The sequence below is a fragment of the Pantherophis guttatus genome, chromosome 13, assembly GCF_059756535.1.
Source record: "Pantherophis guttatus breed Tessera chromosome 13, ASM5975653v1, whole genome shotgun sequence".
Taxonomy (NCBI): domain Eukaryota; kingdom Metazoa; phylum Chordata; class Lepidosauria; order Squamata; family Colubridae; genus Pantherophis; species Pantherophis guttatus.
In genome coordinates, this window is record NC_142075.1 from 22002501 (window position 1) to 22115510 (window position 113010).

The window sequence follows — 113010 nt, forward strand, 5'->3', positions numbered from 1 at the left end:
CTTCCTTCCTTCCTTCCTTCCTTCCTTCCTTCCTTCCCATTCTTATCACCTTCCTTCCTTCCTTCCTTCCTTCCTTCCTTCCTTCCTTCCTGCCTGTCTGCCTTCCTTCCTTTCCCATTCTTATCACTTTCCTTCCTTCCTTCCTTCCTTCCTTCCTTCCTTCATTCCTTCCTTCCCATTCTTATCACTTTCCTTCCTTCCTTCCTTCCTTCCTTCATTCCTTCCTTCCCATTCTTATCACTTTCCTTCCTTCCTTCCTTCCTGCCTGACTGCCTTCCTTCCTTCCCATTCTTATCACTTTCCTTCCTTCCTTCCTTCCTTCCTTCCTTCCTTCATTCATTCATTCATTCCTTCCTTCCCATTCTTATCACTTTCCTTCCTTCCTTCCTTCCTTCCTTCCTTCCTTCCTTCCTTCCTTTCTTCCTTCCCATTCTTATCACTTTCCTTCCCCCTCCCTCCCTTCTCATCATCTTCCTTCCTCCCCATTCTTATCACTTTTCTTTCCCCCTCCCTCCCTTCTCCCCTTCCTTCCTTCATTCCTTCCTTCCTTCTCCCTCCATCCCCTTCCTTCCACCTTGCCCTCCCCTCCCCTGCTCTGTCAGCGCTAGCAAACTAGTTAACGCAGAGAACCAGGTCGGCGTATTAGTGAAGGCACCTCCTGGCTAGAAACTGGGAGACCGTGAGTTCTAGTCCTGGGTTAATCACATAGCCCACCCCCACCCCCCACCCCCGGGCGACTCTGGGCAGGTCCCTCTCTCGCTGCCTTAGAGCGAAGAAGGCATGAAACCACTTCCAAATAACCTCACCAAGAAAAACTTAGCCACTGATTCAGGCTGTTGCCAGGAGAAGAAAAAAAAATCACTCAATTTGAGATCAATTCGGAGCCAGCCAGGCTTTAAAATTTGCTAAAACTAATCTGAAATTCTCATTGTTGGGGTGAGTGTGTGTGTGTGTGTTTTTTTTTTAATGATTTCATTTCAGGCTTCATCCAAATTCCTTTTTTTTTTCCCCTGGCCCACTTCTACCTTTTTTTAATGGATTCATTTCAAGACTTCATCTAAATTGCTTCCTTTCTTTTCTCTTCCCTTTTTTTCAGCATGTACTTTACAGTGACCCATTGCCAGGAGGGGGCCTGGGAGCTTCCGTACCTCAACCAGCAAGCCGTGGACAATCCGAATTTACACCCCATTTTGGGGGGACTAAGAGTCGCTGGCCTAGAGCCGTGTCCCTCTGCAGATTCAGACGGATGGAGCAAACTCTGGGGAATCTGAAGTTTTGTAGACAGCCAAGTCTTGGTATGGCGTGGTTTATTTTTCCAGTTGGCAGAACCGAATTGAAGTGAGTAACTTTAGATCAGGGGTCCCCAAACTTGGCAGCTTTAAGACTTGTGGACTTCAACTCCCAGAATTCTCCAGCCAGCATAGCTGGAGTTGAAATAGTTGAAATCCATAAGTCTTTTTTTTTTAAATTTAATTTAATTAATTTTATTAAATATACAATTTAAAAACATTAGACTTGGTGCGACTTGTCTGGTACATACTTTTCTAACACTTTTTCTTTCGTGTGTATTACAATATAATATCATGCATATTCCATATATACTTTTTGTACATTCAATCACACTTCAGTTACATGCATATTCCCTTCGTCTCTATTCAAATCCAATTTATTCCTATCTAATATTTCTTAATTTAATTTTATTTATTTTTCTCCCCTTTTCTTCACTCGGTTTCTAATTCTGTATCCCTACATTCCTCCTTTTCTCTAGCCATTTATAAAATGTATTCCAGGTTACAAATTTCCGATTCATCTTTATCTTTGAGCTCCATTGTTAACCTGTCCATTTCTGCACAGGTCAATATTTTGTTAGTTATTTCTACCTCCTGTGGGTTCTCTCTGCATTTCCAATTTTGTGCGAATATCAACCTCGCTGCTGTTAGTATGTGTACCATATGATATATTTCTTCTTTTTTGTAATTATCCCTTACTATACCCAGAAGGAAGAGTTCTGGTGTCATATCTATCGGCTTGTTTAAATCCACAAGTCTTAAAGCTGCCAAGTTTGAAGACCTCTGCCTTAGAGCCTAGCTATATCAAATATTTAAAGAGCAGAGAATAAGCTCAGGGTACTTTCGTTGAAGTTGCGTAGCATATACGGTATTTACACAATGTTTACAATTGGGTGGTGCCAGGAATGTTCTTCCTGTGCATTATCCTGACTGAGGGAAGATGGAGAATCTTATAGAGAAATGTCTTCATAAACTATTTTTGAACGCCTGCAAGTGTGTTTCTTCTTTTATTTACCATTGGGGAGGTGGGGGGTGGGGGGGGAAACAGTGGTGGGACTTGAATAACTTAACAACCGGTTCTCTGGTTGAGTAGGGGTGGCCGGTGGGTCATGTGACTAGGTGGGTGAGGTCACTCATCGCACCCAGCCCCGTTTCCCGGCCAGCACTCGAGTCGGACAATGAGGAGGCTGGAGAAGATGTGGTGCCAGAGGCAGGGATTCAGCCAGGGCCTTCAGAACCTCCAGAAGCTCCCATAAGTGAAGAGGAAGAAGAGGAGGAGCCTCTTCTCGATGCACGGGCGTGCAGAGCTGCCAAAAGGCAAGAGTGGCTCCTCAGGAGGAGGTCTTCTCGAGAATAAGGCTTGGGGCTAATTGGCCACTCCCCTAGCCTATTTAAGGAGGAACGCCGACTGAAGCAATTTGCAGGGAACAACTTCGTTCCCTCTCCTTTTCGTCTGGATCTTAGTTCTCTTATCAGCTTCCTGCAAATTGCTTCTGGGCTTTCTGCCAACCATAGTAAGATTACGATTATTTATTCTTTGGATTCTTGCAGGCTGTTAAGAAAGTTAATTAACAGCCTTTGTTTGAAAAAGGCTGATTTAATTTAGTAAACTAAGGTTTGTACAGACTTTGTGTGTGCTGCGTTTTTTGGGGTCCGTAGCTGGGGCAGAACACTTTCAAGCAGCAAGCTAAGGACATGAAATCATTTTTTTTTCCAATGCGAAGAACCTGTAAATTCGGAAACGTAAATTTGACAAGCTTATATTTGGGTCAGGAAAGTGCGATTTGGCCAGTTATTTTTATTTTAATGTAAAATAATATATGTATCTTACGGGCACATACTGAGCCTTTAAAAGCTTCTTTCTCTTAAAAAAACTTCCAAGAGAACTACGCCTTTGGTTTCTTCCGGTTCCTTCCGTGATCCAGCGGCCCCTTTCAGGGATGAGGGCAGAGAGGTCAAAAAAGGCAATATGGCGACTCTGGCCTGCCTTCCAACTTGCCAATCGGTGGGAGGAAAAAACGAAGAGAATAGGATTATACCATCCCTAAATCGTACAAAATGATGCATCTCTCTCTCCCTCTCTCCCCCCCCCTCTCTCCCCATATATATATATATTCTTTTCTTTTCATAGGCCTTTATGTGTATTTCTCTTTAGCCAGGTTCTTCCTACGTAAACCAAGATTTTTATGCAGCCCTAGTTCAGTGAAATCACAATCCACTAGTTTCTAGGCTTTTTTCAGGCAGCCAGCAAGCACCCTGCTGCCCATTGGGAGATTTGCTGGCTGCCTGAAAAAAGCCTAGAAACTAGTGGATTCTGATTTCACTGAACTAGGGCTGCATAAAAATCTTGGTTTACGTAGGAAGAACCTGGCTAAAGAGAGAGACAGACAGACAGACAGACAGACACATATACATATACATATACACATATATATACATATACATATACATATGTGTTTTTCTTCTAGCCAGGTTTCTTCTACAGGTCCCTGTAAGGAGGATACATAAGATATGGGTGTGGCCTACTGATGAAAGCAAACGAGCTAGAAATAGATCTATATAGGTCTCCCACCTAGCAGGAAGAGCTTGCTAGCTGTTAGAAAAGAAAAAAGCCCAGAATCGAGTGGATGTGATTCTACTGAGCTAGTGCTGCAGAAAAACCTTGGTTACGTAGGGAAAACCTGGCTAGAAGAAAAACACACATAAACCCTATGAAGAAGTAAGAAAACATATACATATACGTATACGTATACATATACATATACATATACATATACATATACATATCATACGTAATCACTTGGAATTTATTATAATGTGTGTTTGTTCCGGTTACGTAACTGCGCGAAGGATAATAAAAACAGACAAGGTGAAATTAAGTCTTTCTGGTTTGGGACAAGGGGCGGAAACGGTGTCTTTTCTCGCTACGTTCCTTCTCCGGTTACAATCGGAGCTGAACTTTTCTGACTGTCACCTTCCTTGATTATCTGAATGTTAGGGAAAAGAATAGCTCGCCTGCGTCGGAACGGACAGCTGGGTCTCTTAATGTTTGCAGTTCCACTTCCTTGCAATCAGGACTTTGAAAAACGCACGAAGCAGCGGAGGAAGGAGGAGAAAAAAAACGGATGAAATTTCTCAGATTCCTGACCTGAGAAATTGTTAAGGGTATTGGGGAGGGGGGTTTCCCCCCCCGCCTCTATCCACCGGGGGGGGGGGGGGAATTGCCAGGTTGCAGAATTGTCTTCCACCCTTTGTGTCTGTGTGTGAAACCACAGCATTGTGATTCCCAGGGGGTCAGTCAGGTTAGTTTCTTCCTGCGTCCCAAAATCTACTTTTGAAGGGTGTTTGATGCTCCCTGAGCTTGGCTGTTTTTTCTTGCAGACATCTCATTACCCAACTAGTTAACAGCATCAGTGCTAGAAAGGATTGGAATTTGTGAAGGAGAAGTGGGGAGGAGGAGGAGGAGGAGGGAGGAGGCATTACATTACCCAACTAGGTAATATCAACAGCGCTAGAAAGGGCTGGGATTTACGAAGGAGAAGGAAGGAAGAAGAGGTAGGATTGTAGGATAGGATAGGATAGGACAGGACAGGAGAGAGGAGAGGAGAGGAGGGGAGAGGGGAGAGGGGAGAGGAGAGGAGAGGAGAGGAGAGGAGAGGAGAGGGGAGGAGAGGAGAAGAGAAGAGAAGAGAAGAGGAGAAAGAAGAGAAGAGAAGAGAAGAGAAGAGAAGAGAAGAGAAGAGAAGAGAAGAGAGAATTTTATTGGCCAGGTGTGATTAGACACACAAGGAATTTCTCTTGGTGCATACACTCTCAGTGTACATAAAAGAAAAGATACGTTCATCAAGAATCATAAGGTACAACACTTAATGATAGTCATAGGGTACAAATAATCAATTTTCTTGCAGGCATTTCATTACCCAACTAGGTAACAGCATCAGTGCTAGAAAGGAGTGGAATTTGCAAAGGAGAAGGGAGGAAGGAGGAGGAGGAGGAGGCATTTCATTACCCAAAGTAGGTAACATCATGCTAGTCTACCTTTTTTCTCCATTTCTGTTCTTTATCCCGGGATTCACAATGAGGGTCTCCGAACAAGGTATTGTGTGACACGATGCTAGACAGTGTGCAAAGAGGCTGTGCTCACCACTACTTAAGGTCATCCCTGCACGTGGTCAGCAAGTCACTTTCCGTGTCATCAGCTGGGCTGAAAGTCCGGCTCATTTCCGTGCGGCCGAAAATCATTTTCTGAAGATCCGCCAACATTGTGATTAATCCCAAATAATCCTAACGATGAATGGAGCAGCTGGAAAAGCAAAATTACTGTGGACGGCATCCAGAGATGTTAATATTTATCTCCTGGTTCTAAAATGGGAAAGGAGAGCAAATAAGGAGAGGGGGCGGGGGCGGGAAAGCAGTTAAAAGCCCAGATGGAAAATGCACAAAAAGTGGGGGAAATTGGTATTCCCCACCACGGAGGAACTGGTATGTATGAGACTGACAGAATTTACTGAGCTGGACAAACGGACCTCTCGGATTAGAGAAAGGTCATTATTGAGTTTTTATCAATGACTGGAAATCCCTGATCGACATTTTGTGTAAAAAAAGATGATGATTTTTTGACTTATAGAAGAGGATTTTATGATGTAATCTTAGAGAGAGACGCTTGTTTTGATTTGCATGTATAATTACCAAAAGGAAGATTGGAAGCATTTTCCTCTCTCTCTCTCTTCTCTCTCTCTCTCTCTGCCCCTTTCTCTCTCTCTCTCCCTCCCTCCCTCTCTCTCTCTATATATATATCATCTCTCTATCATTTATCATCTAACTAGGGACTAGAACTCACCATCTCCTCCTGATTGGCCCAAAGTCACTCAAGTGCTTTTGTGTCTAAGGCAAGAGAACTAGAATTCACAATCTGGTAATTGGCCTAAAATCACCCAGCCAACTTTCATGCTTAAGGCAGGACTAGAACTCACTGTCTCCTAGTAATTGGCCCAAAGTCATCCAGCTGGCTTTCATGCCTAAAGTGGGACTAGAACTCACAATCTAGTAATTGGCCTAAAATCACCCAGCCAGCTTTCATGCTTAAGGCAGGACTAGAACTCATTGTCTCCTAGTAATTGGCCCAAAGTCAGCCAGCAGACTTTCATGCTTAAGGCGGGACTAGAACTCACTGTCTCCTAGTAATTGGCCCAAAGTCATTCAGCAGGCTTTCACACCTAAGGTGGGACTAGAACTCACTGTCCCTAGTAATTGGCCCAAAGTCATTCAGCAGGCTTTCACACCTAAGGTGGGACTAGAACTCACAGTCTCCTAGTGATTGGCCCAAAATCACTTGATTGGCTTTAATGTCTAAGATGGGACTAGAACTCACAGTCTCCTAGTGATCGGTCCAAAGTCACCCAGCTGGCTTTAAAGTCTAAGGTGGAACTAGAACTCACAGTCTCCTAGTGATCGGCCCAAAATCACTTAATTGGCTTTAATGTCTAAGGTGGGACTAGAACTCACAGTCTCCTAGTGATCGGTCCAAAGTCACCCAGCTGGCTTTAAAGTCTAAGGTGGAACTAGAACTCACAGTCTCCTAGTAATCGGCCCAAAATCACTTAATTGGCTTTAATGTCTAAGGTGGGACTAGAACTCACAGTCTCCTAGTGATCGGTCCAAAGTCACCCAGCTGGCTTTCATGTCTTAAGACAGGACTAGAACTCACCACCTGTTCATTTCCAAACCAGTATCTTAACCTCTTACACCAAGCCTAGCAAATCAAGTTCTTAAGATGCCTTAGCTCAGTCTGTGTGGCGTACCTTCCATCCGAGATACCCAACCTCAGATTTAAGAGTCCACGTCGCAAAGATCGAGCTGTTGACTCCCATAAACCATCCTCAAACAACCATCGTTGTTAAAAAGGCAGACCGAGAGAGATCCCGAAATTCCATTATTCTTTTCGTTGCGGTTAACCTTGATCGGAGTGAGGGTTACCCTGCTGTCTTCAAGTCATGGTCCTCGCAGCAGCCAGGTTAGACTCTGCTCTGCCAGAACCGGCACGATCCTGGCTTATTTGGGGGCCTGTCTTCTCTGCTTTTCCTCTGCTAGCTCTTGCATGAAAACTCAGGGATGTGACAGGGAGGCGCTTACTTCCCTTGCAAACTGGCCTCATTGTGGTGGCGGGGGGAGTGAACAGAAACGGGGAAAAAAAGATGTTTGGGAAAAGAAGAGCCTCAATAATTTTTTTTTTTAAAGGACCCCACGGAAGTCAGAAACAAGGGGTGGGGGAAAAGCAGGAGAGAGAATTAGAAACCCATCAAATTAGGACTCTCGCCCAACCAGGGAGGCTAAACTCTCCAATGTGTCGAAAGTGAGGATTTGAGTTCTTTCTTCTCCTCCTCCTCCTCCTCCTCCTCCTCCTCCTCCTCCTCCTCCTCCTCCTTCTTCTTCTTCTTCTTCTTCTTCCTTCTTTTCCTCCTCCTCCTCCTCCTTCTTCTTCTCCTTCTTCTTCTCCTTTTCCTTCTTCTTCTCCTTTTCCTCCTTCTCCTTCTCCTTCTCCTTCTTCTTCTCCTTTTGTAATTTTTTAAATTTTATTTTAATGCAAACAATCCATCTTCCATTAAAGAGTGTGTCATCTGGGTACAAATATTTTGTGCAATCACAGTTAAAATTTACAGCCATGTTCATTATTTAATCTATTCTTAGCTTAATACCAATACGTTAAATATCTAATACTATGACAATCCTCTTCTTAATTTATTTGACTCTATCAACTCTATTAATGCATTTTCTATATTTCACTCATCTATTTTTATTTCTAATTTTTATATTTATTCTCTATAACCATCGGTAAAATAACTCCCTCATGGTATAATATTCGGTTTGTTCTTTCTCTTTAATTGCCAGTGTTGACCTATCCATTTCTGCACATAACTAGTATTTCCCTAATCACATTCTCCTCTGTAGGGATCTCTTTTCATTCTTCCAACTTTGTGCAAATACCATTCTAGCTGCAGTTTGAGTCCTTTCATAATTCGATTTCCAAGTCCATTTTTGGCACCTGCTGTATTCGGCCACCCTCCTCGTCTCCCGTGCCAAACAGCTGGTTCAACCCACTTTTTTTTCCCCAAGAATGGCCACTAATGAACTGCACCGGTTTTGTCCAAGCTATTAGGAGTACTGTTTTGTGAATAAAAGGCATCTGGTCTTTAAAGGAGCTCTTGGACGCCAAATACAGGAAATGAAGAAGTGGGGGAAAGAGTGACAGTTTAAAAAAAAAAAAAAAGTCAAAACTTTATTAGAGCTCATTAAAATGCTTTCCTGTCCTTCCAGTCTTTGTGTAGATTTTGCTATTAAAGGGTTTGTGTTTGGGGATCTTTCGTACAATCGGGACTTTGGGAGGGACTGTTTTAGAAGTTTACAATTCGTTGATTGCCCAATTAAAATATCCCCCATCGTTTTAGAGGGAGAAGTTGGCCATCCTCAGACGGCGCTGAAAACATTTTAATTATTTCTTTGGTTGAAATTTATATGGCCACCCCATGCCCAATCAGCCGTGATTCTGGCTGGCTAATCGGTTTAAAAACGCTATAAATCCTATGGCACTAAAACCAACATGATTGTTTAATGACGTCATACAAAGTCTGGGCAAATTCTGGCTGATGTAGGAAAAATATAATGTATATCATTTATATTACAACATATATCTAATCTTGTAATGCTTACAACATATAATACTTACAACAGTTTGTTTAGTGACCATTCAAACTTACTACGTCAGAAGAGTAGAGTAGAGTAGAGTAGAGTAGAGTAGAGTAGAGTAGAGTAGAATAGAATAGAATAGAATAGAATAGAATAGAATAGAATAGAATAGAATAGAATAGAATAGAATAGAATAGAATAATAGAATAGAATAGAATTTTTTATTGGCCAAGTGTGATTGGACACACAAGGAATTTGTCTTGGTGCATATGCTCTCAGTGTAAATAAAAGAAAAGATACGTTCGTCAAGAATCATAAGGTACAGCACTTAATGATAGCCATAGGGTACAAATAAGCAATCGAATCATAGAGTAGAGTAGAGTAGAGTACAGTAGAGTAGAGTAGAGTAGAATAGAATAGAATAGAATAGAATAGAATAGAATAGAATAGAATAGAATAGAATAGAATAGAATAGAATAGAATAGAATAGAATTTTTTATTGGCCAAGTGTGATTGGACACAAAAGGAATTTGTCTTGGTGCATACGCTCTCAGTGTAAATAAAAGAAAAGATACGTTCGTCAAGAATCATAAGGTACAGCACTTAATGATAGCCATAGGGTACAAATAAGCAATCGAATCATAGAATAGAGTAGAGTAGAGTAGAGTAGAGTAGAGTAGAGTAGAGTAGAGTAGAGTAGAGTAGAGTAGAATAGAATAGAATAGAATAGAATAGAATAGAATAGAATAGAATAGAATAGAATAGAATAGAAAATAGAATGGTCTTTAGAGGTCTTCTAGTCCAACCCCCTGCTTAGTCAGGAAACCCTACACCACTTCAGACAAATGGTTGTCCAACATCTTCTTAAAAACTTCCAGTGTTGGAGCATTCACAACTTCTGGAGGCAAGTTGTTCCACTGATGAATTCTTCTCACTGTCAGGAAATTCCTCCTTAGTTCTAGGTTGTTTCTCTCCTTGATGAGTTTCCACCCGTTGCTTCTTCTCCTGCCTTCTGGTGCTTTGGAGAATAGTTTGACTCCCTCTTCTTTGGGGCAGCCCCTCAGCGCTCCCCTGCTGTTTCCGTGGCCTGGTTGCAAACCCCCTATGGCCCACTAGTGGGCTGCAGCCTACAGGTTGGGGACACCTGGTATAAACCCCAGCAAAAGATTTGTAAAGGATACCTTTCGCTTAACCTTGGTGCAACTCGTAGGAAAAAACACTGAAATGGGCCAATGGTAGGATGAGTATATCACACAACCTTCCTAACACTGTTCATTTAACGGCAACCACTAACTCAGGGCAAGTTGACTCGAGCCTTTTCCTGTTAACCAAGTTGTGTGAACTGCTTACACAATTGTTTCCCCGAAAATAAAACCTCCCCTGATAATAAGCCCAATCAGGTTTTTGTGCCCATGCGCTTATTTCCCCCCCGAAAATAAGGCCTCCCTGAAGAGCCTTGGTAGTATAGTGGTCTAAAGCACCCTGTTATTAAGACCAGCTGCCTGCAATTACTGCAGGTTCGAATCTCGCCAGGCTCAAGGTTGACTCAGCCTTCCATCCTTTCTAAGGTAGGTAAATTGAGGACTCAGTTTGTGGGGGCAATGAGCTGACTTTGTATAAATATACAAAAGGATGAAGGCTATTGCTTAACGCATTGTAAACCACCCTGAGTCTCCAGAGAAGGGTGGCATATAAATCAAATTTTTTTTTTAAAAAAATTTAAACGCAGAGCTGGAAATCAGGTAAGACGACAAGAGGAGCCCCATCTTCCTCCACGCGCCCCAAAATAACTCCCCGAAAATAAGGCCAAGCACTTATTTTGGGGTTCAAAAAAAATATAAGAAAGGGTCTTATTTTCTGGGAAACATGGTAGAAGTTAATAATCTCTTTGTGTTTCTGAGATAGAGATGAACGGGTAGATGGTATGATTAAGCAACATACGATTTTTTTAAAAAATAAAATAAACGGGGCCAAAGATGATTGGGTTATATTTGTGTCACCCAAACTTAGCCACCAGGTATCATCAAATCAGGTCACTTTTTCCTGGGCCTGATCTGGCTTTGGGAACTGTCTGTTGCTTCTTTGAATTCCTTCCGATTCGCCATTCGAAGCTTTTCCCTTGGAACAGCCCTCTTACCACCCATCAAACCTTCTCACGATGAAATGCTCTTTCACTCTGCTTGAGAATGATCTTTTTTTAAAAAACAAAAACAAAAAACAGACCGATAGAAAATGTATGTCAGAAGAAGCTGCCTGGAGTATTTTTAGCTGCCTTTTTTTTTTTTCCCTAATTCTCCCTCGGCTGGGGGGAAAAAAAACAACAACCCAAAACAATTCATTTAAAAACTCTTGCCAGCTTGTTTTTGCCAGCACTGACAAAGCAGAGTTATTGGACAGAATACTTCTGCAAAAGGAAGAAGCCCAGTTAAGAGTTGAAAAGGAGACTAATATCCATGTCTTCCAAAATATAAAATAAAATAAAATAATGAATTGTCCCTTTCATATATCGTAGCCAGTTGCCCATCCTGGATCGTTTGCTGTAAGATTTGCATTTGAGCTGCAATTGTTTTCATGAGGCTGAGGATGAGGTAGAAAAGCAATTTCGTGGGAGGAAGCAATGATGTTTTAAAAAGAGGCTCAGAGTTCGTTATCTGGGCCCGGTGCGGGGAGAAGGAAGAAAAAAAAGAAAGAAAGAAAGATCAAGTTTGTTCCGTCGCTCGCTCTGGGAGTGATTCATATCAGGAAGTGGTATCGCCTTTATTTTTAGAGCAGACAATTCGCAAGATTCCCTCAGGTCCTTTGCATGGCTTGTACGAAAAGCAGCTGCGCTGATCATGACAAAGGCATACAAAAAAATAAAAATGCATTCCCCCCCCCCCAAAAAAATAAATAAATCCCCCAGATCTGTCTTAAGGTACTACTTTTATTAGGTCAAATCTAGGCTTAACATCTCTGCAATCTTGGCGTTTCCAAAAATATTCCGTGGAGCAAGATGATGGTAAATCCAGGAAAAAAAGGTTTGTAGTGGGATAAAAATAGACATAAGGTTGCTTTTAAAAAAAAAAAACCCAAAAAACCGATCGGGCCCAGATTAATCTTAAATAACATATTGCAAGATTTATCTCCTTGCAAATGGAGTCTGCTGTGGGTTAGGTCAAGGATTTTTCCAGTCCTTGCTAGGAAAAGCAGTGGAAACAAAACAGATTCCCCCCCCCCATCGTTGGAAATATCAAAGCCAGCTGCTAATGTTTAGACTATTTTCATCCTTTTCAAAACACGGATGTCCCTGGATAGATGGGGAATCTGACACAGATACGGTAACAGAGTTGGAAGGGACCTTGGAGGTCATTTAGTCCAACCCCCTGCTCACGCAGGAGACCTAGAATAGGGATTCGAACCGCCAAACTGCCGACCCCTTTCTGATCGACAAGTTCAGCGTCTTAGCCACTGGGCCAACTCTAATGTGCATCTAAGACTGTAAGCTGATTTTTTTTTTCTCCTGCTGTTCCATTGTGTTTGATTCTGTAGGTTTTTTTTTTTTTAGGTTTGCCCTTGCCTCCTTCCTAGGGCTGAGAGAGAGTGACTGGCTCAAGGTCATCCAGCTGGCTCAGTGCCTTAAAGCCGGACTAGAACTCACACTCCTGGCGTCTATCTTGGTGCCTTAAACACTCCAAACAAGCTGTCTCTCTATAATAAGCTGATATATAGGCCTGATTTCACATCCCCTCGTTTGTTTGTTTTTTTCCCCCCACTCTGCTTTCATCTTTTCCCCTCTGGATTGTTAATCATCTCTTGCTTGGGAAGGCTTGCAGCTGTTTTAGAAACCTTCCGTTGACTTAATCGTCACTTTCAGGACATCATCTGGATTTTTCTTTCTATGTTTAGTGCACTAAGCCAGGAAGGCATTCTCAGAGGACTGTGAAATGAGCGTCTGTTGGCAACCAGCTCATTGGCACCGAGGAAGAGCGAGAAGCCAAGTTTTTGGACCCTGCGTAGCTTGAGAAAGTTCGTGAAGCTCACAATGTAGAGTCGAAGTCAACATAGAATAGAAGGGAATGGAATGGAATGGAATAGAATAGAATAGAATAGAATAGAATAGAATAGAATAGAATAGAATAGAATAGAATAGAATAGAATAGAATATGGAGTAGAGTAGAGCAGAGCAGAGCAGAGCAGAACAGAACAGAACAGAACAGAACAGAACAGAACAGAATATGGAATAGAGTAGAGTAGAGTAGAATAATAGATTAGAATATAGAATAGAATAGAATAGAATAGAATAGAATAGAATAGAATAGAATAGAGTCGAGTAGAAAATAGAATAGAATATAGAGTAGAGTAGAGTAGAGTAGAGTAGAACAGAACAGAATATGGAATAGAGTAGAGTAGAGTAGAGAAGAAAATAATAGAATAGAATAGAATAGAATAGAATAGAATAGAATAGAATAGAATAGAATAGAATAGAATATGGAGTAGAGTAGAGTAGAGTAGAACAGAACAGAACAGAACAGAACAGAACAGAACAGAATAGAATATGGAATAGAGTAGAGTAGAGTAGAATAATAGAATAGAATATAGAATAGAATAGAATAGAATAGAATAGAATAGAATAGAATCGAGTCGAGTAGAAAATAGAATAGAATATAGAGTAGAGTAGAGTAGAGTAGAGTAGAACAGAACAGAACAGAACAGAACAGAACAGAATAGAATATGGAATAGAGTAGAGTAGAATAGAATATAGAATAGAATAGAATAGAATAGAATAGAATAGAATAGAATAGAATAGAATAGAATAGAATAGAGTCGAGTAGAAAATAGAATAGAATATAGAGTAGAGTAGAGTAGAGTAGAGTAGAGTAGAACAGAACAGAACATGGAATAGAGTAGAGTAGAGTAGAGTAGAGAAGAAAATAGAATAGAATAGAATAGAATAGAATAGAATAGAATAGAATAGAATAGAATAGAATAGAATAGAATAGAATAGAATAGAATAGAATAGAATATGGAGTAGAAATTAGAAATTGCACACTTGTGATGTAGGGTCTGTGCTCGATTTTGCGATCTCCAAGATCGCTCAGCCGCTCGGGGTGTGTCTTTGTGTGTGTAACTCTTCGTTAGTCTTGCGCTGATGGTGGCATTTGTCTTAAGAGGAGAGACAGCCTGTGTTTAGACTCCAGATCTACAACAATCTTTGCTGCAAGGGAACGACAGGACAAGGGAATGCATAGAAGCTTGGTCTTTATTCCACCAAATCAAACAGTACCATGGGAAAAAAAAAAAAGAAGGGAAGCATCGAAGGTCGAGGGTCAAAGAATACTGCATAGTCACGTTACAACATAAAGATTGCCACGTTTGTTACACAGGTAATTATACCCTTCCCGCTAGTTGTTGAAAACATGACAGTGAGAAGGTCTCAGGAGGATGTATTGTTAGACATTGAAACGGAGCACAAAAACGCCTACGGGATTATGGTTGATTAAGCACCAACCAAACAGACCTTCATCCTTGTATGGCTTCAGGGGTAGAATGAGAGGCCCAAGCTGTGTTTTCTCCACCTGGAAAATAGGGGGGACGATAGAATTGGGCTTTCTGAAATTCTGGAAGTTCTGATTCATAGTAGGGAGCTACGGCAGAGGAAGGGGGTGGGATTTTCTCTTGCCCCCAAGCCTTGAACTGGAAGACGTACAAGTGGCCAAGCCACCTAATTTACAAGACTTGGAACTTCTCTTGGCAAGGGTTCCTTTGCTGCTTCAGCCTCTTCCTACAAGAAGTTCCCCTCTTCAAATTGGGTTTCTGTATAGAAGGGATGTGTGTCAGTGGTGGGTTGCTCCCGGTTCTGTCTGGTTCTTACGAACCGGTAGTAAAAGCGGTAGGAGGCTCCGTCCACCCGCTAGGAGGTCATAATTGACAATCTGCACTCCCATTGTGAACCGGTAGTAGAGGTAAGTAGAACTCACCCCTGGTGTGTGTGTAAGAGTGTATGGTGTATGGTGCATATTCATTTCAGTACACAGCCAGGACGACTCCCGGGATAGTAAATGGCTCTTATCCTTCTCCATCAAAAGGTTGATGGAAGATAGACTGTCTAAGATGTATGAGGAAAGGGAGAAGGTCGGAGAGAGGTAGCACTTCAAGGTGGACCGTGGTAAGGGAAGGGGTGGGGGGGTCAAACAACGGATGGTTCTAACCTGAGACAGGTACGCACACCTCATGTCCACTGAAGAGGGATGGAAGGAGGAAGGATATACGTTACAAGGGAGGGGATTTGGGCTGCAAAGAAAATACTCAGCTCACGCACACGCGCACACAAGGAAGACAAACTCGTTGGGCATCTGTTGGGTCTTTCTCATCGACTAGGGTCAGCCTTGCCCCCTCACAGACCACCCCACCCCACTCACACGGGTCCCAAGTTGACCATCTGGGATCAAGAGGCAGCATGGAGTCACATGACAGCGCATTTCTCAGCGGACTGCTTCAGGTCATCTATGGTGGCTTGGGCTTTGTCCTTCAAGGAATCTAGGTCTAGGTTCTGGATGTTGGTCAGCTGTCCGATAACAGAGTCCTTTTCCTCTTCTTCCTCATTGTCTTGCTCTATCATCTTGGCCAGCTCCTTAGGCAGCTCCACATCACCCCCAGCTAGTTGGATCTGGTTGTCATCAGTTTCGTTCTAGAGAAAAGAGGGTTAATTGTTTCCTTCTAACTCAGGTGAAACAAATTGTTCTGACCCAGCTCCCCAAACACCTCTGACGTAAACACAAAAGATTCCTTTATTAGGTATGCCGGCAGCCCCAGCAAAAAGTTTATCTCGCAGGCTAACAATGTCAGCACTCCAAACTACATTCGTTCCAGTGCTGACATAAGGAGGAGAAGAGGGGGCAGCTGGCAAGAGGACGCTTGACTTTTCACCTACTTATTTTCCCTGAAGATAATATCCCCTAGGAGATGGGGTGGGAGGGGGGACATTCCTGGGAGCTGAAGTAGTAGATATGGGGAGAGTGATTTGGAAGAGGGCCAATGAGACGCAGAGAATTGGGGAACGAAAAGGGAGGGTTTGGGGTCAGAAGGTCAGTGCTGACTATGATGGACTTGGGGACAGATTGTTGTGCTCAATAAATGAAAGATTTCATCAAAGACTATTTGCTTGGAAATGCAATTTATTTGAGACAACATCGTAACCTGACAAACAAGTCTGTCCGGCAGGGAGATGAATAGTTGTCTGTTACATCTATTCATCTCCGCTCCCTGCCTTTTATCCACATAAGTGGGCCTTCACTAGCAGCGGTGACTCTTCTGTCTCAAGGACCAGCCCATAGATTTCCACTGCTCTCCTCTCCTCTGCCTTCTGCACATCTGCACCTCAGGCACTGGACCCAGCTGCTCCTCCTCTTCCTCATCCGCCACCTCCAGACCTGGGGGCTGTTGACTCTCCATCTGAGGGTTGACGGATGGCCCAGACTCCACCTCTGTCTCTCTCTCTCTCTCTCTCTCTCTGACAGCTCCATTCCCTCTTCCCCCTCAGAGCTCTCAGGTTGCCCTGATGCTGATCCTGATTCCCACACCTCCTCCTCCTCCTCCTCTGATTCAGCTGCTGGAGGGGCCACAACACAAATCCCATCGATGGCGGTAAGTCTCAGCAAGAGGCAGGTCTCGACTTATGACAGTAATTGAGACCAAAACGTCTCCCATTAAAGCAACACAGTCATTCCATGAGTCATGCATTGTAAGCCGCCCTGAGTCTCTGGAGAAGGGCGGCATATAAATTAAAGCAAAAAAAAAAAACCCAAGTCAGCTAAAGTTTTAATGGCAGCATTCATACAACCAGTCAACTTGGTTAAGGTTAATCATCTCTCTGGCTTGGTGCCCTGTGCGAATTCGGATGTGGGTCAGTTCCGTGCTCCGATTGGGCCTGCTGCCACCTTAGAAAAAGGACCCCATTGACATATCGGGGTATTTGCGAGACCGCCTTCTGCTGCCGATAGCCTCCCACCGACCGGTTCGCTCACACAGAGAGGGCCTCCTCAGGGTGCCGTCGGCCAGGCAGTGCCGGCTGGCGACCCCCAGGGGGAGAGCCTTCTCTGTGGCAGCATCTGCCCTCTGGAATGACCTGCCCCCTGAGATACGCACGATATCAGACCTCCGGACTTTTCGTCGGGCCCTGAAGACACACTTGTTCCATCTAGCTGGGCTGGCTTGATCCCATCCTCTCAGTTTTAATTGAATTTGGTTTTAATTGGGTTATTTTAATTACTGGGCCAAAATTATTTAATTGTTTTTAAACTGTTTTTTTAAATTTTATATGTTATGTTTTACCTCGGCTGTGCACCGCCCTGAGTCCCGCAGGAGAAGGGCGGTATAGAAATATAATAAAATAAATAAATAAATAAATATAAAAACACACACACAAAATCTTCTCCCTGATGTAAGAGACACTCGTAAATGTCAGATGTAGGGTTGGCAGACGGATGACTAAATGCCAGGTATAAAAATAGGCCATTTTGTCAGATTTCAGCCTGAGGGCAAACCCCAATAAACACAGTTAGTGAAACAAATAGAGTGGAAACAAACCGCATTCATCATAAGCTCCATTGATTCGAATAGGGCCAAGTTAGGAACGCAATTATAAACATAATTGGATTGTCCTAATTATGTCTGTTTTTAAAAATAAAAATCAGTCAGTAGGTAGAATATTGGATTTCAGATTCAAATGGAAAGGATTCCAGTGGAGGCAATTGAATATGTGGCAGTTCATGACTAATCTTTGGATGGCCCAACTATGCTCAACTTCATCTTCTAACCCATTGGGTAGCCCCAAAAATGCAAACTGGAATAAATCACCAGTTCAGTTCAGCCAGAAGGATTCCCTAGGATGCATTTTGCTCCTTAGCTAAGAAGCTTCGTTTGTGACTGGATGGTCAGCCAATCTCAACTGATGAAGCTTCTTGGATAAGAAGCAAAGCATCTTCTCCAAAGCACCTGAAGGCCAGTCAAGGAATAATGTATGGAAACTGAACAAGGAGAGATTCAACCTAGGAAATAAAGAATTTATTGAATTCTTTGACAGTGAGAATTTTCTAAGAATTTTGAAAGAATTTTCTAAGAATTTTCTGACAGTGAGAACGATCAACCGATGGAACAGAAGTTGCCTTCGGAAGTTGTGGGAGCTTCATCACTGGAGGTTTTCAAGAAGAGACTGGACTGCCATCTGCCAGAAATGGTGTAGGGTCTCCTGCTTGGGTGGGGGGTTGGACTATGTCTACTTCTTCCTCCTCAAAAAACAGTCCAGTTGCCTTTTATTTTAAATTTTTAAAAAAGCAATTTTGAGTCAGCTATGACCTGGATGACTGAGAATCTCCATTGACATTCCCAAGACAATGTTTCTCAAACTTGGTAATTCTATGACCTTAAATGACTGGAGACTTCTGGGAGTTAAGGTCCACCAGTCTTCCAGTAGCCAAGTTTGAGAAACACTTCCCTAGAGTGTCCTCTACATCATTTTCCCCAGAGGGAATAGAATAGAATAGAATAGAATAGAATAGAATAGAATAGAATAGAATAGAATAGAATAGAATAGAATAGAATAGAATAGAATAGAATAGAATAGAATCACAGAGTTGGAAGGGACCTTGGAGGTCTTCTAGTCCAACCCCCTGCTTAGGCAGGAAACCCTACACCACTTCAGACAAATGGTTATCCAACATCTTCTTAAAAACTTCCAGTGTTGGAGCATTCAGAACTTCTGGAGGCAAGTTGTTCCACTGATGAATTGTTCTCACTGTCAAGAAATTTCTCCTTACTTCTAAGTTGCTTCTCTCCTTGATGAGTTTCCACCCATTGCTTCTTCTCCTGCCCTCAGATGCTTTGGAGAATAGCTTGACTCCCTCTTCTTTGGGGCAGCCCCTGAGATATTGGAAGACTGCTATCATATCTCCCCTACTCCTTCTTTTCATCCCAAGCAGCACCCTACCTATTGAAAAGATGCTATTGGCTCAGGGGCATCTAAATGGTTGCTATCTCTACGCAATAAATCTCTACCTCTTGAGGGCCTTTGGACCACGTCGAAGGCCCACATTTTTCAAAGGGACAAGAGCGTTGATGGATGTTGGGGGGGGCACGATTTTGGTTTTAACTCTCCCCTTGCAGAGACTTCTGCTGCTGTCTTTGTTTTAAAAAAAAACCTAAGCTATTCCTCTTGCAAGTGGCAGCTACTCTGGTTGACGTCTTCGTAAGGCGTAGAGATTCGTAAGGATCTTGCCCTCTTTCTGTCTTCAACTGACGGTAGAGGACGCCCACATTGACTCGCTTTGGGGAACTGGGAAGTTGTGTTTATTTCTGTTTATTTATTTCCAATATTTCCACAAGTACCTCAGAGGGACATTTTTGGTGCACTGTAGTATAAATTATAAAGTATAAAGGGACGTGGTGGCTCAGTGGCTAAGATGCTGAGCTTGTCGATCGAAAGGTCGGCAGTTCAGTGGTTCGAATCCCTAGTGCCACGTAACGGGGTGAGCCCCCGTGACTTGTCTCACCTTCTGCCAACCTAGCAGTTCGAAAGCAGGTAAAAAATGCAAGCAGAAAAATAGGGACCACCTTTGGTGGGAAGGTAACAGCGTTCCGTGCGCCTTTGGCATTGAGTCATGCTGGCCACATGACCACAGAGACATCTCCGGACAGCGCTGGCTTTTTGGATTTGAAACAGAGATGAGCACCACCCCCTAGAGTTGGGAATGACTAGCACACATGTGCAAGGGGAACCTTTACCTTTTATTATAAATTAAAACCATCACTATGACTTACTTCTGGTGTTCTGCAGCATAAGTTAAAACTATGTAATATAATATCCAACTCAAAGTCAAAGTCAGCAAAAATGCCACTGAAGGGCCCAGGTAGAATTAAATCAAAAAGAAACCAGAGAGGGAATTGTAATCGCAGGAAATTTCTAAACAGGAGACCCGTGAATGCTCCCGGTTGAAGATTTGATTCACTAGCAATCGGGTTGAATTCATCCTTCAGTTCAAATCGTCAAATAGAATCAAGTGTCTTGGAATCAAGGCCTTAACTCACAACCGTTTGTTTGGGGTGACTGGCTAACTAGGGAATTCTGGGAGTTGGAATCCACACGTCTTAAAGTTGCCCAGATTGAAAAACTCAACTTTAAACCAAAAAAAAAGGGAGGGGATTAATTGGAGGTCTCTGCAGGGTCTGGCCTGCAACTCAAGATTCTCTATAACCCGTTTTGGACATTAATGTTATTTATTTATTTTATTTATTACACTTACCCCATTTTACCACAGGGTAACTCTTGGGCGGCTTACAATATTAAAAAAATAAAGCTAGACAAAACCTACAGACAATATAAATGCTATAAAAATCCCAAATATTCAACCCTAATTAAAAGATGGGGGGAGGGAGTAGGATGAGGAAGGGGGGAGATGATTATTGTCTATGTATCTGTTGGGAACCTATTCTACTGTAGCATAAAGCAGCATACCATGTTTCCCCGAAAATAAGACTGTCAGGTTTCGATGTCATCTCAAATAAATTGCACTCCCAAACAATTAATCTTTGCTGAAATATTCCATTTATTGAGTACGACAGATCTGGCCCCGACTTCGTCGTAGCCGATACTAACCCTCTGACCCCCAAACCCTTCCCTTTCCGTTCCCCAATTCTCATCTTCTCATTGGCCATCTTCCAAGTCAGTCTTCCCAGCTTCTGACCTCACCCCACAGGAATGTTTCCCCCTCCCATCCCATCTCCTAGGGGATATTATCTACAGAGAAAATAAGTAGGTGAAAAGTCAAGCCTTGTCTTTTTATGGCAGCATCAGAATGTTGACAAAGACCCTGTCTTATACTTTTTGAACCCTGAAATAAGCGCTTGGCCTTATTGCCATGCGCTCAAAAGCCCGATTGGCCTTATTATCAGGGTATGCCTTATTTTGTGGGGAAACAGGGTAATTTCTTCCCCTTGAGTACAAAGTTTCACTATAATTCAGTTGTGTTAGGGCAGAGGTCTCATCCAACCTTGGGAACTTTAAGGCTTGTGGACTTCAATTCCCAGAATTCCTCCCAGTTCTGGGAGTTGAAGTCCATAAATCTTAATATTCCCAAGATCGGAGAGCCCTGATGCGGAGAAGCTCCCTAAAGAAACCAGACGGAGGTCCCTGAAGGCCTCACTCCATACCTTGGGTAGTTTGTATTTGTCACGGAAGTGAGTCCGCAGAGTAGCACGCTCAGCCTTCTTCTGGGCAAACTCGGCATCACGTTCCATCCTGCAAAAAGTCACGAGGAGAAAGAAATTGATTTCAACCAATGAATAGGCCTGCCTATGTGTCCAAACAAACTTGGATCGTTTGCGGCAATGTAAGAATTCTAAACTGATGACTCACTTAATTCCACCCTCTCACTTCTGCCTTCTCTGCTCCTACAATAATCAATGTTTTTATAGCAAGGCTGCCCTGAGTCTCCGGAGAAAGGTGGCATATAAATTGAACTAATAAATAAAATAAATAAATAAATAAATAATCCCATATCCTTGTAAGGAAATTGTTGGCTCTCCAGATATTGTTGAAGGACAATCCCCAGCACTTACAGGGTTAGAACCCCAAGACGAGCTTCACAGAACCTAAAATCCAAGACCATCAACAGGATTCAACTGAAGAATAACCTCAGCATATTAACCAGCGAACTTTACCTAAACACATAGCCTCAAAGCTGGGAGGAACAGTCAGATCTGAACAGTAAAATCACGCTTGGAATATTGCATCACGTTTGGTCCACCATGATTTTTAAAAGAGCCTGTAGTACAGTGGACTAAAGCACTGTTATTAACATCTGCTGCTTGCAATTACTGCAAGTTCAAATCTCACCAGGCTCAAGGTTGACTCAGCCTTCCATCCTTTCAAAGGTAGGTGAAATGAGGACCCAGATTGTGGGGGCAATAAGCTGACTTTGTATAAAAATATACAAAAGTATGAAGGCTATTGCTTAACGCATTGTAAGCCGCCCTGAGTCTCCGGAGAAGGGCAGCATATAAATTAAAGCAAAAAAAAGTTGTTGCAACTCTAGAAAAAGTGTGGAGAAGAGCAACAAAGATGATTAGGAGGCTAAACTACATGAAGAATGGTTGCAGGGATTGGGCATGTCTAGTTTAATTCAAAAAAGGATCAGGGGTGGCACGTTAGCAGTAATCTGGTATCTATTGGGCTGCCCCAAAGAAGAGGGAGTCAAGCTATTCTCCAAAGCACCTGAGGGCAGGACAAGAAATATTGGATGGAAACTCATCAAGAAGCAACTTAGAACTAAGGAGAAATTTCCTGATGGTTGGGATAATTAACCAATGGAACAGTTTGCCTCCAGAAGTTGTGGAAGCTCCATCACTGGAGGTTTTCAAGAAGATTTGTCTGAAATGATATAGGGTTTTTGCTTGATCGGGGGTTGGACTAGAAGACCTCCGAGGTCCCTCCCAACTCTGCTCTTCTGTTCTGCTATATGGCCTTTAAAGCCTTATGAAAGGCTAACAGGGTCAGAGCCATCCTGCTTCCTAGAGGGCAGATAGAGTGGAGGCAGGATGTCAGGTTCCGAGAAGATGGCATCGCTTGATGGAAGAGACCTGGGGCATGGCCTCCCTTGCTCGATCCGGAGGGGCGAGCCAAAACGATGGGAAGACAGGCAGGCAGTCCCACAAATAGCTTGGCCCTATTATTAGCAAATGTGCTCCAGTTGGCAAGCTAGGCCAATATTGCCAGAGGATGACTACATGGGAACAGAACGATTTCCCAAAGGAGACTGTTATCCAGGCCAGTGTGAAGTTAATCAAAAGATATGGACAAAAGTCACATTAATTAAGCAACGAAAGTTGGCTTAGTTAGTGAGAAATAATTGCCTGCCCTCTTTCTCTACTCCTAGCCAATCGTTGTTGAAGGAGAACTGTTGTCTTGCACGCTGCCTACATACAAGTGTGTGTGCGTGCATGTAGGTGGGTGGGTGGAGATCCAATCTGGCTTGTAAAAGAGCTTATTGTGATCATTTTACATCGTCTCCCCTCTATTGATACTGTAAGTATTATTTCTTATTATTTATCTATGCCCAAGATGGAATCCCAGTTTCGGTATTATGCAACCCAGCAAGCCTTAACCTCACATGAGGTTCATTCATCACCCCAGGCTCTCTTACATGGTTCGATGATCACACATCCCTAACAAACCTTCATAGAAATGATGAACAAAATCCCAAGTTTGTAGACCGAAACAACGAAGAAGTAAGAAGCACGACTCGCTAGGTGTAAAGTGGTAAGCAAGCGAATCCTTCAGTGAAATTTTAATAAACTTAGTCAAAAAAATTTAGTAAACTCCTGGGTGTTTTTTTTTGTTTTGTTTTTTTTTTAGTTTTTTGGCTATCATACAATAACCCAGGGTTTGTCATTATCCTTGTAATTTCCCTTAATCTGCTGTGACTAGGCTGGCTTTGATTCAAAGTGTTAGGAAACCGATGGCTTAGTTAGTTCGCTCAACATTCTCAACCTAGTCAGGATAAAAACCTAGCAATTGCAGTCACGCAACTTAAGGACCTTGATTAACTGTGTGCTTGCGTCTGCCTTTACACGCTTAACTGATGTGATGGATTCACTAGGCAAATATTAGGCCAATCCAGAAAATGGCTGCATTTGGTACGCAAAATGAGCATGTTAGGTGAACCCAACCATCCCAGATCTGCAGAAGATCCTGCCTCTGGTCTTCCAGAAGTGTATAAGACAGAAGAACTTGCATTTCCTCTATTCTCTCCCTGCCCCAACATCAAAAGTAGAATAGAATCGAATAATAGAGTTGCAAGGGACCTGGGAGGTCTTCTAGTCCAACCCCCTGCTTAGCCAGGAAACCCTACACCACTTCAGACAAATAATTATCCAACATCTTAAAAACGTCCAGTGTTGGAGCATTCACAACTTCTGGAGGCAACTTGTTCCACTGATTAATTCTTCTAACTGTCAGGAAATTTCTCTTTACTTCTAGGTTGCTTCTCTCCTTGATGAGTTTCCACCCATTGCTTCTTGTCCTACCCACAGGTGCTTTGGAGAATAGCTTGACTCACTCTTCTTTGGGGCAGCCCCTGAGATATTGGAACATTGCTATCATGTCTCCCCTAGTCCTTCTTTTCATTAAACTAGACATCCCCAGTTTACCCGTTAAGTAATCTTAATTGGTTCCATTATATCTCCTTTCAGTGGTATAACTAATTCTCACTCCAAGTCCTATGACTCAATTAATTCTCCATCCTGGAAACATTTAAACAAAAGCCGCAGATGACACAAGGTGTTAGACAGCAGGACGGACCAAAGGAATAATCGGTCCATCTTCATGGAAGGGTATTTAAGCAAAAGCTGGATGGCCATCTGTCAGGCTTTCCCCAGCCAAGGCTAAAATTGACACTTTGCAGGCAGTGATTCAAGGACACACTTCTCTGATGCTTTTTTTTTTTTTTTTAAATGGAGAAAAATTACTACCAAAAAATTCAGCAATGTGCAAATCGCAAGCTCTGCTTATGACCCAATAGAAGCGAGGTTTAATTCTTGTGTTTCTTTGTTCCTCTTCATGTAGGTCTATGTGACTTCTACTCCGAGTCATCGAGACGTGTCTCTCGTGACTGTGAGGGATTAGTTCAGTCCCAGATGGAATGTTCCTAATCTTGTCAGATCGAGCAAAGTTAATGCAGTTTTGTAGTTTCTGCCTCGGACGGAGAGGAATTTACCTATCGGTGGTATAATTCTGTGATGCGAGGGTTAGGACAGCCCTGACAGACTCCATAGAGACGGGAAATTAAGTACCGTCAAGCAGAAGCAGTGCAACTGGTCTATTAAATTAAATTCTTGTTATAGGTCAAAGATAAGAAATAGGATTTTTGGCTCGCTTCGCTCCTTAGCTAAAAAGCTAACAATAAGGTCCGTTTCTAACCAATTTGATCGTGTTTTATGTTTCTGAGCTTCTTCCCTATGCCTTATATGATCTTATATTCGTCTGAAAAACTTGTAATCGAAATTGCTTCCATGCAAAACTCTCTGGAAACCAGAACTCTCTCCGCAACGCAGTTTCATAATAAAAACCAGGTGGACCTCTATCCCAAATCCTTAATCTACCTGTAAGCTTAACTTGACTATCTTTTGGAGATAGACTGTAGCTCCTCCATGCTTCCTGCAAAGATAAATAGAAGGCAGACAGAGGTGCTTACTCACGATGGAGCTTTGGGAGGGATGGGGTTTGAAGATGAATAGTTAAGGTATTATAAAACTCCAAGAGCCGAGCTCAGAAAGTGAGTAATTCCAAAGAAGAACAATGTATTATGTATGAAAGCAGCTTTAAATAATGTTTGTGTCCCTTCTCCCCTCTCTTCCCCAAATTAGAAATAATTCAGAATATAAATAAATCCGTAGTGAGAGATAATGGGGTGGGTTTTTTTTTTCCTTCTCTTCCTGAGAAAACAATCCCATCTCTTGAAAGCCAAAGAGGATTAAAAGATTAGGGAAGGGGGGTTCATGAAAATACATTACTGACATTCCCTGCTCTCTGTAACAAATGGAATAGCCTGGTTCCCTCTCTTGTGTTTCCTCCTCTGCATATTTGAAAGAACTGAAAACAGGTGCAGGATCCTCTTAAGTCAGTCACCGTTTAAAATGAAATATCAGCTTCTGCAATCTGCATTCTGCAGCCCTGGATTCCTATATTTGCATTTTAGAGAGCGGAGGATTTGAGGTCGAACTTTGCATAAAAACTGCTTAGCGCCAAGGATTTATTTCTGCGCAGATATTCCTGAGAGCTATTTTTAATTTAGCTCGCAAATTTGCTCTATTTTTATGGTAAGCTCAGCCCCTTAAGATGTTTAGCTAGAATCCATCTAAAACCATCCTGATCTGGAGCTTCCAAGTAGCTTCTTCTTCTTCTTTTTTTTTTCCTCTGGAATTCCTACTCGTTTTATTTAGCGTTGAAGGTATGGATCTCGGCATCAGAATTTCTGATTGGATGAACAAGTTCAAGATTTTGTTCAGCCTAGAATACCAGAAATCTTCACTCTCTGTGCATGTACTCATCTTCCCAATTGATTCCATTGCTCTAAACCGATAAGTCATGTTAGACTTGAGCCAACAGCCACATCCATGTTCAGACAGGGTATCTGGTTCCTTTCCTAGTATGTTCATGTGGACAATAAATGTCACGTGCCTGAACCGCCTGATAGAAGGCTGAATCAGAGCTGTTATGCAAGGATCTATAGTTCATATTAATTTAAAGCGAAATCAGCACATCTTATTTGATTATTCTGATTAAAAATGAGTGAAGGGTTTGCTGAAGCATAGGCCTGTGAAGGAAGCATTCAGAAGACTAATAGTGACAAGACATGTCTACTTCAATTAATGAAGTGGACTCTCATCCAATAATGCTGATGCTACCATGCACTCGTCAACCAACCACTGAACTTTTCTAGACTATCCCTGTGAGATGTATTGGAACTCAATGCTCATCCTCCATCACGGGAAAGGTAGCAGCAGCAAAGTATAGTTTTGAGCAGTTGATATTATGCGACACTATTATTGTTCCTCAACATGCAAGATACATTTTCTGATGTTGTACTATTATACAATTGACTATGGTTAATGCAGACTCTACTCTTAATTGCAACGATGAAAATCTGTTTTACCGTATTATTTTTGAATTGCAAGAAGATGAATTGAACTGAAAGAGGACTACACAGCAAGTGAGTTTTTGGAGTATTTGGCAAAAAAATAATGAGGAAACTTCATCAAGTCATCAAGTTTTTTTTTCCCCCAAGGATGCCCCCCTTTCTGTCTCAGATATATAACATGGCAACATTCCTCCAGATAGCCTCCTGATGTGCTGAATTGCTAAATGACATCAGGATGGCCAGTCAGGTGTTCTGAGCTATGATGTCATCATTATCAGCCAGCCATATGATAACACCGTAACTCAGAACACCTGGAGAGCAGCAAATTGGGGGAAAGATGTCTAGCCCGATGACACATCACAAGAGCTGTATTTATCATAACACATGCTAAGAATGAGAGAAGAAGGAAGAAGTGGAGAAGAGTTCTCCCTTCCAGCATTTATTAAATTTATACACTCTCTCATGCAATACCACACACTTACTTTTCTTCCACCAGCTGCTTCTGATACTCTTCATATTCTTCCTTCGTCATTCCTTGGGCTTCCGCTGGAGATTTGTCCCCTTCTCCTTTGTCTTCTCCCCCCAAGCCACCAGTGAGATTCTTCAGTTGCCCACCAACCATTGACTTCACCATGAAAGCCATGGTTAGGCAGAACAGAGAGCGGCGGCGGCGGCAGCAGATACGGGAGCGGAGTTAGCACCCAACTGGAGATGGCGGGAAGACGCTCAGGTGGGTCGTGGAGTAGGCTGGCTTCTTAGATCAGCATCTCGTCTCTTGTTGAAGAAGGGTTCCCCTCGTTGTTTCCCATCGAGGCTCAACGGAGCTCCGGAGGGGGGGGAAGAGTAGACCAAGGCCAAGGGGAAGAAGTTCAGCACCTGGTGTCCGCGGACAGCTCCGAAGAAGCGCGCAGCGAACTGGCAGCCTCGCGGACTCGGAGCTCTCGTTTCAGCACCACGGCGCTCGGACAGCGACTGCCGTCGATGGGCGTTTGAGAGCCGATGTGCCGACGGGGCTGATCCGGGAGAAAGACTCTCCTCCCGCCGCGGAGGGCAGTCCTTCGGAGCCCCAACCCTCTTAAGTTGGTCTAACCTCGACTCTCCAAGCGTGACAAGTTTGCTCCTCCCCCTGAGCCCTCCCTTTCTGGCTTCCCGGCCCCACCTTCCTCTCTTCTTTTAATTTTTTATTTACTTTTTTTTTTTTTTTTTAAAGAAAAGGGACGTGCGGTGCTATGATGCTCGCCTCTCGTTGCTCCCTTCCAGCCTTTGGCAAGAAGGTAGCCTCGATCGGGGTTCACCTTTAAAAGAGAAAAAAGAGGGAAATCTCTTGCTGAAACAGCTACTTTGGGAGGCAGCGTCTGAATTCATCATTGGGAGGAAGAGTTGGAGGAGGAACCTCGGTGTTTTCACCGCTTTGCTCAGCCTGGCAGGCACGGGATGGGCCGGATGGCAAATCCTATCATTCCCTTGGCTCAGAGTTAGGGGGATTTGTGCCCAACGCATCCGGAGGGACTCCGGGCGAAGAAGACAGTTGTAAGCATGCAAATGCAGATGTGATGGACAGGAAAGTGGGAAGCAGTGAGGTTAAGCGCTTGTGAAACCAAGCTACCATTTGATCATGCCACACAGGCAGCTGAACTTCAGCTGACTTTTCTGGAAAAGTAGGTCAAAAAGATGAATTTTTACCTCTTGGGACTGGCATGCTTTTCCTTTCTTTTGTTCTTTGCCCATCAAAGAATCTTTATATTTATCTGCAAGAGTTACTAAATTTCTAGAGCCCACATAAAGAGTTTTCTGGCATCTTAAAGACTGGTTTAAAGAGGTATAAGCTTCCATTTGACAGCTGCGTTTGAACTGCATGTTTACCTAATCCAACATTTCTGGACAGGGCCATCAACTAACCTCACGGTTGAGTTTGCACAACTTGGTTGGGCAAAGTGTAAGTTGATAGTTTGAGATGCACAGCCAATGCAAACAACGCCCACCCATCAAAACCAAGTCTCACTGGATCCGGTTCTTTATTTACCCTCCTGCTTTTCAGTGGAATTTCACTCCCAAAAGTGACTTGTAGCACAATTAAAATCAAACACCATAGCATTAGCAAGTTTGTGATTGCAAGGCTATTTTAGACCTTGGTAATAATGGCTGGGACATTAGAGGTTTTTAAGTTCTGGCATAAGGTGGGGGGGGGAGGAAGGAAGGATATGGGAATGAGAGGCAAGAGGGAAGGAGGGAGGGAGGAGGGATATGGGAATGAGAGGCAAAAGGGAGGGAGGATGGATGGATATGGGAATGAGAAGCAGGGAGGGAGGGAGGGAGGATATGGGAATGAAAGGCAGGGAGGAAGGAAGGATATGGGAATGAGAGGAAGAGGGAGGGAGGAAGGATGGATATGGGAATGAGAGGCAAGGAGGGAAGGAGAGAGGGAGGAAGGATATGGGAATGAGAGGAAGAGGGAGGGAGGAAGGATGGATATGGGAATGAGAGGCAAGGAGGGAAGGAGGGAGGGAGGAAGGATATGGGAATGAGAGGAAGAGGGAGGGAAAGAGAAGAAAAGCAACAAGAAGGGGATAGGAGAAAGGAAGGAGGGAAGGGGAAGGGGAAGGAGGGAAATGGATTCTCTAGAAATCACAATGGGGGGAATAAGAAAATATTTAGAACAGATGAAAAGAGCATAGGAAGAGCTCAACTACAAAGCTTCTGGTTTGAATGGATAATGCCCATTAGGAGCAGCTAAGCTCCTAATGTAAGAAAAGAATGTACCATGGTAGACATTGCTATGGCGAGTGAGCAAATGGCTTCAAAAACACCCTCCTATTTTTCGCATGTGAATAATGTGAACGCTGCTTTTGATAACAGAAGACAATATCCAATCATGGCAAAATTCAAGCCTCGTCGAAAAATAGAAAAGTGAAAGGTATCACATCTTAAGAGAACATAATAAGAGAGCTGGAAGGGACCTTGGAGGTCTTCTAGTCCAACCCCCTGCTAACAATCCAGACAAATGGATCTCTTATCTAATCTCTTCTTAAAAACTTCCAGTGTTGGAGCATTTACAACTTCAGGTGGCAAGTTGTGCCACTGATTAATTGTTCTAACTGTCAGGAAATTTCTCCTTAGTTCTAGGTTGCTTCTCTCCTTGATTAGAATAGAATAGAATAGAATAATTTTATTGGCCAAGTGTGATTGGACACACAAGGAATTTGTCTTGGTGCATATGTTCTCAGTGTACATAAAAGAAAATATATATTTATCAAGAATCATAAGGTACAACACTTAATGATAGTCATAGGGTACACATAGGGTACAAATTAGTTTCCACCTATTGCTTCTTCTCCTGCCTTCAGGTGCTTTGGTGTCTAGAGTGTCAATCATACTTGGCCAATAAAAATTCTATTCTATTCTGTTCTATTCTATTCTATTCTATTCTATTCTATTCTATTCTATTCTATTCTATTCTACTCTACTCTACTCTACTCTACTCTACTCTACTCTACTCTACTCTACTCTATTCTATTCTATTCTATTCTATTCTATTCTATTCTATTCGAGGATCTTGTCTTTCAATACCTTTCATCCTTCTAGCTGCCTTCCAGTCTATAATTTTAATAACAGCGATGGGGAGGAATCCATTTCTACCTGCTTGGTTTTTTTTTCATGATCTTGGGGTTTCATGAACCCCAAAGAGATAAACATCTATAAAACTGAAGCGCAACCTGGCACACAAAACACTTGCGGTTTGCACCTCTAACAACAGGAAACTCCTTTTCAGATCAACAGTTAGAATTGGCGTGCTTAAGAAATGGCGATTCCTTTTGAACAGGATGTCGTTTCGCTGAATCGGCCTGATTTTCATCCAAATAAGGACTTCATTTTAGCACAGTTCAGCGCTAATATTTCTTCACTTCTCTCACACTCCATCAAGTACCCTCCAGATCAGTGTTTCTCAACCTTGGAAGCTTGACACTGCTCCAGATCCTCCACATTTAGTGTCCTTCAAAAGGCCAGAACTGGAGACTTTATTTTGGGAGAAGGGTCTGCAGAGGAAAGTTTTTTTTAAAAAAAAATCCCACCAAAATGGCAGTTCCGATTGTGCAATTGCAACACACCTATAGTAAACAAAGATGGAGCTTTGCATACACAGGTTGTGGCTTTCATTTGGGTTTGTCGTCTCTTCTAAGGCACTCCTTGGCCCTTACTCCGCAGTAATTGTTTATATTTTGTCACCTTGTCCCAAAGGTGTTTTTTTTCAAGAGGCAACTGGACTTCCTGGTTTTTCTTTGAAGATGTTTTGCTTCTCATCCAAGAAGCTTCTTCAGCTCAGTGAGAAGCGAAAGGTCTTCAAAGAAAAACACGGAAAGTTCAGCTGCCTCTTGAAAAAGCACCTTTTTGGGACAACCATGGATGACTGAGAAGCTCCATAGACGCTTAGCTAGGCCAAGAGCTGAAGAAGCTCCTTGGATGAGAAGCGAAACATCTTCAGAGAATCCACTGATTGAAAATTCACTGATTGAATCCATCCACTGATTGAATCAATCCACTGTGTCAAGTTTCGAGGTCGTCTCAAATAAATTGCATTTCAAACAAAGTCTTTGAAGAAAAACTTCTATTTATTAAGCACGGCATTCTAAAACCCGACTCCATCGAAGCCAACACTGACTTCCAGCCCCAAAACCCTCCCTTTCCATTCCCCACTCCCCTGCACTCATTGGCCATCTTCCAAGTCATTCTACCCCTAATCTACTCCAGCTCAAAGGAATTTCCCCCCTCCCATCCCATCTCCTAGGGGATATTATCTCCAGGGAAAATAAGTAGGTGAAAAGTCAAACGTCCCTTTCCAGATGCCTCCGCTTCTCCTTCTTATGTCAGCACTAGAGTAACTGCAGCTTGAAATGCTGACACACTGATTGAATCTATCCACTGATTGAAAATCCATTGATTGAATCCATCCACTGATTGAATCCATCCACTGATTTTTTCCTAATCCCCTGATGAATTAACCTGATGAACCTCTTTCTTCCAACCACCCCCATTTCTATTTGGAGAAAGTTCCTTCTCAATCAGATGCCCTGATCCTTGGCTAATCCCATACGGGGGTGGGGGAGGATGGGGGTCCTTTTAGCCCCTCCTGAAGAAGGAATCTGTTAATCGGAGCGGCTAATTATGCATGGAGATGTGCTCTTCTGCTCTCGGTGGCCACTTGCCATGCGCCTCGCTGTGAACACTCAGGCCCAGGGGGGATCTTTTCAAGCGCACTGGACAAGCTGTCATGGGGTTGAATCAGCAGCGGAGAGAGTCAAACATAAATCCCTCTAAGCAGCAAGGGATAAAGCCCCTGCCGCCTCTTGTCATAAGCTTAGGGATGTGCACGCTTCACCCACCCCAAACACATGGAGCAGAGAGGAAACGCAGGTCCCTTCCGTGACACAAACACGCATGGACAGAAACCCCCCCCCCAACGCTGCAGAACCAGATTTGGTAATCAGCACATGGGCGAGACATGTGCTTTCCATTGCCCCTGGCTGGGAACAACTCGGAAACCGGGCCTCTGCGTGTAAACAAACTCGGCGTATGTTTCCTCCTCCCCTTTCGGAGGGTTTGTTCGGGACTCACATTCCTAGAAACTTAGGAAAAGCGGGTGGAAAGAGGATGCGGATGGCATGGCTTTCTCCATCGTTGGGTCACCCCCCAAAAAAGCAGCAGAAGGAGGCAGGAATGCTCAGACGGAAACATTAGAGCCATGCAGCCCAAACCTGGATTAATGACACCCAATGGAGTAAAAGTGGTTTGCTTGAATTAGGATGGTACCCAAAGCGGCACTTGAGATGGGCATCCTCATCTGCCAGCGCCTGAATGGTCAGGGGCCCCAATGAAGAAACTTCTCCATTTGGTTTTTCTTCTGTCACCTCCAGTTCTCAAGCCAAGGAGGGGGTCTGTGCCAATAAAGGAAAATATTTTATTATTATTTATTTATTTTATTAGTCATATTTCTATGCCGCCCATTCTCCGAGGACTCTGGGCGGCTTACAACAATTGACAGTCTACTAAATAGCATATTGCCCCCTAGCAATCTGGGTCCTCATTTTACCCACCTCGGAAGGATGGAAGGCTGAGTCAACCTTGAGCCGGTGAGATTTGATCCGCTGATCTGCTGAACTAGCAGTCAGCTGAAGTAGCTGCAGTACTGCACTCTAACCACTGCGCCACCACGGCTCAGGGTTGAAATGAAGGATCCTGGGTGCTCTCTGGGCTTGGAGGTTTTCGGGTTGACGTTTCATGACCCAACTAGGTACCATCATCAGTGCTAGAAGTGTGAATAAGAGCAAACTCCATTCCCTTCTAGCACTGATGATGTTTCCTAGATTGGTTAATGAAACATGTTCAAGAAAACTACCAAGCTCACTACCAAGGACCCCACAGTCCTCCTCCTCCTCTCCCCAAACCCCTCTCCCTTCTAGCACTGATCATGTTACCTAGTTGGGTCATAAAACGTCTGCAAGAAAATTACCAAGCTCCAAGAAGACCAAGGACCCCACTGTCTTCCTCCTCCTCCTCCTCCTCCCTTCTATTACTGATGGTGTTACCTAATTGGGTCATAAAACGTCTGCAGGAAAACAACCAAACTCAGAGAGCACCAAGGACCCTACAGTCCGCCTCCTCCTCTCCACAAACCCCTCTCCCTTCTAGCACTGATCATGTTACCTAGTTGGGTCATGAAACATCTGCAAGAAAACCAACCGAGAGCACCAAGGAGGTGACTGAGCTCTCACCTTAAGCGACTACACAAACAGTGATGCACAACCCCTATCAAGGCTGAGGAACAGGGGTTGATTTCCCAGCGGAGGCCGATGCCCTGGCTCAGCTAAATCTATTCCGGGACCTCAATTTCCCCTCCCCCTTCACCGAGGATTAAATTCCCCCATTTCCTCTTTGACACACGATCCTCCTGACTTTGTCAGTCCCGGGAGAATTAACATCGCTTTTGCCACCCAAGCAGGCACCAAGAACACAACGCGGCTTATTTTTATAGAGTTTTTGTTATCTTAGCCCAAGGCTTGAGCACAACATCTCGGTGTCTTATTTTAGATGATCCCCACTGACAACGGTGTTTCCTGTTTGCATTGCAATCCTTACCTTCCACCAAAGATCTTTAAAACCGAGATTTTTTTCCCCGTCCTCCACTGTCCTGTTCCCTGCCCTGGGGCTCATTAATCTGAAGGGGTGTAGGGTTTCCTGCCTAAGCAGGAGGTTGGACTAGACCAGGGGTCCCCAACCTTTCGGACCTCAGGGACCACTAAATTCATACTTTTAAATCCCACGGACCACTAATATGATCTGCCTAATGACCAGCTGGGTGGGCGTGGCTAGGTGATCATGTGACTGGGTGGGCGTGGCCAAGTTGATGTCACTCACATTGAGGGGCGCCTCGCCAGCCTCTACTCGCCCCTCCCCTCCCAAACACTCTTTGCCTGCCCGCCCGGGCTCCTTAGGGCCCCAACAGGAGCAGTTATTTATTTATTTTATTTTTATTTTATTTGATTTGATTTGATTTCTATACCGCCCTACTCCCAAAGGACTCAGGGCGGTGCACAGCCAAACAATAAAATACATACATACAAAATTTAAAAGCAGAATTAAAATCAAATGAAATAGTTTTGGCCCAGACAAATTAAAACCCCAATCAATTTAAAACCAATTTTAAAATTTGAATATATAAAATACTAAAAAATATTAAAAATTAAAATCTCATGGTGGAGCTAAGCAGCCACCACGAGAAAGAGTTGGCAAAACAGCTGGCTCAGTTCAAATTGGATTTGACTTAGAAGGAGGCTCAGTAGAAGCACCTCACTGAGGACTAGGAGCATAGGCTTTCCAAGCAGCGGGAAGACCTGCGGGAGTGCAAGGCCAGGTACTGGCGCCTGGAGGCTCAGCGGGCAGAGATGCTTATTTCAGGGTTCAAAAAAATATAAGACAGGGTCCTATTTTCAGGGAAACGCGGTATATATCCTGTTTCCTCTAAAAAAAAGACACCCCCTGGGCTTTTGAGCGCATGCGCTAAAATAACCCTGCCCCCTCCGAAAATAAACCCTCCCTGAAAATATTTAAATGGTCCCTGCCATTTCCTCTGGTTAGGGTTAGGGAGACAGAGCTGGAAATCAGGTAAGGCAGCAAGAGGAGCCCTGAAAATAAGCCCGAAAATAAGCACTTATAAGCACTTATTTTGGGGTTCAAAAATATATAAGACAGGGTCTTATTTTCGGGGAAACCCAGTATAAAGACATCTTTGCATTTTGGCTGAAGAGGCATACAGGATTTTGAAGGAGGCTGGTGGGAAAAACCAGCCCACCCCCCCATCTTCGTTCTCTGCTTCCCTTCTGTCAGACGGGAACGATGCATTTACAAACCGGAGAAAGGCAGCCTGCTGTTGTGATGGCTGTTTTCAGCCAGGATTACAGGAGTTTATTTATAAAATATCCAGGTGGAGCAGGTGTGATGGGGGAGCAGCAGCAAATGCAGAGAGGGAGAGGCAATGCTCATTCCCAACACATGTCATCGTTGTTCTTCAGAAATCGTCTTTACGGGAGGATCATGGACCGCTCTGCAAAATGGGCTCTGGACTACATGTCTAGCTTGTGTTCCTCAAGACCAAGGATCTCCAAAACTTGGCAACGTTCAGACTTGTGGACTTCAATTCCCAGAATCCTAAGAGTTGAAGTCCACAAGTCTTAAAGTCCACAACGTGTGGACTTCAACTCCCAGAATTCCTCAGCCCAGCTATGCTCCTTAAATGAACCAGACTGAGATCCAGGAAGGTCCCACTCTATTACCTTGTTTGTATTTGACTCGGAATTCTGGGAGTTGAAGTCCACAAAGTTGTGGCCTCCAAGACTTGCGGGCTTCGCTTATGGACACGTTGTGGACTTTAAGACTTGTGGACTTCAATTCCTAGAACTCTTTTTTTTTTTGCAGCAGATCCTGGTTTATCGTAGAATCATGGGGCTGGCCTGGAAGAGACTTTGGAGGTCTTCTAATCCAGGGGTCTTAGACGTGGGTGGCTGGAGACCTATGCTTGTCGATCAGAAAGGTTGGCAGTTTGGCGGTTCGAATCCCTAATACAGTGTCAGCATTCCAGCGCTGACATATGAAAAGAGAGGAGAAGCTTGAACTTTTGCCTACTTAATTCCTTTGAAGATTCTGTTTCCTCGGAGATGGGAGGAGGGAGGGACATTCCTGTGATCTGACGGAGATGGGATGAGGAGAGTGGCTTGGAAGATAGCCAATGAGACACAGAGAATTGGGGATCGGAAAGGGAGAGCTTGGGGGGCAAAGGTCAGTGCTGACCGCGAAAGAGCCAGGGACAGATCACTATGCTCAATAAAGAGAAAATTTCCTCAAAGATCGGCAGTTTGGAAATTCATTTATTTTGAGATAGCATCGAAACCTGACAACAGGTCTCCTGTGTGAGCAGGGGGTTGGACTAGATGACCTCCAAGTCTGTTACTGTTAAATTAAAATTAAAGCTGCAGAATGGCGTGGCTTCGCTGTTGACCAAGAAGAGAAAAATAATAAGGGGGAACCAGCATGGTGGATCCATTTTCTCAACCCAAGCAACGTTAAGAATATGTGTGGACTTCAGCTGCCAGAATCCCCAGTTCTTCAGCTCTCTTCCATTGTCCAACTTTTTCTGATGTCTTGATAGATTCCAAATACTGGAGATGTAGCCCAAGAGAGATATACCAATGGGTGATCTATTTAATCCCGGAGCATAGATACGGATTTTCCCCAAGGTTCGGAAATATATTCCAAACTCTACTTCCGTTAAAGGAAGTAATTAGCACAAATTAGGACAGATGCAAAAGGCGTTAGAGGTGCGTAAGGAAAATAAATTAGCGGTGGAGAAGCCTGGGGGGGAGGGGGAGGAAGGGAGGGAGGAGAAACGAAGAAAGCTGCTTGTCTTTTTTTTTAACACCCCCCCCCAAGCAAAATGCCAGTCAGATATTTCGCCTCTTAAAACATTTAAATCTTCACTTCTGTGCCATTGACTGCAATTTTGAAAAGTCTTCCTAATCCGCTAAAGGAAGGCACCTAATCCTTTTCTGAGCCAAAAAATAAAATTACAGGGGAAGTGTTTAAATGAGATTCCTGAAGGCCCTGGAAAACAATCACTAGGAGCTGGTGAATTCTAGTCCTGCGTTAGGCATACAAGCTGTCCTTGTATGCTCAATGCAACATAAAGTTGGAAGGAATTTTAGAGGTCTTCCAGTCCAACCCCCTGTTCAAGCAGGAGATCCTATGCCAGGGGACAGCAACCTGCAGCTCTGGAGCCAGATGTGGCTCTTTCATCCTTCTGCTGCGGCTCCCTGTCGCCAGTCGGCACCACAATTCTCAGCGCTGACATAGAAGAGGGAGATAAGCCTGAACTTTTGCCTGCTAAATCCCTCTGAAGCTTGGTCTCCTTGGAAATGAAGCGGGGGGGGGGAGAAACATTCCTGTGAATTGACGAGAGGAAAAGTCAGGAGAGTGACTTGGAAGATAGCCAATGAGAAGCAGAGAATTGGGGATCGGAAAGGGAGGGATTGGGGGGCAAAGGTCAGTCCTGACCGCACGAGCCATGATCCGGTTGCTGTACTCGAATAAAGAGAAAATTTCCTTAAAGATTGGCAGTTTGGAAATTCATTTATTTTGAGATAGCATCGAAGTCTGACATTTGAGAGGAGCTCCCAGTTGGAGGCGGAGCAGGGCGTGCCAGGAGGAGACTCTATGGCAAGGGTTTTCCGGTCAGCTCCACAACTGATAGGGCTTTCGGTTAGGACTGGTAGAGGAAAAAGGACGCCGTACTAGGAGGAAACTCTATGGTGGGGGAACCGGACTTCTGATTGGCTCCAAAATTGAACGGGGGGGCTTCCGATTAGGATTTTTGTGGCTCTTTGAGTGTTTAAGGTTGCAGACCCCTGCCCTATACCATTTCAGACAGGTGACTGATTGTCCAGTCTCTTCTTAAAAACCTCCAGTGATGAAGCACCCACAACTTCTGGTGGCAAGTTGTTCCTTTGGTTCATTGTCCTCGCTGTTAGGAAGTTTCTCCTTAATTCCAGGTTGTTTCTCTTCTTTGATTTAGTTTCCATCCATTCATTGTCTCATGTCTTGCCTTCTGGTGCTTTGGAAAATAAGCTGACTCCCCACCCCCTCCTCTTTGTGAGAGCCCCTCAAATACTGGAAAGGTTTTTAATAGGAAAAAAAGATAACATTAAATATATGTGATAAAGGGAGAAATAATAGAATGAAATGAAATAAGATTAAGAGTAGGAGGTCAGAGCGGATGGCGACTTTGACTATATATATTCAATATCAAACAGAGATGAAAAATAAAAATGTAGAATAGTATGGCAGAAATAGAAATATATATAAATCAAATTTGGGGAAAATAAGCTGTATAAATTTTGACTCGGTCAACACTCTATTCAGAAAAAAAATGTACTGTTTGAATGTATGTTCGTTTGTTTTTAAAAAGAATAAAAAACTTTTATTTAAAAAAAAATGGCTCCACCATTCTCACCACGTCTACAGGTATCCCACAGTCCCATTTGTAGGACCCCCAGTATCCCTGCTGCCGATTCTGTTGGGTCCTGGAATTACTTGGGAAGGAAGGAAGGAAGGAAGGAAGGAAGGAAGGAAGGAAGGAAGGAAGGAAGGGAGGGAGGGAGGGAGGGAGGGAGGGAGGGAGGGAGAGGGGAGGGAGGGAGGGAGGGAGGGAGGAAGGAAGGAAGGAAGGAGGAAGGAAGGAAGGAAGGAAGGAAGGAAGGAAGGAAGGAAGGAGGAAGGGAGGAGGGATGGATGGATGGATGGAGGGAGGGAGGAAGGAAGGAAGGAAGGAAGGAAGGAAGGAAGGAAGGAAGGAAGGAAGGCGAAAAGCTGAGAGAGGAATAAAGAGTTTTCGGTCAGTGACTGATTCGCGCTGAATAATTCTCTCCAGTACAGAGGGAGCTATTTTAATCTTGTGAGAGACGTCTTTTGACAGAGGCAAATTGAGGTATAGCTTTAGAAAAAAGGCAGCCGAGGCTGACAGCCAGCCTTTAAGTTCTGCCCTTCTCTTTCTGACAGAACCAACCATTTGCAGCCCTAAAATTGCCTGCCCAAGAGGAGTCTCTTCCAACCTCAGTCAATTTTAAGACCTGTGGACTGCGATTCCCACAATTCCCCAGCTCGCGTGTTTATTGAACTGTAAGATGGGCAGACTTCAACTCCCAGAATTCCCTAGGCATCATGCTATTGAACTTTAGCTCCCAGAATTCCCCAGCTCGCATCAGTGATGGAATTCAATTTTTTTTTACTACTGGTTCTGTGGCCATCATGTGCCAGGAGCAGGGAGGGGGAAGCGGGGGGGTCGCACATGCATGCGCGGGAGAGGGGCGCATAGAATTATGGATGTTGGCACGCGTGCGCGCGAACCCCCCCATCCCCCCCCATCCTGGCACGCGATGGCAAAAAGGTTAGCCATCACTGTTCTATTCTATTCTATTCTATTCTATTCTGTTCTGTTCTGTTCTGTTCTGTTCTGTTCTGTTCTGTTCTGTTCTGTTCTGTTCTGTTCTATTCTATTCTATTCTATTCTATTCTATTCTATTCTACTCTACTCTACTCTATTCCTATTTCTATTCTAATTCTATTCTATTCTACTTTACTCTACTCTACTCTACTCTACTCTACTCTACTCTACTCTACTCTACTCTACTCTACTCTACTCGCCTATCCCAGGTATTTGTTGTGCAATTTTGACTTTCTCTCTTTCCCATTGCTGAGTGAAATTGCAAAGAGCCAAAAATTCACCAGCGGCCTCTTTTTCAACTCCCCATGGAAGGTTTATGTCTGTGGGAGCTGTTCATTTGCGGTAAAATTGTCTTTCATTTTACTGAACATCAAGAGAGCAAGTCTGAATTTCTTTCCCCCTCTTTTTTTTTTTTAATAAATATACACTATGGGGAACTCAAGTTGATTTAGATTCTGCGGCTTCATCCGATTACGATCTAACTCAGCCGTTGGGGACAAACAGTTATAAAGTATATGCTAGTTAATGACAATGCATAAAATATTAGTACTAATAAATAAATAAGGGCAGCTCCCTCATGCTGAGCTGAGTTCCTGGGGAGTTAATAAAAAACATCCATATTGCAGACTATTAATTCCATTTTTTTTTTCCTGAGGGGCAGGACGTGGAAGGCTGATTTGTGATCTGTTTGATAAGCAGAGCTCCTGGCAGGAGATTTGACTCATAAAATGATACTTTGAGATCCTTTAAAAGGAGCTGTTTTGAGAGGGCTCCCCAAAAAATCCCCAACAACTAAGATGGCCATCACAATTTTGTGATCGAAGCCCTTTATAGGCGTGCGAAACATCCATACTGGTGCGAAATGATGTGTCATAGGCGTTGAGAATAACCTTAGAAGAACAGGAGGAAGAGACACAGCTAGGACAAGTTAAGAGAAAAGAAATTTGAGCCCGGTGCCAGAAATGTAAGAAAGCATCTCAAGGAACCCTCCCTAGTTTCCTTGACGATAAGAGGACGGAGGGGAGTGTATTCAGTCTGGCAAGAGTTTGTTACTGTAACTTGATAATAAAAACAGTAATAGCGTTTTAACTTTAGTTTCCTAGTTTGATCTAGCGTTGACAGGATGGGACCTTCTTTGTGTCATTGCAACCGCCATCTTGATTTTTTGGCCCTCCTCACAGAGACCCTTAACTATTCCATTAAAGTACTTAAATAGAAGACCCCGATGGTCCTCCTTCCACATTATCCTTGGGGAAGAAACGGGAGCTTCGGTGCTCAGCTCAACCAAGCTAAATATTGAAACATTAGGAGTCTATCAACTCAAAAGCCTTTTTTGAACCCATGGCATTCCAAAGGCCGATGATTAGGCAGGCCTATGCAAATTAATGCAGCCCGTTTACAGTATATCCCAGGTATTTGAAAGGGTTGAGGAAATGTGTAATTCCTCTTTATTTCACTTTTGTTGATACCAAGCTCACAAGTTTCTTAAAATGTCAATCTTATCAACTTGATCGGCAGAACTTCTGCAGGGCTTCAGGCAGAAATATTAATTTTCTCCCCTAATATCTGAGACTCGACCCTTTGTCTCTGGAGAGGATTGGGCTTGGATTTGCAGTCTTTGGCAAGAAAGAACCGTTTTAACTTATATAGAATCTTTCCCAAATTCTTATACCAAATCGAACAATTCGTCTAACCATATCTCGCAGCCTTTCTTTACTAGCCGCTCTCTGGATGCGTTGGGCATAGAACCAGAAATCATTTTCAAGCAGGTTGGCTGGGGTTTATGTGAGTTGTAATCCCACTCACTGGGAAGACCTGATTAATAAAAATTGCTTGTAAACAAAATATAAACCAAGGGCTCTGAATGAAAACAACGGGTCTAGTAGTAATCTGGGGGGAGAGCGCCATCTAGTGGCACTAAAATGAATTACAGGCAGTGAACTTGTTCCAGTTTTAAATCAGAAGGTTGGTTTCCCCCTTTTCTTACTAACAGGTTTTATTTAAAAGCTTTGGGAACTTACGCTAGATGAATTAGATTAAGCCTCTCCATGCGTTTGAAGTCAAGTGATGCTCTTGAAAACTGGTGCCTTTTTACAAAAGTGTTAAGCCGGAAGAGAGGCAATCAGATTCCTGATTTTTAGCCACTATTGGCCAATTCCTTCATGCTTCATTCACATGGTTTTCTTAGTGGGGAAAACAGCAACTAGTTTTCTTCATCCTTGAATGTTAGATATCACCAAGTATTTCCTTCTCTGCTAACTTGCCTATCATCTTCCCTGCGCGGTGGTTAGAATGCAAGATTGAAGGCTAACTCTGCCCACTGCCAGCAGTTCGATCCTGGCCAGCTCAAGGTTGGCTCGGCCTTCTATCCTTCCAAGGTGGGTAAAAGGAGATCCACGTTGGGGGAAAGAGGCCGAATCTGTAAACCACTTAGAGAGGGCTGTGAAGTGGTATAGAAGTCTTAAGTGTTATTGCGAAGGGAAGGAGGAGAGAAAAGGAAGGAAGGAAGCCCTGGTGGAAAGTGGTTAGAATGCAAGATTGAAGGCTAACTCTGCCCACTGCCAGCAGTTCGATCCTGGCCAGCTCAAAGTTGACTCAGCCTTCCATTCTTCTGAGGTCGGTAAAATGAGGGCAAGAGGCTGACTCTGTAAACTGCTTAGAGAGGGCTGTAAAAGCACTGAGAAGCAGTATATAAGTCTTAAAGGCTATTGGTCTCTCAACCCTGCATAATTTCCAAGATACAAGAACAAGACAAAAGGCTGAGGCTTTGCAAGCAGAATCCACCATCTATTTCAGATTTCTTGACGATTAAAAAGCCTTCCCCATACTTTTTTTTTTTTTTTTGGAAGGAAAAGAATAACGGCTCACCTAAATACATCATTGAATACAGGTAATCCTCAACTTACGATCACAATGGAGTCCTCCCAAATTTCTGTTGTTAAGCGAGACATTTGTTCGGTGAAGTTTGCCCTCTTTTACAACCTTTCTTGCCTCAGTTGTTAAGTGAATCACTACAGTTGATAAATTAAGTCACCCGGTTGTTAAGTGAATCCGGCTTCCACAGACTTTGCTTTATGACACTTCGACTGTCATATATACTACAGTAGTGGCCAAAATTGTGGAAAACTTTTGGGGAAAGTGAAACACGTAGAAAAACAATGAGATGCAAAAATGATCCCCATGTCAGCGAATACTTAGTTGGGTAACCTTCCGCATGAATGATGGCCTTGCAACATCTTCCCATGGAGCGAACCAAGTCTTTGAGTTCTGCAGCTGTTCTAATGTGAAACCAAGATTGAATGATGGCTTCTATTAACTGGGTTTTATTGCTGGGTCGCTTCTGACTAACCAGTTTCTTTAGTCGGCCCCATAGATTTTCAATTGGGTGAAGGTCTGGGCTATTCCCAGGCCATTCCAGCAGTGGAATAGGATTATCTTGAAACTCCAAAAAAAAAAATCGGTGTTATTAGCCATCAAACTTCAAAAATACACTTTTCTTCTTTATATTGTCACTGCTATTCTAATAGCAAATCCTTCATAAAAGTTATGGCATTATTCAAATGATCAAAGTTATCATCAACTATTGCCCAATCCCCTTACCCAAAATAAATAGGAATAAAGTTGGGCATATACATCTGCACTAAAACTGGTGAACAATCCTCATTCCTAGGACAAGGTTTTAATTTGGGTGTATCTATTGTGGCCAATATCATCAAAATGCTAGAATATAAATGATAGCCATTTCCTGGACTAGTCCCTGCAGGTTTTTTTGGCAAGGTTTTGAAAGTGGTTTGCAATGGACTCCTTCCTAGGGCTGAAAAAGAATGACAGGTCCAAGATCACCAAAGGTAGGACAAGAACTCTCAGTCTCAAATGATCAAAGATCATTGATTCAATGATCCTTTCCATTGATATATAATTTTATGATACTACTCCCCACCCCCAAAATAAAGTGGTGTTATTAGCTAGTTTTAGAAAATACACTTTTCCCAAAAGGTTCCCACAATTTTGGCCACTGCTGTATTGCCAAGCGCCACATTTCAATCACGAGACCACAAGGATGCTTTCACGGTTTTAAGTGTGGGAAAACAGTCGTTTAAGTCCCTTTTTCCAGGGCCTTTGTAACTTTGAGCTGAGTGAAGGGTTGTAAGTCGAGGACTTACCTATAAAAGCCTCCCTACTTTTTCTTTTTTTACAAACCAACCCCCCCCCAAAAAAGTTTATAGAGACGAGACAACGAAGTTACATCTTCATATGGAGATGTGGGGATGTTTTTTTTTTTTTCTCTTTTTCTTTTAATGCAGCTTAATCTCACAGTTGGTAGCATAATATGAGCATAAAAGACACGACTGGGAAGGGATTCTGGAGGCAGCATGCAAACACTGTTTGAAGCAAAGAACTAAACAAAAATTTAAAAAAAAAAAAAACCCATCCAAACCCCCTTTTCCTGGGTGGCTCTGCGTTTTATTTTTTTGTGGTTTTTTTTGAGAAGAAACACCTCCTTAGTTTGGTCGAGACCTGATTCAGGTAAGGCAGGGTTTCCCTGTGTACGCAGATGTTTCTTCTTCTTCTTCTTCTTTTTTTTAAAAAAGGCAAACAAACAAACTCCCGTTTTTATTCAGGACATTAAAAAATAAGTTTTGTAACTCGAGTTAAAAACCCAGCCAAAACAGCGGATTTCCGGTGCAGTTTGAAACCATAATTTCCCTTAAAAAAAAACAACAAACAAACCCTGAAAATTAAAAATTTAAAAAGGAACAAAAACCAATTATTATTATTATTATTATTTTTTAAAGGTGTATTTAAAGGAAGAGGATGCTGGATCGTGAATTCCAGAGCTCAGGGGGTCTCTCTCTCTCTCTTTTTTTTTTTTGAGAAAGTTATCAAGAAAGGAATTCTCTTTCTCCAAGAAAATCGGCGCCTTTAATAGCTGTCCCACCACTGTTTTTTCCCCCCCCCCATTTCATTTTTTTTTTTTTGGCATGGTCCGCCCTTCTTACGTTTCCCTACGAAACAAGAACGAGTATGAGTTTGGTTCCGGAGGGAGGCTGAAAACAGGTGGGAGGGAGGTGGGGATGAATTAAAGGAAAGGGGAGGCGGAGTGGGGGAGTCCACGAGAAGAAAGAAGGGATTCAACAACGTTGGAGAACATGCAACTAAAATATGATACGATTTGACCCTTGCGGTGAAACAAGATTTTGTTTTTAAAGGACAGGAAGGAGAAGGAAACCTCCATGTTGGTTCCCACGTGTCCATTCTTCAGGCGGTTCAGCTGAGAGAGAGAGAGGGAGAGAAAGAGAGACTTCCTCGGGAGAAGGGAGCCAGGCTCCCCACCTACCCATCGGAGCCCCTGGGGAGGGGTCCAAGGTCCGTACGTTTCTCTAAAGACAGTGGAGAAATTTGGATTCCTGGAAAAACCAACCACCTGCTTCGCTTGGGGGGGTGGGGAGAGGGAGAGGGTTTTTTTTTTCTTCGCCAAGCCTCGCCCCTGAGGTCTGTGCACAGGGGAGAGGGCGGGGAGGGGCGTGTCCAAAAGAAGCCCCGCCCTCCGGTCGGCTTCACAGGTAGAGCTCGCTGGCTTTGATATGCTCTAGCTGTTCCCGTAATTGGTGGAAGGACGGCCGGCGGGCGGCATCCAAAGTCCAGCATTTTTTCATCACCTCGTAGACAATCTGGGGGCAACCGTCCGGAGAGTCCATCTTGTACCCCTTTTCCACACGAGGGACCACGTCCTTCAGAGGCTGTGGGGGAGAAAAATTGGGGGGGGGGAACAACGCATTTAAGGCAGGGGTGGGGCTGCTTGGGGTTCGCAGGGGTTCGGGAGAACCTCTAGCTCAGATTCTGTGCAGTTCGGAGAACCCCCAAATCCCATTCCTGGCTGGCCCAGCCCTCCCCTTCCCTCCCCGGAGTCCCCATGCAGCTCGTTTTGGATGCAGATAAGTGCACGGCGCGCACAGAGGCTCAGGGAGGGTGAAAAACAGGCCTATCGGAAGTTCAAGAAGGCTGGGAACGGGCCAGTTTCCGGCTTTAGAGGGCTTCCGGAGCCTGGAGAGGCTGTTTTCACCCTCCTGGAGGCTCATGGAAAGCCTCCAGAGCCCGGGGAGGGCAAAAACACCTCCCACCCACCCACCATGGTGCAGGAAGCAGATTAAGCCATGCCCACCATTGCCACGCCCATCCAGCAACCGGAGAGAGAACCCCTTGCTTAAATTTTTGAAGCCCATCCCTGCTTTAAGGAGAGTGTAGATCCACAGATGTAGTCAGTTCAACACTGACGACTTCATTGTTTACTGGCTATAATACAGGAATCTCCCAAGACTGGCAGCTTTTGTAACGGAACTACCAGATAAGCCCGGGGGGGGGGCGCGCGGGGGGGCGGTGTCAGGGGTCAAACACCCTTGAGAAACTTCACTTACAATTCTCGGATAAGGCACTCGCCCAAAGGAATAGATTTCCCAGAGAAGAATTCCAAAGCTCCATACGTCTGATTTGGTTGAAAATTTCTGCCAAGGTTAGAAGAAGACACACACACATAGAGAAAGACATTGTCAAAAGACCTGGATCAAGCTGGCCAGATGTTCTACCACCAGAGAAAGAGGCACTGTTCGGCCTTTAGACTCCTTTGCAGAGAACCGATTACCAAATCATAGAATCCTAGGACTGGAAGGGATCTTAGAGGTCTTCTAGTCCAACCCTCCTGGCCAAGTCCTCATACCATCCTGGACAAATGGGTTGCTCACTCTTTCCTTGAAAACCTTCAGTGATGAACTTCCGGTGGCAACTCCTCACTGTTAGGAATTTCCTCCTTAGTTCCAAGTTGGCTCCACCCTTCTTGAGGAGCTTCCACCCTTTGTTTCTTGTCTTGTCCTCAAGTGCTTTGGAGAACAGGTCAATTCAGTCTTCCCCGTGACAACCTCTCAAGTCCTGGAAGACAGCTATCCTTTCTCCCCCTAATCCTTCTCTTCATTAGGCTAAACGTCCCTAGTTCCCTTAGCAGTACATTGTACGATTTAAACCCCAACTCCCTGATCATCTTTGCTTGATGTTTTGCTTGTGTTGTGGCCCGCCAGCAGCCAGCAGAGCTGGTGGCAGACTCAGGCAGTGAGGAGGTTGGGGAGGAACATGAGTCAGTCCTGGAGTCTGGGGAAAGCTCTGATGAGGGCTCTGCGTCGGAGGCAGAGAGGGAGCCAAGGCCGTCTGATAGCTGTCAGCTGCCTTCGGAGTCAGTGAGGCAGATGAATAGCTGGATCCTGTTCCCAGTGTGCGCATGCGCAGAGTTGCCAGACGAAGGGAACAGCTAAAGAACAAGGGTCGACTGGGGAGTAAGGCCACAGGTGGACGATGAATGGCCCCTCCCACAGGGAATAAAGGGGAGCGAAAGAGGAGTGGAGTTTGCAGGAGACAATTTGTTCACTTAATTAGTTCGTGACTCTCTGAGACTCCTTGCCAAGTTTTAAAGATATCGGCCTGGCAGCTCTCCAAGCCGGATAAGGTCTGTGACTGTAAATTTCCCCTTGAAAGACTCTGCTGGATGTGAATGAGAGGAATTCACAGTAACTTAATAAAAAGGGGATTTTGTCGGGACAAGGACCCTGCTTCATGCTCTTGGGAAGCCTAGGCCAGAACAGCTTGGACTTAAAGCCACCAAACTCACTAGTAGGTGGGCATCCAGCCCCATACTTGTCCTGTGGGAAAGGACTCTACCTTTGCTCTAAGACGGCCCAGGTAGAACAACAACTCTTTGCAGATAGGAGTCAAAACAAGGGCATTCGTTGCGCTACGTGAGATGGACATATCCAACCTTGGACTCTACAGCCTTAAGATACTTGAACATCCAGCAAAGTCTTTCAAGGGAGAATTTACAGCCAAAGACCTTATCTGGCTTGGAGAGCTGCCAGGCCGATATCTTCAAAACTTGGTAAGGAGTCTCTGAGTCACGAACCAATTAGGCGAACTAACTGTTTCCTGCAAACTCCCCTCCCCTTTTGCTCCTCTTTTATTCCCTCTGGGAGGGGCCATTCAATGTCCACCTGTAGCCTTACTCCCAAGTCGACCCTTTTTCTTTAGCTGTTCCCTTCGTTTGGCAACTCTGCGCATGCTGGGAACAGGCCCCAGCTGTTCGTCTGCCTCACTGATGTCTGACTCCGAAGGCAGCTGATAATTATCAGACGGCCCTGGCCCCCTCTCTGCCTCTGACGCAGAGCCCTCATCAGAGCCTTCCCCAGACTCCAGCACTGGCCCATGTTCCTCCCCAACCTCCTCACTCTCTGAATCTGATGCCAGATCCACTGGCCACTGGCCGGCCACAACACCTGTGTCCTTGTGGGCCTTATCAAGTCCTACCTGGCTGAGCCAAGGGTTAGTTGTCAATCAATCCCAGGTCCCCCATTCACCTTTTCTCTAAGTGCTTCTGGTGCTGTCCATTTCACCGGGAGCTTGCCAGTGTCCTGGGTGGACGAAGCTTCTTTTGTCAGCCCAAAGTCACTGACTTTAGCAATATTGTCCTCCGAGACCAAAACGTTCCTCGCTGCCAAGTCCCGGTGAACGAAGTTGTTGGCTTCCAAGTAGGCCATGGCTTCGCAGACATCTCTACGGGGCAAAAAGGAAGAGAGGAGTGAGGGTCAAGAAAAGGGGAGGGGCATATCACCACGCCATTGGGAAACCCCCCCTCTCAACCGTGAAGCTTCAACGAGCCTTTTTTTTCTAGAAATACATACAAACACACCCCCAAGCATTTTCTTCACAAAAAGGCAATATACTTACAAGGAAAATTTCAACAAACACTCGCCTCCCAGCACGGATCTTCCACGGGAACGAAGATAATCGACTAAACTTCCCTGCCGGAAGATTTGAGAGAAAGGATTAAGCTTGGCAAGAAGTGATAAGAGAGCCAGTCTGGAATTTCATCTTCAAGAAAGGGATATGAAAAAGTTTTTTTTTTTCACCCCTGTTCTTAACAATGTGGGAGACAATGTATTAGCTTTTTTTTTTTTTTTTTTAGTCTTTTGAATTTTTTAAACTTCGATTTTTCTCTTTGAACCTGTAAAACTGAACCTCGTTCTTAATTCGGTTTTAAAACGGTGCTTTTAGTGATGCGTTCAGAGTGTTTCAGTATGTTGTTGCAAATTGCCCAGAGTCACCTGGGATGGGAGATGGAAGGTGTAGAAATGTAATATACGAAATAAATTCCCTGAGCTCTGTCTGAAGATGTCCCCCAAAATTATCTAAGGCAGACCAAGAACACCTCCAAAACCCATTAAGATGGATAGGGCAAGGGTGCAATTAGTGGCACTCCCCAGTAGATGGCACTCTCCTCTTTGTGTAGGAAGCAGGCAGGCATACAGAGAGAGGGAGGGAGGGAGGGAGGGAGGGAGGGAGGGAGAGAGAGAGAGAGAGAGAGAGAGAGAGAGAGAGAGAGAGAGAAAGAAATGCATACCCTTGTAGGAAAGCAAAGAAAAAAGCCCAAAACATTTTCAAAACTGCAGGTTACACCAGCAGTAAATAGCATTTCACTCTGGAAATTAACTGATGGGGGAAGTTCAAGGAGATGAGTGGGGAAGGGGAAGAGGGAGGAAGGAAGGGGGAAAGGGAGGGAGAGAAGAAAGGAAAATGGAGGAGGAAGGGAGGGAGGGAGGGAGGGAGGGAGGGAGGGAGAGAGAGAGAGAGAGAGAGAGAGAGAGAGAGAGAGAGAGAAATGCATACCCTTGTAGGAAAGCAAAGAAAAAAGCCCAAAACATTTTCAAAACTGCAGGTTACACCAGCAGTAAATAGCATTTCACTCTGGAAATTAACTGATGGGGGAAGTTCAAGGAGATGAGTGGGGAAGGGGAGGAGGGAGGAAGGAAGGGGGAAAGGGAGGGAGAGAAGAAAGGAAAATGGAGGAGGAAGGGAGGGAGGGAGGGAGGGAGGGAAGGAGGAAGGGAGAAAGGAAAATGGAGGAAGGAAGGAAGGAAGGAAGGAAGGAAGGAAGGAAGGAAGGAAGGAAGGAAGGGACATTGTTAACCCTAAGGGTTGCTTGGAAGTGTTATCAGAAATAAAAGAATTCTAGTGAAAAAATGCTGGTTGCAACAGGGTATATAGGAAAGGGAAGTTGAAGTAACTCCAACTTCTGCTCCAATTCTGGGAAACAGACAAGAGTAGAAGGAGGAGGAGGAGGAAGAGGAAGAAGAGGAGGAGGAGGAAGAGGAAGTAGAAGTAGAAGTAGAAGTAGAAGAAGAAGAAGAAGAAGAAGAAGAAGAAGAAGAAGAAGAAGAAAGATACTGATCAACCTTTTCTTCTCCATTTCTGAGGTCAAAAGAATTTGATTCCAAAGACCTTAAAGACTGAAGGTCGATCAACACAAAGACTTGAAAAGTCAAGATGTTGGAAACGATGGAAGGAAAGAGAAGAGGATGACCAATCGCAAGGTGAACGGTGATAAGGGCACTATTCAGTGGTGAAATGTAAAATTTGTTACTACTGGTTCTGTGGGCGTGGCTTGGTGGGGGTGGTGGTAATGTGACTGGGTGGGTGTGGCAAACTTCTTTTTTTAAAAAAAAACTTTTAAAAGCATGTTTTCTACAACCTCTTCGGCCGAAGAGGCTGCAGGGGGGGAAAAAATGCTTTTAAAAGCCTCTGACGATCAGGCAACTCAGCTGGGATCGTCAGAGGCTTTTAAAAGCATTTTTTTCTACAACCTCTTTGGCCGAAGAGGTTGTGGAAAAAATGCTTTTAAAAGCCTCTGGCGATACCAGCTGAGCCGCGCAATCACCGGAGGCTTTTTTTTTTTTTACTTTTAAAAGCATTTTTTTCAGCCCTTCCGTCATCGCTATCGGATTGGGCGATCCGGTCCGAACCAGGAGCATTTCACCCCTGGCACTATTAGAAGATCTGAAGGACTAGATTAGGTCAAAATGTCCTGGAGAAAAATGTTTCTGTTGACTAAGAGTCAACAAGGACTTGATGAGCCATATTCAATGAACCAACCAAAGATCATCAGAAAGTAGAAGCCAAGTTTAAGGAGGCCTCCTCCTTCTCATAGGCAAGTCTGCCATTGCTACTGTTATGTTCTTCATCAACGTCCAACTTCCAGACCAACCTTCCTTGGAAAGGACAGCAAGTTCTTACCTTTGCCATAAATTCTGTGACAATGTAGAGGCCCCCTTTCTCCTCCACGATCACCCCCAACATCTGGACCAAATTGCTATGCCGGAGCTGTCTGCAATGAGATGGAGCAGATGGGGAGAAGATCAAAGAGGGAAGATCAACCGGAGTTTTTTTCCATTGCAAGTAAAGGCCTTCGTGCAAGGGGCACCACGCCCACCACTGGCGTCAAAAGACAGCCCTCCTTTCGCACAACGTGGATATGGAGTCCCATCTCTCCCTTGTTTGACATGCCTTGAAGAGTTTGTGTCCCAAACGTTTTGAGGGTTGTTTCTCCTAACTTCCCTTGTGAAGTTAGGAGAAACTTTTGTGAGTAGTTCACAAACCTCCATGGGTTCTAGTTTATATAGGAATCTAGAAGAAGCAAGACTTTTTGGGTAGTGGTCCTAAAGTTTCTGCTATGGACTCTTGAGCTTGTCTCTTCCTGAATGACAATTCAGGAGCGAGTAAATGTATTCTCCACTATTTTCTAAGCCAAAGCATTTATGAGAAGGTGGGATAACCTAGCCTGAACCTCAGGTACATCTTCGTTCTCTGCCATCTTTCTCTGCAACCAGATGTTAATCCAGATTAAGTCCTCCTGGTCAAGGAGGCAGGGACTCACGTCATCACCGAAGCTTCAGCTAAGAAGGCTTGTGCGGTGGCGTCATTTTTGATGCATTTCACAGCAACCTTGTTTCCGTGGTAATCACCCAACGTCACATCTGCAAAAGAGAGCAGGAAGGAGATGAGATCTGGTGGGTCGCAACAGACCACTTATCCAGCATTGAAGAGGTCCTTCAAAGGAGAAGTCTCAGCAAGAGAAACCAAGGGGACACCTGACTCACCTCCAAACTCTCCCTTCCCAATGATCTGTAGCATCTTCAAGTCTTTCATGTTGAGGGACCATCCGCCTGGAAGGAGAAGCAGAAGGTAAAAGTGGAGGTGGAGGAGAAAGAGAAGGAGAGGCAGGAGGAGGAGGAGAAGCAGAAGAAGGCGAAGCAGAAGGTGGAAGAGAAAGAGAAGGAGGGGGAGGATAAGGAGGAGGAGGAGGAGAAGCAGAAGGTGGAAGAGAAAGAGAAGGAGAGGGGGAGGAGGAGAAGAAGAAGAAGAAGAAGAAGGTGGTGGAGGAGAAAGAGAAGGAGAGGGAGGAGGAGGAGGAGCAGAAGAAGGCGAAGTAGAAGGTGGAAGAGAAAGAGAAGGAGAGGGAGGATAAGGAGGAGGAGGAGGAGGAGGAGCAGAAGGTGGAAGAGAAAGAGAAGGAGAGGGGGGGAGGAGGAGAAGAAGAAGAAGCAGAAGGTGGTGGAGGAGAAAGAGAAGGAGAGGGAGGAGGAGGAGCAGAAGAAGGCGAAGTAGAAGGTGGAAGAGAAAGAGAAGGAGAGGGAGGATAAGGAGGAGGAGGAGGAGGAGGAGGAGCAGAAGGTGGAAGAGAAAGAGAAGGAGAGGGGGGGAGGAGGAGAAGAAGAAGAAGCAGAAGGTGGTGGAGGAGAAAGAGAAGGAGAGGGAGGAGGAGGAGCAGAAGAAGGCGAAGTAGAAGGTGGAAGAGAAAGAGGAGAGGGAGGATAAGGAGGAGGAGGAGGAGGAGGAGCAGAAGGTGGAAGAGAAAGAGAAGGAGAGGGGGGGAGGAGGAGGAGAAGAAGAAGCAGAAGGTGGTGGAGGAGAAAGAGAAGGAGAGGGGGGAGGAGGAGGAGGAGGAGCAGAAGAAGGCGAAGTAGAAGGTGGAAGAGAAAGAGAAGGAGAGGGAGGATAAGGAGGAGGAGGAGGTTAAGGAGGAGGTGGAGGAGAAGCAGGAGGTGGAGGTGGAGGAGAAAGAGAAGGAGGATATGTCACAGTATGTCCACTGTTTTTAATTTGTATTATAAATAAAAAAACTTTTTTAAAGAAAGGAGGAGAAGGAGAAGGAGAAGAAGGAGGAGGAGGAGGAGGAGACATAAAGAGAAGGAGGAACTACACAAAATGAGAAGGAGAAAGGGAGGAGGAGAAGGAAGAGAAAAAGAAGAAGCAGGAGGAGGAGGACGAAGAGGACGAGAGGGGGATAAAGGGCCCATGTCAACCGAGCAGCCCACTCCGCTTCCGTGTGTCACTTACTCCGTGAGAATTCGTCTTGCGCCGCCACGGTGCCTTCCATGACCTTTGGCTTCATGAGACGAGTGCAGAGCCCGTCAGCATCCGAGGTGTAGTGCTGCCAAAGAGGGGGACATTTATAGCTCTCTCTCTCTCTCTCTCTCTCTCTTGAAGAACCAGTTCGCTGAACGTGTGTCCCTCCACTAACTGCTTGGGACAAGCGGCTTTTGACGGTAGCCGTGGCCTTTCTTCGATCTTGAGTACCATAAACCAACCCACTCCCAGGGACTGGAGTATAGTATGTGTGTGGATATTATATGCCAGGGGTCTCCAACCTTGGCAACTTTAAGCCTGGTGGACTTCAACTCCCAGAATTCTGGGAGTTGAAGTCCACCAGGCTTAAAGTTGCCAAGGTTGGAGAATTCTGGGAGTATGCTGCTTGGTGAGAGACTTATATAGATCTATTTCTGGCTTGTTAGCCATCATCAGTAAGCCACACCCACATCTCATGTATCCTCCTTGTAAAGGTAAGCATAAGCAGCATAGGGCCTGCTGGCTGTCAGAAGAAAAAAGCCCAGAATCGAGTGGATGTGACTCCACTGAGCTAGGGCTGTAGAAAAATCTTGGCTACGTAGGAAAAACCTGGCTAAAAGAAAAACATATATATAATTTTATATATATATAAAGTGTTTTTCTATCAAGGCACCTGGTCTACCCCAGCATATGGGAAGGGAGCATACTGCTTCCCTTTCACCTTTCAGCTCCAATCCAGGAGCCCTCAAGCAGTTGCATTCACGACAAACCATTTTATACCAAATTTATATTTTGCTGATAAAGAAATAAAGGGAGACTAGTATAGATCTATTTCAAGCTATTTAGCTCTCATCAGCTAGCCATATGCAGGCAGCCCAAGTTTGAATCCGAGTAAGGGTATGGCTAGCTGATGAGAGCTAAATAGCTTGAAATAGATCTATACTAGTTTCCAACTCAGGATGTTAACACGCAGCCCATTATCCAGGTCATTAAAATACAAAAAACTAATGGGCACACATCAAGGACCTCACCCACACAGGATGTTACGAAAAGCTGACTAATCTGCAAACATTAACTCCATCAACCAATCAAGATGTAACAACACAGGCAACCAACCCGCTCACAGAGCCAGCACCCCACACCTCCCCACCAGTATTTATAGAGAGACGGCAGCTCTGATCACGCTTTCCTCGCACAAGCACGAGGCCAAAGACACCAGCCTGAAGATGACGAGTGGGACCTCGTCGAAACGTTGCCAAGATACTCTCAATCAGGGTGGATTTGATTTAAATAGAGTTGATTTAAATCACAATTTAAAATCATGATTTAAATCACTAGTAAAAAGGCTTGATTTAAATCAACTCGATTTAAATCATAATTTTTAAAGAGCAACTGTCATCTCTGCTACTCCTTTGACCCACTGTTGACTCACCGATAGTCCCAGTGTTGCAGAATATACAGCCTCCTGCTACATAACTAAGCTCCATTTCATGCTGAATAAACTAAATTATTTCTGTATCTTAAATAGAAAACCATCTTACGATAGATTTTTACCCCAAAAGTTTTTTATTAAAATAAATTTGATAAAAATAAAAAAAAAATCCGATTTAAATCAAAAAAATCATTGATTTTTATCTACCCCGCTCTCAATCTTACACGGGAAAAGACCCGAATACACCAAAACTTGCATACCTCTACCCGTGAAAATCAACAAAAACATATATTTATTTTATTTATTTATTAAATTTATTTATATATATAAAGGACACACACTCACACAAGCACAAACACATGTTCCACTCAGGATGAAACTGCTTCTGGCCATCCCTGCTCCCTCTAAGAGTCCTAATTCCTGTCTTTGCTACATCACTTTTTTGGGGCTCTGGGCATCTTCCAGTGTCCCAGTTAAGTCCCAATGACCCTGCAAGACCACCAGGGGGCAGTAGGACGCCTTAGCCAGGCTCCCAAATAACTCTGCTTGGAGGCTACGGAAGGAATGGGGAACTTAACTCGCCCACCGTTTTACAAGCATTGATGCCCCCCAAGGGAATTCATTGCTTGTTTGTCTGTCACCACCGAGAGACGCTTCCGCCAGGCGCTGCCCGAGCTGAGCTGCAGCTCACCGGCTGCTGGTTTTGCAAGGGGGCACTTTCAGTATCGCTCAGAAGCGCCTTCCTGCCTCTCGTAGTGATGCGAGAAGAGACAGGAAACGGAGAGCGAGCTTCAGCTGCCTTCGGCCCGTGACCGCACCGGGTGGGGCCAGGCCGCCAATTCAGGAGGGTGGGTGAGTGGGTGGGGCTTTTAAGCTGGCACATTATCTAGCTCGACTTTTTTTTCTACCGAGGGGGTGATAGGATAGCAGCGTCCTTTATATATATATATAAATAAATATATATATATACCCTGTTTCCCCCAAAATAAGACATCCCCTGATAATAAGCCCAATTGGGCTTTTGAGTGCATGGCAATAAGGCCAAGCACTTATTTCAGGGTTCAAAAAAATATAAGACAGGGTCTTATTTTCAGGGAAACACAGTGTACATATATATATGTACATATATAGAAATAAAGGGAGACTAGTACAGATCTATTTCAAGCTATTTAGCTCTCATCAGCTAGCCATACCCTTACTCGGATTCGAACTTGGGCTGCCTCCATATTAGACAGTTGTATTAACTATATGCTCCCTCCCATATTGGGGTAGACCAGGTGCTTCGATAGAAAAACACACACACACACACACACACACACACACACACATTTATATTTATATTTATATTTATATTTATATTTATATTTATATTTATATTTATATTTATATTTATATTTATATTTGTGTGTGTGTGTTTATATATAATATAGTTAGTTTACTTTACTGTCATTGCACATCGTACAATGAAATCTTCTGGCAGAAGATACAGAACAATTAAAACCTGGACCACACATTTTCTGAATAGTTTTTATCCCAGAGTTATAATTGCACTTAACAATGAACAATGAAGGACCACCATCAGTGAGCTGTTGGACAGCATTGCTTGGTCTGTTATGTGGATGTTTGGGTGGTTTAGGGGTGGGGAATCTGTGGTGGGTGGGAGTGTGTTTGGGGATTGTTATGTGTGTTGGACCTGGTCTTTGGGTGTTAAGTGAATTTCATTGTATGGGTATACTGTGTATACACGTACAATGACAATGAAGTTATTATTACTTCGAAATTAAATGCCATCTTCAGTATACATTATAACCATAAAAATACAAACACACATCCTTCACATTCTATATCATTGAAATTGAAAACCCAATATTGCATTAATATTGCAATATACCGTAGAATTCAATATGGTTACTGCTCTGGGATAGAAGCTGTTTTTCAGCCTATTTGTCCTTGTTTTTATTGTCCTGTACCGGCTGCCAGATGGTAATAGTTCAAAAAAAAAAAAGGGGGGGGGGGTGAAATCCAGGATGAGATGGATCTTTGAGGATGTTTTGAACTTTCTTAAGACAGCGGGGGCTATAAAGCTCTTCCTAAGAGGGGAATGACGTTGACCCTCTGGAGCACTGTCCTATCTGTCACTGTGCAATTGGGAAACCATACCCAGGTGCAGTAAGTTAAGATAGTTTAATTTAACTAATTTAACTATAACTTATAGTTAGTTATATGTTATAAGTTATAAATTATAGGTTATAAATTCTTATCTAACTATAAGATAACATAAGTTAAAAAACTAACTAACTAATTATCTAGCGATCTTTTTTCCAACCAAGGGGTGATAGGATAGCAGCGTTCCAACATTTGAGAGGCTGCCCCAAAGAAGAGGGAGTCAACCTGTTCTCCAAAGCACCTGAGGGCAGGACAAGAAGCAACGGATGGAAACTCATCAAAGAGAGAAGCAACTTAGAACTAAGGAGAAATTTCCTGACAGTGAGAACAATTAATCAGTGGAACAGCTTGCCTCCAGAAGTTGTGAATGCTCCAACACTGGAAGTTTTTAAGGAGATGTTGGATAACCATTTGTCTGAAGTGGTGTAGGGTTTCCTGCTTGATCAGGGGGTTGGACTAGAAGACCTCCAAGGTCCCGTCCAACTCTGTTATTCTGAGAGACTCAGGTGGTGGTCCCTCACCCCGGTTCTCCCTGCCAACCATGGCTCAGCCTCACCTCCACGAGTTGTATGAGGTTTTCGAAGTGGATCTCTTCGTCGATGCTCAGCTTGCTGGAGGAGTAAATGATGCGGTAATGTTCCACCTTGCCTTCGCAGCTGACGCAGAGGGTGTAGTCGCCCGGGTAGTTGGTGCTCTCGCGTACGAGGAAGAGGCCCGTCTCCGGAGGGTAGAGCAGCCGCTCCGCTTGTTCCCGTGTGATCTTCCCGTGAAACCAGCTGAAGGGGGGGGAGGGGGAAAGGAGACCAAGAGGGCAGTCAGAACGTCCCGACCCCCACGAGGACTAGAAACTTATTTCTTCACAGAGGTTCCACCACGCGCTTGCCCCCTCCTTGGCAGAAACTGGCAAAACGGGACCAGTGTTTTCTATCTATATCGGGGGGGAGCGAAAACGAGTCAAAATAAAAGCAAAAGCCGCTGTGTTGGCTTACACGGTTGGCCATTTAATTTATATTTGATTTCTAATTTCCAACTGATCTCTCGGATTTGGCCGAGACGGGCTATAAAATGGCGGGTGAGAGGTCGACTTACGGCATGAGGCTCAGCTTGATTCCAGATTTCACCCCTTCGCGCTTCTGAACGTAGTTGGCCGGGATGATCCCCTCGCGGCCTACTTTGTTTTTGGCTTTGTACCAGTTGGGGTCCTGGAAGAGGGAAACCATGGTTAGCAAGAACCCCAGACTCCCAGGAAGGTTTTTTTGGGTCCTCAAGAAAGCCAGAGACCTTCAACCTCCCTCCATCTAACGTCCCATTTCTCCGCGGCCACAACGGTGCTCCCTTCTCATCCCTTGAGAGAAAGGAAATATTGTGGGCGGCCCGCCTGGCGGGACCCAGAGAAGAGCCTCCTCCGTGGTGGCTCCCTTCCTTTGGAACATCAGCCCCGTGGAGATTAGACTGGCCCCCATTTTTGATTCTCCTTCGCAAGGCCCTGAAGACCTGGTTCTGCCAATGGGCCTGGGGAACCCAGAGTGGGATGGAGCCCATCAAGTGGCTTCTTTAATTGGGTATTGAGGTTGGGAGGGGTAACTGTTTTTTCATTCTTTTATATAGGATTTTTTTATTGTTTGTAAGCCACCCCGTATCAAAGAGAGTGAGTGGGCAGAGAAGAAAGAAAGAAAGAAAGAAAGAAAGAAAGAAAGAAAGAAAGAAAGAAAGAGGGAGGAAGAGAGAGAGAGAGAAAGAGAAAGAGAGAAAGAGGAAAGAGAGAGAGAAAAAGAAAGAAAGAAAAAAGAAAGAAAAAAAGAGAAAAAAAGAAAGGCAAAGGGACGAAGGAGGGAGAGAGGGAGGGAGGGAGGAAGGAAGAAAGGAGAGAGAAAGAAAGAGAGAAAGAGAAAGAGAAAGAAAGAGGAAGAAGAGAGAGAGAGAGAGAGAGAGAGAGAGAGAGAGAGAAAGAAAGAAAGAAAGAAAGAAAGAAAGAAAGAAAGAAAGAAAGAAAGAAAGAAAGGAAGGAGGCAAAGGGACAAAGGAGGAAGGAAGGAAGGAAGGAAGGAGGAAGGAAGGAAGGAAGGAAGGAAGGAAGGAAGGAAGGAAGGAAGGAAGGGTGGTGATGAGATGATGATCTTTGTCCAGCAAGGAAGGAGGCCAAAGGCCAAATCAAAGCAGAACCCCAGCATGGTTGCTTTCAATGTGCCATTTTATCATATCCTCCCTGCCTCCCTGTTAAACAAGTCTCTTAGTGGTCCCTGAGGTCCGAAAGGTTGGGGACCTCTGTTCTAGAAGGTGTATCCTCTGGCCCAACCCATCCCTCTACAAGACATTTTGGGGTATACACCCTTCTTCCCAGCTTTATCTCTGAGAGAGTCCTCCATGCAACGTGTGTGACAACCACGATGCAATTTCTCAAGAGGCAAAAACTGGAGTTAGGATTATCACCTGGAACATCTCGAGATGTTAATTTCCCAGCTGCGCCAGACTCCCGAATCCCCATCCAGGAAGATTTGCAAGGCAGCGAAAGGTTTAAGAGCATTCTCTTCCTCCAGGATGAACTCAATAATATGACTCATTAAAAGCTTATCATACATTAGTACGGGGCGAAATCTGATTTGGTATGCATCTGGCCAGCTTGTCTTTCCTTGATATCTCCTGTCGCCATCGCGCTTTAATTGTAAATGCATGAAGAGCAACGCGGCGAAGAGGAAACTGGCTGGGAAGCTGCGACAGGAGGAGGGTGACGCAAGCATTTTAATTAAATGTATAGAGATATAGATATAGATTCTCAAAGGGTTGTCGTCGAACAATAGAGCTAGCCCGTCTTCCGAATTCGAGAAGCTCCATCGTGGAAGGTGGACAAGAAAAGAATGGACATCCATTGGATTACACAGATTAACAGAGTTGGAAGGGACCTTGGAGGTCATCTAGTCCAACCCCCCGCCCAAGCAGGAGACCCTACCCCATTTCTGACAGATGACTGTCCAGTCTCTTCTTGAAAGCCTCCAGGGATGAAGCTCCCACAATTTCTGAAGGCTAGAAGGATATGAGGATCTGAACCCTGGGCAGAGAGTTGGACCAGACTTCCTATGATTTCAAAGCTTAAGATTTTAAGCACCAAGATAGAAGGACTTGTGAGTTTTAAGTCCTGACTTGGTCGTGAACGCTGGCTGGGTGACTCTGGGCCAATCTCCAGCCCTCGGGCCGATCCAACCCTTAGAGTGGTTGTTGTGGGGAAAATAGGAGGAGGACGGAGGACGGCACCCGTTCCCTCTTCTGTTTGCCACTTTGAGTTATTGCAAAAATAATAAAGGCAAGAGATGATAGAAAGATGATAGAAAGATATCTATGGAGATTCTCAGGCGTCCAGGTCACAGTTGTCGCAAAGGTGATGTTTTCAAGAGGCAGCTGGACTTTCCGGTTTTTCTTCAAAGACGTTTCGCTTCTCATCATCTGCAAGGAGTATAAATCCGTCCCTTCCCCACCATCCAGTCAGAGCTGAAGAAGCTTCTTGGATGAGAAGCGAAACGTCTTCAAAAGAGAAGAAAAAAAAACCAGGAAGTCCAGTTGCTTCTTGATAAAAGCACCTTTGGGATAATAGAAAGAGAGGGAGATGCTGGATGGATGGATGGATAGATGGATGGATGGGAGAGAGAGGGGGGAGGGGGAGAGGGGGAGAGAGAGAGGATGAGAGAGAAGATAGAGAGAGAAAGGTGATAAGAGAGAAGATAGATGAGAGAGAGGGAAGAGAGAGAGAAAGAGAAAGGAGAGTGATAAGAGAGAGAGAGAGAAGATGGATGAGAGAGAGAGGGAGAGAAGATAAATGAGAGAGGGAAGAGAGAGAGAGAGAAAGAGAAAGGAGAGAGATGAGAGAGAGAGAGAGGGAGGGAGCGGAAGAGGGAGAGAGAGAGAGAGAAGATAGATGAGAGAAGATAGAGAGAGAAGATAAATGAGAGAGAGGGAAGAGAGAGAGAGAAAGAGAAAGGAGAGAGATGAGAGAGAGAGAGGGAGGGAGGGGAAGAGGGAGAGAGAGAGAGAAGATAGATGAGAGAGAGGGAAGAGAGAGAGAGAAAGAGAAAGGAGAGTGATAAGAGAGGGAAGAGAGAGAAGATAGATGAGAGAGGGAAGAGAGAGAGAAAGGAGTGATGAGAGAGAGAGATGAGAGGGAGGGAGGGAGGGGAAGAGAGAGAGAGAAGATAGATGAGAGAAGATACAGAGAGAAGACAGATGAGAGAGAGGGAAGAGAGAAAGAGAAAGGAGAGATAAAAGAGGGAAGAGAGAGAGAGATGAGAGAGGGAAGATAGAAAGGAGAGTGATAAGAGAGGGAGAGAGAGAGAGAAGAGAGATGAGGGAGAGAAGATAGATGAAAGAGAGTCGTGAGAGAGAGAGAGAGAGATGAGAGAGAAGAGAGAGAGACAAACAGACCAGACTTTGTCATTGTAAATTGGCGCAAACTGCCCCTTTTTAGCAAAACCAGGATGACATCATGAAGCTACACACCCCATGACCTTATCACACAACAGACACAGTGATGTCTTTGGCCAATGACATCCTAAGCCACCTGTGGCCCTTTGGGGGCAGGTACCCGACACATCTCATCGTGGCACCCCCCCCCCCCCAGTGCAAACCCCAAGACCTCATGAGCCACGTTCGGCATCACGAAGGCAGCGAGCAGGCACCGGTTTGGGCCTTCGCGGTTCCCTTGTTGCACCCTCGATATCCGTCTGTCCGTCACCGTGGCTGGCGGCAGACGCCTGTGGGCACACGGCTGGGCCCAGCGCCGGAGAGAGGACGGTTACCTTGGTGACCGAGATGATGGTGAGAACGTCTCCTTTGCTGAAGGGGAGATCTTGATCAGCTGTGCCGTGAAAATTATATTTGGCGATACATTCTGTGCCGGAAGCCCAAACAGCCTTTCAGAAAAAGAACAAGGACATTGTTAAACATTTGGATCCAACGTCAAGAGAAAGCGTTAAAAACAAAACAAAACCCCTGAGCAGTTTCTACTGGGGATTTCCATAGAAAACTATACTAAGGAAATATATTATTTAATATTACATATACTGACAGCAGCCCGCATAGTCTATGCGCAAAATTGGAAGAAGGAAACCTTACCATCAGAAGAAGATTTAATTAGGAAAATCTTAGAGAGTGCGCAGAGACGGACAAATTAACAGAAGAACTCAAGTTAGTTTAGTTTATTATTAAATTTCTATACCGCCCTTCTCCCGAAGGACTCAGGGCGGTGTACAGCCATATTAAAACAAGCATATACCCGAAAAATTAAAAACAATTTAAAATCAATATATATATATAAAATTTGGCCCTTATGTTAAAAAACTACAAACACCCGATTTAAAATTCATTTGCTCTTTCAAGGAGAAAGAGGATACACAATATTACAAAGTGTGGTGTAGGTGGTTGGAGAATAGGAAAAATGAGAAAGAGGAATAAAGGAGAGAGGGGAGAAAAAAAAATGTTGAAGGTCAAAGTACAATCTAGACGAAAGGAAGAATGATGGACAATAAATTGTTGAATAAGATCAAAGTTAAAATAGGTGTGAATAGATGTAAATAGTAAGAAAGGATCACTTCGAAGTAGCTGTAGGGAAAAGTGATATGTATATAAATGTTGTGTGTTTGTGTCTTGTTTTTAATGTTTTCAAAATAAAAAACTTTTTTAAAAAATTTTTAAAACGAAGCTCTTTCTAGCCAGGAAGTCCTCAACTTACGATCGTTGGCTTAGCAACCGTTCGAATTCACGACGGATCTCTCCAGGATTCGGACTTAGGATCCAGATTTGAAGTTCTGACAGTCACCTGTTTCCACCCCAACCCCTCTCTTGTGATCACGTGATCGTTTTTGGGGTGCTTCACAACCTGGCCGCATTTAGGGATTTTTGAGTATCCGTCTGTCACGTGACCACAATTTGAGACTTATTTTCTGCATTGACTTGCTGTGGGGTTGTTTTTTTGGCAAAACCATCCATTTGGTATTAGGGGTTCACTTAATGACCGGCTGACAAAAGAAGTCATCGAAACGAGCGTGGCCGTAGGGCGACCTGCTTAATGACTGCCACGATTTACGACTGTAATTTGGGGCTTAATTACGGCTGTAAGTCGAGGATGACCTGGGTAGCAGTATTTTCTCAAGCTCGGTAATTGGAAGACGGGCGGACTTCCAAACTCCCAGAATTCCTCAGTCAGCCATGCTCGCCTGGGGGATTCTGGGAATTGAAGTCCACCCGTCTTCAAACCGTCGCCAAACTTGAGACGGATTGCTAGTTGGTACTTGATTACCTATATTTTTAAACCGGGGGACTCCAACCTGTCTGGCAAGGAAGTCATGTGATCTTTCACTGAGCTATAGTTCCTTCCCTTTTTTTTTCCCCCTTTGTTAAAATAGCACATCTTCCGTATCAAATTTTTTTTAAAAAAGAACAACAGCCCCAGCAATGTAAAAACTGCTTTGGAGATACAAACACACAGGCATCAAAATGAGCTACAAAAATCAGAAAGCATTTATCTGAGGGCTGAATGCCATAATAATAATAATAATAATAATAATAATAATAATAATAATAATAATAATAATAATAATAATAATAATAATAATAATAATAATTTTATTTCTATACCGCCCTTCTCCCGAAGGACTCAGGGCGGTGTACAGCCTATTTAAAAACAGAATAGACATCAATTTAAAATAATTTAAAAGTATTAAATAAATTTGGCTTAATTTAAAACCCCAAGAGTTTAAAACATCCAATATAAAAACACCCCACTAGAAAACCCAGCACCAAAATTTGGGGGAGGGGGAAAATAGAGGAAATCCTCGACTTACGACCGCAATGGAGCCCCAAATGTATGCCGCTAAGCGAGACATTTGCTAAGGGAGTTTTGCTCCGCTTTACGACCGTTTCTGGCCACCGTGGTTAAGCGAGGCGCTGCGGTTGCTAAGTTAGCCACGTGGTTGTTAAGTGAATCTGGCTTCCCCGTTGGCTTTGCTCGTCAGAAAGGTCGTAAAAGGAGATCACATGACCCCAGGACACTACGACCATCATAAATGTGAAACAGTCACCCAAGCATGCAAAGTTTGTTTGATCACGTGACATGGGGATGCTGCCACAGTCGTCAGGGTGAGAAACGGTCATAAGTCGCTTTTTTTCCAATGCCGTTGTAACTTCAAACGGTCAATAAATGAACCGTCACTAAACGGGTAAGTCAAGGGCTACCTGTATACTAACCGCGTTTCAACCAATCATTAGGAAGGATCCCAGAGAATCAGAGACATCAGATGACTGGGAATTTAAAAAAAAAAAATGTCCAGGAAAAATCTTTTCTCCCCCTCTCACACACCCAAAATTGTGTGAATGTGTGAAACTGAAATCAAAAGAAAATATAGAGGGGGTTTTTTTTTCCTCTTTGTCTTGTTCCTTACCTGCATTCCTGACATTTTCTCGGGCGCTTCCGGGGACTGATTCTCATAAGGAGGACACGTCACTTGGTACCATGAGACCTAAAATGAGAAAAATCTTTTCAAGATCAGGTTTTGCAGAAACAGGCACCTACCATCACCTGTGGTGGACATGCCCAAAAGCAAAAAAAAAAAAAAAAAAAAAAAAAAGGGGGGGGGGCAAAAATGGTTTTTCTAAGTGGTTAGAAAAAAATGTTAAGACAGCATATTTATTTATTTATTATTCAAATTTCTATACCGCCCTTCTCCTTTCGGACTCAGGGCGGTGAACAGCCAAGATAAAAACATCTATACAAACATCACAGTTAAAAAATAAAGTTAAAATAATTTATAAATTTGGCCCATAATTTAAATAATATAATATAGATAATAATATAATATAGATTTAATATAGATTTTAAGCCAGAACTATTTTGGTTGGGCATTAATACCAGAAAAATACGATAAAGGAAATATATATTTGATATTGCATGTTTTAACAGCGGCAAGAATTGTATTTGCACAACATTGGAAAAGCGAGAAAACACCTACGGAAGAAGAGATAATTAAAAAAAAAATTAGTCTGTGCAGAAATGAAGATAAAAGAAAAAGAAGACACAGAAAATTTTCGAACTTGGGACTGATTTTATCAATGGTTTGACAACAGGGGTAGAAATTAGGAATTTAAGAAGTATTACTATGTAAACGAATGAACTCAGACAGTATGCTGTTCACTAAGTACATATTGAATGTAAAGAGAAAACCAACTATATATATAAAACCAACCTTTTTTTTCTTTCCTTCCCAACTTCCCTCCTTCCTTCCTTTCCTTCCTCTTTCTTTATTTCCCTTCATTCCCTCCCTTTCTTTCCCTCCTCCCTTTTCTTTTTTCTTTCTTTCTTTCTTTCCTCCCTTCCTTCCTTTCCCTCCCTTTCTTTCCTTCCTTTTTTCTCTTTCCTTCCCACCTTCCCTCCTTCTTTTCCCCTCCCTCCCTCCTTCCTTTCCTTTTTTCCTTTCCCTCCCTCCCTCCCTTTTGTCTTTCCTTCCTTCCTTCCTTCCTTCCTTCCTTCCTTCCTTCCTTCCTTCCTTCCTTCTTTCCCTCCTCCCTCCCTCCCTCCTTCTCTTTCTTAAGAACTGTTTCCAAGCATCCTTCAACAATGTGTTTTAACTTGAAAGCATCCAGAATGACGGATGGATGGCGGGTCCATTAGTGTGCCATTGATGGGCGGAGGAGGGGGGTGGGGAATCGGGGGGGGGGGTCAAAAAACAAAGGAGAGCGATTGCTATTGAATTAACCTGCCACAGTATGGATGTTCTGCCAGGATTGCTCTTAAGCCTCTCCTTGCAATACACATACATACATACATACATACATACATACATACATACATACATACGCAAAATATTTCTCTTTGCAAACATTTTTCACCGCTTCAAGGGCTGAAAACCCATTTTTTGGTCCACGGCTTCTCTTTCGCCACGTGGCAAAGGGGCAGGAGGACAGTCTCAAGTAGTCCTCGGCCTACGACCACCATGGAGCCCAACGTTTTTGTTGCTAAGCGAGCCATTGGATAACCTAGCCGGCTACAGTTGCCTAAGGGAATGACGGCAGCGGTTTTAAGTTAGTAACAAGGATGTTAAGTGAATCTTGGCTTCTCCCCATGGACATTGCTGGCCAGAAGGTCGCAAAAGAGGATCACGGGGATCCTGGGACCAGTGGCCAAGCGTCTGAATTCCGATCACGTGGCCACGGGGATGCTGCAACGGTCATAAGTGTGAAAAAAGGTCGTAAGTCGCGTTTTTCAGCGCTGTTGTACTTGGGACGGTAGTATACGAATTGCTGTTAAGTCAAGGAGTAGCTCCATGCAGACGATCAGGACTAAATCAATGGAAACTCGTTCTCCTAAATCAAACTTAACATGGAGACTCTACGCTCTTCCTCAAGAGAGACATCCATCGTGGGCACAGCAGGCCCCATGCCAGTTGGGCGCAGCGGTTAAGGTGCTTTCCTAAGGCGCCGTTAAATGAATCCTGCTTCTCCCATTGACTTCAATTGCTGGGAAGTTCACCAATGGCGATGGCCTGCGGGCTGAGGAATTCTGGGAGTTGGAAGTCCACCCAGTTGCCCAGGCTGGGAACCAGAGCAATGGCAAAGCTGGAACCGGCATCAGCCACGCTTGCCGCCTTGCCCCCCTCCCTCCCTCCTGTGCTCAACCCTTGGCTGCCCCAACGGCAGCACCAGGAAGTGGGCTGGCCTCCCCGCTTTCCCCACAGCTCCCCGGAGACCCAACTTTTGCCCTGCCGGAGCTAAGTTTAGCAACTCCTAATTCCAATCTCACAGCGAAGCCCCAGCAGCTGCTATTCATAAGACCAGAGAGTTGGAGGCTTTGACTTTGATGGGCTCACGACAGAAAGCTTGGCTGGGTTGAACACAGAAGCAGGTTGGCAGAGAGACCTGGGATAAGCCCACAAGCCCTTGCTATTGGGTAGCAATGTGGGGCAAAGCATCCATCCATCCATCCATCCATCATCTATATCTCCCTTCCACCCCATCCATCCATCTATATCTCCCTCCCTTCCCATCCATCCATCCATCCATCCATCCATCCCTCCCTCCCTCCCTCCATCCATCCATCATCTAAATCTCCCTCCATTCATCCCTCCATCCATCATCTTTATCTCCCTTCCTCCCCATCCATCTATCCATCCATCCATCATCTATATCTCCCTTCCTCCCCATCCATCCATCCGTCCATCATCTATATCTCCCTTCCTCCCCATCCATTCATCTATCCATCCATCATCTATATCTCTCTTCCTCCCCATCCATCCGTCTATCCATCCATCGATCATCTATATCTCCCTTCCTCCCTATCCATCCATCTATCCATCCATCATCTATATCTCCCTTCCTCCCTATCCATCCATCCATCCATCCATCCATCCATCCATCCGTCTATATCTCCCTTCCTCCCTATCCATCCATCCACCATCTATATATCTATATCTCCCTCCCTTCCTCATCCATCCATCCATCATCTATATCTCCCTCCCTTCCTCATCCATCCATCATCTATATCTCCCTTCCTCCCCATCCATCCATCTATCCATCCATCCATCCATCCATCCATCCATCCATCCATCCATCATCTATATCTCCCTTCCTCCCCATCCATCCATCCATCCATCCATCCATCCATCCATCCATCATCTATATCTCCCTTCCTCCCCATCCATCCATCCACCATCTATATATCTATATCTCCCTCCCTTCCTCATCCATCCATCCCATCCCATCCCACCGCTGGATTCTGAGGCTACACCTGGCCAACTTCCCAAGAGATTATCCTGGGTCCATCCAGGTTTTTAAAACCTGCATTTCTCTCGGTAGTCCTCAACTTACAACAAGAATTGACCCCGGACTTCTGGTTGTTAAGTTCTGTTGGTCGTTAAGCAAGTCGTCAAGGGATGACTTCCTGCCTGGTTTTGTGCCTTTTAGTTTGCAACGATCGTTAAGCCAACATGGCAGTTGGTAAGCAAACCCCACGAGGGGTTCAACCGGATTGTAAATAACTCCGAGGAGGTCTGTCGTAGCTTTGGTCAAGGACAACCTGTATTGAAGATCTTTGGAAATTTACCCCAAGCAAACAAACAAAAAAAAATTTGCATCTCGCTCCGTAATTACTATTTATGTTTGTGTGTACCTGAGCGTCGGTGTAGGTGTCTAGTTCTCTTTATTTCAGCTTCCTAGGCCCTTTTTTTTAATCCGTCATTTTAATACTTTCACTTTGTTCTTAACTCTGTCTTATCTTCGTTTTTATTGAATTGCATGCCACTTTTGATCTTTGTACTGTACATTCCCGAAGCCACTTAGGTAAGATGAGCAGTGTACAAAATGTGATAAAATAAATATTTTAACTAAGTTGAATGGAAAAAATAAATGCAGAGGCCGGTTGGCTCAGTAGAAGAAGAAGAAGAAAAAAAATGAGATTTTCCTTGAAAAACTGACAACGCCCCTGTAGAAGAATGGAAATTAGCCCCTTCTAATAGAAGAAACAACTTGAGAGGATTCCCCTATTACGGGCGATGTGCAGTTGTTCAACTTGCCTCTTTGTTTTTAATAAGAAGTGTCTATATTTTTCAAAATGATTGTTTTGCATAATCGTTTTTATATTATCATTTTATACTCTGTTTAATAGGGGGCCCCATTTTTTTTTTAAAGCCCTATAGCCGTGATGGTGAACCTATGGCACGTGTGCCACAGTTGGCACGTGGAGCCATATCGGTGGGCACGCGATCTGAGCTCCAGCACACATATGTGCGCCGGCCAGCTAATTTTCGGGCCTTCTGGGCCCACCAGAACTAGGGAAACAGGATGTTTCCTGCCTCCGAAGGGCCTAGTGGGGGAGGGAGGCCCATTTTTCCCTCTCCCCAGGCTCCAGAACCTTTCTAGGAACCTGAGGAGGTTGAAAACAGCCTTCCCCACCCCCTCGGTGGGACCAGAAGTCGGCAAACGGGCCATTTGTGGCCTCCGGAGGGCCAAGGCTGTTTTTGCCCTCCCCAGGCTCCTAGAAAGCCTCTGGAGGCTGGGAAGGGAAAAAACAGGCCTACCAGGCCCACCATGCCAAAAGCGGAGGGAATGCAGGGGGGTTGTGTGCGCATGTGTGGGGGGCGGGGCACATATAATTATGGGTGTAGGCATGCACGCGAACGACCCCCCCTTTTTGCCATAGCGTGCTCCCCCCGCTTTTGGCACGCTATGGCAAAAAGGTTAGCCATCACTGCCCTATAGGATGGCTAATTATTTCCTTTATAAAAATTGTAAAAAAAAAAATTAATTAATTAAAATCTCAACTGCCAGGCTATAAATCAGCTGTAACTAACACAACTGCCACTAGATGGCAGCGATGGCAGCGAAACCCTGGCATTTTGGGGAGAGGGGTATCTCTTTGCTGACACCTAATGGGTGTTTGGAATACTGCAGCCCAATCTTAAAAGAGCAGAGGAAGGCCGCAGGGTCTTGCCAAGCCCACTCGGTGAGGATTGCAGGTTCTCTCCTGCATCGGTCCGTGAACAAAGCCCAGCTTTGTTTCCTGGGTCAAGAGAGCCCTGCAGATGGATGAGGTCATCCATCTCAGCTCGGGAGCAAAAAAAAGGCGTAGGCGGCCATGCAAAGCTCAGCAGAAATGTCAGCAAATGCTTGAAGTGGGCCCAGGGGTGGAGGGATGGGGGGTGTTGGGGGCAGAGCTTTGATTGGCTCCCTTGGAGACAATCGTCCCTCCTCCCAAAGCCCTCTTAGCCAATCTAAAGTCTAGTTAGTATCTATCTGACACCATGCTGGCTGAGGAATTCTGGGAGTTGAAGTCCACACGTCGCAAAGTTGCCAAGGTTGGAGACCTCTGAGTGACATTCCCATCATAATTTCATCGGCCTGACTAGGTGGCTCAGTGGCTAAGACCCTGAGCTTGTCGATCGGAAAGGTCGGCAGTTCGGCGGTTCAAATCCCAAGTCTTGATAGTGACTGATAAGGTGCCGGGATCTGGTTGTTACCCAGGCAACTGGGTTTTATTTGAAATGGGCAAAGCATGCTTCTAGACCTCAAGACAAGGAAAAGAAGGTCTGAACGCCACGCTCTCCGAAAAAGGTCGTATGGAAATACTTTTCCATGAGGGGAGACCGCCGGTGGGTTTGACAAATTCTCACTACCGGTTTGCCCCACCCGCTTCACACCTTCCACGCGTGTGCCCGGCCTCGAAAACATGGCTAAATAGGACTGCGTTACACCTGGGCGGGGGCGGGGGAAGTGGCCACCAGCAGTCGCCGCTACAGATTCGCTCGAACCGATACGAACCGGCTGAATACCACCTCTGGGGGTAGACTATGCTCTCGTATTATGGGTCTCTCTCGTCAAGCAGCATCCTTCCAGATCAGTGTTACTCAACCTTAGCAACTTTTTTTTTTAATAATTTTTATTAAACATGTTTTTTTTTGATAACGAAAAAAAGAAACTTTTTACAATTTTCTTCTTTTCAACATTTTCGCATCATTTCAACATTTTTTTACATGTCCATTTTTCTCCCTTACTTCAATTTACCATTTATACATACGATTCTAATATTGATTTATATAAAGATAACAATGTACTCAATTTCAATCATACATTCTACTGTACGTCCGTTTCATTTCCGCTTGTTTGTTACTACTTTTCAACTCCTACATCGTCCTCATTTACTCTTTCCTCGCCCTTTGAACCTCTCCTCTAACCATTCGCACCATTCCTCCCATACCATATAACCTTAGCAACTTTTAAGGCAGGTGGACTTCAGCTCCCAGAATCCCCCCCTGCACCAGATGCTTTGGGCGGCCATTCCCCAGCATTCTCGGCACAGCACCGTGGCATTTCCACTTTCTGAATCTGCCTGCCAGGTGGAAGCAGTTGGAGAAACAATGACTCAGTCAAAAGCCCAGGAGAGAGCGGAACCGACATTAAATCGTTAAGCAAATTAATATTTTAATGCTCATCTGTTGCATTGCCCTGAATCCTTGCCACCTACCTACTTCGTCCTGGACCTTTTGCACCACAGTCATAAAAGAGAAACCATCAACACAGAACAGAAGAACCTTCCTCTGGTTCTGATCCTAATTTTGAAGGAGGTGGGGAAGTAGAAGAACGGCTCTGGAGCTGACCATCAAGGCCTTTGCTCATTTATAACGCAGACTGGCAGCCACACAGACTGAGGTTTCCTGACCAAGCAGAGTGAAAAGACCAAAGGAAAAACAATGCATTGATAAGGTAGCAATACAGGACTGAGAAGGTAGCAGCAGGCAAGAAAATAAACAAACAAATATGCCTGCTTTAGCTACAAATTTAGAACTAATAATTGGTATATTTTGGAGGGAGAGAGGGAGGGAGGGAAGGAAGGAAGGAGACAAAAGAGGGAGGGAGGGAGGGAGGGAAGGAAGGAAGGAAGGGCAGGCAGGAAGGAGACAAAAGAAAGAGGATAGGAAGATAGGAAGGAAGGAAGGAAGGAAGGAAGGAAGGAAGGAAGGAAGGAAGGAAGGAGACAGAGAACAAAGGAGACAGGCAAGGAGAGTAGGAAGAAAGAAAGAGGGAGGGAAAGAGGCAGGGAGGGAGGAAAGAAGGAAAGAAGGAAGGAAGGAAGGAAGGAAGGAAGGAAGGAAAGAAAGAAAGAAAGAGAAAGAAAGAAAGAAAGAAAGAAAGAAAGAAGACAGGACAAAGGAGAGGCTAAGAAAGTAGGAAGAAAGGAAGAGGGAGGAAAGGAGGAAGATAGGAAAGGAGGGAGGGAGGGAGGGAGGAAAGAAGGAAAGAAGACAGAGATCAAAGAGAGGCTAGGAAAGTAGGAAGAAAGGAAGAGGGAGGGAAGGAGGAAGTTAGGAAGGAAGGGAGGAGGGAGGGAGGGAAGGAAGGAAAGAAAGAAAAAAGAAAGAAAGAAGACAGAGATCAAAGAGAGGCTAGGAAAGTAGGAAAAAAGGAAGATGGAGGAAAGGAGGAAAATAGGAAGGAAGAGAGGAGGGAGGGAGGGAAGGAAGGAAAGAAAGAAAAAAGAAAGAAAGAAAAGACAGAGATCAAAGAGAGGCTAGGAAAGTAGGAAAAAAGGAAGAGGGAGGGAAGGAGGAAGATAGGAAGGAAGGATGGAAGGAAGGAGACAGAGGACAAAGGAGACAGGCTAGGAAAGGAGGAAGAAAGGAAGAGGGAGGGAAGGAGGAAGGAATGGAGGAAGGAAGAGAGGGGGAAGGGAGGGAGGGAGGGAGCTGGACCATATCCAGGATACACGCAAACCCTCAAGCGCATTTTCCCCGCAGGCCCAATCTGAGCCCCCAAGGAGCCTTTTTCCGAAAGAGCCCAACCACCCTCCGGGATTCAGCTCCAAATTGCCTCTTGCCATTCCGCCAGTGCCAAGCTCTGCACCCACGCAGCTCCGCAGCGACGAGGGGCTCCCGAGGGGCTAATCGGGCTCTGGATGAAAGCCCTCACCCACTCTCCGCTCGGCCACGCGGCTCACACAGAGAAGCACACAAGTTCAGCGGCCGCCTCACGCCCACCGGTGCACAGCCGAGGCCTTCCGCCCGGCTGCGCGTGCCCCGAACTTTACACCTCAAAGTACTTTAGCAAAACCCTCCGTTTCCCACGCTTGGCATTCACTCTCCAAGCCCAGAAAATAGACTTTCATTCAAACTCTCTCGCTGCTCAGGCATTCAAAGCCTTCTAAGGATTACGTGGAGGAAAATCGGGTTGGGCTTTGGATCGGGATGGAGAGATGGGGGGGCAGAAATGGGGCAGGAGTGGGGGGGGGAATGGCTGTGCATAATTCTTTGGTTGAGGAGGCCAGGACATCCCATTCCTTCTCAAACAATCACTCTGGATGGGACCCTGGAGGTCTTCTAGTCCAACCCCCTGCTCCAGCAGGAGACCAGTGGTGAAATCCAATTTTTTTTTACTACCGGTTCTGTGGGCGTGGCTTGGTGGGCGTGGTGTGGCTTGGTGGGCGTGGCAAGGGAAGGATATTGCAAAATCCCCATTCCCGCCCCACTCCTGGGGGAAGGATATAGCAAAATCTCCATTCCCTCCCCACTCCAGGGGAAGGCTACTACAAAATCCCCATTCCATCCCACTCCAGGGGAAGGCTGCTGCAAAATCCCCATTCCATCCCCACTCCTGGGGGAAGGATATTGCAAAATCCCCATTCTCTCCCCAGAGAGAATGTTCCAGGTTGCTTCTCTCCTTGATTAGTTTCCATCCATTGCTGAGAGAGAGAGAGGGAGAGAGGGAGGGAGGGAGGGAGGGAGAGAGAGAGAGAGAGTTGCAGGTTTGCAAAACTTGATTTTTCAGCTAGGAAGGGTTTTTCTTTTGTTTTTCTTTTTTCAAGAAAAGAAGCAAACTGTTGTTGAGAGGATCAAAGAGCATCCGGCTCTGTGTTTTCCACCACACTTTTGAATGTGGTTACAAGCCTCGCCCCAAGAGCTGGAAATGCAAACACAGCAGCTGCACCGAAAGGCCCCAACCGTTTGCCAGGGCAGAATAAATCCCTCTTTTGCATGTCCCTTCCCTGGCGTTGGGAGCTGCAATTCCATTTTAGCAAGGAAATGCAACTGCAGAAAATAGAACAGAAGCAGAACTCTTCATTGGCCAAAGTGTGATTGGACACCGAAGGAATTGGTCTCCGGTGCGTAAGCTCTCAGTGTACACACCAGCAACGAGCTATAATCAATCGCGATCATCGTAAAAAATACAATGCATTGTCAATTATAAGATACGACACTTAAGCGATCGTCAACTCGCAAAGCATTAATTTAATTAATTTAATTAATTAGGGCACCCGTCGGAAACCCTGACAGCGATAGTCATAGGATACTAAATAAGCAATCCATGCAAATCATACGAGAATAGCAATTGACGTAATTCGTAAGGTACAAGGAACAAAGTTATAGTCGTAAGAAGATAAGGAAATAGGTAATGAGAAATAGGAAAGATAAGAAGAATAACTACTAGGTAGTTTGACAGTGTTGTGGGAATTAGCTGTTTAGCAGAGTGATGGCACAGGGGGAAAGATTTGGTATTTGAAGTAGAAGGATTTTTTTTCCCACCTGAAATCCTTGGCTGTTGACTCAGGGGGACACAACACACAAATTGGGTCAGATGCAATCATGTGTGAGTGGGGTAGGGGGATTTTTTAGGGTGGAAAAGTGGATGCCTCCCGCCTCCATTGCCACAGATCAAAAAATCCAAATTAAAATTGTTCCGCTGAAATTGTTGTTATATTTGTGCTAGTCCTGCCTTAGGCATGAAAGCTGGCTGGGTGACTTTGGACCAATCGCCAGGAGATGGTGAATTCTAGTTCCACATTAGACATGAAAAACTAGCTGGGTAACTTTGGCCCAATCACCAGGAGATGGTGAATTCTAGTTCCACATTAGACATGAAAAACTGGCTGGGTGACTTTGGACCAATCGCCAGGAGAAGGGAATTCTAGTTCCACATTAGACATGAAAAACTAGCTGGGTAACTTTGGTCCAATCACCAGGAGATGGTGAATTCTAGTTCCACATTAGACATGAAAAACCGGCTGGGTGACTTTGGGTCAATCATCAAGAGAGAGTGAATTCTAGTCCTGCCTTAGGCATGAAAGCTGGCTGGGAAATTTTGGACGAATCACCAGAAGGGAATTCTAGTTCCACATTAGACATGAGAAACCGGCTGGGTGACTTTGGGTCAATCACCAGGAGATGGTGAATTCTGCCTTAGGCATGAAAGCTGGCTGGGTGACTTTGGGCCAATCACCAGGAGATGGTGAATTCTAGTTCCACATTAGACATGAAAAACCGGCTGGGTGACTTTGGCCCAATCACCAGGAGATGGTGAGTTCTAGTCCTGCCTTAAGCATGAAAGCTGGCTGGGTAACTTTGGACCAATCACCAGGAGAAGGGAATTCTAGTTCCATATTAGACATGAAAAACCGGCTGGGTGACTTTGGCCCAATCACTAGGAAATGGTGAGTTCTAGTCCTGCCTTAAGCATGAAAGCTGGCTGGGTGACTTTGGGCCAATAACCAGGAGAAGGGAATTCTAGTTCCACATTAGACATGAAAAACTGGCTGAGTGACTTTGGGCCAATCTCTAGGAAATGGTGAGTTCTAGTCCCGCCTTAGGCCTGAAAGCCGGCTGGGTGACTTTGGGCCAGTCTCTCTGTCTCTCAGCCCTGCCTACCTCACAGGGTTGTTGTTTTTTTTAAAAAAAAATTGATTTATATGCCGCCCTTCTCCGGAGACTCAGGGCGGCTTACAATGCGTTAAGCAACAGCCTTCATCCTTTTGTATATTTATACAAAGTCAGCTTATTGCCCCCACAAACTGGGTCCTCATTTCACCTACCTTAGAAAGGATGGAAGGCTGAGTCAACCTTGAGCCTGGCGAGATTCGAACCAGCAGAAATTGCAGGCAGCTGATCTTAATAACAGGGTGCATTAAACCACTGTACTATCAAGGCTCTTGTTGTTTGGGGGGGAGGGAAATAGGAGGAGGGAGGAGTATAAGAGGTGTTTGCCGCCTTGAGTTATCGATAAAAATAAAACAAGCAGGAAAGAAAGAAATGAACAAAAAATACATCAGTCCATGGGATGATCCCTCTTCTCATAAGCCAACAATTGCTTAGCACATTGTAAGCCGCCCTGAGTCTCCGGAGAAGGGCGGCATATAAATCAATTTTAAAAAAAAAAACTTGAGTTTTGTTTGGCCTTAAGTCTACCCTGTGAATTCATTGTAAAGTCTTTCAAAAATCATAATCGTCATCATAGTTAAGCTACAGCTGGGTACAGAGAGTCTCTCTCTTGCCAGACAGCTAATGGATCCGGCTGGTGGGTGCTCACAAAGGAGAAAGAAATTGTTCCAGAAAAGCCTAAGTGTTCCCATCTTACAGACACATGCATGATCATTAATTTTAGCCTCAGCCCAAGAAAAAGAACAAAAAAAAAACCAAAAAAAAACCAGGGAAGTGAAATGCAGGAGCTTCAAAAGCCAGGCCTCCTTCCAAATGCGAAGGCAGAATTGTCAGTACCAACGACACACTGTCCCTCAAGGCAAGGATTTCAAAGAAGAAGAAGAAGAAGAAGAAACAAAATAAGAGCTCAGTACTTCAAACCGAACCTTGCATTTTCTGCTTCCATGTCTCAGTTCTACGGCGGAGTTTCTCGGTTCCTGGGATCAACCAGTCCCATGCGCCCAGCCTCGACCTGCCATTGCTTCTGCTGTTCGTAGGCCGAGACTGTGCAAAGCCGAAAAAGACTGGCCTGGTGGGGACCCTTGCCTGCCTACCTACCTCCCTACCTCTCCCCCCCTCCCCTTCCAGGCCAGCCCTCCCCATGCCAAGTCCTCCCCCCCCCACAACCACATATGCCTACACTGCAAACTGGAGCTCGTCCCGCACGAGACAAAATCGAGAACAAACAAGGTTTGTTCAAGATTTCAGCAGATGCCTGATTATCAGGCATCGATATTTCTGTGTTTCTCCCCCATCCCCAACAGATGCCAGCCCCAAAAGCAAAGGGCATGAGAGAGAAAGAGAGAAAGAAAGAGAGAGAAAAAGAAAGAGGAAGAGGGAAAAAAAGAAAGGTAGATAGATAGATAGATAGATAGATAGATAGATAGATAGATGATAGATAGATAGATAGATAGATGATAGATAGATAGATAGATAGATAGATAGATAGATAGATAGATAGATTATAGACATGATGGGTAGAGATAGATAAAAAGATGGAAAGGGAGGGGGAGAGAGAGAAAGTAAGAGAGAAAAAGAAAGAGGAAGGTATATATATATATATATAGAGAGAGAGAGAGAGAGAGAGAGGATAGATAGATAGATAGATAGATGATAGATAGATAGATAGATAGATAGATAGATAGATAGATAGATAGATAGATTATAGACATGATGGGTAGAGATAGATAGATAAAAAGATGGAAAGGGAGGGGGAGGGGGAGAGAGAGACAAAGTAAGAAAAAGAAAGAGGAAGAGAATAAGAGAAAGGTGTATATAGATGAGAGAGAGAGGGTAGGTAGGTAGATAGATAGATAGATAGATAGATAGATAGATAGATAGATAGATAGATAGATTATAGACATGGATGGGTAGAGGTAGACAGATAAAGTGATGGAAAGGGAGGGGAGAGGGAGAGAAAGTAAGAGAGAAAAAAGAAAGAGGAAGATAGGTAGGTAGATAGAGAGATGGAAAAGAAGGGAGGGAAGGAGGGAGGGAGAGAGAAAGAGAGAGAGAAAGGAAGACAGAAAAAAGGAAGAAGAGAAAAAGAAAAAGAAAGAGAAAGGTGTATATATATATATATATATAGAGAGAGAGAGAGAGAGAGAGAGAGAGAGAGAGAGAGAGAGAGAGAGAGAGGATAGATAGATAAAGAGATGGAAAGGGAGAGAAAGAGAGAGAGAGAGAGAAAAATGAGAGGCCAAGTGAATCTCCTCCATAAATCGGTTAAGGACTAGATTTCAGATCCAAGCATTGATCTCTGCAGGGGGGCGGGGGAGAAGCGGGGGAGGGGGTTCAAGCTCTGGGCTTTGAGGCCCAGCCTCACCAGTTCAACCGAACACAAGAGAGATTAATATAGATAGATAGATTTTTAATAATAATTAAAAAAAAAGAGATGATGATAAAACGCCGGACTTACAAGGCTGGAACAGAGGCTAAAATGCATCTTGCTTACGTAACCGGGAGAGACCGAACGCATCGGCGAGCGCCCCACCATCACCCACACAGCCGGAGAACCTGCATTCACGGTCTCCTCCTGCGGTTCTTAGAGAAAAATGGGGGTGGGGGGGGTAGGAGGGGGAGAAGCAGAGAGAGAGAGAGAGAGAGAGGGAGATCCGCAGGAAGCCAGAGCCGCCTGCCGTTTGCTGCAAGGAAAGTGGAAGCTGCGTGAAGATCCGCCAGGAATCTCAGCCCAGGGGATCCCGGATTCAGCATCCGTGACACATTTACAAAGATCTTGTGTTGCAAGAGGTGCATTGCAGTTTCAACGCTGCGAAGCCCAGAGAAGAGCAGCGAGGGTGATTAAAGGGGCTGGAGGCTAAAATAGAGGAAGAACGGTTGCGGAAATGTCTAAAATTTAATGACAAGGAGGACCAAGGGGGGACGAGATAGCCGTCTTCCAATATTGGGAGAGGCTGCCCCAAAGAAGAGGGGGGTCCACCTATTCTCCAAAGCACCCGAAGGCAGGACAAGAAGCAACAGATGGAAACTAACCAAGGAGAGAAGCAACCTGGAACTAAGGAGAAACTTCCTAACAGCGAGGACAATTAACCCGTGGAACAGCTTGCCACCAGAAGTTGTGACCGTTCCATCACTGGAGGTTTTTAAGAAGAGACTGGACAGCCACTTGTCTGAAATGGTCTAGGGTCTCCTGCTTGAGCAGGGGGTCAGTCTAGAAGACCTCCAGAGACCTTCCAAGTCTGTTCATCTGAATGAAATCGATGCCAAACTGAACAAGCTTGGGGGAGGGGAGGCAGAGAGTAAAGCTTCTGCAAATTGTAGTTCTGGCTATACAGGTAGAGCTCAACTTATAACTATAATTGAGCCCAAAATTGTTAAGTGGGTTTTGCCGGATTTTATGACCTTTCAACCATCTGTAATAAAATCTCCCTCTAAATTCCGCCATCTGGAATCTAAGCCGTCACATGAATTCAGCCTAATCTGCCATCTGAATTCAGACGCCGGGAATTCTAGCCACCTACCATCGAAATCTTACTTTCCGAATTTCAGAAACGGCGATCGAATCAGTTCTCTGAATTCCGCCATCTGCAATCTAAACTTCCTCTCAATGCTGCCGTCTGCAATCTAATCTAGTCACATGAATTGAGCCCTCGGTAATCTGCCATCTGAATTCAGACCGCCTGTTACCTTATCTGTCGTCGGGAATTCTAGCCATCTACCATCGAATCTTATCTTTCCGAATTCCCGAATCTGCGATCGAATCTGTTCTCCGAATTCTGCCATTTGCAATCTCAATTTTCCTCCGAATTCCACCGTCTGTAATCTAATCTGGGTTGAATTCCACCATCTTGAAATTTAATCTGTCCTCTGAATTCCTCCATCTTTTCAACCGTGGCTTTCTAGTTTGGGCTTCCTTTTTTTAATCTGTTTTTCCTAAAGGAATTTCTGCCCTCCACACTGCCACAAAAGATCGGCCACAAAGAGAAAAGAGAATCTGAGACCCACAAGAGAAGACGAGCCCTTAAGGAAGATCTCGGGAAACATTCTAAGAATCCAGCAAGAATTTCTTCATTCTCTCTGCATGGATCACCAATGGGAGCAGCGACAACAAAGCAGAAGTCAAAACATCCAGTTTCAACATTTTTTGACGTGCCAAAGCATGAGTCAAAACGGGACAGAGTATTAAACCCACTTGGATTGTCCAGTTCCATATTTTTTTGCAACGGCTCTGCTTACCACCCATGCTAGGAAAAAAAGACTTTCTAGATCAGGGGGTCTCCAACCTTGGCAACTTTTAAGACTTGTGGACTTCAACTCCCAGAGTTCCTCAGCCAGCAAAGCTTTCTGGGAGTTGAAATCCACGAGTCTTAAAAGTTGCCAAGGTTGGAGACCCCCTGTTCTAGATCCCTATTCCTCAATACTTAGCAGCTTTTAAGATAGGTGGACTTCAACTCCCAGAATTCACACACACAACACACACACACACACGCAGAGATAATCCTCAATTTACAACAGCCCGTTTAGTGACCAAAGTTACAATGACACTGAAAAATGTGATTTAGGACTGTTCTTTCGCAAGTTACGACCTTTGCAGTCTCCCCACGATCGTGTGATCAAAATTCAGACACTATATGTATGTTTGTGTGTATATATATGTAGATAGATACCCTATTTCCCAAAAAATAAGACCTCCCCGGATAATAAGCCCAATCAGGGTTTTAAGCTCATGCGCTAAAATAAGCCCCCCTCGAAAATAAGTCCTTCCCAAAAATATTTAACCGCATGTGCAGCCGGTCCCCGCCATTTCCTCTGGTTACGGTTAGGGAGACAGAGCTGGAAATCAGGTAAGACGGCAAGAGGAGCCCCATCTTGCTCCAAGCGCCCCAAAATAATAAGACCTTCCCGAAAATAAGGCCAAGCAGAGTTCAAAAAAATTTAAGACAGGGTCTTATTTTCAGGGAAACATGGTATAGATAGAAATGCATATATATATATATATATATACACACACACACACACACACACACACACACACACACACGAATACACGCATGCATGCATACACAGGTAGGCCTCGACTTATGAATGCAACTGAGCTCAAAATTTCTGTTAAGTAAGGCATTTGTGAAATGAGTTTAGGACTTTTTATGACCTCTCTTGTCACAGTTGTTAAGTGAATCACTGAAGTTGTTAAATTAGTAACATGGTTGTTAAGTGAATCTGGCTATATAACGATCTACCTACCTACCTATCTCTAGCTAGCTAGCTAGCTATTTAGCTATCCATCCAGCCATCTATCCATCATCTCTGTTTCTCTATATCTATCATTATCTATCTTTCTATCCATCTATCTATCCATCTCTTTATCATCTCTCTCTATCATCTATCTACCTACCTACCTACCTATCTGTCATCTATATCATTTATCTTATCATCTATCCATCCATCATCTCTATCTCTCTATATCTATCATTATCTATCTTTCTATCTATCCATCTATCTATCCATCTATCATCTCTATCTCTCTATATCTATCATTATCTATCTTTCTATCCATCTATCTATCCATCTCTTTATCATCTCTCTCTATCATCTATCTACCTACCTACCTACCTATCTGTCATCTATAACATTTATCTTATCATCTATCCATCCATCATCTCTATCTCTCTATATCTATCATTATCTATCTTTCTATCCATCTATCTATCCATCTATCATCTCTATCTCTCTATATCTATCATTATCTATCTTTCTATCTACCTATCCATCTATCTCTCTATCTCTACCATCTATCTCTCTACCATCTCTCTATCTTCTATCTTCTATCTATCTATCTATCTATCTATCTATCTATCTATCTATCTATCCATCTATCATCTCTATCTCTACCATCTATCTCTCTACCATCTATCTCTCTATCTCTATCATTATCTATCTTTCTATCTATCCATCTATCTATCCATCTATCATCTCTATCTCTCTCATCTCTACCATCTATCTCTCTACCATCTATCTCTCTATATCTCTATTATCTATATCTCATCTATCTATCTATCTATCTATCAATAAAAATTCAATTTAAAGTTTCTCTGACGGTTTCATTTAAATGCTTCCTTCCTACCCGAAAGGCATGGATTCTGAAGCAGGGAGCTTCCCACAGCCCCCAATATCTACAGATTATTACAGGCTGGTGTCAAACAACAATCAAACTTTCTTTCCTTGTTCTGAACCACCAGCTCCTACCGGTATTTCCTTAGGGTAGGTCGAGTTCCTCTTTTTAGGAGTCACATTTAGATCATTCTTACTTCTGCTCTGGAGCTGGTCTTCTAAAAGCCACATGTGATCATGCTGGACTCTGGACTTCAACAGACACTGTCCCAGGGAAAGTCAGACTTTCTACTCACAAATTTCAGTTTCCCTCTGAACACAAGAAGCTAAGGAGCAATGTTGGAGACCAGGGTCCCAAGTGGGGTGGGGTGGGGAGTTCTCTGGAATCCCTTACTCAATCTTATTTGGAGACCCCAGAGCAGGGGTCTGCAACCTTAAACACTCAAAGAGCCATTTGGACCCGTTTCCCACAGAAAAGAAAACACCGGGAGCCACAAAACCCTTCCCGTGCCTGACGATTTCTTGAGCAGCCACAAAACTAGCATATGTAGTTGAATTAAACGTTCTCTTTTCTTCTGAAATTTTTCTTTTCTTGGATTTATCCATGGTTGACCTACCGGGCGTTGAAAAGCTCAATAAATCGCATGCCGATGGGTGTCGCACATTGGCGGTTGGGACGCATATTTTGAGTGACAGGGAGCTGCAGCAGAAGGCTGAAAGAGCCACATACGGCTCCAGAGCCACAGGTTGCTGACCCCTGCCCCAGAGGGAGTAATTACAGGTATGGGTAATCCTCGACTTAAAACAGTTCATTGAGTGACAGAAGTTGCAATGGCACTGAAAAACAGTTGAACTGCTTCCGGTTCAGACCGGTTTGGGCGAACCGGTAGTTCCGACCAGCGGGTGCACCCACCCACCCACTCACACAAAACCCGGCATGTGTCTCCAATTTACGACAGTCGCAGCATCCCGGAGTCACGCAATTTCCCCTTTTTGCGACCTTCTGACAAGCAAAGTCAAGGGGTAGGGGAAGCCCGATTCACTTAACAACGGTGTTACGGACTTAACCACCGCAGGGATTCACTTAACAACAGTTTTACGGACTTAACCACCGCAGGGATTCACTTAACAACGGTGTTACGGACTTAACCACTGCAGGATTCACTTAACAACGGCGGCCAGGAAGGTCGTAAAATGGGGCAAAACCTCACTGGACAACTGTCTCGCTTAGCAACAGAAATGTGGAGCTCCATGGTGGCCGTCAGGCTTTCTCTGTTATTCTGGTTTGTGGTAGAGAAACGAGCCAAATGAATAAAATCCGGCCTCCAAATTATGGGATTAACTGCTGTTGGGATTAAATTAGCTCCCTTCTTATCACTGGAGGAGACTTCCAAAAGGTATTTCTTTATTAAGACCTTTACTAAGTGTTTTTAATTGTTTTAAAAGTAATCATTGACAAATTACTAAAGGCTTCAATAGTACTTTTCTTTCAATTGTATTTTGTGAGCCTCCAGGAGCCGCTGAGCAAGTGGGCGGAATGGGGACATTTTGAAGAAATAAATTAAATCATCAAGTTAGCCTTTTTAGAGCTCACCAATTCCCTTGTTGCTGGGGGAAGGTTTTTTTTGCTATAAAAGACCAAACCACCTACTACCTCTTGGGAAAACGGTTTAAATTAAGCTTCCTGTGTTACGATTCACATTTGCCAAATAAGAACATCAGAGGAGCTCCGACAGGTGAGATTAAAACAATATTTCTCAATCTTGGCTTACTTTCAGATGGGTGGACTTCAACTCCCAGAATTCCACAGCCAACATGGCTGAAAGAAGCCAAGGTAGAGAAAAAGTCAACTAAAGGCTTAGGGTTCATTTAATGACCATTTGACGTTACAACGGTGCCATAAAGAGTGACTTTGCAACCGGTTCTCATACCCCCCCCCATTTGCAGCCTCCCTGTGGTCACATGATCAAAATTGAGACGCTTGGCAACTGGCATGTCCTTATGACGGTTGCAGGGTCCCGAGATCACATGTTCTCCTTTTGCGACTTTCCGACAAGCTAAGTCAACGAGGGAAGCCAGAGTTGCTAAACGAACGTGCTGAGTTGCCTGATCGGCAGAGGCTTTTTTTTTTTTCGTTTAAATGCCTCTGACGATCCAAGCTGAGTTGCCTGATCAGCAGAGGCTTTTTTTCCATTTAAATGCCTCTGACGATCCAAGCTGAGTTGCCTGATCGACAGAGGCTTTTTTTCCATTTAAATGCCTCTGACGATCCAAGCTGAGTTGCCTGATCAGCAGAGGCTTTTTTTCCATTTAAATGCCTCTGACGATCCAAGCTGAGTTGCCTGATCAGCAGAGGCTTTTTTTCCATTTAAATGCCTCTGACGATCCAAGCTGAGTTGCCTGATCGACAGAGGCTTTTTTTCCATTTAAATGCCTCTGACGATCCAAGCTGAGTTGCCTGATCAGCAGAGGCTTTTTTTCCATTTAAATGCCTCTGACGATCCAAGCTGAGTTGCCTGATCAGCAGAGGCTTTTTTTCATTTAAATGCCTCTGACGATCCAAGCTGAGTTGCCTGATCGACAGAGGCTTTTTTTCATTTAAATGCCTCTGACGATCCAAGCTGAGTTGCCTGATCGGCAGAGGCTTTTAAAAGAAAAAAAAGCCTCTGCCGATCAGGCAACTCAGCTGGGATCGTCAAAGCCTTTCGAAAGCATTTTTTTTACCACCTCTTCACCGAAGAGGTTGTAGAAAAAACGGTTTTAAAAGGGGAAAAAAATGGCCACGCCCACCCAGTCACATTACCCCCTCCAAGCCACGTCCACAGAACCAGTAGCAACAAATTTTAGATTTCACCACTGGTCGACACCATGCTGGCTGGGGAATTCTGGGAGCTGAAGTCCACAACTCTTAAAACAACTTCTAGAAACAGGTCCTTCCACTGATTAACGATCCGTTTGGGGGGTACACTGGTATAATTTTAAATCGTTTTTAATTGGGTTACTGATTTTAATTTTGTATTGTATTGTATTGTGATTTGTATGGAAGTTGTCATTTTGTAAGCCGCCTTGAGTCCCTAGGGAGAAAGGCGGCATATAAATCGCAATAAATAAATAAATAAAATCGCAATAAATAAATAAATAAAATAAATTAATTAATTGTTCTCACTGTCAGGAATTTCCTCCTTAATTCTAGGTTGCTTCTCTCCTTGGTTAGTTTCCACCCGTTGCTTCTTGTCCTGCCTTCTGGTGCTTTGGAGAATAGCTTGACTGCCTCTTCTTTGGGGCAGCCCCTGAGATCTTGGAAGACTGCTATCATGTCTCCCCTGGTCCTTCTCTTCATTAAATTAGAAATACCCAATCAAGAGTATAGCCCTGTCACGCCACGACTCAGCCACGCCAGCTAAACCAAGGTTCGCCTCCCCTCCATTTGACTCTTGGCCAGGAGAACAAAGCCAGCCTGCCTTCCTTTTCCTCCCCGTAGCCCACCGAAGCTTTCCACCAATGGTGCAAAACAAGCAACCCGGCAAGTGTGAAGCTGCGAAAGGAAAAGTGCTGCTCTCACTTAAAAAAAAAAAAAAAGCTGCATTAAAAAAAAAAAAAAAGAATTTGCATTTTGGAGCTTGGAGGGATCACGAGCCAAAAATCGCAGCAAAGTAGCTGCGGCGGATGGACGAAAACGACGTATCAGCCACAGTAACAGAGTTGGAAGGGACCTTGGAGGTCATCCAGTCCAACCCCCTGCTCACAACAGGAGACCTGTACTAGGGATTCGAACCGCCGACCTTTCTGATCGACAAGCTCAGCGTCTTAGCCACTGAGCCACCTATTCAGGCACTATATCGGAGGATATTCCAGTTCCAATGAATTCCAAAGAGGATGGTACCCGAGTGAACTCTGAGATTGGGGGGGGGGGGGGTGTCCACCACCCATGTGTTTCTTGGCCAGCGTCTCTTAATGACACGTGTGTGTATGTGTGTGTCCGTGCACACACCTTCCGGTCAGTGTGAAGACTCCTGAAGATTGTCAGCATAAGTCCCTGGAGTTTTCTTAATAAGGTTTTCAGCAAAGTTTGCCATTGATTCTTTCTTTGGGTTGAGACAAGAGTGACTGGCCCAAGATCACCCAGCTGGCTTCCTGCCTAAGGTGGAACTAGAACTCACAGTCTCCTGGTGAATGGCCCAAAGTCAGCCAGCTGGCTTTCCTATCTAAGGCAACACTAGAATTCACAGTCTCCTGGTGAATGGCCCAAAGTCACCCAGCTAGCTTTCAAGCCTAAGGCAACACTAGAACTCACAGTCTCCTGGTCAATGGCCCAGTCACCCAACTGGCTTTCAAGCCTAAGGCAACACACAGTTGCCTTAGGCTTGAAACTCACAGTCTCCTGGTCAATGGCCCAAAGTCACCCAGCTGGCTTTCATGTCTAAAGCAACACTAGAACTCACAGTCTCCTGGTCAATGGCCCAGTCACCCAACTGGCTTTCAAGCCTAAGGCAACACTAGAACTCACAGTCTCCTGGTCAATGGCCCAAAGTCACCCAGCTGGCTTTCATGTCTAAAGCAACACTAGAACTCACAGTCTCCTGGTCAATGGCCCAAAGTCACCAAGCTAGCTTTCAAGCCCAAGGCAACACTAGAACTCACAGTCTCCTGGTCAATGGCCCAAAGTCACCCAGCTGGCTTTCAAGCCCAAGGCAACACTAGAACTCACAGTCTCTTAGTCAATGGCCCAAAGTCACCCAGCTGGCTTTCATGCCTAAAGCAACACTAGAACTCACAGTCTCCTGGTCAATGGGACAAAGTCATTGAGCCAGCTTTCCTACTAAGGCAGGACTAGAACTCACAATGGCCTGGTGATTCAACCAAACCAGGGGAAGCTGTTCTCAATGGCTATTATCATTTTTTATTTATTCTTCCCCCCCCCACCAAAAAAAAGGAAAACAGTGGAGAACTGCAGGATTTTAACAGAAAAGAGCAAAAGAGAGAAATACGATCATAATTCTGCTACTTTCTTTTTGGAGTCCTAACCCCCCATGGTTCCCCTCCACCTGGCTAGGGACTTCTGGGAGTTGAAGTCCGCCCTACTTAAAGCTGGTGAAGCCGTGAACCACTGACACCGATGATTTAGAGATGGCCCAGCCGAATGAATTCAGTCTAAAAACCCCCGTATCTAAACATCTCCGAGAACCCTCCTGCCAAGGCGTGTGTGAAACAGGAAGCGAGCTGCATTTTTTTTTAAAAAAAAAATTAAAATAAATGCGACATCAGCAGTTCTGTGTCTCCAGAGGTTTGTGTGTGAGAGAGATTGTATAAGCTACAAGACAAGGCCATTGATGCTTATTCATTAATTCCATCTTTCTCAACTTTGGTAACTTTTAAAGATGGGTGGACTTCAACTCCCAGAATTCCCCAGCCAGCCATGGCTGGCGCTGGGGAATTCTGGGAGTTGAAGGCCACGTATTTTAATATTGCAAATCATTGCAAATTATAAATACTGGACAGTGGTCTAGCATCCGAATTTTTGCTACGTGACCACGGAGAGGCTGAAAGGGTCATAAGGGTGAGAAATGTCCTCAGTCTTTTTTTTAGTGTGGTCGTAACTTCGAAACGGTCACTAAACGGATGGCTGTAAGCCTAATCTAATCTAATCTAATCTAATCTAATCTAATCTGTAATCCTGTTTCTACTCCTTCGTTGGCGATTTTCAGACCGTTTCTCCCCATCCATCCTCTCTCCCGGAAGCCTGCATCCGTCCTCGCCTCTCTGCCGTCCATCTGGACGGCCGGTGCGACAAGGCCCTGAATGAGCCCACAGACCCCGGTCCAGTTGCCTGCCATATGACGCACGGATTGTGTCCGCAGGAGAAAGGAAAGCTTGCAACCCATGGCCATCAATGGCTCCCTTGTCTTGCCCGCACTGTGACTCCACACAGCTCCTGCCCAGCTGACGGGCAGAGTTGCAGGGCCCATCCGCTCACCCTGGGGAGGGGGAGCCTGTCCTGTCCGTTCCCCCCTCCCCCCCCACACAAAGGCCAGACTCTCCGCACAGCCCCAAAACCAGTTATCCCATCTCTCCTCCAATCAGGTTCCAGGTTAAATATATACATATACATATACATATACATATACGTATATATACATACATACATATACATATACATATACATACATACATATATATGTGTGTGTGTGTGTGTACAGTTAATATTTCGGGTTTCTTCCCGTGTAATTGTGAACATATCCCTAAAAGGATATTACACGGGAAGAAACCCGAAATATTAACTGTACACACATATATACCTGTGAAAACTTACATAGACAAATATATATATATATATTTCTTACTTCTTCGTAGGGTTTATGTGTGTTTTTCTTCTAGCCAGGTTTTCCCTACGTAACCAAGGTTTTTTGTAGCTCCAGCTCAGTAGAATCTGAGTAGATGTGATTCTACTGAGCTGGAGCTACAAAAAACCTTGGTTACGTAGGGAAAACCTGGCTAAAAGAAAAACATATATATATATATATATATGGGCAGTCCTCGCCTTAATACAACCGAGCCCCAAATGTAACATTTCTCACTTCTTTGAAGTGAGAAATGTGCGAAGGGAGCTTTGTCCCATTGTACGGCTTTTCTCGCCGTAAAGCGAATCCCTGCAGTTCTTAAATTCGTGATGCGGTCGTTAAGCGAATCCGGGTTTTCCTTTCCCCCACCCCACCCCCATCGACTTTGCTGGTCGGAAGATCACAAAAAGGGTTTCCGGGAGCATCGAAACCGTCATAAACACAAGTCCGTTGTCAAGCCTCCGAACGCCAATCACGTGACCGCGGGGATGCCGCAACGGTCACTAAGTGTGACAAACGGCCAGAAGTCGCTTTCCCTCCCCCCTCCCCCCCCGATGCAGCGTAACTTCAAACAGTCACTAAATGAAGTGTTGTTAAGTTGTAAGACTACCATATATATATATATATATTTAGTTTGGAATGCAAATAGCAGAATGACATCTCCATCCAGGGGAGCCAGCAAGCTTGCCCCTAGACGCCAACGGCGGCGGGGTAGGGGGCTGAACCCCCAAATAACCACTGAGAATTTTGCTTCATGCCTCAACCCAGGATGCCCCCCCACCCCCCCAGTGGATCCCAAAAGACCCACCAGCGGCGTGCAGGGTCTCTTCCCTTGGAGCAGACTGAAGTTTCACTTTTTCCCAAGAACAGAAAGAGGAGGGGAGACCACAAACCCACCCACCCCCGAGACCCCAGCTTTGTCTCACCCCTCTCTGGATGCCTGGCGAGGCTCTTGACCCCCAGATCACATGGGATCCGATGCCTGATCCTTTTGCCCTTTAGAAAGTCTCCTCTCCCATCCCCACCGGTGGTTTTCAGCTTTGAACACTCCCCCAACGCGGCTTTTCCCAGGGGAAGGAGGGAGAGAGGGACCCCCAGAGGTCATCAAGCCAGCCAGCCTTCCCCTGCAACACAGGGCTCCCTTGGGCCGCCTCTGTCCCTCCGGGTCGATCCCATCCACACATGCAGAGCGGAAGAAAGCCGCCCAGAAGGGAAGTGAATGACAGGCCCGGCCCAGCAAGATTCCCAAAGATGCAAATAAAAAACAGCCCCACAGCGCCCTGTTTCCTGCTAGGGATCGCCCGAGATCCAGCCAGCCCGTCTGCCTGGGATCCTCCTACCCGATCTCCCGGGAAAAGGCTCCCGGGGGGGCGGGGGGAGGGGGAGGGGGAGAGGGAGCTTGTAAACCGCACATATTGCCAGGCCTGCCCCACTGATCACTGTTATCTCTCTTTTCTCCAAGGTTCCTCCCTAGGGACTAGCCGCTTAAATGGGAATTCTCCCCAGAGCTTCCACTTCGGAAAAAAAAAAAAAGACGGAGGAGAAGAAAGAGGAGGAGAGGAAAAGGCGACCCCCCCTCCCTCCTAACTAACCCTTCTCTTCTCCCCCCCCATAGATTAAGGCTTCACCCCAAAAGTACCCTCGGGAGGGGGGGAAGAAAAAAAAGGGGGGGCTCTGCCGTTACTCACCGCTCTGCCTCCGCTTTCCGACCCGGCGGGGGGAAGCGGGGGGGGGGGTCCGCTGGCTGGGTTTATTCCATGCAACGGGGGATCGGGGCTTTGGGTGGGTGGGTAGGGGTGACCCCCGGATCTGGGCCGGGGAGATCCACCAGGGGGTGGGGGTGGGAGTGGGGGTGGGATCAGCCAAGGGCGGGTGGGGGGGGCGCCGGATCCGAGGCGGGGCAGGGGAAGAAGGTAACGAGGGTGGAAGTGGGGGTGGGGGGGAGGTGGAGAAAGGGAAACAATGTAGCCGCCGCGAACGTTCCAATTTCGAACGTTGCCGGCTTCGCTTTGGAACGTTGGCGCCGCCAAGATTCCGAGCGGCTTTTCGCGGGCGAGGCGGAGAGGCGGAGGCGGCGGGAGGCTCCTGGTCGAGCGGTGGAGGAGGCGGAGGCGGGGGCGGCGAGGATCTCTTTTTCTTCCCGTCTCTCTTTCCGACCCAGCCCCGCCGCTCGAGATCTCGCCGGGCCTGCTGCTCGCTGGCTTCCAGGGAACCCGAGCAGCCCGCCCGCAGCCCTACGGCGCCTGCGCGCTTGCCTGCCTTACCTTCCCCCTCCCCTCCCCACCCACCCACCCACCGCCGCCTCGCTTGCCCGTCTCCGCCCAGCGGCGGCGGTGGGGAGCTGGGCGAAGGGAGGGCGCCCCCTTCTGGTCAGCACGGGCTTTGTGCTAGAGCCTCTCTCTCTCTCTCTCTCTTTCTTTCTTTCTCTCAGTCTTTCTCTCTTTCTCTCAATCCCCCCTCCCTCTCAATCTCCCTCTCTGTCTTTCAATATTTATTGATTTCTTTCCCTCTCTCTTTCTCAATCTCCCTCTCTTCTCTCTCAATCTCTCTCTCTCTCTGTATTTCAATACTTATCGATTTCTCTCAATCTCTCTTTCTCAAGCTCTCTCTCTCTCTCTCTCTCGCTCTCAATAGAATAGAATAGAATTCTTTATTGGCCAAATGTGATTGGACACACAAGGAATTTGTCTTTGGTGCATACGCTCTCAGTGTACATAAAAGAAAAGATACGTTGGTCAAGAATCATAAGAATAGAATAGAATAGAATAGAATAGAATAGAATAGAATAGAATAGAATAGAATAGAATAGAATAGAATAGAATAGAATAGAATAGAATAGAATAGAACTTTTTATTGGCCAAGTGTGATTGGACACACAAGGAATTTGTCTTTGGTGCATACGCTCTCAGTGTACATAAAAGAAAAGATACGTTGGTCAAGAATCATAAGAATAGAATAGAATAGAATAGAATAGAATAGAATAGAATAGAACTTTTTATTGGCCAAGTGTGATTGGACACACAAGGAATTTGTCTTTGGTGCATACGCTCTCAGTGTACATAAAAGAAAAGATACGTTGGTCAAGAATCATAAGAATAGAATAGAATAGAATAGAATAGAATAGAATAGAATAGAATAGATTTTTTTATTGGCCAAGTGTGATTGGACACAGAAGGAATTTGTCTTTGGTGCATACGCTCTCAGTGTACATAAAAGAAAAGATACGTTGGTCAAGAATCATAAGAATAGAATAGAATAGAATAGAATAGAATAGAATAGAATAGAATAGAATAGAATAGATTTTTTTATTGGCCAAGTGTGATTGGACACAGAAGGAATTTGTCTTTGGTGCATACGCTCTCAGGGTACATAAAAGAAAAGATACATTCGGCAAGAATCATAAGAATAGAATAGAATAGAATAGAATAGAATAGAATAGAATAGAATAGAATAGAATAGAATTCTTTATTGGCCAAGTGTGATTGGACACACAAGGAATTTATCTTTGATGCATACGCTCTCAGGGTACATAAAAGAAAAGATACATTCGTCAAGAATCATAAGAATAGAACAGAACAGAACAGAAAAGAAGAGAACAGAACAGAACAGAAAAGAAAAGAAAAGAAAAGAAAAGAAAAGAAAAGAAAAGAAAAGAATAGAATTCTTTATTGGCCAAGTGTGATTGGACACACAAGGAATTTGTCTTGGTGCATACGCTCTCAGTGTACATAAAATAAAAGATACATTCATCAAGAATCGTAAGGTACAACACTTAATGATAGTCATAGGGAAACAGTCAATATAAATCTTAAGAATACCAGCAACAAGGTTACAGTCATACAGGGGCAATTAACAGGATGTAATACAGGTAGCCCTCGACTTACAACAGTTCAATTTAGTGACCATTCAAAATTATAATGGCACTGAAAAAAAGGGACTTGCTGGCTGGGGAATTCTGGGAGTTGAAGTCCACCCACCATAACATTTGCCAGTTTGTTTGTTTGTTTGTTTGTTTGTTTTAAACAACACCCATCTAAATTAGCCTCATCAAAACTGCACCGCTGGGTATTTCCTTTTGAAGCTTGTGGCTTTGCTTGCGGTGCAGCAGGTGTGTTTACTCATTTGAGGAAAAAAGATAGCCATCAAAAGATAAAAGGACTTTGTTTAAAAACTCCGGGTCTCTTCCTATGCACCATTTTTTTTGCAAGAGAAACACTTAAGTTGCTGAACAGAGCCAGAAGCCAGCTTACTAGCCAAATAAGAGACAGAGCAGATCCCGATGTTAAGTACCCGAAAATGGAGTGTGGGTTTGTGCAGGCCTTGGAATTGTGCAAGACAGTGGAATTGGTCTGGACTTTTGTCCCCATTCTGTCTTTTTTTTAAAAAAATCAATGTAACTTACAGTCTTCCCTCCCTTAGACTTATGCAAAATTAATCAGTGCATTCGTGGTCCTAAGTCAACTTGGATTTATTTGTGGAGCGCAACTAAGAAGGCCACATAAATTAATCATCACCATCAATATTTAATCTGGCAGTGACAAATGGGAGAGTCGGATTCACTTAAAGTGAATATTGAAAAAAAACCGATTTCGTTTGTTTGAACCGGAGGGAAAATGATACCACAGCATCTCCTACTGCACAATCACAACTTGGCGGTGTTTTGGGCAACCGTAAAGGCTGCTCTGTTGTGTCCAATATGGGATGTGTTTTGTGTGACATGAAACAGCCATAAATGCCAGCCGGTTTCCTAAAATGCAGTCCTGCAACCGGGGTGGGAATTTACTTTGGAGACTCCAAATCTGGGTCATAAGTCTCTTTTTCAGGTTCCGTTGTTAAGTTGAGTACTACTTGTATATAATTTCTTGGAGCCCTTCATTGTTGTTTCTATTCCCAGACTTAATCAGAAAGCAGAATAGCCTGCAATGCCTCCAGCCAACCAGCCGGTGGCGCTGTGGATCCAGCCTGGGAACCCAGGGGTTTGAACTGGTAAATCCGCCTGTTGGTCTTTCCAGGTACTTGATGCTAAAGAGGGAAGTTATAACAATGCCGCTCTTATTTCAAAAGGCGAGAGCTGAAAGGCGAGAAGAGGTAGATATACCCATTAAGAGCTGGCATTGTGTAATTCCTCCTTCATCAGGCTGTCCCGGAGAAAAATAAATAGGTGAGAAAGGTTCCCATGGAGAAAGAAATAAGCACAATTGAGCAGGGGGTTGGATCAGTGGTGAAATCCAATTTTTTTTACTACCGGTTCTGTGGGCGTGGTTTGGTGGGCATGGCAGGGGAAGGATACTGCAAAATCTCCATTCCCACCCCACTCCTGGGGGAAGGATACTGCAAAATCTCCATTCCCATCCCACTCCGGGGGAAGGATACTGCAAAATCCCCATTCCCACCCTACTCCTGGGGGAAGGATACTGCAAAATCCCCATCCCCTCCCCACTCCTGGGGGAAGGATATTGCAAAATCTCCACTCCCTCCCCACTCCAGGGGAAGGATATTGCAAAATCTCCATTCCCTCCCAACTCCAGGGGAAGGATACTGCAAAATCCCCATTCCCACCCTACTCCTGGGGGAAGGATACTGCAAAATCCCCATCCCCTCCCCACTCCTGGGGGAAGGATATTGCAAAATCTCCATTCCCATCCCACTCCGGGGGAAGGATACTGCAAAATCCCCATCCCCTCCCCACTCCTGGGGGAAGGATATCGTGAAATCTCCATTCCAACCCCATTCCAGGCGAAGGATACTGCAAAATCCCCATTTCCTCCCCACTCCTGGGGGAAGGATATTGCAAAATCTTCATTCCCTCCCCACTCCAGGGGAAGAATACTGCAAAATCTCCATTCCCACCCCACTCTGGGGCCAGCGAGAGGTGGTATTTGCCGGTTCTCCGAACTGCTCAAAATTTCTGCTACCGGTTCTGCAGAACCTGTCGGAACCTGCTGGATTTCTCCCCTAGGTTGGACTAGAAGACCTCTAAGGTCCCTTCCAGCTTTATTCGGATTGATTTTTCCAGTTGGCACTCTTGGGGGGGTGCCGGCAGAACTGAGAAGGCAGGGGTGGGTCTGATTTGTGACCGTTTGACCTCTTTGAAGAGCACAAGGGAGACCGTGACGTGAAGGCGTCCCAAGCACAAGGGAGCAGGCAAAAAAGTAGATTGCAGACTTTTCTTTGGAAACCACGTCTGATTTCATTGCTTCTCAGACTTCAAAGCAAGATGCCTGGCGCACAGGGGGCTCTCCAAACTTGGCAACTTGTGGACTTCAATCCCCAGAATTCCCCAGCCAGCACGGTTGCCGGCATCGCTGGCTGGGGAATTCTGGGAGTGGAAGTCCACCAGCCAGTTTTTAAAGTTGCCAAATTTGCAGCAGCCTCTCTTGATTTCCCAGGATGCTTCTGTGGGCCCTTCTAAGCAGGAGGGCCAATAGCCACCTTAAGATGGGACAATTGGAAAGTGCCATCCAGCCCATCTGGAATACACACACACACATCCCAAAAAAAAGCCACAAAAACACACACCTTAGTCTGCCTTAAAGAGAAGTGTGGATTTTTTTTTTTTTTATTAAAAAAGCTTTAATAAAAGTCCTCTCCTGAGTTCTGATTATCCCTCTCTTGCAGATAAACTCTTGAACCTCTCAAATCCTCGTGAACCTATCAAGTTTCCTTCTATTTTTTTTTCCCCCTTTGTTGGCAGCCAGGCAGTTATATAAGAAGGGATCTACCACTCAGGTAATAATAACAGCCTGCCATTTTTACTTGGACCAACGCCAGGGTCATTACTCAACCAGCCCTTCAGTTTCTCTCTGTGTGTGTGTGTGTGTGTGTTGTACTCTCGTGCATCCGTGCAAAGTCCCACACACCTTAGAAAGCCTGGCTGTTGAATCAACCCCAATGGAAAGGAAAATAATAGCAGGTTTGGCATTGCTTCAAACCCATCCGGGCAAAGATACCGGAGAATGTTTTTCTTCGAAGTTAGGAAATTAAAGAAGGCAGGACAAGGAACTAATGGATGGAAACTAATCAAGGAAGGGAAGCAACCTGGAATTGAAGAAAAACTTCCTAACAGTGAGGACAATTAACCAGTGGAACAGCTTGCCACCAGAAGTTGTAGATGCTCCCATCACTGGAGGTTTTTAAGAAGAGAGACTGGGCAGCCACTTGTCTGAAATGATATAGGATGACTGGACTAGAAGACTCCTTCATGGTCTATTCTGAGAAGGAAGGAAGGAAGGAAGGAAGGAAGGAAGGAAGGAAGGAAGGAAGGAAGGAAGGAAGATGATTATATATGATTATATATGTTATATAATCATATATTATATTACATGATTATCATCATCATCATCAACTTTGGGTAGGCTCATACCAGGGCTGAAATGCTCCCGGTTCAGACTGGATCACCTGATCCGGTAGCGATGGAGGCGGGTGGTTCGGAGAACCGATAGCAAAAATCCCTGCCCCCCCCCTCCCCATGCCCAGCTGACCCGCACAATCATCAGAGGCTTTTTTTTTTTTTTTTACTTTTAAAAGCATTTTTTCTACAACCTTTTCGGCCAAAAAATGCTTTTAAAAGTAAAAAAAAAAAAAAAAAGCCTCTGCCCATCAGGCAACTCAGCTGGGATCGTCAGAGCCTTTTGAAAGCATTTTTTTTACAACCTCTTCACTGAAGAAGTGGTAGAAAAAATGGTTTTAAAAGTAAAAAAAAAAAAATTGGCCACGCCTACCCAGTCACATTACTCCTCCCCCTCACCAAGCCACGCCCACAGAACCGGTAGTAACAAATTTTAGATTTCACCACTGGCTCATACGATGCTTTTCCCCAAATAGAACTACAAAAATATGCCGAAAAAGATTGAGATTCTTGGGACAGGCTGGCGGGCAATTAGTCCTTTTTGCAATTAGTCCATCTTATTAGGAAAACGCGGTTTCACTTGGACGTGCTCGCATCGCTCGTGCCTCAGGGAGAGGCCGTAGAGAGGGGTCATGTTTACCGTCACCCCGTCAGGAACGCTGAACTCCAAGTCTTGTAGCAAAGTGGCCAAGAAAAGGAAGAGTTCCCATCGAGCGATGGGCTCGCCGATGCATCGCCGTTTCCCCATGCCGAATATCAGGACTTTCTCCCGTTCATCCGTGTTGATTTCTTTCCCGTTGGCGCTGAGAAAACGTTCGGGAATGAAGGCAGAGGGGTCTTTCCAAAGATTTCTACAAAGAGGATGCATGGAATGAAGGGTTGGGAATAAGGAGAATTTTTTTCTGACAGTGAGAACAATCAACCCATGGAACGGAAGCTGCCTTCAGAAGTTGTGGGAGCTTCATCACTGGAAGCTTTCGAGAAGAGACGGGACTGCCCTTTGGTCGTCGGGCTCTGCCACGCATACGCAGGGGGGGGGACGCATGTGGGAGAGCATGCAAGCATGCATGGGGGTGGGGCGTGTGCAGGGAATGTGTGCATGCCCAGTGTTGTGGCCCCGCCCTCTGAGCCTGTCCCATCGGAGGAAGAAAGCTCCAAGCATGAGGAAGAGGAGTCAGCCAGGCCTCCCTCTCCAGGCCCCTCCCCTCTGGCACTGTCTCAGGTGCCGGCCGAGGGAGAGGAGATTAGCAGGGAGACAGGTGGCTCAGATGAAAGCGAAGGAGAGACATCATTCCTGGACACACGCCTCCGAAGGCGTGATAAACGATTGCAGCAGCTCAGGAGGCGTGCTAGGGATTAGAACTGAGTCACTGGACCACACCCCAGAGACTATATAATAGAGGGTGGTGGTCAGTGATCCTTGTGACGAACAAAACTAACCTTGGATAGTCACTAAAGCCTCGTTCGGAACTGCTGGGAGGAATATTTATTGTTGTTGGACATTTGGAAGCTGAGTATTTATCTTTCTGTTTTTCTGTGAAAATAAAGGCACTTGGCAGACGGTGTGTCTATCGCTGCCAAGTTGGAGATAAAGAACTGGGTGTGTTCCAAAGTGTTTCCTTAACCCTCGGCTGGCTGTGTTTGTGTGTGTGTGTGGACGGGGACAGATCACCCAGGGTGTGTGCAGGGGCCACACGCATATGTGTGGGGGTGAGGCACATGCATGGGGGCCACACACGTATTGCATTTTGGGGGTTCGGGCGCACGCTTTGGGCACTCGGTCCGGAAAAGGTTAGCCATCAGTGACATAGAATAACAGTGTCAGCATTCTAATGCTGCCATAAAGAGGAGAAGAAGAGGCTTGACTTTTCACCTACTTATTTTCTCTGTAGATAATATCCCCTAGGAGATGGGATGGGAGGGGGGACATTCCTGTGGGTTGAAGTCAGGAGCTGGGGAGACTGACTTGGAAGATGGCCAATGAGACGCTGAGAATTGGGGAACGGAAAGGGAAGGGTTTGGGGTCAGAGGGTTAGTATCGGCTACGACGAAGTCGGGACCAGATTGTTGTACTCAATAAATGGAAGATTTCAGCAAAGATTAATTGTTTGGGAATGCAATTTATTTGAGATGACATCGTAACCTGACAAACAGAGTCTTCTAGTCCAACCTTCTGCTCTAGCAGGAGACCCTATACCAGTGATGGCTAACCTTTTTGCCATCGCGTGCCAAAAGCAGGGGGAGCGCGGGGGTCGTGCGCGCCTGCCCCCACCCACCCCGCACCCCACGCATGTGCACACGACCCCTCCCCCCACGCTCCCCACGCTTTTGGCATGTGATGGCACGGTGGGCCTGGTAGGCCTGTTTTTCACCCTCCCCAGGCTCCAGAGCCTTTCTAGGAGGCTGGGGAGGGCAAAAACAGCCTTCCCTATCGCCCCAGAAGTCCTCCGGAGACCAGAAACAGCCCTTTTCCCGACTTCCGGTGGGGCCAGAAGGCCTGAAAATCAGCTGGCCAGCGTGCGCATGCACACCGGAGCTGAGCTCGTGTGCCCATCCATATGGCTCCACGTGCCACCTGTGGCACGCGTGCCATAGGTTTGCCATCACGGTTCTATGTTCTTAGTGGGGTGCTGAAGCTGGCCTTCTGGGCTGTCCTACAATTCCCCAACCTCCAGAATAACAGGACAAGAAGCAATGGGTGGAAACCAATCAAGGAGAGAAGCAACCTGGAATTAAGGAGAAACTTCCTAACAGGGAGGAGAGTTAACCAATGGAACAGCTTGCCACCAGAAGTTGTTGGTGCTTCATCAGTGGAGGCTTTTAAGAAGAGAGTGGACAGTCACTTGTCTGAAATGGTCTAGGGTCTCCTGCTTGAGCAGGGGGTTGGACTAGAAGACCTCCAAGGTCCCTCCCAATTCTGTTGTTTTGTTATTTCCGTTATTCCATGAGAACTCGCTACTTACTCGTCATGGTTGACTTGCCACTGGTTGATAAAGACGCAGAGGTCCTTAGGAATGAAGTAGCCCTTGAAGGTGGTATCTCTCGTGGTGCTGAAAAGAAAACAAGAAAATAAAAAAAATATATTTTTCAAAGCCAACAAAGAATCCGCCCACCAAGCCACGCCCACAGAACCGGTAATAAAAAAAAAATTGAATTCCACCATTGACTTGACGGATCAGACCAGGTTCAGGGACAAATTTCTCTTCGGAATTTGGGACTTACCAATGGGGAAGTGTGAACGGTATGAAGGTAGAGTGCCTGAACACTTCCAGGATGAAAGCTTCCGTGTAAGGGAGCAGGGAGCGATCGGATAATCGCGGCTTCCGTTCTCTGCCGATGGTGACATCTGCAAAGCAGGGAGTCAAAAAAAAATCAAAGATCTCCCTTCTTTCGTGAGAAGACTTTATCTCTAAGGATGTAGAGGGCATGGGGAGTGACCTTGAAGGTTGGGATGAAGTGCCATTTGCTAAAGCAATGGTCAGATAAGAGGGGCTTGAGCCAAGAGAAAACGTCCCACACAAAAATTGTAGGGCTGACAAAGGCCGTGTGCTGTGGCCTGCTGGCCACCAGCCCCTCCAGCAGCTGAATCAGAGGAGGAGGAGGCGTGGGAGTCAGCATCAAGGCAATCTGAGAGCTCCGAGGGGAAAGAGGGAATGGAGCTGGCAGAGAGAGAGAGACAGAGGCGGATCCTGGGCCGTCCGTCAGCCCTCAGATGGAGAGTCAACAGCCCCCAGGTCTGGAGGTGGCTGAGGAGGAAGAGGAGGAACAGCTGGGTCCAGTGCCTGACGCACGGATGCACAGAAGGCAGAGGAGAGGAGAGCAGTGGAAATCTATGGGCCGGTCCTTGGGACAGAAGAGCCACCGCTGCTAGCGAAGCCCCACTCCTAGCTCTGGGGATAAAAAGCAGGGGGTGAAGATGAATAGATGTGGCAGACAACTATTCATCTTCTGGCCAGCCGGACTTCTTAACCTGCGTTGAAAGAGAAACTTTTTGCCGGGGCTGCCGGCGCTCCTGATAAAGGAATCTTTTGAGTTCACGTCAGAGGGTTTGTCGTGTTTGGGGAGCTGGGTCACAACACCGTCTGTACATGTGATTTAAGTTGGGTTGTTTTGGTTCCCCCAAATGCTGAGCATAAGTGTGCAAACCCAGCCTTTTATTTTGTTCCGTGAACTGGAGTTGCGGGACGAATACGTTCAAATAAATAAATAAATGCATAAGAAAAAAATAACTCCTAGTTCCAGATTAGTTACCCTGGCAGAGGAAGAAAAATAACCCACCTATTTCTTCCTGGATCTTTTTCTGAATTTTGGGATAAGTGATGAGATACATAAGGGACCAGGACAAGCCGGTGGATACTGTGCTGAAACCTGTAACACACACACACACATACACAAAAAGAGGACACGGCGGGACCGAAATAACTCCATCTCGCTGTTGTGGTCCATCAGCAGCCTGCGGAGCTGGCAGCGGAGTCGGACAGCGATGAGGCTGAGGAAGAACAGGGGCCAGTCCTGGAGGCTGGGGAAGGCCCGGATGAGGGCTCTGCATCGGAGGCAGAGATGAGGCCAGGGCCATCGGGGCGTGATGTGCAGCCTCCGGAGCCTCCAGAGGCTGACAGTAGAGAGACAGAGGAACAGGAGGAGCCTGTTCCTAGTGCACGCATGCGCAGAGCTGCCAGAAGGCACGAACAGTTAAAACAAAAGGGACGACTCGGTAGTAAGGCCTGGAGATGATTGGCCCTTCCCATAAGGCTTAAAAGAGCAGCAATGGCTCTTGGGCTCTTTGACGGAAAACAACGTTGATAGACTTGTCTTGCTGCACTTACCTCTGATCGGCGTCTTCTGCTCCTGAACTTTTGCCAAGAGAAGCCTTTGGCAGTTTGCCTAATTATACCCAGGTTGGTGATTAGCCTGAAGAATTTGTGTTATGAAGAATTTGTTTTAATTTAGTTTGGACTACGCTGAGAATGAGTTAATTCTCAACTGTTCTAATAAAGTCTGTTTGTTTTGGAACTGTTTGCGTCTAATATTACCTACTTGGGCCTGGGTCACAACACTCGCCTCCTGACTTACACGGGGTCTCACCTCCAGGAGGACTTTGGCCAGATGCTTCCACAAATTCCTTTTCTCGGGGGACAGAAGAGTGAAATTGCTCAAGATCCATCAAATCCAGAACAAGGTAAGGAATATGTGTAATTAAGGACTTTGATGGAGCCTGCTATCTCCCAATAACCATTCAGAAGCTGGTGAAAAAATAAAGGCCTGTGGGAACGGCCTTGGGAGACAGGAGCCACAGATTGGACAAGTGGTATGTAAAAGGTATCTCAGCCAGAGGTGGGCTTCAAAAATTTTAGCAGGGGGTTCTCTGCCTGGTTGTTGGGTGGGCGTGGCCATGGTGGGAGTGGCCTAGTCAGCCTCCTGCACCAAGGGAGGGGTGTTTTTGTCCTCCCCAGGCTCCGGAGGCTTTCTTTGAGCCTCCGGGAGGGCAAAAATGGCCTCCCCAGGCTCCGGAGGTCCTCTGGAGGCTGGAATTGGGCCCATTTCCAGCCTTCCTGAATTTCCGGTAGACCCCTCCCCGAGCCTCCATGCGCACCCTGCACTTACCTGCATCCAAAACAGGCCGCGTGGGGACTCCTTGGAGGGGTGGGGTGGGGTGGGCGAGCCAGGAGTGGGATTTGGGGGTTCTCCAAACTGCACAGAATCTTAGCTAGAGGTTCTCCCGAACCCCTGCAAACCCCCAGCAGCCCACCACCTGATCTCAGCCCATAGAAGGAGACCCAGAGTAATAAGCGTTTATTACGTTTATAAAAATGGAGATTGAATGACCCCCAGGACACAGCAACGGTCGTAAGTATGAACCAGTTGCCAAGCGTCTGAATTTTGATGACGTGCTCGTAGGGATGCTGCAATGTGTGAAAAATAAATCACTTTTTCCAGGGCCGTTGTAACTTTGATCGGTCACTCAATGAACTGTTGTAAATCGAGGACTACCTGCCCTTCTCCCCCGGGGTTCGCTTTTGATTAGACCCTCAGGTGAAGAAGACCTTACCTGCCCCAAAAATATCATTGACCAGATTCACAATTTTTTCAGTGGGGACCTGAGTTTTCAATTTGGCGTCTGCTTTCTGTTTTTGGCTTTCCTCGATCAGCGAATCGGTGATATCGCGGATGTGATCCTGAAAGGAAACATCAAGGAAAGTTGTGCTGACTTTACAATAATACCACTTATTATAGAGGCGACTTCAAGAACTGTCAGCCTTTTTTGTTTTTTTAGGAAGCCCAGCTTGAGAGAAATTGAAGACAACTGTTTTCATTTGAGTCCCATTGATGTTCCATCAGATTTAGGCCGGATTTTGTATTAGGAAAATAGCAAATAGATTTCATGATAAGAGAGGGTGGGGAGAGATGAAGTTATCAAATACCAAAAATGTCAAAATTTGTAGACCTGAAAGAGTGAAAATATCATGTTGTAGGAAGCCGCCCCCCTCTCCTAGAAGAATGAAATACTTTGGGAAATGTTAAAAATCCCAAATGCCTTTTTAACATTTCCCCTACATGAGAAATGGAGGGGAAAAAATCTTAAGGGAGGCAGAAACCAGCCCCAGTTTCCCTACCCCAAGCAAAAACTGAGGAGGCCAGTTTTTAGAAATGCAGATTTGGTAATCCGTTCAGAAAAGACTGGGTCAGACAGAAACCTCAGATAAGCAACAAGCCAAAGGTTGACAAGATTAGCTCAGGCAAACACCTAGAATTTGCATTTTCCCTTGTGCCTATAGAGCCAGCCATGACCTCTACATGACCCCATACGAATCCGGAAGGTATAAAAACCCACCCACTCACTCTCAACATGATTTTGTCAGCTGTCCCAGAATCACATGTGATTGATGGTTCTGCTTCATCAATAAAGTGAACCTTTCTTTCCAATCAGTGTTGTCGTCCGCCAGCAGCCTGCGGAGCTGGCAGCAGAGTCGGACAGTGAGGAGGCTGGGGAGGAACACGGGCCAGTCCTGGAGTCTGGGGAAGGCTCGGACGAGGGCTCTGCATCGGAGGCAGAGAAAGGGCCATCTGGGAGGTACGTGCTGCCTCCGGAACCTCCAGAGTCAGACCTCAGCGAGGCAGAGGAACAGGGGGAGCCTCTTCCCAGTGCGCACATGCACAGAGCTGCCAGAAGGCAAGAACAGTTCAAACAAAAGGTACGACTCGGGAGTAAGGCCTGGAGATGATTGGCCCCTCCCATAAGACTTAAAAAGAGACGTGGGCCTTTGCAGGAAGCAACGTTGTTCATTCTGTGCAGTTTAAAGCCTGAAGCTCTGTTTGATTCTGGACTCCGTGTGGCTTTGCCCATTAGGTCTTTGGCAGCGTTTCAAGGGAGATGAAGGTGGGTGATTATCAGCCTTATCCCGAAGGACTCTATTTGGGACTCATCTTTGTGAATGAATTCACAGCTGTTAAAATAAAAGAGGTTTTTGGGACTACTCGTGTGTTTTACTGACTCAGGGGGCCTAGGTCAGAACAATCAGCCTCCAGCCTCCATTTTATTTCCAGCGTCTTTCTCTCGGCTTGGACCTGGACCTGGATATTTCTCCCAACAATGTCTTACCTTCCTGAAGCTCTCGTAATGCTCTTGCACGCTCTTCTTCAGGAAGCGATTGAATTCCTGATTGTAGTTCTTAAACTTTTTCACCTTGCTGTTGGGAAGATACTGAAGAACAGGGATGAAGGTGGCTAGACTTCCCGAGCCTGTGCCTTCCACAAACCGTTCGCTGTTGGCCACAATGTGGAGCAGTTCTTCGTCATCGTAGTCGTAACGCTTGCCGAAACACATGGCCAAAACCACATTGGCCACGGCGACCATCAAGTACAGATAGGGATCCAGGCGGTTCTTAGCAAGCATGACCTCCTGGAGCTTGGCCATCAGATGGTGGGCCTCCTTGGAGACGTGGTCTTCCAAGAGGCAGGTGGAGAAGGAGGTGAGGCTGGGTGAAGAAGCGAAGGTTTTCAGGGCGTGTTGAGCCAGCTTGCGACGAGCTTGCCACACCGGTCCAGAATCCGTGCCGAAAGCCATACTCTGCCCATCGGTCACATGGCGGAAGATGTAAAGGTCTGGACGTCCCTTGAAGTCTTCTCCGTTTCTCACGAGGGCTTCCTTGATGGTCTCCAGACCACTCAGCACCAAGACTGGCCTTGTCCCGATGTGGATCATCATGACATCTCCGTAGGTCTTGCTCATTTGACTCAAACTGAGATGGACATTGGTCCCCAGCTCCAGTATGTTGCCAATCAAGGGATAGCCCCGTGGTCCAGGGATTCTTCTGGAGCCCTGCGGGATCTGTTTTTGGAAGGTCTGGAGGACAAGGAAGAGCAGGCAGAAAACTGCCAGGCCAATCAGGACCTCGGTAGCCGAAATCGATGCCAGGATCCCCCGGAGCCACATGGCAAAGCTGGATAAAGGTTTGTCTTCAAAACCTTTTACTGAAATGAGAGGAAAGATAGGACAGGCGGTACAAATAGGAAGGCAAAAATCAGTAGAGGGAGTCCTTGATTTATGACCAGAACTGGGCTCAGAATTTTCGTTGCTAAGCAAGGCGGTTGTTAAGTGAGTCCTGCCCAATTTTATAATCATGTTTGCCACAGCTGTTAAGCAAATCACTGCAGTTCTTAAATGAATCACATGATTGTTAAGCAAATCTGGCTCTCCCTGTTGATTTTTCTTTTTCCTTCCTTCCTTCCTTCCGTCTTTCCTTCTTTCACTCCTCCCTCCTCCTTTCTCCCTTCCTCATGTTTCCTCCCTCCCTCATATTTCCTCCCTCCCTCCTTCCCTCCCTCCTTCATGTTTCCTTCCTTCCTCCCTCCCTCCTTCCCTCCCTTCCTCCCTCCCTCATGTTTCCTTCCTCCCTCCCTCCTTTCCTCTCTCTCATGTTTCCTTCCTTCCTTCCTTCCTTCCTTCCTTCCTTCCTCCTCTTCCTTCCTTCTTTCCTTCCTTCCTTCCGTCCTTCCTTCTTTCACTCCTCCCTCCCCCTCCCTCCCTTCATCATGTTTCCTCCCTCCCTCATATTTCCTTCCTTCCTCCTTCCCCCTCCCTCATGTTTCCTTCCTCCCTCCTTCCCTCCTTCCTTCATGTTTCCTTCCTCCCTCCCTCCTTTCCTCCCTCCCTCATGTTTCCTTCCTTCCTTCCTACTCTTCCTTCCTTCCTTTCCTTCCTTCTGTCCTTCCTTCTTACACTCCTCCCTCCCCCTCCCTTCCCATGTTTCCTCCCTCCCTCATATTTCCTTCGTCCCTCCCCCTCCCTCCATCATGTTTGTTTCCTTCCTTCCTTCCTTCCTCCCTCCCTCCTTCCCTCCCTCCCTCCCTCCCTCATGTTTCCTCCCTCCCTCCTTCCTCCCTCCTTCACGTTTCCTTCCTTCTTCCCTCCCTCCTTCCTTCCCTCCCTCCCTCATGTTTTCTTCCTCCCTCCTTCCTCCCTCCCTCATGTTTCCTTCCTTCTTCCCTCCCTCCTTCCTTCCCTCATGTTTCCTTCCTCCCTTCCTCTCTCCTTTCCTCCCTCCCTCATGTTTCCTTCCTTCCTTCCTCCTCTTCCTCCCTCCCTCCCTCCTTTGCATAATAAATACCTGGTAAAATCAGGAAGAATAAGAACTAGGGATGAGGCCAACACAGTCTACAAGTAAAAGTTGTTGTCCAAATGTCTTTAGCTCTTTCTCTTGCCAGCCGCTGGCTACCTTATGAGAAGGTTGTCCCGTGTTCTCCTATCTGGGAAATGATTATTTAACCCACAAACCCTCCAAGTTCAGCTGGAGAAAATCCAAGGAAAATATTGCATCCCACGGCGCTGGGCTAAAACCAGGTAATGTGCTTCTTGATTACCAAGATCGTCCCAGATTTTGCTGGTACTGAAGGAGGCTGGGGTTCTCTTTTGCATTCAACCAGTGTTTAAACCTGGCTTATTTAATAAACTCCAGCTGGTTGGGTTTGCACAATCCGTACGCCCTTATTCCTGAGCCAAAAGCAAACAAATAAATTTAATAAGTCAATAAATAAAACAAAACAAGGCCCAAGATGGTTCACAGTGCTTTGGGAACTTGTCAATTCTTCAAAAAGTAGACCAGACTAGGGGGTACCCAAATCATGCTAACCAAGATTGGGCTGCTGGGGGTTCGCAGGGGTTCGGGAGAACCTCTAGCTAAGATTCTGTGCAGTTCGGAGAACCTCCAAATCCCACTCCTGGCTGGCCCCGCCCACCCCGCCCCTCCCAGGAGTCCCCACATGGCCCATTTTGGATGCAGGTACGTGCAGGGTGAGCACGGAAGCTTGGGGTCGGGCCTATCAGAAGTTCAGGAGGGCCAGAAATGGGCCCGTTTCTGGCCTCCAAAGGGCCTCCGGAGCCTGGGGAGGCCGTTTTCACCCTCCCGGAAGCTCAAGGAAAGCCTCTGGAGCCCGGGGAGGGCAAAAATCCCCCCCACCGTGGTGCAGGAGGATGACTAGGCCACGCCCATCATGGCCACACCCACCCAGCAACCAGGCAGAGAACCCCTTGCTAAAATTTTTGAAGCCCACCCCTGATGCTAACTAATACTTATCTTTATTATAAGGTTATAGTAACAGAAGCTTGCATGTCTGAATGGTCTTCCCCTCTCTTTCTCTTTCTCTTCGTGAGAATTGGCTGAGTGGGTTCTCTTTTGAGATGCGTTCTCATATTACGTTTCTGCTTTGGGCACAGATTTCCTTTATTTGGCCAATGTCTTAGTAGCTTCTTTTTCTCCTGTCCCTCAAGGTTCTTCCTTCTACCCATCACAGAACCGGGCCAGAGTGAGTGACCATCAATAAGGTATTTGATGACTTCTGTTTCCAGCCAGCCAGGCGATGGTCATCTTTCAAGGAAACTCAAAGAGAACTAAGCTAGTTCAGCTGCTGAAACGGAAAACTGTCTCTTCTTAAGGATTCCGGCGAACGAAAATGAACTGTCTAATAGTAGAACCGGTTCCTGTTATGTGTTGTGGCCCGCCAGGTGCCAGCGGAGCTGGCGGCAAATTCGGACGATGAGGAGGAAGAACAGCTGGGGCCTGTTCCAGATGCACGTATGCGCAGAGCAGTTAGGAGAGGTTGAACAACGGAGGACAAGGGGTCGACGCTGGAAGCAAAGCACACGTGGATGCTGAACGGGCCCCTCCCTGGCTGGGGAATAAATAGAAGGAAAGGGGAGTGGTGGTCGTAGGAGACAACCGTTCGTATTTCTGGAGATTCTGCTCATTGCTTTTCGTGCCACAAAGACTGCTTGCCAGAACTTAATTTGCAGCCTTTCGGCTGGGAGCTCACGGCCTTGCAATTATCATTATTGCAAGGAACTGATAAGGTCTGTTATTGCAGTTAACTCCTTGAAGAACTATTGCCTGGACTTTTCGGTGGGTGAATGCAATTAATTCACAAGAGGTAAATAAAGAGGGGTTTTTTTTGTGACAAGGAGTCCGTTTCTTGCTTCTGCTAAGGCTGGGTCAGAACATTATGTTACTGGAGAACCATTCCCCCTCCCCCTCACCCACCCATAATTCCATGGTGAGGAGAACAGGGTGATCTTGGTGGAACATTGGGGTGATGAATTCATCCCTTGGTCGAAAAAGGACAGGATCTCCTGACCAGGCAGGATAAAATCAAGTTAAAGATTAGCCAACTTTGCGTGAGAAGCCCTAGACAGCAGCTTCGTGCCACTTTTCAGAGCCAAGAGAGAAAACAAACAGGGATGAAGGGAAAGAAAAGTTCAAGGTATCTGAAATTGGGCTGTGACGAATACCCCGAAGGAGGAATTTGCATTTCTGAAGGGACTCACTGAATAACCAGAGCTTTTCAGAACCTTCATTGAAGTCTCTCACTATTATTATCCCAGTGGCCTGGATCAGTGGTGAAATCCAAATTTTTTTACTACCGGTTCTGTGGGCGGGGCTTGGTGGGCATGATGTGGCTTGGAGGGCATGGCAGGGGAAGGGATACTGCAAAATCCCCATTCCCTCCCCACTTTTGGGGGAAGGATGTTGCAAAATCTCCATTCCCACCCCTCTCTGGGGCCAGCCAGAGGTGGTATTTGCCAATTCTCCAAACAACTCAAAATTTCCGCTGCCGGTTCTCCGAACTATTCAAAATTTCCGCTACCGGTTCTCCGAACTATTCAAAATTTCCACTACCGGTTCTCCGAACTATTCAAAATTTCTGCTACCAGTTCTCTAGAACCTGTCAGAACCTGCTGGATTTCACCCCTGGCTTGGATCAACGTAATTGATTTCCTCTATTGTTTTGGCCTACTGAACTCAACTCACCAGTTGAAGAAATGGAAAACCGCGAAATATTGAAATCTACTTTTCATAACAATTCTATGCTGCAATTCATTTTATTGACTTGAATGAACAAGTCAACGTTTTTTTTGCTAAGTTAGTCGTAATTTTAAATGCATCCCAACTAAATACCAAAAGAAGCTATATTGATGTGGATAAACTGCAAATTCCACTTGGCTGTTTTATACATTCCTACTTGTTCCTATACCGTACACGTGACCAAATAAATTGTAGCAACTTAATATAATTTGAAGGGACATGGTAGCTCAGTGGCTAAGACGCTGAGCTTGTCGATCGAAAGGTCAGCAGTTCAGCGGTTCGAATCCCTAGTGCTGCATAACGGGGTGAGCTCCCGTGACTTGTCCCAGCTTCTGCCAACCTAGTAGTTCGAAAACACGTAAAAAATGCAAGTAGAAAAATAGGGACCACCTCTGGTGGGAAGGGAACAGCGTTCCGTGCGCCTTTGGCATTGAGTCATGCCGGCCACATGACCACGGAGATGTCTTCGGACAGCGCTGGCTCTTCGGCTTTGAAACGGAGATGAGCACCGCCCCCTAGAATTGGGAATGACTAGCACATAAGTGCGAGGGGAACCTTTACCTTTACCTTTACCTTTACCTTTTATAATCTTACAACTATTGATCAGGGAGAATCTGTTTCGTGTTTGGAAAGAAGAGCCATCAAGGCCAGCAGTCTACAAACCTTAAAGTTGGTAGTTGAAGTCCACAAGTCTTAACGTTGCCAAGATTGGACACGCCTACTTTAGATCAAATTGAGAAGTTGGAGAAGAAATAATTGTAGGAGAAGGCAGTGGCTATCCATTTCTGTTCTCCTGCCAAAGGAAACTCTACAAACATTTGCCAGAAGCTGAGCTTGGCTGGAGAGAAATCTTACCTTTATCTTGTACAAATAGTAACCCTAGAAGTTTATTATTCAGAAGGCTCTCTGTTAAATCTTTTATCAACAAAGGAAATTCTAAGACACTTAAGGCTGCGAGCCAAAACGGAGATGTCAAAAGTTGTTTTGACTGAAGATGTTGTCAAATAATGTTTATATTCTAACCTCCTGAAATGCTGGGAGTAGAAGAGCTGGTGAACAAAATCTTCTTTGATCTCAGGAGGTTTGAACTGGACACTGTGTTTTAAAGGTGGCTACCGTCCCAATTTTTCCCCAGCTGCTGGTTTTTCAAGCATTCAAAGATCCCTGTTCCCACCAGCCTCAAGAATTGTGGCTAATGATTAAAGAGGAAGCGTGGTCCAGTAGACGAGACATTTTTGGAAAACCAAAGATTTGGGGATTGTGGGCCTGAGATGGAAAAATCCACTTCAGTTTAGCAGGGAAAGAGGCAAGAGAAAAGGGGAAATACAGTACAGTTAATCCTTGACTTACAATAGTACATTGAGGGACCGTTCAAAGTTACAATGGCACCAGGGGTGAAATCCAGCAGGTTCTGACAGGTTCTGGAGAACTGGTAGCGGAAATTTTGAGCAGTTCGGAGACCCGGAAAATACCACCTCTGGCTGGCCCCAGAGTGGGTTGGGAATGGAGATTTTGCAATATCTTTCCCCCTGGAGTGGGGAGAGAATGGAGATTTTGCAGTATCCTTCCCCTGCCATGCCCACAAGCCATGCCCACTAAGCCACGCCCACAGAACCGGTAGTAAAAAAAATTGGATTTCACCACTGAAAAAAAGGGACATGACTATTTTTCACACTTTCACACTTTTACAAATGTTGCAGCCCCCAACCCCCCCCCCCCGGTCACGCGATCAAAATTCAGACATAAATTCATATTTATGACGGTCGCATAAAGTGTCCCGGGGGGGGTGTCACGCGATCCCCTCTTGTGACCGTCTGACAAGCAAAGTGAATTTGGGAAGCCAAATTCACTTAACAAGTGTATTACTACTTTAACAAGTGCAGGGATTCACTTAACAACGGTGGCACGGAAGGTCGTAAAATGAGGGGCAAAGTTCACTTAACAAGTGTCTCACTTATCAACAGAAATTCTGGGCTCAATTGTGGTCGTAAATCGAGGGATTACCTGTATAAGAAAGAAATTGTTGGTATGCCATTTGATAGACCAGGGGTCGGCAACCTTAAAACACTCAAAGAGCTACAAAGGTCCTAACTGGAAGCCCCCCATTCAATTTTGAAGCCGACCGGAAGTCCAGTTCCCCCACCATAGAGTCTCCTCCTAGCACGGCGCCCCTTTTCCTCTACTTGTCCTAACCGAAAGCCCTATCAATTGTAGAACCGACCGGCGACAGGGAGCTGCAGCAGAGGGATAAAAGAGCCACATGCGGCTCCAGAGCCACAGGTTGCTGACTCTTGGTATAGACTCCGCCAGGGAGCAATAGACTACACACAAAGCTACAACAAGTTCCAGAGACACTCTGAACAAATGGGGCTATCCGGTGGCTTCTGCCTCTTGCGATTGTGGCGCCTTACAAATAACAACACATGTGTAGATCTAGCCCATTGGTTCATCCTTTCAGAAATACTTCCTTGCATAAGCAGAGAAATACTATGATCATAGCTGCGAGTAGGGTTTCTTTGGAAGATGCAAGGTCCCTGAAGCAGCCACGATGTTCCCAAATTCCATCTTCAATGGTAGTCATGAGAGCTGACATTCTGTAAATTAGCTCATTTGGCTTACATTGATTCAATAACTCCTGCGATAGACATATTTCCAATTTCACCCAGCTGAAAGTTATAAACAGATATGTGAGGTTTAGTAGTCTATCGATACTCTCCACTTCTTGATCTACTGAATGTTCCTATGAGCAATTTTAGAATCACAACGGAAGAAAATTTAATTAGAAAAGTTTTGGAGTGTGCGGAGATGGACAAACTTACAAAAGAAATACAAGAAAAGGAAGAAACAGAATACTATATGGTACGGGAGAAATGGTATGAATGGTTAGAGGAGAGGGATAAAAGGCAAGGAAAGAGTAAATGAGGAAGATGTAGGAGTTGAAATGCAGTAACATACGAGTGGAAATGGAACGGGCACAGAATGTATGATCGCTTTTGAGTACACTGTTATGTATATAAATCAACATATGAACTATATGTATAAATGGCAAATTGAAATAAGGGAGAAAAATGGATATGTAAGAATTGTTTACCGATGTGAAATTGTTGAAAAGAAGAAAATTGTAAAAATTTCTTTTTTTAAAAAAACTGTTTAATAAAAATTATTTTAAAAAAGAATAACAATTCCTGTCATCCTGATGAGTGTGTACCTCACAGCAGCACGACAAAACACAATGAATGTTGCTAAGTTTCTGGGCCACTTAAATGTTTAACTTCTGCATATTGTTGGTCTTGTATTTTATATTTTGAATGTTCTGTTGCATGGAATGCCTTATTTTAATTGTGATGCTTCTGATACTGTATAGGCAAAGCCAAGGGAGCAGAAATCATTTCGGAAGCTCCAGGCTGGGAGCGGAAAAGGTTTGTGCCAACTACCTCTCTTCGCCCTCCTTTTGCCAGATCACAAGATGTTGATATCTCTGAGATTGCCCAACCAACCTTTAGCGACATCTGGCCTCGACTCCATGTTAACGATTGCCCAGGGTTGCATGCAAAGCTATTCGGTCAACATTCAGTAGGTTCTCCACTGCAAACACAGAGAGACGGGACAAAGCCAACGGGGCATGGAAGTTCACTAAACCAGAGATCTCTGTTGGCTGCACACTCAGGATCTGGGTGGACAGGAGCACCTCTATTTGAGCCAGTGAGTAGCCCAGGATCAGGTGCCAATTTCTAAGTCCAACACATTTGAAGGCCTCCCATGTTGAAGCAGGCTGACCCAGAGTCAGTAGCAGTGGTGAAATCCAATTTTTTTTTTGCTACCGGTTTTGTGAGCGTGGCTTGGTGGATGTGGCAGGGAAAGGATACTGCAAAATCTCCATTCCCACCCCATTCCAGGGGAAGGATACTGCAAAATCCCTATTTCCTCCCGATCAGCCAGGACTCAGGAGGCAGAGAATAGATGAGGGTGGGGCCAGTCAGAGGTGGTATTTACCGGTTCTCTGAACTACTCAAAATTTCCGCTACCGGTTCTCCAGAACTGGTCAGAACCTGTTGAAACCCACCTCTGATGAAGGACCAGGGGAGACAGGATAGCAGCTTTCCAATATTTGACGGGCAGCCACAGAGAGGAGGAAGGGGGTCAAGCTATTTTCCAAAGCCCCCGAAGGCCAGACAAGGACTAATGGACGGAAACTGAACAAGGAGAGATTCAACCTGGAAATAAGGAGAGATTTTCTGACAGTGAGAGCAATCAACCGATGCAACAGACGTTGCCTTCAGAAGTTGTGGGAGCTTCACCACTGGAGGTTTTTAAGAAGAGATTGGACTGCCATCTGTCAGAAATGGTGTAGGGTCTCCTGGTTGGACAGGGGTTAGACTAGATCAGGGGTCCCCAACCTTTCGGACCTCAGGGGCCACTAAATTCATAATTTTAAATCCCACAGACCATTAATATGATCTCCCTAATGACCGGCTTGGTGGGCATGGCTAGGTGGTCATGTGACTGGGTGGGTGTAGCCAACTTGATGTCACTCAATTCAAGGGGCGCCTCGCCGGCCTCTACTCACCCCTCCCCTCCCGGCCACTCCTCACCTACCCGCCCGGGCTCCTTAGGGCCACAACAGGAAGCAGTTGTTGGAGCTAAGCAGCCACTACGAGAAAGAGTTGGCCAAACAGCTCAGTTCAAATTGGATCTGGCCGAGAAGGAGGCTTAGCAGAAGCACCTCACTGAGGATTAGGAGCACAGGCTTTCCAAGCAGAGGGAAGGCATGCGAGAGTGCAAGGCCAGGTACCGGCACCTGGAGGCTCAGCGGGCTGAGATGGTCAGCCAGTTCCAGGCCATGATGCAGTCCCACTGGAACGAGGCCCTCTGGCTCTTCGCCACCAGCGGCTCTTCCCTCCAGCCTTCGCCCAAAGCCCCACACCAGGCGGCTGAAGCAGACCCTAAATCGGAATTTCTGCGACCCACACAAAAAGACCCCGAAGGGGGAGACTCTCTGCAGCAGCACAAACATTCATTGCACGTATCCGGCCCAGGGGCCGTAGTTTGAGGATCCCTGATTTAGTGCAATATAAAAAAATGCAAATAATTTTTCTGCGGACCACCAAAAAATTTTTGCGGACCACCAGTGGTCCAACAGACCACCAGTTGGTGACCGCTGGACTAGATGACCTCCAAGATCCCTTCCAACTCTGTTAATCTGAACCACTCCTTAGAACCCCCAGGCTGCAGAAAGCACGCCTTTGCAGTCGCCAGGAGCCAAAAAACTCTAAAGCCAACTCCCTGGGAATCTTTCTTTTTCCGTTCACATGCAAAAACAGCTTCCCAAAGCAAACCTTGAGAACCTTCGTGACAAAGCTGGGTGAGAACGAAACACCGTGCCCATGCCAGGCTGGGCTAGGTACCATCCTTCTGGCTGCAAAAGCCTTGCGTGCCAGGCAGGCTGTACCTCCCAAACCCTTCCTGGACACACCCAGCTGATCTCGGGCTAAAAAACTCAGCCTGCAAAAACAGCCGGCAGGAAAGGTGGCTACGATTGTAAGATCTCGGTCAGCAAACAGTACCCAGTGCTTACCTTAAGCAGGTTCATTCTTTTCTTAGAGGCACCAGGTGGGAAGGCAGAGGAGGGCATTGGTTCCTTTCGCTCAGGCGAGAAAGCCAGGGTCGAAAAGAGGGGTGCCCCACGAGGTCGTCCCCTCGTTTGCTGGGGGGGGGGTTTATTATTTTTATTTATTTTTATATGCCGCCCTTCTCCGGAGACTCAGGGCGGCTTACAATGCGTTAAGCAATCGCCTTCATACTTTTGTATATTTTATACAAAGTCAGCTTATTGCCCCCACAAACCGGGTCCTCATTTTACCCACCTTAGAAAGGATGGAAGGCTGAGTCGACCTTGAGCCCGGTGAGAATTGAACTCGCAGTAATTGCAGGCAGCTGGATGTTAAATGCTGCCTTAGTAGGAGGCATTAGCCTCCTACGCCACGCAGGCTCATGTTTGAGGGTTTGAGGGGCTCATGTTGAAATCTGCAGGTTGTGGTTGAGAAAATATCAAGATGACGGGTTTATCGTCTCTGCTTTGATTACTGGGGGTGGGCGGGTGGGTGGGTCTCCAAACTAGGCCAATTTAAGATCTGTGGACTTCAATTCCCAGAATTCCCCAGCCAGGAGTTGAAGTCCACAAGTCTTAAAATGTTCAAGTTTGGGGACTCCAGGATTACACCATTACAGAGTGGTCTATTGCAGCGGTCTTCTCAAGGAAAAGAAACAGTCCAATTGCCTTTGCCAACAATTGCCTTGAGACGACTATGATCTGGATGAATGCTCCATGGCATAGGACCTGGGTACCTTCGAGACCGACTTCTGCCACCAATAGCCTCCCACCGACCAGTCCGCTCCCACAGAGAGGGTCTCCTCAGGGTGCCATCAGCCAAGTTATGTCGGCTGGCGACACCCAGAGGGAGGGCCTTCTCTGTGGGAGCCCCAGCCCTGTGGAATGAACTGCCCCCGGAAATACATAAGATCTCCGACCTCCGGGTGTTTCGTTGCACATTGAAGACCCTGTTGTTCCGCCAGGCCGGGCTATCAACTTAATAATTTTAAATTGGGGTATTTTAAATTTTTAAATCGGCCAAATCTATTTAATTATTTTAATTTTTAATCATTGTTGTGTCTTGTGTTTTTAA

The 113010-nt window shown here is 45.3% G+C and overlaps 4 protein-coding genes across 5 annotated transcripts in view; 1 reads left to right on the top strand and 3 right to left on the bottom strand.

Moving 5' to 3' along the window:
* Positions 1-2277, top strand: part of ULK3 (unc-51 like kinase 3) — a 19537-nt gene extending 17260 nt beyond the window's left edge. Inside the window, exon 16 of the mRNA XM_060689469.2 lies at positions 1097-2277. Coding sequence (XP_060545452.2) covers positions 1097-1113 — 17 coding nt within the window. The 3' untranslated portion in view covers positions 1114-2277. The remainder of the gene's footprint in view (positions 1-1096) is intronic.
* An 11922-nt stretch (positions 2278-14199) lies between these two features.
* CPLX3 (complexin 3) lies at positions 14200-27715 on the bottom strand. Its single transcript, XM_034409555.3, has 3 exons — positions 27124-27715; positions 21156-21243; positions 14200-15639 (listed from the first exon to the last, which is right to left on the bottom strand). The coding sequence occupies exons 1-3, from the start codon at positions 27282-27284 to the stop codon at positions 15415-15417; spliced, it is 474 nt and encodes a 157-aa protein (XP_034265446.1). The 5' UTR covers positions 27285-27715; the 3' UTR covers positions 14200-15414.
* A 16650-nt stretch (positions 27716-44365) lies between these two features.
* CSK (C-terminal Src kinase) lies at positions 44366-88936 on the bottom strand. Of its 2 annotated transcripts, none has more exons than XM_060689470.2 (13): positions 88312-88936; positions 63426-63503; positions 60786-60899; positions 57091-57203; positions 56558-56777; positions 52395-52488; positions 51155-51220; positions 50932-51031; positions 50292-50382; positions 47949-48022; positions 47579-47774; positions 45602-45688; positions 44366-44926 (listed from the first exon to the last, which is right to left on the bottom strand). In XM_060689470.2, the coding sequence occupies exons 2-13, from the start codon at positions 63438-63440 to the stop codon at positions 44744-44746; spliced, it is 1353 nt and encodes a 450-aa protein (XP_060545453.2). In that variant the 5' UTR covers positions 63441-63503; positions 88312-88936; the 3' UTR covers positions 44366-44743. The 2 variants fall into 2 exon arrangements, with proteins under 2 accessions (XP_060545453.2, XP_034265445.2); XM_034409554.3 differs by lacking the exon at positions 88312-88936 and adding an exon at positions 76633-76651.
* Positions 88937-94309: 5373 nt separating this feature from the next.
* CYP1A2 (cytochrome P450 family 1 subfamily A member 2) lies at positions 94310-102656 on the bottom strand. The gene is made up of 6 exons (XM_034409553.3): positions 101572-102656; positions 100021-100147; positions 98250-98339; positions 97194-97317; positions 96935-97021; positions 94310-94822 (listed from the first exon to the last, which is right to left on the bottom strand). The coding sequence occupies exons 1-6, from the start codon at positions 102592-102594 to the stop codon at positions 94519-94521; spliced, it is 1755 nt and encodes a 584-aa protein (XP_034265444.2). The 5' UTR covers positions 102595-102656; the 3' UTR covers positions 94310-94518.
* Between the last annotated feature and the right edge of the window lie 10354 nt (positions 102657-113010).

What these genes read in the sequence shown, in the direction of transcription:
- CSK (XM_060689470.2), bottom strand. An exon ending in ATCAAGCTGAGCCTCATGCC is followed by an intron (nt 56,778 to 57,090) that starts GTAAGTCGACCT and finishes CCCCCCCTTCAG; the next exon opens with CTGGTTTCACGGGAAGATCA. An exon ending in TGTTTGTTGAAATTTTCCTT is followed by an intron (nt 47,775 to 47,948) that starts GTAAGTATATTG and finishes TTTGCCCCGTAG; the next exon opens with AGATGTCTGCGAAGCCATGG.
- CYP1A2 (XM_034409553.3), bottom strand. Translation starts at nt 102,594, where the DNA reads ATGATTATAAAATTGGGCAGGACTCACTTAACAACCGCCTTGCTTAGC. An exon ending in ATTACGAGAGCTTCAGGAAG is followed by an intron (nt 100,148 to 101,571) that starts GTAAGACATTGT and finishes GTTTCCTTTCAG; the next exon opens with GATCACATCCGCGATATCAC. An exon ending in TGGCAAGTCAACCATGACGA is followed by an intron (nt 94,823 to 96,934) that starts GTAAGTAGCGAG and finishes TCCTCTTTGTAG; the next exon opens with AAATCTTTGGAAAGACCCCT.
- CPLX3 (XM_034409555.3), bottom strand. Translation starts at nt 27,284, where the DNA reads ATGGCTTTCATGGTGAAGTCAATGGTTGGTGGGCAACTGAAGAATCTC. An exon ending in AAGCAGCTGGTGGAAGAAAA is followed by an intron (nt 21,244 to 27,123) that starts GTAAGTGTGTGG and finishes GACTTTTTGCAG; the next exon opens with GATGGAACGTGATGCCGAGT. An exon ending in ACAAATACAAACTACCCAAG is followed by an intron (nt 15,640 to 21,155) that starts GTATGGAGTGAG and finishes TCTTTTCTCTAG; the next exon opens with AACGAAACTGATGACAACCA.